This window comes from Corvus cornix, chromosome 2 (genome assembly GCF_000738735.6).
Source record: "Corvus cornix cornix isolate S_Up_H32 chromosome 2, ASM73873v5, whole genome shotgun sequence".
Lineage (NCBI taxonomy): Eukaryota > Metazoa > Chordata > Aves > Passeriformes > Corvidae > Corvus > Corvus cornix.
The window spans coordinates 8,166,699-8,288,594 of NC_046333.1; the positions used below are offsets into that span (position 1 = coordinate 8,166,699).

At 39.5% G+C, this 121,896-nt stretch overlaps 1 protein-coding gene and 1 long non-coding RNA gene across 2 annotated transcripts; one reads left to right on the forward strand and one right to left on the reverse strand.

The window, feature by feature from the left end:
• Positions 1-56,299: 56,299 nt before the first annotated feature.
• On the reverse strand, positions 56,300-76,433 carry LOC109144001. The gene is made up of 3 exons (XR_002044474.1): positions 76,374-76,433; positions 67,783-67,828; positions 56,300-56,904 (listed from the first exon to the last, which is right to left on the reverse strand). It is a non-coding gene; the product is annotated as an uncharacterized LOC109144001 (long non-coding RNA).
• A 12,517-nt stretch (positions 76,434-88,950) lies between these two features.
• Positions 88,951-120,141, forward strand: RNF32 (ring finger protein 32). Its single transcript, XM_020584253.2, is given in 8 exon segments — positions 88,951-89,010; positions 112,844-113,045; positions 113,048-113,110; positions 117,352-117,499; positions 119,640-119,675; positions 119,677-119,760; positions 119,969-120,013; positions 120,015-120,141. Coding segments are annotated over 8 exon segments (765 nt in total).
• Positions 120,142-121,896: the final 1,755 nt, after the last annotated feature.

A 121,896-nucleotide genomic window follows, 5' to 3' on the forward strand; every position in this document is an offset into this window, starting at 1 on the left:
TAATACTGAATTGAAGCATAATTCTGTAAACAAGTAACCTAGTGGTAGAATAAAGCAATAAAATACAATAAAATAGACTTATATGAGGTTTTTTGGTATCCCAAATAAACTTTGACTATCTACTGTGATACCTATTGTCAGAAGAAGACAGATGTTGTTGACACAGTATGTGATTACTGAGATAGGTTTTCTTGGCCAAGACAAATATTTTAATTGAAGAGAAAATAAATGCAATTTACATTGCTTTTTGAGCTGCAGTTTTTTGAAATCCAGTGGGGAAATATAATTATCTCATTACTGTCGTTTCCTGCTTCTTTCCCAAAGTGGCAAAAAGGCATTCAAAATCTGAAAAATCCAAGCCGCCCCAATGTTCCCTCGTGTTTCCTGTATTCCTGGATTGCAGCAGTGATGACAGTCAGATATGGCACGAGAAGGGTGTGGAAAATGGAAACAGATCATACCCAACCCTGCCTTCAAACACAAGGAGCTTCACCTGCGCTCGAAGGGAAGGTCTAGGAAAACCTGGCAGAGGAAGTTAACACATCTGGAGAGTTTTGGCTGTCGTGCAAAATTTGAAAAATGCATAACCCTGTTGCAAAACTTGTGCATTGTAACAACCAACTTTCTTAAATTCTATTTTCTTAAATTCTATTGGTTTCAGAAATTGTCTATAGACCTCTATTAAATATACTTCTTGATACCTTTTTTCTACTGAATCCTCCAGGATTTTCTAGTCAAAGGAACACATACTCCTCGAAAAGATGTGGACCTGCAGCTCATAATCCCCTTGGCTGCTCTGCTCTGATCCCAGAGAAAGCCTTTCAGAGTGTACTGAAAAAGAAACTTAGGGATGGTTTCCTCATACTCTAATGCAGACTCACAGAGACGTCCTTAGTCAAGTCACATAATCATATGCATCAATTTATAGGTTTATAGTGCTATTATGAGGCTGTTGTGCTCTTGCTGCCCTCTGAGGCTGTGCTGGGGAGAGGCACATTGAGGTTGTCCCTGCTGCAGGGATTCCTGGAGCAGCAGCATCCCGCCACGTCCCGTCTAGCAGCACCTGACAGGATTCCAGTTGGAGCTTGCACTTGCAGTCAAAGGCTTTCAAGTTTGATCCCTTCAAATCTCTGAAGTTCACCCATACAATTACCTCTGCTGTTCAAAGCAACCCAGGGCTTAGATGGAAATAAAGAGCACGAAAGGATTTCCCAGGGTGCTCTTGGAAACCTGAAAAAAAAAAAAAAAAAAACAGGAAAGAAAAAAATATAAAGAAGCAACATTAAACCTTGAAGTTCTTGCAGTGGCAGCAGTTCATTTGACATTAAAAGGCCAAATTCTGCTCTCAGAGAGTGCAGACAGCTGGAGCTATGCAGAGCCATGAGTCCTGATTGTTCCACACACCAGGCAAGGAAATCCTTCTGGATCCCTGGCAACCCTGAGGACCTTTGCTGGCCAGCAGACACCCCTCTCCCAAAGTGTCTGCCACATTTTCATCTGGAGACAGCACTCCCATGGAATGCAAGCTCTGACAGACTGAGGCTCCAATCCAGTGTGTTATTAGAGATGTATTGGTACAGAAAGAACTATTTATAGGACAAACCGTATATTAAGCAGTATACTATATAATAAGAAGCACCCTTTCCTTTAAAATTGCTTACAATGTACTGCAGATTTTAAATGTTGCCTACACCTTATGTCCTTCCTCGTTTTATCTGTCCTGTTTCCAGCTTTGACCTTACTTCCTGCATTTCTCTCTCTTTTTTTCTCTTGCTAATTAGAGATATTTGTATTTCTTAGGAGGTCATCTGATCTTGCTGCTTATTTCCCACTTGGATCAAAACTCTTATAAAAAAAGTTTAAGCTTTTAAAACACATTTTACAAGATACCTATATATATAACTAACCTCTTAGGATCAGTCTTGACCTACATCTTTTTATTCTATCATAATAGGCTTATCTTTACCTGATGCTTAAAATATTCTTTTCACCTGAGTGATTCTGTCATTTACACTTTCTTTCTCTTTCTGCCTCTTGAAAAAACATTACAAGGAAAAGAAAAATCCTCTATTGGATACAGCCTGTTTGCACTGGGCACACATGTTTATGAATCAGATAAGACCTTTGTGTGTCAGGTAGGTGGTGGCACTAAAAGCTTTATATATCACGACATCAAAGCAGTGAGGAGATGAAAGAGCATATTTTTGCATCATAAACAATATTTACATATTGTGATATTCCAAGAATCTTTCATTTAAACAGGTGGAAAAACAGGGAAGCAAGCATACATGTAAAGCAAAGTCTTACTTGTGGTTGATGATTAAATTTTATATGGCTTTGATATAACCACTGCAATTAAGTGTAGTGATGAGCAAGGACTTGTTTTGCTCTTTATAGGGTACACATTATTTACTAATCCCTGGTTCATATGATAAATCCATCATCATCTGGGCACAGCTGCAAATAAAATTTTAAAAGGACAATTTTCACCCTATGGAACAAATTTCAGACTTTTTATCCCTCCTGTGCACCCTCTATTTCTTCTTCCCCTCCCTCCTTGAAATGTGCTATTCTTAAAAAAAGGCAGCTTTTCTATATTCAGACTTCCTGGGTGGTGGTGGCTATTTTATATGACAAATACTACCTTTTTTTCAAGCACCAGATAGCACATATGCAACAAAAACAGAGGCTGGAGGTTCATTTACCATTTCACTCGAAGGTAGCTGTTAAAAACTGGAACATTCTCAATCACCGCAAATCAACACACTGCAATTTTCACTTTTCCTGATTTTGAGCATTCATCACCACTTGCTCTTCACCCTTGAAAAGAAGGGCAAAAAGACAAATTACTTTAATTAGGAATTAGTTATGAGAGAATGAGGTGTTCTAATTATATCTAGAACCTCTTAAATAGTTTCACTCAGGCTTATTTGATTTCTTAATTACTGAAAGAGAAAAGCTGCACACAAATTGCACCAGTTTTTGAAAACAGAAATGCTGTCTTTCGTCTGATATTATGGATTAGTCTACAATGAACAGTAGTAAGGCAATAACACCTCCAAGACAGCACATGCATTAGCACAGGATAATTTTTTTTTGTTGAAACATTCTTCCATATCTCAAAATACATAATTTTATACACTATGGTGTGAAACCATAGATGTGACAGGCTGTAATGATTTATTTATGAGACATTATTCTTTGATGCAAGAATACATTAGGTTATAGATCCTATTTCCACAAATACAATGTGTCATGCACTACATCTCAACTCCAGTAAGATACTGTAGGCTGTGAGGTTCACTTTGTATATATAAAACTGTGTATAAATATATATATTTTATGACTTTATCAACAGCCAAAGTTGCGCAACAGTCTCCCTTTTATCTGATCCTTCAAAACATATTTTTCTCAGATCCATCTGAAAATATGTATCAAACTGGAGAGAGGGTCTAGGAGAGTGACAGGGGCAGTATTTGATTATGAATGGTTTGAATACTGTTCCTTGTTATGGATGTTGGATGTATTTCTCTTTTTCAGGACTTCTTAGATTATTCTAAAAATAACTATTGTGATTGTTAGCATCATTTTTTTTTCAACTATACTTGCCCTTGTCTTAATAACATTACTACAACAGAGAGTGCAGATGAAATTTTATACCTCTCTAAAAGTGACTTTCATTATTCTATTTTTTTTCTTCCTAAGTTCTCTTACTGATGGAAAAGTCCCCAAAAGTCCTGGTGTTGGTTGGACTCTTCTCCCAGCAAAACCACTGGGCAGCTTTTACCACATCTGCTCAGGGGAGATTAGAACTTGATGGCCAGTGTTTCTGAGATCAAGTGTGAGGAGAGGCTGCAAGGTCTCTGCACCTCCTCTCTCAAGGAATATTCCTGTTTTAGCAGTGGCTGCTTCTGGCAGATGTAAAATCTCATAGCAAAATGATTTGTGTGAGGGGAAGGAAAAAGGGGCTGGGAAAAGGTCAGGCACATCACGCATCTTGCAGAAATTCTTTTAAATCTTTTGAAAACTTTTTTGGAAGGTGTGATGAATTCAGGATCAAGCCCACACTTACTGAAAAAAATCTCTTAGCAATTAGTTTTCTTTTTATATAAGTATAATGCTTCAGGGTCTTCTTGTGATAGAGCAGTAGGATTCAAGGGGTGTCAAGATCAGCTACTTACTTTCTTTATCACCAGTTGTGATGAGCAACATGCGCAAACGGAGGCATGTTTATTACCAAGCTTAGCACAAAATACTATTTATTCTTTTGACATATCTAAGGTCTAATAATTACAGCCACTGGGCTAAGTTTGTGCAACAAATGTCTAGCCTTTAGAAAAACAGATATCCGTAATAACAGAGGAGGAAGGGTTCAGGTTTCCCAGTTCCTTGGAGCAGCTCATGCAGTATAAAAAACCTGATGAAACCAATGTGTACAGTTGAACAGGAAAAAGCACTGCAAAACAACACAGTCTGAAAAGGATGAGGAATTTGTAGCAGCCCTGAGAGGGAGACTGCCCCACAGTTAAAAACTGGGAGCTGATTATAAACAAGGGCCATCGTTGGAGAAAAAGACAGATGAGTGTCAGGTATGTGGCACATGTGTGTGCTGGGTCTCCAGGTGGGTATGAGAGCTGAATATGTGTTGCTTTATTTCATTCCTTGAAAAAAGATATTCTTAAAACTGATTTTTTTTCAGGAGAAATCTGATTTTCTTTTTTTGTTTGTTTTGCTTTAATGGTTCATTAACATAATTTTTTCATTTGCCTTCAAAATGTCTTGATTTTTAAATGTTAGTATATGTGTAGGAAAATATCAGTAATAAAAACTGCACTGAAATATGCCATAGATTTCAAATAAAATATTGCATTTATCCATTACTGATTTATAAACTTATTGCAATTTTGGGTTTTATTGCAGTTCAGGCAGGAACACTTTCAAAATGTAAAATATTTTCCAGATTCAGGAAAATTAATTCACCTCACGGCTTAAAAGCCAAAAAGCGAACCAACACCAATTTTTTGTCCCTGTTAAAAACTTTTTATGATGAATATCCATTCAAATATCTCCTGGAAATGTGTACTGTCTCCAATCCCTGTGGAGTTTATGCTATCCATTAACTTACTTTTGAGGACAGAGTCTCCCTGTTACTGTTTACCCAAAGACCTCATGCCTAAAGCTTGTCTGCTTTCCCAATACATCAATCAGGATAATAAAATCTATTTCTTCCTCCTATATATATCTTGTCCTACTCATATCTTTAAACTCTTATGGCTTTATTAACACCACTATATTAAAAATTTTGAACCTTCATGGTGCAGTTTAAATTAAAAATAATAGTAATAATTCATTGCAAACTTTTTCTAGGCAACATTTGGGGCTCCTGAGGAAAGTTCTATGTTTTCTTGTTCATTTGGCTATGTAAGTGTGCACATAAAGTGTTCCTCTAAAAGAGGGTCATCCAAAGTTTCATGCCCATGACCCCTTCTGCTCCTACTCTGTGGAGAAGGAGAGAGATGGGGAACAGGAAGATGTGGCTGCTGTAGCTGATCCTTGTACATTTTGTGAAAAACGATCCTCCTGTGAACAAAGATGTTTCTTCTACCTCATGGAAAGAGAAGGATCCACTGCTTGCTCAAGAAGTTCTGCAGAAACTGCCTACATCACCTGTATTCAAAGCTGGGTCTGTAATGGGCAGTGGGAGTTTCTCATCTAATTAAACACAGAGACATAAATGTGTATATTACATGTACTGTAAATACAGTGTGCATTTAAGCCAGTCACCCCAGGCTGAGGGTATAGTCAGTGAGAACCTCGGCAGTCTGCACATGTAGGAACCTTCGGTGTGATTCATGTCATCTCAAAGTAAATGTCTGTAATAGGCCAGGCAAATTGCACCTTAAAAGCACTTATTGGTCTTCCTTGACTATAAAGGGAACCCAGAGTGATTAGCACAACTGCAGACATCTACTTTGTAGATGTTGAAAGATAAATGACACAAATCCCACCCTCTCCTGTACAAACATCTGAAGAATTCACCGTAATGACGGTGGTTTAGCCGTGGCCTGCAGAGCACATGACAGCACCGTGTGAGGATGTTCCTGGCTGCTCTCTGTTGCTCCTCAGCAGCAGCAGTTTGCAGAGGTGTCTCAGGGCACCTGCTGATGCAGTCACAAACAGCCTTCTGGTAGGAAGGGGTTGAAATCTCAAATCTTTAGAGATTCATGGAAGGTATTTAATTCTTGGAACTATGCAGGACCAAGTCAGGATGTTTCATTTCCAGGCAGAGATCAGAAAACAAGCACTTTTCTTCTTGAGAAATCCAAGACAATTTCTCAGGTGGAGGAACAAATTGCTAATACTTTCAGGAACTCCAGAAGCTGATGAGAAGAGTCTCAATCTTATCCTAAGAAACTCCCTAAAGGATCTGACCAGGGATACATCTTGTAGCTATAGTGGAGGAGCTGGGGCCTGTGTGGATACGGTAGGTCAATCTCACCAAAAAAACAGCAGAAGAGAGAAATCTTCTCTCTGAGTTCCCAGCTGCTGCCTCTCAAGCATCTTCAGGTATTTTACAATGACATTTTCCTTTTTCTTTTTAAGCCTACAGTCACAAGAGGCTCTGGGATCTATTTACCAACTCCTATTTTCATGAATTTATTTTTAATTTCTCCAAGAGTTTGTACCTTGACAATCTTCCCCTCAAACCAGAACCCTGCCTGAGACTCCCCATGGAGGCCCTGCAATGATGTCTCTTCATTTAGATGGGGCACTGGACAAAGGGAGACATAAGGCCCTCTCTCTGGGAATGGCAGGCATTGCCTCTGGAGCAGATCCCAGCTCTTGCTAGCATAATAGGTGAGAGATTTCCTCATAATAATTTTAATATCTTTCAAATGACTGCATGGATGGATAGCAGTCCTGGAAGAATATACACTAGAGGGTAGTCAGGGAGCATGATTAGTATTGGGAACAAGTATTTTTCTTAGCAGAGGACGAGCGTGCCATTTGATAGATAGTGAAACACAGCAAGAATGCTGCTCAGTAGCAGATGCCAAACATTCTCTTGTGTGCATTGAAGTAAATTGGTTTGGTTTGGTTTGGTTTTAAAGCATAGGGGAGGGAGGGGGGCTTCCCACTGTCTGCAAGAGCACACATGGCAGTACCTGCCTCTGTGCTGTGACCACAGCATCTGGGACCATTTTCCATCTGTGGTGCTGCTTCTCCCAGCTGTGTTTATCAGGATTAATAAACCATTTGAAAACAGTGACCTGGCTCTGATTTTGTTCTGCATCACTTTGAGAGGTACAAACCTCCCTCGTCCTCATCTTTCACACATAAACATGCACAGCCTCTTGTTTCCAGATTGGCATCTTTCAGATGGAAACACTTGCAAAGGAAAAGGAATGGTATTTCTGAGAAGTTTGTGTTCTCTTTTAAATTAAAACAAAGCTCTATGTTGACAAGGTTTGGATTTTGTATGTTTTAATCCATCACCATATACTTTGGAATAAAATATTCAGTAATTTAAAGAAAAGAAAAACATTCGTTATTTTATTTCAAAATAGTGTCTAGTGGGCATCCAGAGCAATGAGCTTTTCATAAATATTTCATAAGGATTTTTAGTGGATGTGTGTAATCTGCTTCACACAGACCCAGACAACTTCTTGTCTAAGGTGTTGATGACTTTTAACCTAAGGCATCTCAGAGCACAATTTGACCTGATGCTTGCAAATGCTCCTTTGGAGTAATTGCAGCTTATGCCAAGAAGTTAATGGATTGGCTCTGGCATCATAAAATATAATAGATCTACAGTAATGTATTATTGCTATGTATTTACCAGCAGTATCCAATACACTTCTCTTAAACCAGCCCAGGCTATGGGGGTTGGCTCCTTGAAATCAGTGTGGAAAAACATTAAGGAACCACATTACTTCCAAAGCCATCACTGGGGCTGTGCTGTTGTATTAGTTTGCTGACAGTATTATATTTCTTCAAAAAGGATGAAAAAACCAGCTCTTGGCCCAGGAGAGGGATTGACTGAATGCCTACTCCAGTGCAACACAGCTGCTCTGAATCATCCAGGTGAAGCACTTCACTCCTGTCCTGAGCTGGCTTTCTCAGATGTGGCCTTCTCCTTGTGAGGGGACGGATAGCTTTCCTCTGAAACAGAGATTAGTGGACAAATCTGGAAAGATAAACAAATCCTTCCTTTTGAACTAAGCCCAACAGAAACATCTGTGTGAAAGAAGAGCCATCACAAACCTTTTCCCCCAATTCATACTCTTCTAAAGTTTGGAAACAGCACTTAATTCTTCATTCTTTTCTTCAGGCTTGTGAAAGTAGAAGTGTTTTCTCCTCCCCACGATTTTACACGTTCAATCATGCTACCTGCTATACTTGCAACACTCTTCCACATCCTTTCATGAAATCTCCTCCCACCTCTGTAAAAAGCAGTGCTTCCCCTTCTTTTCCTCCAAGGTCACTGCTCTCCCGAGAATTTGCATCACCTGTGACCTGCTGGGGCATTCTTCATTTTCTCCTTGCGAGCCAGTGTGTTCCTCAAGGATACCTTCCTTGCCACACATTTCATTACTAGAGAAGGCAACTGAAGCCCAACTGATATTAATGGCAGAATTCCCATCAACTTCAACAGAGCCAGGATTTTGCTCAAAGTATTCAAATGAGGCCTCAGTTGGATGTCTGTGATGCAGATATTTCTGTGTGCAAGGGCAAATCACATCTGCTGTCTGCATTTAAAGCACATTGAACAGCTGATATTTTCAGTGCTGTATTTCTTTCTAAAATAGACCATTTCATTTGACAACAATGTAGAATTTTTCACATAATGAAAAAAATAAATTAAGAAACAAGCTAATTTATGTAAGGGGTTTGTTTTTTTCTCTTCAGCTGGCATATATATATATATATATATATATATATATATATATATTTGCAGATATCTACATGATGCTGTTTCCTTGAGCACCTCAAACAATAAATTGAAACATGCCTCATGGTAACATGGTTGGGTATTTTTCCCTCACCCACATACATACCTACAAAGGTTTAAAATACAACTCTTGAAAAGATTCAAGATTGAAGGGGGAAAATAATCTTATTATGCAACAATTTATTGTCCTGCCAAATGTGGGTGCCTTGGAAGCTTGAACAACCCGCCAACACACCTGTGTACATTGGCATTAAGTTAAATCAATAACAAAAACCAGGCCTGAAGCCAATTACCTGTCACATGGAGATTCCTTTTAAGTGGAGATTTTACAAGCATAACTTGAATCATATCTAAGTTATAAGATAGTCCACATAAGAGATTTACAAAGATGTTTGAATTTAAAGTAATGCTTACCAAAAAGCTGTGTATAAAAACACGCTATTAAAAAGCACTCAATAGCCATAATAACAATTGATTTTCCTTCACAGCAGAGCAATTTGCAATAATACAGATATGAGAAAAAAAATGTATTTTCTTTACATTACTGTTTCTTGTGATCAACTTCTTATATTAGACAGGTCAGAAAAATGTCATTCTCTGCTTCCAATGTTTCATTGCCTTGATGCACATGCATCACGTACTAAACATTTATTGCTTTGTTATGATTTTTCAATTCATTCTTTCAGCTCAGTTGCTGTAGGTTTTGAGCTGTTCTCTGCCATCCTGTATGCTAAATACTAATGGCTTAAGGTATATTCATTTATTCGTATGAATCATAGTGGACTTAAAAAGCAATGGTTTTCACATTAAAGATGTTACTCATAAAAGCTATAACTGATATTTCACCATGCACCCATTTTCCTGGAATCCTGAAGGATGGTATTAAACATGATGAATCAACAGTTCCTTTTGACAAACCACTGTTTCTCCACAAGGTCACTGCACGTTGTCAGAGCAGAACTGGTTTGTGGATTTCAGGACATGCTGGGACTTGAAGCTTGGAAGGGAGGACATCATATTCTCTCCCCTGAAATACTCTCCCAGCTATCCTCCCACTCTTCCAAAGTTAGTTAATTTGATAAAACTGCTATCTAAGTCTTCTGAAAATTTATCTTACAATGAAAACATTTTTCCACTAATATTGTAGGAGTTTGGGGCTGATACAGTGCCCATTTGATGCTGGTACAACTGGCTGCAAATATGGGAAATCTTGTTTTACAGTTCTTTTGGGTGCCATATAACTTTTGTGAACATGTAAAATTTTACTTTTCTTCACTAGGAATTTGATCAAGTTGAATTTAGATTTAGATATAAGGAAGAAGTTCTTCCCTGTGAGGGTGGTGAGACACTGGAATAGGTTACTTGGGGAAGTTGTGGATGCCCCATCCCTGGAAGTGTTGAAGGCCAGATTGGATAGGGCTTGGAGCAACCTGCTCTGGTGGAAGGTGTCCCTGACCATGGCAGGGGAGTTGGAAAAAGATGATCTTTAATGTCTCTTCCAATCCAAACCATTCTATGATTTTATGATTCACTAAGAAAAATAATGATAAGACAATGTTGAAGATATATTAAACTGGATCCCACTACAGCAATTGCTGTGTCTACTGCACTAATAGATTGTTTTACCTTCTTCTATACATCATTTATCATTTGCATAGAAGTAAGGATGAAAGCACCCAGAGAAAATGGAAATGTCTAGCAGAAAATCTCTGTACACCAGTGCCCTAACTTCTATTTTACGAGCACCATGAAAAAAGAGATCCTAAATGTGGAGATGCTAAAATTAATAATTGATTTTTTTTGTAGGAGGTGATAAGAATTTCCTCCCAAGAATTAAAATTATCATTGGAAAATGGATATTATTCAGAAAAGACAAGGAGTAGAAATATGCAAAAGAAAAGTTACATTGTTTAAGGCTGGGTTTAGGAAAATTTTGCCACAATATTTCTGATTGATATAAAAATAAGGGTTTGCATTTGTGGATGAGGGGGTGGAGGAGGAAAGAGGAAAAAAAGAAAAAATATGAGAAAGAAATGGGCAGCCAGGACAGGCATGGTCAGGGAACATGGGACAACAAGAGGACGTGCTGAGAAAAAGTAGTCCTGGAAAGGCCTCTGGAATATACAGGAACTGGAAAGAGAGTGTATGAACAAATTCTATACAACTTCACCATTTTAACACTGGAAATATTGCCCCAGAGTTAAACAAACTGGCCATGGGCAAAAGGCAATTCATGGCTGGGGTGAACAAGAGCAGTCCCAAGACTTCATGGATGAGTGAGGAGAGTGGTGTTTTAGGTGAAGATTAGGGAAAAAGAATGAGAAGAGGTAGTCAAAACTGCAGAGGAATGAAAGTAGGAAAAGTGGGAAAAGACAGCAAAAGAAACCATTAAGGGCCAGAACAGCAGAGAGGAGGAAGATGAAAAATGCTCAATTATAAAATTTCACTTTTATTCCAATGAGCCATTATTAAAACACTTATTTTTACTTTATTATGTATTTTATCTTATTTTCTTGTAAGTGTAGATATCCTCAGTGACAGTAGATTATCATAAAAAGTGACACTCAGGAAAACATTTCTGACAGTTTGAAAACTCTTTTCCCTGACAAACCTGACTTTGTACACTCTTTGCTTTTTTATTGCTAGAAAGTGTTTTCTAAGACTGTCTGTATCTTTGGGGATCTTCTCCTGAAAATTTTGTTATTCTTTATTCCTTGAGATAAAGGAAAACAAAAATGTTTAGATCCTTCCTCTCATACTGACTGATTCTTCAATAAACATTTAAAATAGTGTATTTTATAAATACATATGTAATTTGCAGCTTGAAGTCACTGCTGATGAGTAAATACAGGGATTAATTTTCTTGTTCTAATGTACCCCCACCTCAACTCCAATAGAGTGCTTACCTGAGTTACTTTTTCTTTTTTTTTAGTATTTCAGATAGTCAGAGAGCTAAGAGGTGGCTCTGTTTTGCTGCCAGCCAAAGTATAAACCTAGAATACACAATAAATTTTTTTTCCAAAAGTTAAAGATTAAATAAAGATAAATCTTTTAAAACTGATTATTGTCCAAGGGATGGAAAAAATAGAAGACAAGGCTTACAGCTTCCTTTCACAGCTTTAGTACTGGAAATAATTAAATACCCACACCTCACTACCAGGTACATCCTTTGAAGCCTCTATTTATTGAATGCAATAAATACTTCGGAGTTATCAGTATCTGTTGTAACCTGGCAGTATTCTCAGAGAGAGGATTACTAATTAATTAATGGAGAACTACTGAGTCAGAAGTACTTCAGAGAGTGTCCCAGTTACAGTGTTAATAATGGTGCAAGCCAAGCAGAGGGCAGGAATTTATCCTTGAGATCCAGCTCAAAGATGGCACCGAAATGCCAACGGCTCCTTCTACCCCGCTTCGAGTTGAAAGCGCTGAAAGAGCTTCCGCCTTTAAAAAAGAAGCCAACAGATAAAGATGCTTTAGTTCAAATATGCCAAGTGCATATGTAACCTCCCCCAAGCTAGAAAGATTTCCTCATTGTTAAACCAGACCTTGACCTCAGATATACCATAACACACACCAGCCAGGCACAAAATGGGTTTCAACTCTTAACCTAGAGGTGGCTGCTAGGCAAATGCACCCAAAATTATGGTCCTCATAATGCTTATGGACTGGTCCAGAGCCCTGTTTGAAATCCAAATAGTCTAGCTGATTTCTGGAAAACTTATCAAAATCATCTTCTTAGCCTTTCGTCTGATGCTCAAAAAGCACGTAGGATTTGCAGTGTGGTATCAGTTGCAATCAAAGACATTTGCAAATAGCAAATGTGCTGTGTCTGATTCCTTCTCTAAGAAAGGTGGCGTGGAAAAATTTTTGAGTGCAAAAACTGTATGTTGACAAACACAACTCTGCACCATAAGAGAGGCTAAAAGAGGCAGAATATTGACAATGCTGTGTTTAAAAACCTGGAGCTGTTTTCCAAGTTTTTCATCCCCCAAAGCATTATATATTTTAATAATATATATTTATGTGTTTGTATTTATATTCATGTGTGTATTTTGCACTGCAATAGAAAATATATCTATTTTTTTAAAGTGAAACTATGGTATTTCACTATTCTTATCCAGCTATTCTGGGGCAGTTTCCAGTGTGAAATAGATATCACTAAGGCATGTAACATTCAGCAGTCGATGGTGAAACCACAGACACCTTCATACAAAATGCCATAGAGCAAAGTTATTGCATGCTTCAATATTCTTGTTTGAGGCCACTTCTGACTTTTATGATCACCCTAATTCAAACTTAAGTAATAGAGAATGTGTCAACACAACTTTCCCTCTAAGTACTGCTAAGGAGCATGCAGGAGCCCACGTGTTTGCTTAACTGGCCCTGCAACCAACACTGCTAACAATAAAACCAGAAGTTCAAACTCAGTTCTTTGCTTTCAAGTATGCCCTTCAAACAGCAAATACCAGTTTATCATCCCCCTAAAACAGGGTGCATGTTAACCAGGAATAAATCCAACATATCTACACCAAGGTGCTTAGCACACTAGATACCAAATCCTTTCACTGACTTTTTTAACCCATAATTTCTATCAACAGTAACAGCTACTCATGGCATATATGTGTATGCATGTGTGAATGTGTCTCAGAGACACACCACCTCCCCCACCCTGTGTTTTCAAGGACCATAATATACTGCCTGCTTCCTAGTCCTGCAGATACCCTTGAAGTGGAATAATATTTAACAAAGGGCAATGCTGAGGGAAAACTGCCAACGAAAGGAAGGGTGGGGGAAGTCAGTCAAAGCATTCTGATGAATATTTTTGTACCTCCAAAGACACAACTATTATACAAACATTGACCTATTTGTCAAGCAATCACAGTTTACTATTGCTTAAAGGTCACAGAAGTTTCCAAGATTATTAAATAATGCATGGAGCCAAAGACCAAGGATATTATTTAAACAGTGGAGGTAACTTTTGTTAGTGAAGGACAATATGATGACAATGTCCCTTTATTTTCCCTTGAAATATTGTAGAGTTTGCAGTGTATTATTGTAATGGCCCACTTCAGCTGAAAGAGGAACTCTGCTGCGGAAATGGGGCTCAACACTATGATAAAGTATTACCTTGATTTTTTGTGTACGTTTGTCAGTACATGATTTAATTTTTTTACAGGCATTCAGTGGTGCTAGGGAATAGCAGTCTGTCCCACACATAAATGAATGCAATGATCTGTCTGTATTTGTCTTTACATTGAGGATTACGAGTCAGTGCAAAAAGTGCTTTGCAACAATTTAGAGGATGTGCTGTGCACACACTGACAGGAATCAGTAGAAGTTTGTAAAACTCATTATCTGCTTAGACTCCTGTTAAGATGGTCTTGTTCTAATAAATACTGCACCTACTGCTTCCCGATGGCTGCAGTTCTTTTAGCTCTCAGTGGGTCTTCCAGATCACCTCTTCATTGACCTCCAGAGGTGTCCATTTCTAGCTGTTCCCCAGACCCAGGGATTCAAGGAGAATTACAGCTGCCCACATACAGTCCAGCATGGCTTTACTCCTCTGGCTCACAGTAAGTTTCTGCTGAGTGACAGTCATTTTCCTGTTATCATTGTCCGGAAAAAGAGACACAGCTCAGGGATTAACATCTTCAGCAAAATCATATCCCAAATAGTTCATTATCAAATTATTGTTTTTCCCAGGTCAGAAACATCCCAGTGTATTGCCCATGTAGATGTGCCGTGAAGGGCTGTTACAAAGCAGATAATCACCCAGCCTCCATCAGTACCTCCCAGCACTGTAAAACAAAACCTAGCAAGGCTCCCACATCCTCTGTTCTTCACCAGTTACAAAACAGAAATCAATTTAGTCCCCAAAAGGTGGATATTTGGAGAACAATGCCTTTCCTAAATAATCCTTTGCCTCTCCACACTGCAGAAAACTGGTTAATCAGGGCCATCATCAAAAAGAAGACTAAGCAGTAGCAGAGTTAGTCCCTCTCACAAGTCATGTCACAAGACCTGCCCCATCTGATGCAGATGATTCTGCCTCACAAGCATCAAGCTCCAGGCAGCTCCCTTTTTGACTGAGATCATGAAGGACGTGTTTCCCCACCACAAAAAGCAGCCACAAGGTTGTTCTGAGATCTCCAGTGGTCTGGACCTGGGAACTTCACCAGAAACCACAAGCAAGATAACTTAAAAGGTTTTTTCCAATCACTGAAATAATCAATACTTTTCTTTACATCTAAAATATGCAGCAATGCAAAACTGGAATATTGTGGAAGTGAATAATTACTGACAGAATTTCTGATTTAAACTGAATACCAAGAAGAGCAGAGTCATGAATTGGAATGGATTCTAGCACCCACTGCAATATTTCTCCTTGATGTTGCTTGGCTCCTGTTAGTTCATTTTTATGGACATTCATTTTTGGATGTCTAATATTCTACTCAATTACCAAAGTGTCAGGGTCTTCAGTGACAAATTCAAGAAGGGAAAGTAAGAGAAAACTTCAGAGGACTAGTGAGAATTAGAAAAATTCTAGTGTTATTCCTCTGCAAACCATGACTGTGAGTCTGCTCTCTTATGAAAATGTCTACAGGTCACTTAAAATAAAATGAATGAAAATATGATCTCTTTTACATGAAAGACAGCCACCTGCCAAGAAGTGTTTGGTCGGTCACATGACAGGGCAATTGAATTTATCATCAAGACCAAAAAATTATATTACAAAAACACCAATAAAAAGGCAGTGTCTTTGGACAATAATTGCACATTACACAGGTAACTACATCATAGGATGACTCTGTCATTCCAAGAGACACAATTTCAGTCGTTAGCTCAAGTGATCTGGGGAGCACATAATGAAATTGGTGAAAGTTTAGCCAGAATCAGAACCTCACGTCTGACCCTAGGGCTGAAGCAAGATGCTTCAGGGGCAGGAGAAGAAATAATTCATTATTAGTGGGGCTAACAGATACAGAATTATTCCTGGTAAATCCAAAATACAGTCCTGAGAGCCACTTTGCTACAGAAAACTTAATGGCATTTGAAAGGGCATGCAGTAACTTTATTATTCCTTATCCCAGTATAACAAAAGAGGCATATTCATTTGTATACCCTTCAGACTCCTCAAATAAGCCATTGCCCAGGGCACTGTCTGCCAGACCCACCCTTGCCTTCCCTGTAATCTAGGGGAGAAAAGCATGAAATGAGAGCCAGGAAGTTCATCTATCTGGATGCGCCCTGATGGCACTGCAGTGGGCATGTCTATTCTGGCAGCACCATCCCTGCACCCGCTTCTGGTGCAGGGCAACGCCAGGGGGAGATTCCATATCAGGTCACAAAGGCAGGAGATCCAAATTCATAGGCTGTAGCACCCAAATCCTCCCAGTCAGCACCCAGCAGCAGCATGTGGCACAGGCCCCACGAAGAACTAAGCTCCAGTGGGTCCGACAGCTGTGCGTGGTACCTAAACCTCGCTGCCGCCAGCTCTCCTCACTGACTCATCTCAGCACAGACAGGGAAACATCTAGGAATGTAAACTGATGCAGGGGAACTTAACAAACCTTGAACCTACATGAAACTAATACTAGGCTTCCCTCATTCTTTCTCATCCTCGCTGTTCAATAAAAAATATTTTAAAAAAATTTAAAAACGCAAGCAATCTGTAGAGTATAAATCATGACTTAATAAATGTAGGTCCTTAGAAGCCAGTTGTGTAAATACAGATACACCTGCAGGCCCTGATAACCAGATTAGCAGCAACAGCTGCCAGACCACGCATCAAAAACCAAGAGATATTGTTGTGTCCTGGCCAACGAAGTTTCCAGATTGACTCTCAGGTGCTTCCCGTACATCACTGTTAGTGAGAACAATGCATCATGAAAGTAGATGGTGTTCATTGATCTTGAAAATTTAACGTTTTTCTCCTTGGATGTAGACAATGAGGCTTGACACTAACATTAGTTCACAGCACCTCTGCTGTACAAAGGGATCGGACTTTGTCTGCTGGCAGCTGGGACGGATTTCTATGAAAACAAAAAAGGTGTCTGCATTTGGTATGACCTCCTATTAAAAAGCATATCATTATTGGATAAAAACCCAGATCAACAGGTTCATAGGTGTCCTGCCACGCCTGTTCTTATTGATGATTAGAAACTAACATTTCTTCTTGGCAAAACCCACTTAAATCACACAACAAAATCTGATGAGCCTTAGAGCTCCTAGTAATACAAGCTAGACCAAAAAGTACACAAAGAAGACACAGACCTGGGAGGGGCTGGGGGAAAGATAGCTGTCTGTGTTTGGGAAAGAAGCTCTGTGTCCCTAAAAAGCTTGGAAAACAAGTCTAATGTTACTGACTGCACTTCAGCACTATGCTTGCTATTCTTTCAAGAAAATATCATAAAATCCGGATGCTTCTTCACTTTGGGGGCTGTGGAGCTGAGCAGGACCTAACACAGTCCCATCCCTCCTCAGTGGTGCCAGTCCCAGCAGGGTTGATGTGGGCAGAGCCAGGGGTTGGTAACAGGGTCCATCGGCAGCCCCCCAACATGCCAAGGCATGGACCAGGGCCAGGGATCATCCAAGGGATTCATCCAGGAGCAGAATGACACCGGGCCAGAGAAAGAGTTGAAGATTTCTCTCCTCTGGCATTGTTGAGACAAGGTCTGAATCCAGGATTGTTAGATGCTGAATGCCTGCTCTCTTTGCCTACGGATTCTGGAATGCTGATGCAGAAATATGGGCTCTCCTCTTTGGGTGAACTTGTGTGAGGCTGATTCAGCCCTTACATTCCCAGTCAAGTGTCACTGCATTGTAGATACAGTTGGAAAATAATAATTAATATTCACCAGAGAAAATGCTTTATTTTAAGATGCATTATAACATGCTGTAAAGACATGTAAAAAATAATTTTAAAATACTTAAAAGCTGATGCTAGCTTGTTGTGGCCTGTTGTGAAGCATTTATAAATTGGAGTACTTACAATAGTTCATGCATGTCTCTGCATGTTAGAGCAGCACATCAGAGAATTTATTTATCAGGGAAAAAAAACCAAACTCTGCTAAGTCATTTTAATGCTTATAAAGGTTACTGTCATTTACAATTTTGCCAGATTTTATAAAGCACAATACCAGATTGTCACATGGGAAAGACTTGCAGATTCAAGTCCTCATTCTTCCCTCTAGCGAGTGCTGGAACCAGCACACTTGGGACACAGAGGTTACGTCAAAGCTTTCCAACTCTTTGAAGGATAATTACCATACCTGCATAATCACATGGTCTACCTTCTATGCATTCATGCTAAGGAGAGGACATTAATCTAACAAACACCCAGCAGCTGACAATTTATATATATAAACAGGTCTCTAGCATTTCTCTGTAAGATGCAGTGCTCCACCTAACAGCTGCAGAAAACTCCTAACCACACTCCCAGTCCTTCCGTGGAAGGGCTGTACAATGCTTTTCCAACCTGCCATACTAGGAAGGAATGTTCTGCTGCAGGATGTGATGCTGTTGATTGTCACTTTCTGTTCTCTCAGTAGACTATCTAGACCACAAGTTTATTGTAAGTTATATAAGAATTACAAAAGGTAGCCAATGAATAATACCGTACTTGCATTACTTATGCTCCAGAACATTTGAAAGTACTTGTAAATATGCCTAGAGGTCATCTAAAACAGCTGTCTAGTTCAAGGAGAGGGTGTGCAATTACAAGGATCTCCTCAGCAAACAAGCCCCAAAGACAATAGTGGATGTAGGATTACCTGCAGGTCTTGGTATAGTAGACTTAGCAGAGCTATGTCTCTCTTCACTGTCTGGTTCAGTATCCAGAGACTGCACTGCCATGCATCAGCAAGGTTCCCCTCTTCGGTATCTGTACAAAGGCAGGGAAATAATCAAATCTAACGGCACGTACCAGCTGGCCTTATCCTGATGGTTTGCCTGCCTTTGTCAGTCCATGTTTTCAAAACTGGAAACATATGGAAATCTCAGCAATACCTGGATGTCCCAACAAACACAGTGAGCCCTGTTCTCTCTCTGTCCAGTACAGAGTGGACATGAAGGCACGACCTCTCACGTGTGACCTCTGCTATCTGTGCCCTTGGCTCCTCCCATCTGGGTTACCAAGGTCGGCTCTGCTGCAGCCCTTAGGAGCCTGCACCTGCTTTCAGGCTCTTTCTGCATGTAATTCCAACTATAAGCTTTTATCTCTAAACTCACCTGCCTTGTGTATTAGATCTTTCGAAGTGCTGTTCTGCCAGGCTGCTGAGCCGTGGACACTGGAAGAAGTCCATAGGAGGAGAGCTCTCCTGGGTACAACTCTGAGCATGTCCACATACCCCAGAAAATGGGGGGACAAGCGAGATGTTTTGATGGAGTAATTAGGGAAATTAGAGTGTAGAAACACATAAATACAAGACAGAATTCTTGGTCTGCAACTAAAGTCAATAGTCATATATCCTGGATTGAGACCAATGTATGTTTCCATGTTTCAGAGACCTATTGACAAAGCCCGTGTTATTGTGGTACTATGTTTTCTTAACGTGTGTCCAGAAAAGCTTATATTTCATTAAAAAGCCATTGTCAAACAGATTCTATAAATGGATAATAGCCCTAATAAATATTATTACTTACTGTGAAAACAGTAACATAAACAAAGCACATTAAGCAAGTCCTTTTACCTACAGAAAACATATCAGAACTATTTTCCTCCAAGATCTAACGAGATTAAGATTTAATTTTCAAAAAAGAAGAAAATAAGTCTTTTACCTGGGGGAGATCTGACTATAAGTCAGCAGCATGTTTGTTGTGTTTTTGTTTGCTACTTTTGTTTATTTGTTTTTTGTTCTATCAAGTGGCAAATTTGCCTCAGTAATAAATAAAAGGAGCACAGGAGTTATAGTACCTACTTAAAAGTAAAGCCCAGCTACACACTAAAACATCAAAAGATAAATTGTTGCATTTTTAAAGCAATTAAATTATTTTCTTTAATGTTTCATACTGCACAAATATTTTTGCAAACAGTAACATGCATATATTCATGCAAATTTTAAGGAGCCATAGACCCTACTGTCAGCCTCTTCATTTCATATACTTATAAATATGACACCTAAATAAATTCTAAACTCAGAACCAGCCTATGCAATCCTGGAAACAGCGTTTTCATGTGGGGAAAGAGTGCTTTGGTCTACAGCTGCAATGGAGACATGAAGTCGCACAAGTTCTTTGAGATTCAGTTTGATATCTGAAAAATGAGAGATTAATCCCCTCCAACTGCTGAGCATATTACTGATGTAAGAGACCATTGAAACCAAGGAGAGTTCCTACTGTGTTTGGCAGGACTTGAGCCCTCACTGTTTAAGCAGGACAAGAAATGGAATTTCCCTGGTAATTAATATGCTGCCGATGCATATTAAACAGACTGAGGTGGCAGGGGAAGGATCTCGGTATGGGTCTGATCCAAAGGTGAATCTGTGTCCACTCTCTGGGCTTCATGGTGAAAGCACACATTGACTTTGTGTCGCTTTTGGGAGTCTCCCACACCTGACCCCAAGCACTGAACTCTCAGGAGCCTGTGCTCTGCCTGTCCCTGCATTTCACCCTGCAAGGGACTACAAGGCTAAACTTGCTGTTTATGAATGGGTGAATTGCAACAAGCATCACCTTTGTGCATTTGAGTGGCTGCTTTAACCTTCCCTGTGAAGGGTAGAAGACCCAACCACCCTTGACATCAGAAGGCAGCAGTAAGGGACTTGTACTGGTTTTCTGGTGGGACCCATCTTTTGTGTCCACATATCCAGGCTTCAGCATACCTGAGACTGTTTTAGCTCATCATTGAGACTACACTAACATGACTTGTTGAGACCCTTTATTAGTCAGAGTGCAGCTACTCCCTGCGGCTCCTGTCCCAAGCTACCCTGAATCCCACTAACCTGGATCATAGGAAGAGCCACGGTGGAGTAGTCAACAACAGGCTCATATCACTCTAAGATGTGTCAAATTCATATCCAGTGTGTCCAACTTATTTTTTCTGAGGTCCTCTAAGTTGTTTCACCAGATTCTTTTATCATTGTTGAGATAGGAGATAAAATTTTTATTGAAGTCTGCTTAAAAGAAGGCATTTCTTCACCTCTGGGAGAAGAGTGTTGAATTCCTAGCTGGGAACTGCTGTCTACCTAATCTCTTATGGGGCCAGAAGCAAGGTGGTAAATGCACAATCCTCTGCAACACCACAGGTGGGACTCATGCTTGGACAGGAGTGAAGTACAGGCTGAGTTTACTCAGAGTTCAGATTTCCCCATTACTCCTGTGTTATCTGTAATATTCCAGATCTCCTCAAAGTCAAAACACCAGAACGTCTTTGTTCTAGTGACAAAACCCAATAGCCCAGCGAGGGGAATTCACCATTTGGGAAGAAATCCAAACTTGAGGTCTTTAGCTGAGAATACGTTCCCCTTTCATCTTAATTTACAGGTCATGTAATTGGAGGGGAATTAGTGGTAGTGAAAAAGGAATAAAGGTAAATTCTGTACTCAAATGACTGAAGGAAAGGATGGCATGAAGGGGCAGAATTCCCTGAACCACATCTGGTAAAGAAAAAAAAAGTTTCATTCTAGATAATATTTAGGGAAAAAAAATCCTTTTTTAACTTTCAGAAGATAATAATGTTTTGAAGTGCATGTAAAGAAAAATATTTGATTTTTGGTCTCCAGATTTTAGACAAAGGCTGAGAAGAGGAGGAAGTGATGGAATGAGGGAGATGGAAGAAATGTGTGTTAATGCTCCAGACTTCTGAGAGAGAGAGTGGGAGAAGAAGCTTGTTCTGATGAAAAGCCTAATGGGTGACAGTAGAGGACATTTCAGCAGAAAACAAATCCACCAACTGCAACATGATATTGTATGGGGATGGATTATCCCCTCAGGATACTACACAGCAAAGAACCTAACATTTTTTTTTATTCTTCCTGGAAATGTGTTAAAGCAGAGGTCCAAACCTTACCAAATAAAAGAAGAATGGTTTTGGAGGAGGTCTCTGCTGCTTCAGTTCCTGTCTTTATCTGACCCAAACCAGAATCCAGACTTTGCAAAATCAGTGTCTATATTCAGCTTTGGTTTCACAGTTCCAGACCAACACCTCCATCCATTCCTGTGTCCATCAGACAGGCATTTCTCTAAAACCATGCACTGTACGCTATGCTGCAATGTCAGCTTTTCCCCAGTACTATACTTCAGGCTGTAAACCACATCCACTATCAAACTCTCCATAAAGAGAGCTTTCAACCCATAAAGTGAACAGGTCTGTTGCTTTACTGAAAAGCAAAGATAATATTAACATTTGCAAATTGTCCACAGCATGCTTGAAGCGTTGCAAGAGTGCTGCTCCTGCCCTTGCCCTTGCTTTGCATGAGCCCCCTCCAGACCCACACCCCGTGTGCCCTCCCTTGAAGTTCCCTCTCCAAAGGAGAGGAGCCAGCATCACACAGTGGGGCTGGAAGGAGCCCTATGACATCACCTGCACTATCTTTCTTCCCCAAGGTATCAAAAGAAGTAATTTAAGGGCACTCCGATAGATCAGAGATAGCCACCCAATTTGTTTGGAGAAAGTATATGAAAGCTTTCCTACTTCAGAAGACCAAAGAGCCAGGCTAAATGTTTCAGAGTGATACTCTTATTTCCTGGTACTTCATTTTTTGATTCAAACTCAAAAATACAAGACCCTTTTTTTACATTCCTTTTTGTCTCATGTTTATTGGGGAATTGTGTAAGAAGAGAGAAGCATTGAAACACTTCAAACTTACAGAAACCATCTGTGCAAGACTGAACTCAAGTGAAGATGAAAAATCAAAAGTGGGCAGTTGTGTTCTTGTTTATCCCAATCTCACCCACCCACATGGTAGCAAAATAGGCACCATGCCGAAACTTTGTGGCAAGAGGCTATTGTGTGGGCTTAGAATAATTTAAGAATTGATTGTCAGCCTGTTTCTTGGCTTCCAGCTATGAAATAATGCTCTAACTAGAGTGCAGTACACTGAAGGACTCATTACAGACTTTAAAGCTGTCTCATTTTCAATTATGAATATTAAAAAGAAATGCTTTGATTCACTCCTGTGTTATAATTAATAGTCTAGATTTTGGGTTGGTTTGTTGATTTTTTGAGGTCTATCTTAAAGACACTTTCATAGCTTATTCCTGAGTTAATTCCCAAAAACCAAACACCGTTCCTGTTTATATCAGTGGGGAAATTCCCAGTGAAAAAACTAATCAGACCCAAGTTAATGAAAACAACACCCCCATGTAAAACAAAGCTCTAGCCTTAAACAATCTTCTAGCATAGCCTACTTGTGTACATCCAAGACAAAATTTTATAGCCTGCGTGTTCCAACCTTAAAAAAAATCCTGATTATTTATTTATGCCCTTTTTGTTTAAGAAGTTAAATCCCCAGAGCATCTCAATTTAGATCAAAAGCAAGCTACCAAACTTCACCTGGCACACCTGTGCTGTGTGATTTCTTAATTACCTGCCTAACATTCAGAGAGCTAGGAGGCAGGGATGCAGGACTCATTTAGCACACAGTCAGATCTCTGAAATGCACCTCGTGTAGCAGAGCCTTTCCAGAACGCCTGAGGTGGTAACCAGCACTAAATGATCCTGCATCCCCACAGACACTTGCCTTTCAGCAAATTGCTTTCTCACAGGTTTCAGAAGTCAGAGACCTATGCTGGGGTAAGAAACATGGGGGAAAATGAGGGATTTATGAGCTTCTTGAGGAAGGTTTTCCCCTATCTAGCAAAAGACGTGAAGTGAATTTATGTCACTAGATTTGAGCTGCATTCCACTAAGACCAAATATTGGGACTAGGCCTGTTCCACGTTTTTGTTACTGGTGCTCGATAATCAGTTAGCTAGGGACCAGGGCAGAGTGTGGCCACCTATGTCAGACACCAGGGAAAACTCCAGTTGGAAGCCCTGGGCATGGAGGGCATCAAACCTAAAGAGACATAGCCAAAGCAGGAGAATGAGGCATGACAAGGACAAGACTGATTTGAAGATGCACACACCAAGCTTTTTCTGAGGCAACTCTACTTGGCTACAGGATGCTTCTGCATGAAAAAAACCTCTCTCGTGTCAGATGTGACTGTCACTTCGCTCTAATGCTGACTGGTTGTTGGCATGTCCCCTGTCTAGAGAAGGACCATGCACAATTTGTCACAGATGGGCTCAAATCACCCACAATGTTTGTTTTGTACATGCACTGATAATTATGTACATGCATGAGAAGTTAAGTCATGTCTTCAACCTCTCTAACACTGAGCACTTGTAGTGGTATGTCCTCATAGTGGTATGTCCTGTGTGAATATTTTTGTACTTTAATAGGGGATTCACAATAATTTCTCATTTATAGTGGCTTGGATAGTAATTAGGCATCAAACATTACATTTCTTTGGCCATTTCAATAGTGTAATTTTATTAATTGGCCAAAGCACTGACTCTGTTACCCTGAATGTAATTTAAACTGCCAAGAGCTGATCGCATTTTTGTTGGTACAGTGAAAATATACAGCTCTGGAAGGAAGTTAAGGGTAAGTATTAGCATTTATAGTTTATGTGTCTCCAGAACACACAGAAGACCCAGAACCATCAGGATTCTTTACATGTAGGAGATGAGACAGATGAACAACATCCAAGTTAAATAAATGCAGTAAGTGTGACAGCCTTTCATCTACAAGCAGGTCACTCATTGTGGCTCATCATTAATGGGGACAGAAAGAAAACATTAAATTTTATTACAGAAACATGTGTCTTCTCATGGAAAATTTCAGGGGAAAACATTTTTAGTTATCTCCTTCAAAATTAAATTTTTGGTTAAGAAACATTTTCATTGCCAAGAAAATTGTCAAAAAATGCAAAGTCACAGCTGGGATCAGAGATACACTGAGAAGGACTTGTTTCAAGCACACAAAAATACACCCTCCTGATATGATGCAGCAAAATATGAGCCAGTAAATTTTATTTTGCAATGTCCTCCAGCATTAAAATTTCAAATAATTTTGCAAGGGAGATTGTAGGGCCTCTTAAGGTTAATAAAATCAAGGAGAGGTTCAGACACATGGAGTTTTGGTTAATCAGGAAACTACTTAATATTCTGCATCTAATTTTAGTACTTCAATATACTCTTGAAGACCCAAACCAACAAGACTTATCATTGTGCTTTGAAATGACAGTATTTTTCAAAAATTCTGTGAGAACTGCTGGGGCATGGAGATGTGTTTTAAAACCAAGCCACTTCATAGCAAGGCACTTCCCAGCTTCCTACGTGCAATAAAAGAATAACCAGAGTTATCAACAAGAAATCTATCTGCTAAAATTTAATGAGGAACATCTGTTGGTCTATTGGGAGAAACAGTGGAAAAATGGGTGGGAATTTCCAACTTTAACTATGCTGCCACTCCCACAATATTCAAGTCAACAGAAAAAAACTGTCAGCAAAAGGTCAAAGTCATTAGTAGACATTTTTTCATCTACAGAGAGATAGATAAGACACCCATAATTTCAGAGAAATTATTTAGGATTTTCCAAAGTTCTCACATTAATTCATTATATAAAGCAGCCTATGTTTTGGAGCAATGTTTTAAAGACTTGTGAGACTACCATGCAGCCAGGACTGTAAGTGAGCAAAGGGCTCAGATTCACAAAGTAACTCAGTTTAAAAAGCCTCTTAACATCAGCCAAGTCAAAATAATTGGCAATGCCCCATAGGTTCATGATCCCAAGCCAGTTGCAAGGCACATTATCTCAGGTAACAGTCTTTCAGAGTGAGAAAAATCCTTATATTTGCCACTGTCATAGGCCATACACATGAGCCATTGTTGCTGCTTAACTGATGCACAGAAGTTTGTTAGCTTACAATAATTTGATTGTGACTATGAATCCTAAGATCATTCATGATCTAAGGCAAATAGATGAATGGTACTGCAAAATGCTCCCAGCATGCAGAGTCAAGAGGTGGTTTATGTGAAGTCCCCCAAATACGTTCAGGATGTTTGTCCTGAAAGACACTTGGAGTCAGTGTTTTAATGAGTGAGGATGAGAAATGCTGCTGTGCTGTGCTTCATGATCTTAACAACTTTGTTCAATTGAAAGGCTTTTTTTATCCCCATTTTATACAAAATGTAGCTCTTCCAAGCTGTAAACCAGGTTTCCATCTCAATTTTAAGTAGTATTGACTATAGTGTGATTGAGACTAAAAATGGGGGAAAATCCATTACTAGCTTTATGGTTTTCTTTCTTACCAAGCTACTTATTCAGGAACAAATAGCATCAGCAGATATTATTTACAGGCATGACAATAGATTTTCCTAGCTCTTGGATGACTGTTGAAGTTTGCATCTGTAAAGGTAAGTCTTGGTTTAAAACTCCTCTTGAAAATGTTTGTGGGATTCAAATAGATAACTTCAGGGATTTTTTTAAGCAGACAAACCATTCTTAATCATGAACATTTTTGCATAAATATCATCTGTCTTCCTTGGATGATATCCCTACCTATCAGGTATAATGGCTATTCCACAGTTCCCATCATCCCGTTTTTCTGTTGATTTAGATTATTATAAAACTGAATAAATGTTAAGCTGAATCATCATAGAATCAAGAGAGTATTTTGAGTTGGAGGGGACCCATCAGGATCACTGAGTCCAACTCCTGGCCCTGAGCAGGACTCCCCAAGAATGACACTATCTGCCTGAACTCAGGCTTCTTGAGCTGAGACAGGCTTGGTGCTGTGGCCACTTTCCTCAGGAGTACAATTAGGCACAGTGCATAGGAGTTTCATAGGCACTGCTGGAAACACCAATTATTATTGAGATTGCTCAGTTATTCCCATTTTAGGGTCCCAGTGCTGATGACTAAGCTGAACACTGACATGTCAGACACTTGTCTAAACTTGAAAAATCTTCTTTGGAAAACTTCAGCCAAAAGACTTCACCTACTGCCAATAACAAGACCATGGAAAAATACCTGCTTTGTCCATGCTAACCATGTGGTAACCCCTTTTTTCAGAACTTTAATGCTTTGGAAAACATACTTGAATTTTGGCATTAAGGTGTGGGTTATCCCTGAAACACATCCTTTACAACTTCTGTACATATCTACAAAATCTACACCAAGAAATTATTGCAATCGTTAGAAAACCACAGGTCACACAAGAACCATGGACTTCTGAGGCCTTGGTCATTCCCTGAATGTACATCCACAACATCAATACTTTGGGTTGGAGATAAAGAGATCTGACACTCGGAGTCTTGCTGCTCCGAGTAACTACAAGCTATTTTCACACATTTTAGAGTACTGTAAAGGACAGGGTTACCCATGCTTTCAACCTCCTGGGTGAGGAATATGGAAATAGGTCTCTGAGTTGGAAGTGGGGGAGGGAGGGGAACAGGGAGAAGACAGAGGCAAATGAAGAAACTAAGCCAAGGAACAGGCTGGAAATCTAAGGGCAGCCTGATGTTTGTTTCAGAAGATTTAGACATGGGAAGGCCAGAGCTTAATGCCAGTAGTGTGTGAGGAAGCACAGTGTGGGAGCCAGTGAGGAAGGAAACCTTGAATCATAGCTGAGAAGGACCATTAAAACTAGAAGATCTGAGGGACTAAAGATGACAGAGCAAGAAGGATGGGGCTTCCCCAGCAATAGAGAAACCAGAAGGAAACTCTGGGGCTGGGCAAAGAGGTTAGGAGCAGTGTCCCAGTCCCCTTTGGCACAGTAAAAGTGGAAAATCTAGAAAAATAGTATGTCAAGCTTCCCTCCTGAACTTGCAGTGGAAAACACAGTTTAGGGGCTTTGCATATCCCCTGCTGTCCTGAAATACCTACAAAATCCACTAACAATTGTCCAGACTGACCTATAGGAAACAAGCCTCTCAGTGCTTTCAGCAGGACACTGGTATCTGGTGATTATTAATGTTGCTACTCTATTAAGTGAAGTTGCAGAGCTTTCAGTGGCCAACACAGACTCCAGCCCTGCTGGCTCTCCTGGAACTCACTGTGACCCTGCATAATGAAATCCCTATTTTGGCAGTCTACCTTTTTCCCTCCCCCACTCAAATATGTGAAATTACACACCTCAAACTGAGTGAAAAGAATCTTGCAGTTGCAATCAGATGTGAGGAAGTGCCAGAATCAAATTGCCTCTCCAGCCCTGATTCAATCCCTTCTTTGCATAGGCATTATCTTTAATAGCATGATCATATACTTCTCCCTCCTGCCGGGCACCAAATGGACAGCATTGATGATCGATGGGAGGATGTAACAAAGAGAGACTGCTGCCCATGAGATATGGATGTCTTATAATAGCACAAAAAGAAAAGAGGATTCAGGCGCAGTGATAATGCACTGCAGCATGGCCATTCTCCAGGAATGACCTGGACTGCAGGTATCCCATCGGGGAAGGTAATAGGAGATGGTCACAGCTCACGGCTTCTCCCACTAAATCTGCTGCTAGGGCTTTACCAGAAGAGGAGGATGTCACTGCTGTCCTTGAGCGCTGGTTGTATTTCTGCTGCTCAGCTCCTATGCAAAGCAAGGCAAGCAATTTCAACCAGCTCCTTCTCTCACTGTTATAAATTGTACAGCTTCACTTTCTGGGTCCCTGGCTAGATTCTGAGGGGCCTCTGAGCTGCAGAAGTGCTGAGCATTCACAGTCAACTACTACATGAAATACAACTCCATGGTGTGCAAAGTCAAACTCTAACCAGCAGAAACTGGGCACTCAAATCCAGCAAATATTTTTGGCCTGCCGTGTGCATCACCTGTGGAGACAGGTTAATGCCATATCTCATCTGTTGGGCTGCTGCAGAAATAAATCCTTTTTATTTTTGTGAAACTCCCAGACAGCAGAGAGCTGAAAGCTACAGGAAAACCTAGAGAAAAATAATTATGCTGAATTCAGTACAGGAACTGATAGGAGGGACCAAGAGAATGCTTGGGATCACATGATGAATACCAAAAAGAAAATTAAATACAACTTGCTTGTTATGAGAACATGGCCCAGTCTGAGTACTGAAAGAGGAAGAGAAGAAGCAATGGGACCAACACACAGATCTATAATTAAGAATTATGACCCACTCATAACTTGGGTTACACCCAAACTAACCAAGCTGAGATTGCAAAGGGAACCTTAATTCTTTTATTCTTTGTCTTCCATAGCTTGATTTCACAAAGTAGATAATACACTTTTGATGAAGGCCAATGTTTGGCTTTTAAATCATCTGTTTGTATTATCTACAGTAATAATTTAAATATTTTAATATTTTAAAGTTACTGAAGTTTATAATTTGAATTATGATACCAAAAAATAATTATTTGAATCCAGCCCGCAGCTAGCAATTGTAGTTTAAAATTTTCCTTTATTATTTGTACTAGTAGCAGAGCTTGCATTGTCACATGGAACACTTGAGGAATGGGATTTAAGTGAAACAGAAATCAAGTTTTGATAAAATAACATCATTTGTACTTAGGAAGAAGAGGAAGAAGATGTAAAAACAAAAAATAAAAAAGTGTTTGATTTGATTAAGAAAATCATTAGCTACAATAATTAGAGAGAATTAGAACTTCACATCCTAATCTAGTTTTTAAAAATTGACTAGATTAACAGATTTATTGCTTTTCCTGTTTTCTATTTTTACAGCAGAAATCTATATTATTACGTTCCTTGCAGCTACTTTTGGCATCTAGCTTGTTAGTACACGACTTTAACTGTTGATCCTACTGAAAGAAGTACTTTTTCAGGATTTTTTTGTCACATCATTAATATCTTCATTCAAAGAACATACATCTTTACTTCAAATAAACCGTTCAACCATACAGTAAACATCTTGTTGACCTCACTTACAAACAAGCATTGACAGCTAGTAAAAGACTGAATGATTGCACAACATTTGCCCCAACCTTCAAGAATATTTAGTTATATTTCATGTGCTATCAATTGTGGTGATCAGGAGAGGTGCCTGAGGACTGCCAGAAACCAAAAGTCACTCCAGTCTTCAAAAAGGGCAAGAGGGACCCAGTGAACTACTGGCCAGTCAGCCTCATCTCAATCCCTGATAAGGTGGTGGAGCAGCACCTCATTCTGGAGGCTGTCTCCGTCCACGTGGATGACAAGAAGGAGATCACAAGCAGTCAGCACAGATTAGCTGAAGGTAAATCATGCCTGACCAACCTGACTGCTTTCCATGATGAAACAACTGCCTGGATGGACGAGGGGAGAGCAGTGGGTATTGTCTACCTCAGCTTTAGCAAGGCTTTGACACTGTGTCTCACAACACCCTCATTCACAAACTCAGGAAGCGTGGACGGGGTGAGTGCACAGTGAGGTGGATTGAGAACTGGCTGAATGGCAGATCCCAGAGGGTCATGATCAGTGGCACAGGGTCTAGTTGGAGGCCTGCCACTGATGGTGTCCCCAATGTTCAGTACTGCATCCAGTGTTTTCCAACTTTTTCATCAATGACCAGGGTGAAGTGGCAGATGCCTCCTCAATATGTTCACTGATGACACAAAACTGGGACCCTGCTGCAGTGGGACGTGATGCCTGTGTCACAGGGATGGGAGTTATCCCCCGAGCTGGGACCCTGCAGCAGTGGGATGGGACACCTGTGTCCTAAGGACGGGAATTATGCCCTGAGCCAGTCACTGTGCCACCCTTCTTCTTCCCCACCAGTCCCTTGTGCCAGCCTGGGGACACCCACCTGCTCGCTCAGGCCATGGCCTGGGGACATTGGTGCTGGCTGGGAGGGGCAGGTCAGCCTGGGCTGGCCATAGGCATCCTCTGCCTCGCCATCCCTGGCACTGTAGTTGTCGGTGGTGTGGCTGTTGCAGGTCAGGTAGCCTGAGGCCACTGTGCTCAGCATCTTCAGCAGGTTCAGGCTGTTCTCTGGTGCCACATCTGTCCATGGGGTGGGGATGACAGAGAAAAAAAATTATTATTCTAACTCCTTTTGTCCTTTCTTACACACAAAGTGTTAGTGCCCAAGCTCAGCAGAAGTGGTTTTCTGCAGACCTGTTAGATGTCATCACCTTTCACTACTCAGATTTGTTTTGGCTTTTAAGCATTTCTCTAATTCTTTTTACAAGGAAACAAAATCTGATCCTTCATAAAACGTCAGCTGTTAGGATGAAGCTGCATCTGCACTAAGAGGAAATTAATAGCAAATGTTTATCCAGACCACTGGTGAGTGTGTGGTGGTTTCCCTGCCTGCAGCCAGTCCAGGATTTCAGTTTTTATGGCCTGTGGCTGTTAAATCTTGGCTCTTCAGATGACATATATATATATTCCTTTAGCCCACTCCAGTTATTAGGATAAAGGTGTACCTTAATCCTCTCTGACCGTGGCCAGACCGTCTCTGAAGAAACGGTGGTGGTGACAGCTGATGCTGTTACCAGCTCTTCAGCTGCTTGTGCCTACTTTGCTCGCCATTATCACCTCCTGAACAGTTCTGCCAGACAGAGTGAGGAAAGGCATCTTTCACAGTTTTAGACAGTTGTAAAATGCTCATCAGGAGCCCTTCAGGCTCCTCCAAAACTCTCAGAGCAAGAGTTAGGGTAGATGAAGTCCATTCCTGATATCTCATAGCAGACTATCACAATAAAAGCAAGTCACACAAACACACCCATTACTTCTTTATACTGTAGATGTGAGTTTGTCAGCCTGAATTAGGGTTTTACTCTTCTTAGTGAATTCAGCTCTGGTTTGGGTCAAAATTGAAATGGTTTGCTGTTGGAGAGAGGGATTATATTGTTCTCTATATTTTGAAAGGACAAGGCTTAATTCAGGACCTTATTCTGGACACAGGTAATGGCAATGAAAGGTGGTAAACCTAATAGAGAAATGAAATTTTAATCAGTTTTGTGTGTGATATAAAACACTGTTGTCTCCACCGTCTTCTTCCCAACAGGCTACTTCTTTGTAAGCTGAGATACTTGAATCATTAGCTAACACTCCTTTCTGCCACAACTTTTCACATCCATGAAAATGTCTAGCAACAAAGTACCTTAAAATGATCAGCAGCAGAGCGCAGATAGCACCAGCAGGGTATTTGTATCCTTTGAATACGGCAATCAAACTTCCATCCCCCTTTATCCTCTCTTACCCCTGCTCAGTTGGCATGGTTGAAATATTAGAGACATTCTCATCAAAACAATCTGAAAGGAAAGTCAGGATCCTTTCAAAGCCCAGAAATATTACTGGAAGCACAGAAAGCTCATCTATACAAAAATTATTAGATCTCAAGTTTGCTTCCTGCAAAAAGGTTAAAGGGCTTACATCCAATTAATACTATGTATCTACTTCAGTCCAAGGCATAATTTAGTTGTGACTATACTTTATTGTACCCCAGTCACTTCTAGACTATAACTACTGTGCAGTGTTTTTATTTTATCCTAAGTATGTCTTTGGTCTAAGTGTGATTATCTTCAGGTTTATTTTGGAGCTGCTTAAATAAACTCTGCAAAAGCAGTGCTTGTATTGCCATAGAAATGAATGTTTGTGGGTTTTATTGTTATGCGAGGTGTGTATTTAGAAACAGGAAAAAAATCAAACTTTTTTTCTATTAATTTAAGAATAAATTTGAAAGGAGAACTGCCTTTAGTGAGAGTTTGTCTCCCCTTTTAAAAATTAATTTTCTCTTTTATAGCAAACAATATAATGGTTGTAACTACAGATTCCACCAGTGCTTGGCTGCTTCTAAATGCAAAACAGGCCTATCTTAGTTGGAGTTTTACCATTAGCTTCATTAGGAGTAGGGACAGACCTGTCTAATGAGCTGGGGTATAGCACCTCACCTTAAAAAAAAAAAAAGAGGAGCAGGTGCAGAGAAATTACAAGGCAGGCTGATCTTTGGCACTGGCAATCAATCTCTAGGACTGTAAAACATCCTCAGAGTCACTATTTTGCATTTCCATGTCTCTCCATGCCTGGGGGGGCTGAGCAATGCCATGGCCCACATCAGCAGCAGAGAAGAACCCCTCTAAACCCTGAATGAGGGGCCAAATATTGACCAACAGGACCAGGATGCAGGAGCTTGGCTGCTCCCAGCCTTCACCTGCCCCTTAGCCCAGTGGGAAGGAGTGAGTGGTGCTAACCTGGACCCTGAGTCAAGATAGTGTCTGTGAAGAGGGGTGTCTTGGCTTTGACTCACCTTCTCCTCCAAAGGGACTCACACAAAGGGGGTTTATGTCCTGGACCTCCAGCTTCCACCCTAAACAAGTCCCACAGTTTGTCCTGAATCCTCTCCTTTCCAGAGGAGCATATACCAGCTGCAAACCACAGGACGGGCTCTTGGAACATCCAGTCTCAGTGGACATTCAATTCCAGCAGCAAACCTGGTGACATTTGGCAAATCCTCAGAAAACAGATAAAAGTCTAAATCTGCCTCTATCTGTTGCCACTGGCAGCTACATTTCCAGACAACTGGGCTGTTGCTTATTCTGTGACACCCCTGGGCAGAGGGGAGGCCCAGCACAGCCCTGCTCTCACGTGTAACCTTCAGGGCCAGCTTTCCAAGACCATACGGAGAGAGGCCAAATTATGGCATTTAGATGAATGCAGGAAGCTGAGGTATTTTTCCCTTCCTAAAGCATTGTGATCACTTGTATCTAAATTCCTATGCCCTTTGCCAGGCAAACTGCAGGAGAGGAAAAACCACAATCCCAAGAGCAAGGCCTTGTCTACAGAAATATGTTTGAATCTTCCCATGCAGCTTCACAGGCCACATTTGGAGATCAGTGCAATGGCACAGCCCCATGGCTTATGTATACCAATTCTGGATCTTTTTATGTGTTCTCTGTGATGTCTCAACAACATAACGGGGTTTGTAAAACCCACACACACCGAAAAAATACAGTATATACAATTCATTCCTTTGACAGTTCCCCAGCTCTAACACTAAAAAGAGATATGTAAAAAGCAGGTGTTCATGAACATGGCATTGAAAATACTGTGTGGAAAAGGATACATGTTAATCTCTAAATGAGGTGCCATAGGGAGGAATATTTTTACAACCCAAGAAAATGTTAAAGTGAGTTTAAACTTTACCACAAAGTTCACCTTGCCTATTTACTGTGCAAGGTGATATATCACTTCTATGTGAGCCATAAAGATAAATTGTGTTTTAAGGCAGGACTATGAAAATTACAATGTGGACAGAACAGTCTCTTATCATTCCACATATGGTCTAGAAATGGGAATATTGGAAGCAATATAGGCATGTAAGAGATTGAGGCTGAAGAAAGTAGAGCTCTTTTCTCTCCCATGTTATACAAGTCCTGCTTGTATTTGAGCAGATTGTTTAACAGTTCCCATTGTTCCCTGGAGACAATATGCAAATAATTATAAATCTTATTAATAGTTCTACAAAAGTGCACTTTGGTTATCCCAGATTAACTGTGTCATTCCTGGGATTTGTTATCAGGTTCATGTATTATATGTATTGTGTAGTTATGGTTAAGAAAAAAATCAAACCCAACTGGAATTTATGGCATGGTACTTTTCAGTCTCCATGGTCAGAAATGGTGGTTGGTGCTGCGTCTTGGCGGGGTTTGAAGACATTCTCTCATTAGAGGAAACACAGATATGCTAAATCTTTGGGAGAAAAAAATTTAAATAAATCTAGCAAAATACAATACAACGCAGTTTTCTATTTTTTCCCAGGTATTTTTAGCGCAGTTCTGGCGGCGCGGAGCAGAGGAGGCTCCGCTGGCGCCGGCCGTGCCCGGCTGCTCCTGCAGCGCAGCGCCATCTGCTGCGCGCAACGGGGCGCGGCCCTGGGAAATACCTGCGCCACCTCCGCAGCCGCTTCCAGCCCCTGCCTTAGGCGCTTCAGCCTCTAAGGAGGTCACTCATCCCGCAGTACCCTTGTCAGTCAGGCGAGAATCAGCATCTCCCCTCGCAAGCAGCTTTGCAGAGGAGAACGCGGGTGATGGGAGTTACCGGGGTGACGGCGGGAATCGGAGGGGACGCCAGGATCGCATCCAGGGTCCTTGAGTTAAAACGCTGCCCAGCAGCCACCCGGAAAGAGGCAGGAGCTCGGGGCTCGTGGTTCGGCAGAAATGCCAAAAATTTACTATGGGAAAATTTATTATTGCTGCCACAAACGCTAAGGAATAGGGAGTGTCCAGTGAAATTAAGACATGGCAAAATCAAAACTGGTAAGAGGGAAAGATTTTTCACCTATTCTGCCTACAGAGCTGACTGTGAAAGGCCACCCCCAAAGCTGAGAACTTAGCAAAATTCATTAAATTTTCAGACTGTTCTGCGGTCAGAACTTTTCAGAGCAACTGTTTATACTGACAAATTTGGAAAGGACAGATAATCCCATGCTTTCAAGTTTAAACCATTCTGTGATGTGTAGAAAGTAAGATGGGCTGAAATCCTGGATAAAGTAGATTACTCCTGTGTCTGTGAGGAACCATCACTTTCCTTTATACCGCCTAATCCTGCCTGGACCAGCAGCAAGACCCTGCAATTTTGGGGGTACGCACTTTCCTTGTAGTTACAAGGGAGAGGGCCATCTTTCCATTCTGCCACAGATTCCCCATGTGATCTTGGGCAAGACAGTTGGGGTGCAGTTAGATGTGCTTGATCTGGTGTGGCACATTGCCACAAAAGGGACCTCCTTCTCCTTTCCCCCTCAACACATTGTGTCAGAAAATCTCACTTTCTGATGAGCAGTTTCATCTCACCAAACTAGAAGAAATCTGCCAGGAATCCAGAGTGCAGAAGAAATCAGAAGTGACCTTTGCAGCAGAAATGAACATGTATATTCGAACTACAGTTTAATGACACAGGATGAGCCACTCTGACAGCTCATTGCCACCAAAACAGAGAAGATCCTTCTCTTCCTCAGTCAGTCCCTCATCCTCCCTCACTGCTGTTATTAATTTGGCTCCACTTCTGGTGTCACTGACCCCTTTGAGCCAGCTCAACTCATAGCAGAAAATAGACTCCACAAAAAAAACAAAAAAACTTCTGCTGGGTTAATGAGTTTTAACTGGTTTATAGCAAAATCCAACTGTCCCAAGACTGGAGTCAAAGCAGTGGGACTTTGCATCTGGGAAAGGGTAGGAAGGATGAAAAAGGGCAGTAGGGAAAAAATGAGTAAAGATGGAAGGTGTTGGGAAGTTGCCTCTCCTTTTGGTCAGTTCATCAGCTCTGTTCAGTTTCTCCTGAAACCAAGCCCAAGCTGTCATCTCATGGTTAACAATCATCAGATGGCCACATACCATGAAAACAGGAGCATAAAAATCACTCATATAAGTTTCCCGATTTCTTCTCTCCTCTACTTTTAACTCATCTCATTTGCTCTCTAATTATACTGTATTAGGCTTAACTATGTAAGAAAAGTGTTATGGAAAATGCAATTATTTTCTTCTCAATATGAGAAGAAAATCTTCTCTTTTATGAGTATTAATATGGTAAATGTAACCAAATTCTTATTTTGTTACAAACCAAACCTTATAACTGAAGGATTAAGCCTTATCACTGTGTTGGCACATAACCAAATTCAGATTTATTCTCATAATCTGCTGGTGGAGCCTACATCTTCATCTTGATCAAACAGACAGGCAGCTGAGTCTATGAAATGATGAACAGTCTATGAACTGTTAAAAATGAGCATGAGTGAATAGATGTTTCCTCACCTTTCTCCTGAGCAGAATTGAATAGACAGGTGGAAGGAGAAAGAGACATGGACAAAGGTGTAAGAAGGTGTAAGGAAAAAAGTCTCTCTGGCAGCTTTCCTATAGTATGGAAGCTGCCTAATATATATCCATCTATGCCTCTTAACCCCAGGTATAATTTATATCTCTATTTATACTGAGACTGCCTTTGTCCTACAGTTTCATCGGGATTACTGCCTGCTCTGACAAGGCTGTGGGGAAAACTCTAAGGAGGAGACATCAGTGGCAAAACTCCTGCTGATGTCAGTGAGATCAAGATGTCAACCTGGACACTTGGATGCCCAAGCTCCCATAGCTCCTCTGGGGGTAAAGTTCTACTGAATAAATAATTGGTCATGAACAGGGGAGAAAGGTAATTTGGTTTCACACAAACAACACAAATTCTCAGGACTCAAAACCAAGCTTCCCCTACTCTAGAGCTTAATCTTTAACATCTCGTGTAGTGGATCTTTACTTTTCATGAAGAATGGCGTATTCCTGCCTATTATAATAAAAAAACCCTCACAATAAAACTCCAAAATAAAGGGTGTAACATTATGAGTTACCTACTGTTTTAGCCAGTATGTCCTACACTGGGGCTGCCCCACCGAAATGTAAGGTACATCCATGGACAAAGTCTTCACATGCTCTGACAGCTCTCATGATGGACAAAAAGGACTGACTGGAGAAGATGGCAGGCTGCAGGACGCTAACCTGTAATTCTCTGGAGGTTATGTGGACTTTGGGGTCTGTGAAAGAAAGTGAGACATCTCAAAGAAAGTTCCTTTGGTGGTTTTTTATCTACTTCCTCTTCCAGTTTGAACCAGTATCAGCAGCTAAAGACCAAATCTTGGAATTTTGGGGAAAAATACTAGGTTGGGTTTTATTATGAGTAATAATATTTACAGTACAATAGAGCCTGGAGGCCAACAAGATTGAGATCCATTGTAGTAAATGAAAACCACTTGTCTCCAAGTAATTAAATAATTAAATTATTAAACCATGTTTAGGTCTTCTGAAAAAGTCCTTATTTTTTATCTACACATGAAACAACCAAAACTCCTCCAGTATTGGGGTAAGTGAGAGGGAAACATCTTCTGCAGACAGCTCCATGGCTGCCCTCGGGGCCTTCGCCACTTCACGTGGCTCCCTCATGGCAACCTACACATCCTCCCAGTCCCTTACAAAAACACTTCCCTGGCCAAGCCAGTCGTACTGATACAAACCCGGGGTGTAGACCAGACCAGAGATAGGGAAACTGCTAAACAGGTGTGGCTCATTATTAGGTACTTCATGCTTTCTATTTTTACCTTAATCTCTTTGCTCTTCCCTCAGGGCTTGTGTAGTCTAGAAAAGATTTATTTTGAAACTTATTAGCTCAAGCATTTGAGCTAATATATTTAAAATCCCTGATTTCTGATCCTGGCTCAAAGTGTGGGTATTTTAATCTTCCCAGGAAGGATGCAGGACTCCTCTTTTCACCACTTGGTCCTTTCAGAGGTCCAGGGTGTCCTAACTCTTCCCTTGACTCCTCCACCTAATTAAGCCACTTTTCCATCAACTGATATAACAGAAAATACCTTGTGCTGCTTATTCCAGGGTTTAAACAGGTGTTAATTAAAACACTTAAGCTAGCACACTTTAAAAATAAACCTTTTATCCTAGGACTCAGATATGGGAGCAAGTTCCTGCAAGGCAGCTGAACCCCACTGCTGCTCAGGCACCGTCAGCTGCTTCCAACCTCTGCTTTCCTCTCTGGCCCTAATCTCTCCAATCTCCACACACACACCATCCACAAACCAACAGCCAGACTGTATTTGCTAAGGAAAGCAATTATTTAAATGTCCATCAATAAATTCTCAATCCTGTTTCAATTAACATATGTAAAACTCGCTGTAATGTTCCCTGTGTAGCCCCTGTATTGCTCTAACACTGCGTAGCCCCAGTTTGAAGAATTAGTTATTTGCCATTAAGAGAATAACGGCACATCTGCCACCCTGATCACTGTGTTTGTATTATTATCAACTTCTGTCTGAGTGCCAAGTAATTTAATCAAACTTGAGAGAAGAAATAATAGCATTTCAGTTGAACAATGGCGTGGCCCTTTGAAAAGGCAGAGATTTGCTCTAGGGTACACTAAAAGGAGAGAAGGTCTATAAACAAAGGGTAACACTGTGAGAAATTCATCTGTCAAATCTAGCTAGCTTTTTTTTTCCCTACTTGCAAAAATTTCTCCAGCAGATTGCAACTACTATAAATGTATCAGCCTTCAACAGATACACGGTGTAACACATTGCTTATTTAGAGATTGCTGGCAGTTTGTTCACTTGAGCATTTACGGTCTCCTTTTCATGCTCTGTGATAGGTTCACAGTATATTATTTTGTTTCTCTGCTCCAACTGGACAGTCCAAAGGAAAATGCAGAGTTCTCTTGGATAAAGAAAAAGTAAAAGAATAATGATAAAAAGAAAGAAACAGAGGGAAAGAAAAGTAAGCAAGCAAGCTGAGAACATGTTAAAATGTGTGAAATCTTTCCTTGTCATTTGGAGTGTCAGGAAAATCATTGTATCTCATTTTACTCCCAGATTGTTTAAACTATTGATGGAGGAAGAGAAGGTATAAGTTATATTTACTGACTGCCTGGAAAACTGTTCAGCCGGTGTAAATTCTTTGCATGTGAGTGCATGTCCATGTGCCGTGTTGTTTGCAAAGGGTGCAGTCCCTTATCCTTGGCCCTTTTGTTTGAGCAAATGCTTAAGTGCCAAGCCTTTGGCCAGAGACATCTGGAAACTGCTGTCTGTCCTCCTTGCAGCACACTTCTGTACTAAAGCCAGTTGTCTTCCTTTTATCTGCTGCTACCAGTGGACAAGCACAGCTAAACCAGAGTGGCTTCTTTTTTTCTTGCCTCCTGGGCAAATTTTTCCTTTTTCTATGGTTCTCCACTGCCAGATGTGTGACAAAGAACTCAAACTCCCAGAAAATATTACCACAGGTTGTAGTTCCATGCAAGCAGAGGATGACAATCTATTGATAACAATGGAGAGAGCACAGGCTGATAATCAATAAAGAGTGGGAACTAACATCCAGGAAGGAGTCTGTTCACAGCAGAGTTTCCTCTGAAAGAGAATGGAAACCCCAATAGCTCTGAACAATGTATTTATAGAAGCAATATTTGCAAAAAAATTTTGGCCTTCACAAGATGTTATGGGTGTCCTGAGCAAGTGACAAAGCAGTAATCAACTTGTACGTCCCTATTTTACCCCCTGCCCCTTTGATAGTGGGGGTTATTAGGGTGGGATATGCTCTATAGGGGTAAGAAAGCCAAATCCCGATGTGAAAATGCTTTCAGATCATCTGACAAGAGCAATATGAAGGTTAGAGTTTATATGACTGTTTACAAGAATGTTGTTACTACCATGCTATAAAACAGAAAGGAATGTGACCAGACTAGTACAGAACATCAAAAGAACTGTAGAGTCATTTTAATGAGTTACTAGAAACTAAGTCAGGTTCTGCTGTTTTGAGGCTATATGCTTCTATTCTGTGCAGTGGATTTAAGTCACTTAGCAACCTTAGCACAACTTGCAGCATGTTGAGGCATGCTCCCAGCTGGGGTTTAATGCTCCCAGCATCCCCAGGTGGACAGCTTGTCCTTTCCCTTTTTTACAATGTAGGAAAAGACAATCAGAGCCAAGTGCTCTGTTGCTCTGCTGCCTCTGACCTTGGGTGGACAGTGACAGCTGAGCAAGAAAAGTTAAAAGTGGGGTTTATGGGTATTTGTTCAGACCAGCAGTTTTTAAAATTCACTCTATATGTGGGAAAATGCCAGCACAATCAAGGCAGGAAAATCAAGCCTATGTGGATTTAATATGGATCACATAGCTACAAGGAAAGGGAGGCTTAAGGAGGCCGTGTATAACCTATCTTTAGGGAAAAATTCAAAGAAATATTCGAAGTTAACACTGGTTCGTCTAACAGCTATTTTTGCCTTAGAAAAACCTCTATCATGTTTGAAGCATGTTGTTTGCCAGTATTTTCTGATTCATTTTGTTTCCTAGGGGTAATTATTTTTTATACCAAAATATCACCTACATACCAAGCACACAGTTCACCACAGAAGTTCCAGAGTTCTTTTATTTAACATAAAATATCCACAGTAGCATTTAAAAAAAAAATGCACAATTCAGTATTACTCTGGGTTCTTAAGATGAACCTATAACCACAATTTCAGAGCAGTCTTGGGCTGGACCATGAGATAGGCTGTAGAGACCTTTAAAATACAAACACAGCTGTATAAATGGTCCATGACAGGGGAGCTGGAACCCAAACTAGTCTATGTTTGTAGGATTCTATGATACTGAAATGTGATATCAGTGAGATATTGATTTTACACTTCTCATAAGATAGGACATTTGGTTTCACTGAAGATAATGTTCTGTAATGTTCTGTTACATTAATGCACACTGTATGAATCTTAGATTGCAAAATTACTCTTTCGAAATTTAGGTCTGCTCTGTTCTTACATAGCTATTATGTCCTTTTTAACCTCCAGGCAGCATCCAGATTTACATCCATCACATGCCGTTAAATTATCTGGAGAGGGTTTAGTACCTGTGGGTATGTTGAAGTTGATGGGCTTCTGAAAGAGGTTACTACTCTCCCTGGATACAGAGCTTCACCAGCCTATGAGGGGTCCCTTCTGGAGAAGGATTCGTGTGATTTGTCAGGAATTTGCATGAGCTAACCACAGAGTCACCTGCTGGATCAACTACAGGGGATATGAAAACCTCCTACTCCAAGGGAACCTGAGAGTTTACAAGCCACCAACTCCTTCCACTTAGGCTGTCATGCCCTGAAGAAAATTTGTGGCAATTCAACTTGGACAAGCTGCTTCACTGTAAGTACAAAATATTAAGGAAGGAAACAACTAGTGAAAGAAGAGGTGGTTGCATTACCATTGCTGCCTTTTGCCACCTACTTATGTCAACATTTTAATTCCCCAGTAAAATTGCAAGACAGTCTCATTCCCATATTTTGGCCTTCTTTTAAAAGAAAAAAATGAAGGTGTTGGTCATCAAAAAAATGGGCCATTGTCGTGAATTTGCAGTTTCTCCACCCCCTGGTTCTTGCAGAGATAGGCACTTACCCACCCTTCCCTTTGAAGGCAGCTGGCTGGGTTATTGCTCAAATGAGCACATATCTGCCCTTCTGAGGTGCTGCAACAAGAGAAAATACCAGTTAAGGTGCCTCTGAAACAAAATATGGAATGAAAAAATTCCCTGGTGCTACTTTAAACTTTCTATTCTCCATTGTGTCACCAGCTATTTTCTATCTGCTAACGTTGGGTGGGATGGGCCGTGATGGGGTGCAGGGGTACCCAGACAGATCACCCGAGTGGAGACTTGCTGGTACCAAAACATCTCAGTCTGGCTCTTGTTCATTAATCTATTGGGTTAGTTCTGATATTTCAAGCTATCAACAATAATATGTGGAGATTGCCACTGTTTTTTCAATTTAAAAGCACCTGTAACAGTTCCAAAGTCTCCAGTCAGCTCTCTGGGATAAACTGTCCGTAAACACCTCAAAAATACGTAACAAATGCAGCACATCAGCTGCTTAAGCAGTTTATCAAATGGATACAGCTTTGTGTTTGCTGTGCTGTGGAATATATGTGCCATGTCATTATACACCTGGGTTACACAGCTTACAGCAAATTAAATTTGATATTTTCATAGATAAATACTCACGTTATTAATAGTCATATTTAGGACCATGGCATTATCACAAATGTCACACAGATATTTCAAATTTCCAGTCCCCTGCTTTTAAATAAGTATGTGTTTGGTCAGTGCCTGCTTTGGGTGTTCTTTTCATTAACACACCAAATATAATGGAAATGAAAATATTCCTTGCACTCCCTTGCTTATATACCTCTGTATTCATCCCCAAAACCAACTCAAACTCAAAATGATATCCAGGTTTCTTTTATTATGGTTTTCCAACAGTACACAAGAAATTAATGGTTCTGACTGTGAAAATCTGTCCTGGGAAGCTGCTGGAAAAGCAATTCTCCCTGACACTTGCAGCTGCCACCACTGGGAAAAGTTCCCACATTGATTTTGACCTTCTGAAGTCCAGAAGCAGAAATCTCATCTCTCTCTCAGCTTGATGTTGTACCACGCAAATGTTCACTGTCCTCCCCTTGCCTTGCTGCCTGAGAAATATCAGCTAGCTGGTTTAAAAAATCATGATTTAAATAAATAAATTCTGTACACATCAAGTGTATAATTTAAAATATTATATAAAGATTCGTTTATACATTCATAAAGGCAAGGATTTAAGTAGTTCTAGCAAATGTTACATGCCTTAGTGCATATATGACTTTGTGCAGGAGGATCTTGACACAAATTGTCACCATATTGCAGATCCAAGACCTAGAGCTAAGTGACAGGATCCATGATTTCAGGTGCCCAGAAATCCTTGCTGTAATGGGAACAGATGACACAGCACAGCAGCAGGTATTTTGGGTGGGATGTGGGATCTCACAGTAATCCCAGAAGGTGTCAACATGAAGCTCAAGAGACACCTGTAAGTCCATTAAGGGTGAATTTCAAACCCTACAAATTCTTTGACATGAACATCCAAATGGCAGAGTCCATTAGCAACAAGCAACAAGAACATGAAATCTCTCCTGAGAAGTCTACTACAATAAATTTGGGTTAAATTCCTTGTGTCCTTAGGAGGCAACATCAAATCCCAGACATTATGTAACTTGAAGGTATTAAACCTGGTCTGTTCCCCCCAGGTAGCTGTGAGCAATACCCAGTGGAGTACCTGGACAGATTTACTTTTTTTCCAGCTGACAAATGTCCAGAATTCACCTCTGTGCCTGGAAGCAGAGCTCAGCATGCTCATGATGCAAGGAGCCACACGACTGAGGCTCCTGGAGAGTTTATCAGGTCATGCAGACCTACACCACATCTCATGTTTGAACACCAGTCCCAAAGATCTAGTCTTGACCTGTTCCATGCTCGAGTCTTGGGAAAGGTGGAACAAAATGATGCCTGGAGCCCAAAAGGAGAGAGAAGGAGTGGAACCCCTGGGCAATGCAGGAGGCAGCTGGAATTCCAGGACATGCTGGCCTCCAATACACAACAAAAGACCAAACCAGCTCTGGGTCTCTGGAAGCTGCAAAGATTGGCAAAAGACCTCTCCATGCCTGAAACCAGCTCTTCTTCTGGTTCCTTGGGGTTTGCAGTAAAGGTTCCAGGTGTATAAAGAAATCTCAGGCAATGAAACTCACCCATCTTTTTTTAGTTACTACAGATATTTTTCTCAGCTCTGCGTGAAACCACCTGCCCCACACAACCACAAATATTGAGGCAGTAGAGCAATTTTTCTACCACCCACATAAGATAAAGAGTCAGGAGACACAAAGCCTCATTATATCCAAACAAAAAACTTACAAGTAAAAACAGAAGTGTTAAGAGGAAGCTGAAAAAGTAGCTGAAGAAATTAAGCTATTGTGCAATCAAATACAAATTGAATTCCAGTGTGTATTTTATTTAACACATCTGCTAAGTGAAATCCATGTTCAAGTTACATTTTGAAACTCATAAAATCACTGTCATCATCATAACTATAATCTCAGTTAAATTCTACCATAGTTATTTTAAAGCAGCTTTCCAGCAGAGACTCGTGAGGCGAGAGGTGGAGGTGCAGATGCACATGGCTCTACACACTTTTCAGGTATAATGTAGTGTGCCTCAAAAGCAAATCTCAGGGATGGGGTGAACATGGAGACAGCACAAGTTTGCACAATCTGCAGGAGTGCAGATCACAGTGCTTTCTTGGAGGTTTTGCAGCAGTACTCTAATAACAAATTAATTACTGCACCAATCAAGGGACAGCATCCACTGCTTACTCTTTGGAGGACAGCTGATACCTTCAGACTGGCACTGAGGTGAGATGCTATGGAACCACTTCTCCACTTCCCAGGGAAGCAGGTTTCAGGGAAAGAAAAAGTTGACACCAGGGAAGAGTTGAGTGTGGCAGTCTTTTGAGATCTCACACTTTTCCTATACTTGTCCTGTAACCATCAAAACCTCTGAGACTGCACTGAAATACTTTTTGACTTGGAGCAGCCAGAAGAACAAATAAATACTTTCCTAGCTTCAAAACCTTTCCAAAATACTCCAATGCCTTTTTCTTAAGGAGAATAAAGGTGTCCCTAGATGTCTATTCATTGCTTAGACCCCAATGTTGTCAACTGAGTATGCTGACAATCAAGCCACTTGCTCAGTAGTTCTTGCTCAAAAACAAAACTTGATCCGTCCTTCAAATCCATCCCTTTTTATCTCAAATCAACAAAAACACCTCTATTTCTCACTTATTTTTATGCAGAATCATAGAAAACAAGTCTAGCCATGACTTTTAAAACCAACTAATGCACCCAGCTCACCTGCTTTCCCAAGCAAAGCTGGAAACAGACACACTGAGCTGTTACCTGAAAGCAGCTGCAGCTGGTAAAGCTGGTGGTGTGTTCAGAAAATTCTGCCTCAGAGGAACATGGATTCCTCCTCTTGTCCTTTCTGATTTGTAGTTCACTCCCCTTTTGCTGTAAATTATGACCTTAAATTGCTGAATCATGCAAAATACCATCTGAAGGCACTATTTATTTTAAGCATGAGCTCCGTAAGAGTTTGACAGGGAAGCACCACGGTGCCATTCCCAGGATTAATAATGTGAGGTGATGAAGTACAGGGGGCAGTCAAAGGGGGACTTCAGCTTTGCAGCTCTGCCTCTGGATAATCCTCTCCAGGGAGTCCTGAAAGGCAGCAGAGAGCTCTGCATCATGCTGTGGGCTTGGGCCCACGATGAAAGATGCTCTAAAAAAGTCAACTGCAAGGTCAATGTACTTTACACCCATGTGTTGAAAAATAAGTAAGCATCAGTGTCCAATTTAGTTGTCATCACAGAGCGGGACTCTGGGGTAAAGGAATGCTCTAAGCTTGTAAGGACCACACTTCTCTCCTTCCCTTTGATGTGAGCCAAGGTAGTGGAGATTCTGCCAAGGTGTGACTAATTCCTTGTAACTATATTGCATAATTTCATATACTTTTTTAAAAAAGGCGGCCTTTAAGAATTGGAGGGAAAGAGAAACTCACCCCTGACACATTCCACAGAACACAACCAGCAGTACAAAGCAGTTTTATTAACAGATGGTGAAAGCTCAATTTAAAAACTACTGTGGGCATTAAAGGAGATTGTTTTATGTCTTTGACATGAATACTCAGGCTAGATGAACTATCAGGGTTTGGTTTAAGTGAGATTAATGCTTAGTATTTGGAATCCATCCAAACTGATTAGATCTGATTGAGTAAGAGAGCACAACTTTCTATATCACTTTCAAAGTGATATGATTAGACCGTATATGTACTATCTGAAAATGTAAATATAAACAGAAGGGAAGGGAAAAATACCCTTCCCAAGTTTTAAATGCAAAAAATAATAATGATCTAACTGTATATAAACACTTACAATTTAGTTGACTATTAGAAGAGTTAGATAAGAAAAAGTGTGTTAATAACATATAGAAAGTGTTACAGGAATAACAAGCCTGTGTTCTGCCCTGCTGAGAGACTCATTTATCTCCTTTGAAGTCAGTTGAAGGGTATAAGTTTGGGTGAGGAGAACTTGACTCCAGATCATTTGATCTAGGAAGGCCAGAGAAACATGGAATTTTTTATATTGTTCATAGATTTGCAGCCACTTCTCCTAACTAGGAACAGTTTGTAATTATTTCAAAGTACACTTTTTATGTCATAAATACTTTACTGATTTTATATTTATTTATATATGTATTCAACAGTTTTGCCAAGCATACATTTACATACGAGGGAGACTCAGCTCCAAATTCAGGTACCTGTATGTTGGTGCCTAGCTGTAAACTTTGTGCCCCAGCTTAGTCAGTGGAGGTCTGACCAATGCAGACAATGAAACTTCCAGGTCTCCATCATCTGAGCTCTTCTGGGTGCTAGTTGGTCAGTCAAATTCACTTATTGACAGCTCCATCTAATTCCTTATGTGCAGACAAAAGACAAAGGACTATATCCTAGAAAATACTACCTCTGAAATAAAATTTAGGCAGACAGTCCCTTGACTTTCCTCTTTCATGTGGTAGGTAAGGGGGCACTGAGAAAGACCACTGCTGAAATGCTGAAACCACTTCTACAGTCCACACACAGACAGCTGGAGAAGGTTCAGAGCAGGCCTATAAAAATAATTTAAGGGATCAGTTAGGAAGCCCAGAGGGCTTCACTTTGCAACGAAGTTAAGAAATTAATCAGGGTCTGCAAATCTATAGCCTTAGAAGGAGAAGATTATTTCAGAAGAAAATAACATGATAGAAATAAACTTCAATGTCTAACATAAAAAACAATGTAATATCCAGCCTTACTATCTGGGTCTTAAGTTTAGGTAGTTGGTAAGAAACAGTTCTGAAGCTGGTACAGATAGGAGCTCTACCCTAGTGACCATGCCTAGAAGCAACCAGTGTCACCAGGAAGAAATCAGGTGGCCAGAATCTCTGTGACAGCTCAGAGAAGAGGGACTTGTGCCTGCCTCCTGGAATGTTACACTTGCCCCAAACTGATGGCTGCATGTTGACACAAGGGACAAATGACAAAGCCAGATAAAGCCTCTACTGTTGTCACCAGCAGAGCTAACACGTTGTCCTTTCTTGCACCTACATCTTCACTGATTTCCAGTTTATTCCCTGTTGAAAATACTGTTTTTCCTTTCAAGTATTTACATGGATAAAACTCACAGTCCTGCCCTTACTGCTGGAAAGTTGCAACTGGGTTACTGAAGTTTCCCAAGTTTTCACCAATCAGAAAAGACACAAAAACTGTATATGTATATACAAATATACGTGTATTAATGTATGTTTTTAACCACCAAAGTATTAGTAGTATTAAATAACACATATTCTTTTAAACCACTATGAAACCAAACATACCTGGTAGCTTATTGTCTGAGCTTATTTCACATTTGCTGTGGGTGACCAACAGGAATGCATTAAACTGCAATAACTTGTCTGTCCAACCATGTTTCACAAAAGCTTTCCTGGGTCTTGATATCAGAGAACTGCATGTGAAGATGTGGCAGAAAGTTTGGAATGGACACATCACCCACAGTACACTGTGCAAGGCATCCAAAACCTTTGGGAATTGTTAGAGGAAACTTTATCCCAAATTTCATCTAAGAAAATAAGTAAATCCTGCTATGAAACATATACAAATGGTGAGGAAGGAGAAAGAAAAAAGTGAGAAAACAGCATTTTACCAAGTCTTTCATCTCAGTTACAACTTCGCAAATTGTGCTGAAATTTTTTCTACTAAAGCCACTACTCATTCCCTCTCCCAGAGGACAGCAATTTCCTTCACAAGGCCAATCCTGCCACCAGGGCTTGTTGGGTTGGGGCAAATAATTTCTCAGCAGAAGCAGCCAAGGTGCTGGGATCCCAACCAGAAACCCAGGCACACCATTTTTCAAGAAGCAACAGCTTTCATCTTCAGCAGCAATGGGCAGCACTTGGTAAAGCTCCTCAGCAATAGCCAAGGTTGGGGCAATTACCTTCCACTGGGTCTTTGGTCAATTAATTCCCTACATTAAAATAAGAGGAGAAGACACAAACAAACAAACAAACAAACAAACAAAAATGTGTATTTGTGAACTGTTTGGCCTCTGTTATGGATTTTTCATGGGACAGCTTTGAATTCCCAAATGCTGAGATCCATAAGCAAAAAGACAGAACAGGCGTCAAAGTCCAGTCTCTGTGGTCAGAAGCTGATGTGTCTCCCAGCTCTACAGTGTACCAAGCACTTATTATCCTGTAGGAACAGCACAAATTAAAAGGAGAGAGAAACAGATCTGGTCTGTTTCTGAACATACCCTGATCTGGTGCAGAGGCATTCCTGGATATCTCAGCTAAGCTGGAGAGCTGGTGAGGATTAAAGGCAGTACTATGATATGAATCACAAGTTTTATGCAAGTCGAAGAGGTCTCCATTTGACAGCGTTCTTTAATAGGCAAGAGGCAGTTGAGGAATGCAGTGTAGTCTCATGGTTTCTTAATGAAAAAAAGAATAACAAATGCTGAAAAACTCTGCCAAACAACAAAGCTTACATTTTATACATGCTCATCAATTTAACCCTAAAACCTTAAAAGCCTCAGGGTGATCCCAACGCCTTTAATACCAAAGGCCCTAACTATGCCACAGATCAAGCACCAAGCCCAAGCCTGCTTTGTCTAGAAAGATGAAAGCGCACTCAAACAGGTGAAGGCTTCTTTGGAATCATCACCTGCAATTAAGCAAAGGAAAACTAAGAGGAGAAGAGGTAAGCTGAACTTGCTTTAAAAAGACACCACGGGAGCAGGTGGATGCTTGCTAAGGATAGCTGTGGTGTCTGCTGTCATTCTTTCACCAAATGATGTGCATTCATCGGGATTTCCTGCACATTAACAACAGATCACTTGGTGGGAAAGTTGGGTAGGTGCTGCAAAAGCAAAAAAAAATCCCTTTTCTTTTTTTTTTTTTACCCTTGCATAACATTCTGGGAAGACTGCTGTTGCCAAGCTGCTATAGATAGCAATATCAGGGCTGTTGAATAAAGCAGTGCCACAAGACATTTCATTTTGAGATGTGGATAATAATTCATCATTCTTTTTTGCCTCAAATAATTTGTGAATAACTGAACATTTAGTTTAAAACAGAGTGAGTAAAAATGTAATGTTTTCCTTCAAAACCCAGCTCTCAAAGTAATACTCTTTCAATTATTATTTTTGGAAGACAGGAAGCTTTTAGCTATTGCTGCCAAGACAAAAATCTTGCAAATGTAAGTAAGGGAGTAAACACCAGAATGTAAATTTCAACAAGACTCTAGTTTCTTTACTACTGTTGCATAAATACTCCAAGTCACAATAAAATAAGAATTACATGTAACAAGGGAGAAAAGAAAGACTTACACACCAGCATGCAGAACTTTGTGGCTGTAATATTCTTCATGTTCTGCGTTTGGAAGGCACTTTACACAGTCCCTGAGGACAGATAAGGGTAAGCTGATAATGCTATCAACGCTATTAATAATAGTATTAATTAGGTTCATAATGAGCATTGTAAAATCCATGATAAAGTTTTTGGTGTTGTTAATCGTTTTAAAGCTTTGCAGAATGACATTATCCATGTGACTTAATTAATTCCATGTATATATGTAGAGCCTACCTAAAATTCCAGGAATCACTGGCTCCTCTTCTACAAATGCCAAAAACTGCTATTCCCATCAATGTCTTCCTCTAAACACACACCTACCCCAAAATCCATAAAATTAACATGTGAGACTGAACAGTGAGAAAGTTCTTTTCCACAGGTCATTTGCCAAAACTTTGTTGTTCACCAACATTAAAATCTTCTCCCTTAACCCCTTTTGCCTCCTAATCTGTGCCCAAGGGGAGCTCGGGAAAAGTTCGGGAAAAGTGTGAGTCTGAGCAGCATCCCACAAAATTCATCATCTCCTCCCTTCCAGGAGGAAGTCTAACTATATCTAAGGTCTCCTCACTGAACACCTGGGTTACTGAATGGGGTTGCTATGATTATTCAGGCAGTCCATGATTATTCACAGACCAAGACCTCTGCTCCCAGTCAGGCACGGGTAGAGCAGCCGGTACAGAAAAAAATCCCGTACCTAGGGTTCAGCCTGAAATGGAAATACTCCAAAAAATTATGATCAGCAGAAAGGAGAGAGTAATGGTAACAACTGGCCTAAAATTTTTATGTGCAGCTTGTTCTTCCGCATGTGGGTTTGAGGAGGGTAGAAAGAGAGAAGAGGAAGAGATGTGTTTAAATTACTGGCCATAAGGAACAAGGCTGATCTGCACAGTGACAGCACAAAACAAACAACCTGAATAAAACTTTCAGATAGGGATTATATAAGGAGAAAATCAATATGGTCAAAAAACATAAATAGACAATTAATGGAGAGGGCTTTTATGGAGTGCTAAGCTGCAATTCCACAGGAGTGGGCAAAATATGAGAGGGCTTTATAATCTCTTTCTCTCCTTTGTATTATTCAGGTCACCCTGGTTTACAAAAATCAAGTTGTATTTCTTCTGCTTTGCTTCCTGTAAAATCAATAACAACAATCAATTAAAACTTGTTTTGTGCCAGCAGGCTATTGTTTGTGATAATAATGCAGGGGGCTGAAAGAAGATTGCTTTATTTTCTTGACCTCCTTGGTACACAGATAAATATGGCGGCTGCTCCATCCACAACTTGAAACCACAGCCCTGTCCCTGGGTTGGTTTTTAAATTATATGAAAGAAGATTAGATACTCTCACACACTGTAAATTGTTTGAAGTATCTGTTTTCAGTATCACTGTAACTAGATGGGAGATAGCATCTAATTTATGCCTAATTCAGCAAAAATCCCCAGTATCAAGCTAAGCCCAGGTTTTATTTTGATTTGAATCCTTCGTGATCCCGCTGACTTTGGTCAGTTTTCATCAAATGAAAGAGGTGAAGAGCCAAGGAAAAGACCTGGCAATGAGAAATCTTTCACAATTCATATCAACATCAAGCTATGTTCATCTCAGAACACCCAAGATCTCTGCCATGTCCTTCTGGTACCATATACTGCTGTTCAGAACTATACACACACAAACAGATGTATGAAGACATATACAGATATAGGTGTATTACATATAAGATATACAAAGAGGCAGAGAGAGATCTGGCAGTGAAATTCTCTTACATCTCAAGTCAGTACAAAACCCAGTCCTGAATTTTTTCATTTGTTTTCCCAAAAGCCCTGAACACCAGTCTGGCCACCCAAAGTCCAGGCACAGGGCAAATGCTGGAGCAGCCCTTTCCTCAACAGCTGGTATTTTAAACATATATGGAAAGCAGGCAAAAAACTGCAGGAAGAGCAAAAAAAGAGGATGAGGTTAACAGCAAGATCGACTCAGGGCCAGCTATGCACGCAGCTTGTCCGGGGGTGGGGTTGCATTAGATCTGAAAACAAAGTTAGAAGGGTTTGTCAACTGGAGATGGGCAGGTTATGCAACTATTTCAACATGAGCATGCCTGCCTGCTCAGAAAGGAGATTAGGGACTTGAATATGCTTTTATACCTGCTAAATAATTAGTATCAAGTAACCAGGTCCACTCTGCACTTCTCCTCTATATAGCAAAATGCAAATGAACTGCTTGTTAATTTAGACAGGAAGGCTGGGATTTTTAAAGGGCCCTGAACAGTGTTAGACGTGCAGCACCCAAAAACCTCACCCTGAGATTTGGCTACGTGTTACCAAAATGGAGCCTCATAGGCTTATGCTACTTTTACACACTCACCAGAGGCCTAGCACCTATTCTGCCCCAGGAGACTTCTCCAACACTGGCCCTTGCAGCCTGGTGAAAAACATATGGCCCAGCCCTTGCCAGCTCTTGATACTTCTTGTATAATGCCTTGCTGTTTTTCTTTTCAGTTTTGAGTGGTTTTTTTCAAATAAAGTCACATCAGATCTTACTGATAATATTAGGGTAAAGAACAAACTGTGCTCTACCAAGTTCTGATGTACAAAGGGTTAGAATTAGAACTGGAAAAACTGGGAGAAGAGACATGTGCCCTCAAAATGCCTCCTCCATATTTTTTGATTCTTTTAGCACCATTGACAGATATTATTTCTGATTTCACTGCCATGGCATCCCTAAGCTGTTCAGTACTAGAGGCAGATCCTAGGACATACCACACTGTCCAAACACAGATGTGATTCAAAATAATCTCATTGCCCTTTACCTGCTTCACTCCACCCCTCCTCCCACCACTTACACAGGGTTATAGTTCAGCACAAGTGAATTTCCAGACACTGGTTTCCATTTCTCAGTTTTCCTACGAATTTTTTAGCAAGTGTTGTTTTATTTGGTGTTCTGAGCCCAGCAAAAGTCTTCAGACCACAGATTCACCCTTTGCTTTCCCAATTCAGACTGACTGAAGCTGATGCAAGGAGAAAGACTAATCCTTTCTGTCATGTGACTGCAATTCTCTATTTATTGATTTTACATTGCACAATGCCTTTAGTTTTATAAACTTTGCAAATATCAGAAGAAAAATAATGAATAATCAACACCTCCATAAGCCCACTGTAATCAGCTGGCCTCTAACAGAGGCTGAGAACTCACCATGATCCATAGATGTAACAAACTGCAGAAAATGGACTGTTTATCACCATTTCCAGACATACTCTTAAACAGACTGATTTTATTATACTTCCAGTGTTCATATGGTGAATCAAAGTGCTTTCAAAGAAACAAGAGCTACCCAATTAACCAGAATGAGACAGCAAGAAAAAACCACCGTAGATAGGAAAACAGCCTTGCTTCCTGCTCCAGATCTGTTTAAAAAGCCTGGGTGAAACATATTTTTCCATGCTGCTTTTAACCTCCAAACTGAGGAAACTATGGTTGCTAAAAATTTTTGGAGCCAAAACCATCCTTCTTTCATAATTCCTTGACATTAAATTCAAGCATCACCCTTGCCTTCCCACACGGTTATTTTATATAATTGCTGAAATTTCCAGGGTCTTCCTGGGTGAGCTTTTCCTGAGGAGAACAGAGGCAGGGATAACCTGGAAGGAAAGTTTATGAAGCTTGGAAGTGGTAAACTTCAGTGGAAAGTGGTGGGCAAAAACTCAGGTGGCTCCTGGGTAGTGTGTTCCAGAGCTGCAATTTTCCCAGCTAAGATCAGGAGAGCACAGGCCAGGCTGCCTGCCACCTTTAGGGAGTGCTTTTTACAAAGACAAAAAAATACGCATTTTTCCCAATCTTTTCAGGCATCACAGACCTTGAAAACCTAGAAATCCAAAATTTCTACACTCAACATAATCATTCTTAAAATCCCCTTGACTATTTCATCTACCCTTTTTATCTCCCTATTTCCTCCTTTTCTTTCAATTTTGCTTTCAGTTTTTAAAGTTCTGATGGAAATACTTTCTGCACAGATGAATAACAAATATCCTCATCCCCACTTCATTCATATGTTCTCCTGGCAGAAGTCCCAGGCTTGGGAATATTAAGCCATCAAGCAGGTAACAGTATTTGGCTTAGGACTCAGGGTCCTTGCAAGAACTTGTGCTGGTTGTATTTGAAACATTAAGAGAAGAATCAGTGGGATAAAACTTCCCATAACTGAAACCCCAGATCACTCACAAAAATCCTTCAGAGCCAGGGACAAGACAGTGAGATTAGATGACAAGGAATTCTTTCACAATGTTTTTTCTTTCTTCCTTTCCATGTCTTTAACTGGAATATGCAAATATCTTGCTTTCTTTGCTCCCATTTTCTAATCTTTTATGTGCCTGGGCACATTTCAAGCTTTGGTTGTATGTTAGGGTTATTGTATCACTGTTTCACTGAATTTTATTTATGATAATCATATTTCTAAATCAACTCTATTATATTTTTGAGGGTAAAGCTGCTCTGCAGAAATGTACAATTATAGTTCTGAGAACTTGAGTGTGTTTATGTCTGTCAATACTTATTCCATAAATATTTTCATACAAACATCTTTTCCTTGGAGTGAAAAATAGAGACCTACCAGCTGCAGCTTCTGCAATCACAGCTCACCAATCTCTCTCCATCTGATCTCGAAACAGGCATGGGGTGCTCTCAGTGTAACAGTGGGTTTGATAAGAGCAAAGTTACCAAAATAATACATGATTTGGGATGATTTGTATTTGCACAGCTCATCTCCTGAAAACTGTGATATATAGCCTCCAGCGTGTATAACATTCACCTGCTGTTTTAGGGCATTCACTGGTATTATTGCTCAGCACTTCGAGGACATGCTTGTTTCCCTTGAAGAATTTTCAGTTGTAAGTCCTGCATATGATGCATTTTTCCTTCTTCTGCCATTTCTTAAAGATGTTCCCCTCACACATCTTTTCAGCTCAAAAATTTGTGTTCCCACGGCTTGGGTTTTTCTTCTTCTTTTGCTGTATTCCAGTGTATGAAGGAAACAATATTCATCCAGTTCCTCACAATCACTAAAGCTGCTGGAATATTTCAATCTTATCTGAAAGAGCAGCACAGCTTTAGCAAGGCCAGGTTCATAAATGCCTTAATGAAAGTGAGCAATCACCCAGAGGACAGGTACTTGAATGAATCTTCAGCTCTCACTGCGAGAAAGGATTCAGCACAATTATACTGGTGGAAAAACCAAAGAGGGAGGTATTTTAAATTACCCAGTGAAGAAAAAGCTCCAGTTTTGCTTGAGCGAGTTGAGAGATGGGACTGTCCATTGTAAAAGATAAAAAAATAAAGTAAATTAGACTTTATAAATTCTGCTGCTGGTGGAACAGCTTCTCTCCCATCACTGGCTCCTCACTATCCCAATTATATGTGATTGGCACAGTATTTTCTGGAATATTGTGGAGCTGTATTCTCCACGCATACTCAGACAATGAGAACAGAAATGTCCCTTTCTTGATCCACCCCAGAGGTTTTACACATACATACACTGCTTTGCTGCAGTAGAGCAGGATTTATAACTTTACTGAGAGGAACAGTATTTCTAACAAGTCAAAGTAATAGGCATGATGTAGTCATAAATTATAAAGGTCCAAAATAATACATGCATGTGTCTTTTTTGAGTTGAGATTTCTCTCTCTCTCTCTCTTTTTCTTTTTGGTCTACCATATAGATACGTCATATAGAACTGACTCTCTTTACAGAGAGCCACAATTTACCATAAGTCCTGAAGAAACACCCAGTCCACACTTGGCATATTCACAGATTGACAATGGCATTAAACCTGATCCCATTCATCTCAAAGTCTTGAACTCAGAATTTAAGAGTTCCCACTATGAGTTCCCTTTTAGGGAAGAGCTCATTGTTATTTACTCATGTCAGAGGCTGCTCCAAATACAAGCATAGGAAAGCCTGCATTATCTCAAGCTTTCTCCATCATTTCAATGTATGTAAGTATTCATGTTTGTCAGAATTTTTGCCTATAAATTGCATGTTTCAATGCTGCCCAGAAACCTGGGACATTAATCCTGGGTCAGAATTACCAATTCTCCGGAGAAAGATTGGCATCCTGTGGCTGGGCTCCACACTCGGTATTCACCTATGTCACTCTTTCAACACAGATACGGTGTCTCAAATAGTCCTGTATTTAGGTTTTGTGAAAGGAAACAGAATCACACCTCTGCTTTAGTATTGCTTCTTTATATACATTTCTTTTTTGTAACATTCATAATTTAGTGGTATATTTCCCTTGTCTTAACTTCCATTATTTTGAAGTATTACCTTTAGAATTTATTTTATTTGTTACCTTGTTAATCCTGTTTCATCATTTCTTTCTTACAACTCACCGTTTTTCTCCTTGGAAAAGGTTTGAAATTTCCAAACACACACACATTTTAGTGCAGCGAAAGCAGTGGCAGACTTCTTGATTACTTGCCTGAATGGTGTCAGCAAAGAAAAAACAGATGTCAGAGGCACAGCTTTTAAAGGCCAAACAGGCCAAATTAAAGGAAAATGAAAAGATGTTAGGTAAATTCACTCATTCTTCAAACAAACTCATATTCCCTACCTAGGTTTTTTTTAAAAATTGCCATTCCTCTAACTAAAATATTCCAGAGTGTTTATGGTCTGCCAGATGATTGGAGTGTAACAAATGTAATTTTGCAAGCTTGTAAAATATCCTGACATTGCCTTAAAGAAACCACAATAAACTCTCTGGTCAGATTGCTTTATTTCCATTTCTGTGCCTTATTAAACCAGTATGCAGAAGATGTAACAGCAAAACAAGAAGGATAATCTGTTGCAACACTAGAAATAACTGAAAATAGCTAAAAAGTTAATTCTGTTGTAGGCGACAGTCCATTAAAACCCAGTGTATACCCCTTTAAGTCTTGCTACAAGCCAGATCCTTATCTCAGATGCAGGCAGAGCGCCCATTTACTTCAATAGGAGCCGCGCATGCATATTCTGAAGCAGAATTTGGTCTGGTGTATTCATTAAGGGCTTCTGAACTCAAGATGTTACTTTGACGTTCCAGAAGAGGCCTGTAGTATAGATAAGTTTCTGTCGATTCTCAGGGAAGCTCCCTCTGTAGCTGTTTCAGGACAAGTCCCAACACTGAGCCTGCTGGTGTTCCCCTCCAGCGTGACATGCACCTACAGAATAATGAAGACATTGAACTCCTTGATTGACAGAGCCTTATAGAAATGATACACAGTAAAGAACAATTATTGCAACATCGTGGCAAACCCCATCTTGGATTGAAATTCCCTTTTCATCTGCAAGCTGAGGAGCATGCCAGGATTATAAATTAATTATAAATGGCTATTGCAGGTACACAAACACGCAGCATGTTCTAGGAAGTTAAGTGCTATGGCTTCAGACTCAAGTGGCCCAGCAGTGCACCCACGCTCCTAGCAGCTGCCCAGATGTTCAGGCAGTGGCTGGAACTGTGGCAAGAGCTGCCTGCACCCCTCACCCACCTCCACCCACCCAAGGACAGGCTCTGTCATCGGGCAGATCACAGACATGACTGCCAGGTCCCCTCCAGCTTGGGGCCAACCCACAGCCTTTTTGTGGCTCATGAAAGTATTTGGCCTCAGGGACCCCATCAGTCACCTCATCTTCTCCTCCCAAGTCAGCCTTAGATGACCCTCCTGAGATGAGAAGGGATTAATCCCTAAGAGAGCATTTCCATAGAAACTGAAATACTGTCAAGGTTCAGGAACAAGTAAGAGGATGGAGCAATTTTCTGTGTTTGTCAACTTCGGCACAATTTGCACTGTTCTGATCAGTGCTGCTCTTATTCTCTAAAAAGAAGTGGGTTTTTGTCTCAGCAGAAGTACTAAACTTGTTCATGCCCTAATTTATGAAGCCTTTGCATTATCTGTCTTACATCTTTATCTGGGTTATCACATCACCTCTCTTCCTCTCTTCACCCTATTGCCCTGGATAAGGCAGATTTTTTTTTTTTACTTGGGAATTCTGTACAGGTTACGAATCTCAGACACCAGCACCAGCACAGTCTGAGCTGCCCCAGGACTCCTCTGGCACCAACAGACTGCAGTGGCTACAGACAAGGGAGTGCCACTGTTCCACCCCGGCACATCCACTTCAGCTGAAATCCATGGAGCACAACACCTGACCCCCAGAAGCTCCTGAGGAGCTGGCACATGGGCATCTTCCCCACCCTTCATACAAGGACAGGGAACTTCACAAGAAGAAAGACGTGGCAGCAGGAGCTGGGGACTTTCTAGTTTTGGAACATTTCTGGCAACTTTATGGTTTAAATCACCTGTTTTTAGAGGGAGAGCTGAAGGCCTGGGTCTCTCCTCCCACCCCTCTGTCCCTCAAGGAGGAGCAGAGCAAGTGGATGGAAGGTCCTGCTTCTCCTTGCACTCTGGGCCAGCAGAGTCACTGCTCCCATCTAACACACACTAGACCGAAAACCACACATTTAAAAGGGAGAGCAAACACACCATTCATAGTGCTCAGAAGCAGAACGAGCAGATCACATCTCCTTATCCTCCTCTGCTCACCACCTGTGAAGACACTGCAATGCAGATGACCCTGCTCATGCAGCACAAGAGCCTACCCCAGTCCCCAGCTGTATGGGTGAACCAACACAGCTCTCCAGGTTAAAACAACAAACACACGTTCTAGCTACACTGAGCCCCATCTCCATGAGATTATGCATCTATCTAGGAACGTGTTTCATCCCTGTGCCAGAGATTCACACTTTGCAGAGAGTAAAACAGCAGCAGTAGGATTTTTCCAATGCTAGATGCTGAATGACACAATAAAATAAAAATGATCTCTTTCATTTCCCATAGCACCTTCTCTTGGAGGGCCCGACACAAGGAGAATATGCCTTATTGCCCCTGTGTGTTTGTAATCCTGGAGATCAGCTATGCAGGGTTCAAATGACCCCACTAAGGCTAAACAAGAAGTTTATGATGGAGGCAGGAGGAAGACACAGTTCTGCAAACTCCTCTTCTGTCTTTTAGACCTAAGATTGCTCTTATTCTACGGTCCTGTGCTCCACAGATTCTGCTGCTCCTTGGCTGGAGAAAGGAAATAGCTATTTACATTTTTACACCATAACCCAGGCAGAGGCAATGAAACCTGACACCAGACTAATGTTTTAGCTGCCATTCAACAATGGATTCATTAAAACAAAACGACCCTGCAGATTTGGATTATAAACAAAGCAATTAACAATGACAAAAATTTGCAACCTATTAAAACTATTTTGGGAGCCAGGCCCTCAGTGGTATCTCAGAAGGTCATGCCAGCTGCTATCAGCCCAGCCTATGGCTCCTTGGCTCTGGTCAGTGTCAAATCCATCCCCCAGTGCCCACCTCAAAGCAGCCCTTGAGTCAATCCATGCATTTCCAGCTTCCAATTAATTAATTCGGCAGCTGGCTGATACCACACCCTCCTTCCCCGACCACACTAATTATGCTGGGCTCGGGGGAAAGAGGGGCTGCAGATGCTGTTGTACTCTTATTTCTGGCACACGCCTGGAATGCCGCGCTGGCTGACTCGTGCAGGGAATTGCTCCCATCCCAGGGCCGAGGATATTTCATCCAGCCCTGGGAAAGGTCAGGAGATGAAGCCCTGACACATGCAGACCTGGCAGGCATCTCTGTCCCACCCTCCAAAACCAAAGTACAAGGGAATTCACTGATTTTCCACAGTTCTGTTGCCTCTTTGCACCTCAGTCTAGGAGTTTGTGGGCTGACAATATTTCCCCAGAACCCTTTGGAGTGGGGTGGGAGCAGCTCCTGGCAAGTGACTCAGAAAAGCTGCCATCACCCAGGTGCACCCAAACAGGAAGTTTCTCTCAGGCAGTGATAGCAATCACAGCCAGGCCTGGGATTTTGCCCCAGATTGTTTTAAAGTGGTTTAAAACCAGGACTTTACATAGTGATGCCTGAACTGGGGCTCTGGCCAGTCTTTACTCATCACTTGCAGTTCTGTTGCTGGGAGTCACAGGTTCAATGTTGTTTATTTTTTTTTTTTTTCCCTACAACCTTTCGTCAAAATCTCGCTCCCTTGTAAGAGCTTTGGATACTCTTGATGTTTCACATATCACTTCGACTATGAAGTTACAGGTTATGATTCTTGCAAAACTCTGCTATAGACTCCCAGGTGCATATAATACAACTTGTATCATTGTATATAAAAAATATAACTTGTATCATTTTCTCCACTCTATAAATTATTAAGGATTCTATTGAAAACATTAGCACGCCAGTGACTTTTATTTTGATGTATTTTCAAAAGATGACAGTAGTTCTCTGAGGCTGGAAGTAATGATGGAATGGCAGTGTACTCCTTCCACAAAGAAAAGGCAAGTCAGCTCATAATAAAATGTAGTGTAATAGATAATAGAGATAATACAGCACATGCTTTTGTTTTAAGAAGTTTTGAATTTCTAGATAGCTCTTAATGCCCAAAAGTTCCTTATGTTTTAATCACAATACAAAAGTCTGTCTATTTACCTTAATTATTCATGTTGAGGTTTTCATGGTTCTTTGTGTTCCCATCATAAGAACTCATCCAGCATCAAAGTTTGGAAGGGGTTTTTTTAGCTCGTGTTCTGAATATATTACAGTTGGCACCATACCATAAAACACTTTGGCAGTCAAGCAAATAGCTTTAAATGAAACCCAGCATAATCGTGGGTTACTGAAATATGCTTCCTGTACACATCTGGAATTCCCCTAATTAGCAGAGTATTTTCTAATCTGCCCAAAATGTATCATGCCAAAACCATGATGCATTTTCTCAGTTGTCCACCTAGGACAGACAACCATTTCATTTCATCAGTTTTGGAAAGCCACCTGTAACATGAAGGGAAATTAATCACTCACTGTCTCTGAATTCACAATTTTTTTGTCCCATTGACTTAATATAGAGATTGGTTGGCCAAAAGTCTTTCACAGGGTAACCCAAAGCAATCACGATTGATAAATCAGTCTGTAGAGGAACCCTTAGATTATGCAGAGCTGCTTTGACAGCCAACACTACAAGCCCAGCATGCATCTTCACAGCCCATGACAGGAGAAGGTTTTTTGGGGTTTATTTTGTTTGGTTGCTTTTTTTGGGTTTTTTTAATCAATTGCATTTTGGAAAATGTAGTTCTGACCCCTACATACTTCCCATCAACAAGACCCTAAATGTGGGAGAGCTTACCAACACAGTCCTCTGCTGGTAAATGTGTGATAAATTCCTTTGTAAAAACTTTTATTAAAAAAAATACACTTTTCCACTTTTCCTTTCTGAGTACCACTGAAAATACTTGCTCTGAACACACTTGCTTTATTGATACCAGAGGAGACTTCAGCTTTAATATTAGATTATTTATATATTATTATTCAAGTTAATTAACAAAGATTATTCTGTACTTAATTACCCACTGTGGACCTAAGTTCTCAGGCAGAAGTAGCTGCAGCCTAAAAGCTTTCTGTGGTTTTCAGCACAGAAACTGGAAAAAAAAGCACAAACCACATGCCTTTGGTGGCCAATCATGCAGAATAAACAGCAGTAATGATAAACTCTGATTTCAAGGTAAGTGCAGTTCATAGGCTGGAATGTATTCAAATAAATCTTGCCATAAAATAAAAAAATGTTGAAGGTCAAAAACTATGTGCAGATAACTCACAAACAGCAAAAGAGACTGAAGAATACAATAAGATGTTCATTAGAAATAAATCACCTCCTTTATTGACTGGATACAAACCTTTTAATTAAACAGTTCGTAAGTCTTAAAAAAAAAAGAGAAACAGTGTGTGAAAATGAAGAGTTGAAAAAAATTTCTGCTATTGTGGTGAAATGCTACCAACATTTGATAACATAATCCATTCTGTAAAAATAGATTTACCTTCCTACAGTAATTTCCAGATTTTAAAACTGTGGACTAGTTTTTGAATGTGTTGACCTAGAGCATTAACTGAGATGATGCATAATCCAGTTGATTTTAGCACTGATTTATTGCCTCAATTATGGAGTTCTACATCAATCTAGAAATTAATATTTCAGCCTAAACACTGTTTCACATTCTGCACAATATAACTTGTCACCGTTAATCTCCAGCCTCGATGTTAAACATCTCCTTGCTACCAAACTGTAAGTACAACATGAACTTTATTTTCTGTACTGCTGGGAAGAATGATTGAAGACTGATCGAAAATCTTGATTTATCTTGTCTACAATTTTCAGTAGTGTGCAGTGATTTATATACCAGAGAAATTTCTTTGATTAGCTTACCATAATCTAGAAAGGCTAAATATTATAGGCATTAAAATTTCAACACAAATGTTATCTCTGCAGTAAGCACAATAGTGACATCTTATGCCTATCAATTCACATATTAACTGAAGTTCTGACACTTCTCAGTAGAGATTTACCTCCAGAGCTTTGAGGTTTGAGCAATCAATATATAACCTACTTTGATGCATTCCACACACCAAACTACATTAAAATAACATTAGGGCTTGCTTTAAGCTGACAACAGCCAGGAAATGCACAGTTAAAGTCAAAACTCAACCTTTAATTGATCCTTACGTAATTTCAGATCCTGTATCCTGTAAGCAACACATGATTTTGTGGGACAGTAACCAGCTAGAGCCTGATTTCAGTGCCCCAGTTCTCCAGGCTTTAGCTATGTTACATACCTGGTCCAACTGTGTTAAACTGTCTTCAGCAACTCTTTTATAAAGCATAAAGGAACGATATTCAGAGTCCTCTTGAACCACAGAGACATGCAACAGCTCTGTGTTTGCCTCCTTCCCTGACACAAGGTTCTGGGACCCCTCGCCCTCCTCCTGCTGCAGGTTCCTGAGCAGCCCAGCTCAGGATAGACTCTGGATACTTTTCCTTATAGCCACCAAAGAAAGACTGAGATTCATTCATTTAAGTGTCCTAATAAATACAGATGCCACCCTTGAAATGATCACAATGCATTGGAATGTCAGCCTTAAAGAACATTTGATTAGACATTCAAGGAATATACCTGTTTTAGCAAATACATGCCAATTCTATTTGAAATATGAAGTGGTTTTCTTTGTACAAAACTATTCTAGTGTTAGTTCCACCAATTCCACAGAATGGGGTGAAAACCTCTGTTTTCTCCCAAGAGACAGTTACCTGTGTAGGCTATTCATTCACAGTGCATCACCCAGAGATCACTCAGAGCTTTGCCATTTAACTCCTTCACATCAGGTGAACAAATAACCTGCTCTGTCATGACTTTAGGATTGTTCATAACCTTCAACTTTCAGATCTACAACCTGCCTAGGCAGTAATGCCAAAACTTACTGTGAGGTAAGAAACACACCTATAGAACATTACTGACAGAGGTAACACCTCTCCCAAGCACCAAGACGCTTTCCAAGCCAGACTCGTTACTCAGCCCAAAAGCACCTTTTGGGCAAGACTGAGAAAGTGTTCAGCAGAATAGTTATATTTATTTCACTGAAACAGAGGGAAAAGAAGACAAATGTAGAAAAAAGGACCACAGGAGATTGTAATGTCTGACATGTTTGGAGTCAATGATCTTTTCCAACCTAAATGATTCTATGTTTCTAATTCATGAAAATTAATTCACCCAGAAAAGCTGGGTTTGTCTGTTGTGAAAATGTCTGTAGTGTCATGTGTGTTTTCAACAGGTTATAACTGTCAGCTGGGATCTGCTAGAAGGCACCCAGTGTCAACCTGAGACTGTGTAAGAGCAATGGCTAGAAATAAGATTAACTCAGAAGGAATAAAGCAAAGATGATCTTATCCTCGGGCCTCAAAACCAACAGGGAAACAATATTGTAGAAACAATGAAGAAATCAAATTTGAAAGGCCAGTATATCCCACAGATGCTCCTAAATTGCTGCCTTAAAGTTAGATTAATAAAGTATTATTATTTATTCTATTACTTCTATGCTTCTTCTACTTAGATATCTGTGAGGCCAGATGAATTCTATGTAATTTGGTGAGATTGCAGCCCATAGTATTAAAGCTGAAAACCAGTCATTACAATGAATGTTCACACGGCAAAAATTTTTGCTACTGCATGCAGTAAGTTCATGCAGGATCACCTAATAAAACCTTTAATTTCTACAACAACAGAAAGAGATAACTTAGATAATGGATAAGATGGACATACAACAATTAGATAAACTGAAATAGTAATAGGAACTTTTTTAAAGGCTACAAATTCAGATTTATGTTCTTTTTACGATAACATGTAGTTTCTGGTTTCATACTCCACCTGTATTAACAGTTGGGGAAAATAAATAAGATTATGGATGCTTTTGGCCTGGGATTCCTCTGCTTGTGTAACTCAGACCTAATTGCAGGTCTGCACTGCAGTCCTGAAACTCTTTTGTACGGAGCATGCATAATCAGCAGACTTGGATGATTCTGCTAATACCACAGTTAAATGCCTTGAGCAAACACACTATTATAATTTTGCACCAATTTGAAAATATCCATTTAAATGTTAAATGAAGAGGAACTAATCAATAAAAACATGCATAGAGTCTCTGGGGAAGTACACTGGAAAAGACAACAATAATCTGCCATTAACATGCAAATAAAGACACAGCAGGAAACAGTGAGAGTATTGACTACCCTGCAATACCTTAGTAAGAATGTTTTACTAAAATTTGGGCCAAATTTAACTTTTATTTAAATAATTGTAAACACAGAGCAGCTAGATTTGACATAGGAGGAAAGGAAGAGCAGTTCCAAATTCTGGAGGCATGAGATAGCTAATGGTACTGCTGATTGGCCAGGCTGACCTTATGTGGCATTTGGGGTAAGGTGCTGTACAAACATTTTTAATTAGATTGCCTAAAGTGCTTAGCATCTGAGAGAGTATGCAAACCAAGTATGGAGTGAAAGGAAGTAATATAATGCACAATCAAAGGCTTGAACTGGCAAGACTGGCCAGTCTATTTAATTATTTTTTATGCTAACATAAACACTGCTATGCATCTCTAACCTTCTATTTAAGATAGTGAGCTAGCTCCCTGAAAGGTGAACATCAGAAATAGATATTAAAAAAGAGATTGAGTCACAAAGAACAGAGCGATATAGACCAGAATTCTTTGTATCAGAGAAGAGAAAATAAAATTATGGACACATAGGGAAATGGATGTGGCTGGCTTCAAAAGAAACTGAAGGAATCATAGGCAAGAATAGGCAGCCTGGTACTGACAGAGGTGTGAAAAGGTTGAATGAAAAGCCTGCATTTTTTTTTTTTTTTTTTAAGCAGGAAAGAATGAGCTTTTTGAAGAATAAAAAAGCTGGAAAGATAAGCAAGAAAGGTTTTTATAGCGGCTGCAACAAAGAAACAGGATGCACAACAAGAAAGCAAAACCCTCATAATAAGTAGAAAAGCAAACAGAAAAGCTCACAGTAATCAAGATACAGGAATAAAAGGGATTTATTTTGAGAACTAGGTTGCTAGATGATTTTATAACAGTTTATCCACAAATGCACAATTCATGAACCCTCTGTGCCACTGGGTAACACTTGGGTTCCCTCTTACACAACTCCGCTGCAACTCAGCTGCTGCCATGCTACTGCCACCAAAGTAAAAACAAAGAGCTCCTTCAGGAGTCACTCACTGTTAATCAATCGTCTTTTGCTCTGTGAAGATAGTAGCCTGGACCAGCCATATATTTCCAGAGAGCAGAAATTTTTAATTTAAAACAATGAGCATTTTTTCTGTACTTTGTGGTGCATCATCTTAGCTCTTGCTGGCAGTGATACAGTACTCCCACTGTAAGTCATGCTGTCATTGGAAAAGGGAAAAAACCTGCGGTGTTCTTCTCTGTGTTATCTCAAACATTGCTGCTTGCAGATTGGCATCTCTAGGCTGTCAAGACCTTACTCCTCTGCTCCTCTTGCTATATTCCTTATCTGCCTTGAATGGAGGCAGCTACACTTCAGTCCTTAACCACTGAGTGTCCTTTCCTGCAGTTCAGAACTTGCTCAGAGGAAGGTAAAATTTAAGTGAATGCCTGGAAAACTGAAGGAATGTCCTAGCACTGCTGTCATGCTGGAACAGACAAATTACCCCTGGAAGAGGCTGAATGCTCATTTAGCCAAGATGCTCCACCTGAGATTAACAACCTTTTGGAAAAGGGGCATTAATTCAATCACCTGCCTGGCTTCTTTTCCCCACTTGCAAAGGGACACAAAGATGCAAGTTAAATCATCAACATTTCTTTTCCAGAACTTCTTTGCCATCCTTTGGTGACAACTTATTTTCTTCAAGCACCAAGAGTTATCCTTGGGATTATGCTCCCAAGTATAGTAAGTAGTAATGTGAACAGTGTTAAAGAAAACCTAGAGGCTCCTAAATAATCCGTTCAGGGTAATCCTTGCCTGACTTTGTAACTATCTGACTTTTCTCTCTGCAGCCAGGTAACCCTGCTAGCAGATCTGGACATCAGTTAGTGCTGTAGTTCACTGCCTGCTGTAGCTCACTAACAAAAACCCAAGAAAATAGGTTGGCCCCTGCGTGAGAATGTAAAGCAAGTGAAGACTCCTTATTTTTTTACACATTTCTTTATAAAAGCTGGCATAGACTCCCTTATCATGCCATTAAACAAAACCTCTCTGGCTACACATTATTTTAGCACCATCACTTCATTTATCTGCTTGACGAATCTTACTTTAGATGCTCAGCCCATCTTATCCACCTGATCTCAGTGAAACATTTAAATTTAGCCTGAGGATAAAATATTGAATACTGTTCCTATTTATACACTTCTGTGACCAAACTAAGAAAGAAAAAAAAAAATCACCTGATGAATCAGAGGAAAGGAGCACTGGCATTGGCCCACACTCTGATCTCACTCACAGCCAACCTGCTGTGATTAATGAGCTGTGATATCATAGTCTGTGAGCAGGCATACATAAGTGGCAAGGAGAAGAATAGCACCAGACACCATCAGGCTGCTTCTGTCTAAATCTGGGAGGAGGAAAAAATAAAAATACAGGTTGTAGTACTGATTTCTTTAAAGGAAAAAGGAAATCCCTCATATATCAAGGCTCCTGGACTTGGAGAGATATGTTGTTGGGGTTTTTTTCCAATAAAGATATATAAAACCAGCCATTTCCCTGAAGTGCTGAAGATTTTTATGAAAGTGCTTTAAAATATTAGTGGTTACTGGAAAAACAAAGGGTATTTTTTAACCTGAAGAAGTCATTAAAATCTGACAGCTTTTGAAATTGCTTTGTGTCTTCCTTACAAACCGGCAAAAAGAATAGCCACAGTTTCTCAGAGAAAGATGCTTCACAGTCATTGAAAGCAAAAACTGATGTGTCAGGAGAGAAGGATATTTCAAGGTCAGGTCTGGTCAGAGGAGACTCATTTCTGTCTTTTATGATGACTTTCTTAATAATTTTCAAATATGGCATTCAGTACATATTGCTAAATTTTCACCTAGCCCTACTGGCCCTTGGAGTTTGCAAGAGACTAGGAAGAGAATAGAGAAATATTTTCCAGTTAAATTATTGGACAGGGATTCAGTACTGCATTTGTCCCTGGGTCTTCCCACAGATTTCCTAGGGCTGCTCTCAGCCACTTGGGAAACAAAGGGTTTGGACATTGATGATAGCTGGAAGGAATGCACCAAATATCCGGAAAAGAAGAGTTTGGAGGCTGGATTTGGGGAAGCGGTACCCTTGGCATACATCTCCCTCTGTCTCTCTCATTGAAGTAGAAGTGGAGAATAGGCAGGTTGGTAGGGTGATATCCATATATCCTTGGGGTCAGGCCCTGGCTAGGAATTAAGAGGAGGACTAAGGACTGGGCTGGTACAAAACGATCCCTTTCCAAAAACATAGTCGCAAACATCTGACAACCCATGAGTTAGGGGCTTCCTCCAGGTGTCCTGCAGGCTTTTTCACAGTCATTTTGGTGATCTTTCCCTAGAAAGAGACCAAACTCTGCTACAACAGAGGAATTCAAGTTGGAGAGGATCCCCTTGTGCAGGTGGGAGAAGCAGTCGTGCTCTTACCTCAGGTTTTACTTCCTAGGATTTTCCTTTTAGTAAATGCAGTCACCTGGAAAACATTACAGACTCAATGTGAATAAGAAAGGTCCCTTCTTGAAATCCAGAAAGCAGAAAAAAAAGTGTAATTAATATGGTAAGGCCATCCTTAAAATCTTACAAACTGTATCCAGTTATGCCAGTGAAGAAGACACAGACTTCCATGGAAGCATGTGGAAACAAAAGAATAAATTTAGTATGAGGGCCATCATTTTAATTCATATTAGAAAAACGATGGACTTACATTCCATATGCAAATTTAATATAAACATAATATAGCTACATGTAAGTCTAACAGACAGGTAATATCTTTCCTTAAAACTAACCAGCTTCCACAGATTGATTTTTACCATAGAGATTCCAGTTTATAGCACCATTTTTCTAAGTGATTCTCTGCACTAGAGTATAATTTAGATGATGAATCCCTCTCAATTACTGTCCATTAGAAGACAGGAAAACATTAAGTTCAAGTGAGTATTATGAGAATTATGGGTTACCCTTTAAGTGAAGAGATTGTAAGTGAAAATTAATTTTAACATGTCCATTTCTGATGTTGTGTAGCATGTTTTTGAGAAAAAAAGCTTCCCAATTACAAAATTGTTTTTCAAGTAAAAGCACCTTTCATTAAAGAAAAAACCACAGTGCAAGAGAGTAAAAGCATGTCGCTCAAACAGCAAATATTGCAAAGTATTTCACATGACCTCCCTACCTGATTTTAGATGGAGCCTGCACCACAAGACAGAGGATGGCTGGAATATGCTGCAGATGTTCTGAGCATGCAGATGTTAAAGGGCTGTGAGAAGGCACAAGTGATGTCCAGCACAAGAAACATACTGGTGCTGCACATGCACATTTTTGTATAGGTTGAAGTAGAAGCTGAAGGCCCTTACCTCAAAATATCAGAGCGATAAAGAGTAAAACTTTAAACCAACTCACCAAATTTCAAACTAAACTCTTCCCTGCGCAAATTCCATGCTTTTCACATGGACATGCCATGTATTTGCAGCAGTTCACTTTAGTTACCTATTTATCAAATTTGCTTACTCCATTCAGAAAGCCAACTTGAAAAATAGAACTTTTTCATATAACCTTGATACTGAGGCTAATTTAGAGACATAACATTACCATCCTGACTTTAGAAGGCATTTCCCTGATCTACTATTTCAAAATAAAGTTAGACAAACTTGAGTGTTCTTTCAGACCACTCTTTTTTTCATTGACAGTATATCCTAATATGAAACATCATGTGCTTACCCTTTGAAAATTACTTTGAAAATTCCTCAATATTATTAAAAAATAAAATCTTTCTCCCTCTGTAGAGACCCATGTGGAAACAAGACAAGATGAACATTTTGCATGACACGAACAATTGCTCTGCAGCTGCTGCCACAACCCTCAGGCTACACTAGAGTCATGGCCCACTTCCTTTCCCTATAGGGATCTTGTGGTTAATGTATCCATTTAGTTTACAGCTCAAGTATAAATCCTATTTTATGCCAACTTACTGAGAACTGCATAGCAGGTTGCTTTCTATCTGTGTGTCCTGCACACTCTCATACAATAAAATATTTGCCTTTAAGCCCTTTCTGACACTACATGAAATCCAAGGGATTTGTGTGGTGAAATCTTTGTCTTCATGGTGTGATTGACAAAACTGCTAGGGACAGGAAGACACCAGGTCCAGTTCTTTGCTCATTGTCTCTGGAGGAGTGACCTAGTCTGCCTATGGAGCAACTTTGTTAATAATCAGTAGTTAACATTCAACAGCTTTCAGAACTAATGCATAATACAAAATGTTCCTAGGAATACAATGCATATCTAAATACCATTTATGTCTAAATTCCTTCACAGATGTCCATGTGTACTCAGTCAGTCATCAATATTGTCTATGATTTGCATTCTTATGGCACCTGCACCTGCCATGTGGAGACCTTGACCAGGATTAGTTAAGCTTCTCCCACAGCACATCTGTGAGGATGGCAGAGCTCGCAGGAACTAGCACTGCATATAAAAGCATGTTACAGAAAAGGGAAAAGTCCTCATGCAGGGTGGAATACTGGCCTTTTCAAGGTCAAAAGATGTTTTGATTTCAGCTTAAATAGAAACAGGAATTGAGCTCATCTGCTTGCTTGTTTTTTTCTTTTAACCTATGAAACCAAGGGACCTTTCTACTCCTCCTCTCCTTTTGGCTGTACTCCAGCTCCTACACATGCAACAGGGATTGATAACAATAAAATATGCTAGTATTGAAAATCTGCCCATTATTAATAGGGCAGATGACTCATTACTCCTTCAATATGATGTTAACTCAGAATAAAGCCAGCCTTTTATTGCTATGGGGGTTTTGTTTGTTTACTTCAGAGCTCTGTTGCTCTTGCCAATGGTTTAGGTCCATAAGAAAGTGAGATCATTACAAGTGCTGCCACAGTGACACCGGTTTGACCCCTGTCCATTCCAGACAGTGACAGCTTTTCCATTCTTCTGAATTGGAGCAGGATCAACACCACTTTAAATCACTGGAAAGTTCCACACCCTCCTGTTGCCATTTCACAGCATCAGATTAGGACTGTGCAATCCTTTAAGGTTTTAATACACACATATGATGAATGTAAATTTCTTTCATATCTTCACGCAAAAGGTAGCAAATGCAAAGTCCAAAATGCTGCCACACAGCAGTCCAGGCTGGACACTTAGCAGGTACAAAGCCTTGTATTTCCCCCCTTCATGAATCCCAGTGTTCATTTAATGCATATTTTGAGTGAATGAAAAACCAGAGTATAAGGAGAGCAGAGATTGAGACCAAGAATACACTGGGATGGTGAAGACAAAGTCACAGCGGCCAAGTATTCATCAGTAGTTGACCATGAAATGATAACATCCTATCAAATTAGAACCAAAATATTAAGTTCTCAGATCTTGTGGTTGAAGCAGTTTCTTAGGATGTTTTTGTTCGATTGATCTCTGTTTACCAAGTCCCTTTACCTACCAGTGAATTTTGTGTGTGTTATGCTCTTTTTAGGGTTCTCCAAAACCAAAGACATCATGAAAGTTTGCCTCACAGAATATATTTTCACTCTTCAACAGAAAGAAGATACAGACATACCAAGATTTCCATTTAATAGCCTAAAGCTGAGCAGAGCAGGTACTTCTCTGGGACATAGGAAACCTACCTTTCTGAAGACAAAACTGGTGAGCAAACAGCAATCTGTCTCTGCTTTATGATAAAGCTGTTACTGCTTGTTATAGAAAAGCTTTGTCATTAAGTTAAAAATGAGAGGATACTTCCCAGGCTGTATCTGAAATGAAGCAGCTGAATATCTGGCAAAACCCATATATCATAAACTGTGCCTCTAAAACTGATATTCACTTCTCCTCCTTATATGTCAGAAACCTAAGAATTCCTTCCTTTCACCAAATTGCAGGAAACATCTCATCTCATTAATGCCACTTTTTCTTAGAATCTTTTAAATATGTATTTTTCATTAAAATTCTAATTTTTGATAAACTGAAAGCAAGATCTGGTGACAAAGAGGTTATAATTAATCTAGCAAGAGCAGTCAAAGAAATCCATGTAATTGAAAGCGAATGTATGAATGAGGAGACTAATGCTACAGAACTTCCAAAGCCTTTTCTGTGGAATTAATACTACAGAGACCCATAAAAGATTAATCAAGATAAGCAATCGATAACTTCTCAAGTGCTAATAAGCACTGCCATGTTCCATGATATGTTGAACAGTTTATCATGTTTAACCATATGAAGATTTATAGAAAATCCATTGTTAAAACCAAAGGATGAGGTAATGCACCACTTAGTAAATGAAGTGCAATTAAAATTTATGCTTGATATTACACATTCAAAAGATCTGTAAAAATCATTTTGATTTCCTCTTTTTAAAGGAACGAAATTAAGGTAGTAGTTGTACCTTTCAGTCAGTAGTCCTGAGAGAACAGTGAAGACAGCAATGGTATTCTTCAAGTTAATATCTGCTTTCAAGTGAAAGGTGATGAAATAGCCTTAAAAAATTGTTAAGCTCTCGTCTCACTTCATTTTACTCAGGGATCAAACTTTGCTTGAAAATTTTGAAAGTTAAATAGAATACCTATTAGAAACATAAAGGTCTCTGCTATCCATCAATCTGATAGATTTGCAGGTCAGATGAGTGAATTACTTAATGGCTAATTAATAGTCCATAAACTACAGGTCTTGACCTTGGGGTCACCATGACAGAACTCCACACTACAGCATATTATTAATTAAAACGATCAAATTATGTATTTAGTAATCAATTATTTAACATTATTAAGATCTCTCAAATGTATTGACATGATTTGTTATTTATTTATATGTCACTGGCCAGCAATATATTCTGACTAGCACGTCACAAGCATTCCTGGTGAACTTTGGACAGTTACAGAACAGGATGTATACTTTTCCTTTATAGGTACCTGTTTTTGTCTACTTCTAGTTTTGTTTGGGGCAATACTTTGTAAGTGAGAATCTCCTCCAAAGCTCAGCAAAAATTTTAATTTAAAAATCTTTATGGTCACAGATAAGTCATAGGAAAAAAAGTTAAGATCCTGCCTGCTTCCTTGATAAATTGCTAACTCTTAAAAGCCTTGTATCAAAACCAGTGACACTATGTACGTCACTTTGCCTTTGCAGTGTCCTGGACCATATATTTAAGCTTATACCTAGATGCTCAACTATGTACATACATATATATTTATACATACTAAACCATTGCTGTGTTCCAGTTACAGTCATTCCTAAAGCACAGATGATTCCTGTTTTCCTATGGCATGCAGATAATAATACAGGAGAGAAAATAAATAAACTAAACACTATCCCAAGAAGTGTACAAAATGACAATCAAGATTCAGCAAGCAAGAATCAAATTTTCAAAATACAGATGATTGTCACCTTGTAGGACAGACAGTCACTTCATTAGTAGAAGGTGGAAGCAGAACGAATGAGCTGAAGTGCTCCATGGACACATAAAAAACCTAGGATGAGGAGTGTATTGGTTTTTCTCAGCCTGGTTTTTGGTAGCAGCGGGGTCCTGTGAGAACCTCCTGGAAGTTTTCACCTTGTCCAGCAGAGCTAATCTCTGATGGCTCTGAAGATGGACATGCTGCTGGCCAAAACCAGGCCAATGAGAGAGGTTGGTAACACCTCTGTGATGGCATATTTAAGAAGAAAATCAAAACAAAGTCATGGGGAGGAGAAGGTGAGAACATGTCGGGAAAACCACAAAGCGACACCAAGGTCAGTGAAGAAGGAGGGGCAGGAGGTGCTCCAGGCAGCAGAGCCGAGGTTCCTCTGCGGGCCGTGGTGAGGACCGTGGTGCAGCAGCTGTGCCCCTGCAGCCCCTGGGTCTGGGGGATGCACAGATCCACCCTCAGCCCGCGGGGGAGGGGCCCACGCCGGAGCGGGTGGATGCCTGGAGGAGGCTGTGCTCCAGTGGGAGACCCGGTGGAGAGAGAGGGCCCTGCTTCCAGGCTGGAGCAGCCTGCCCTTGGAGCACTGCACCCCGTGGGAAGAGAGAGCCCCAACATAGCAGCTCTGGGAGGGCTGTGTGCCCGTGGGAGGGGCTCAGGCTGCAGCAGGGGCGGTGGGCTGCTGCTCCTGAGAGGGGACCCACGCCAGGGAAGTTCAGGAGAACTGTCTCCCATGGGAGGGACCCACGGCCTCGCAGGGGGAAGACTCCTGTTCCGGAGCAGCGGAAGGAAATCTCGGAGATGGACTGACCAAACCCCCCGTGCCCTGTCCCCCTGCGCTGTCGGTGGAAGGAGGGAGGGGCTGGGGAAAAAGGTGTTTTAAGGGCTTATTTTACTTCTCATTATCCTGCTCTGATTCTGTTAACAATAAATTCACTTTGTAACTTTAAGCTAAGCCTGTTTTGCCCTTGAAGTGTCTTTTTTTTCTCCCGGTCCTTATCTCAAGTCATGAAGCCTTTGTTAACTTTTTCTTTCTCTCCTCTGCCCAGCGGTGGCATAGGAGGGTGAGTGGCTCTCGTGGGTCCCTGGCGCTAGGTCAGTGCCAAACCAGGACAAGGAGGAATTGAATCCAAGGCCTGGAAACTCATGAGACTGCTTAGTGATTAGTGCTCATCCTGTCTCATAAGATAAACTCTTTTGTTTCATTGCTGCTGCTCACCAGGAGAAGCACATTCATGTGTCCAGATGTGCTTGCTTTGAATTGTCCTCAGAGGTACCTGCTCTTCTTATCTAACATGGAAACTGAACTTCTTAACTTCTGGTGTGCTAAATCACACCTAAATTAGATGCCTTAAATAAACAGCATGGGTTACCTCCCTCCATGGACAATAAATTATGCAGATAAATGCATCACTATAAATTATATCAGTATGATAGATACATACAACTGAGGGTGCGTAGTTCCTAATTAATTAACTGGCATATTCGTCTGCAATTAGCAAATAAGCTCTCAAATCTTGGCATGGGTACTGTAAATTGTATAAGGCATGGATGCGTAATTACAATGAAGCATGATTCTTTTTCATGATACTTTCTTCAGGAAAACATATTCACTCTAACCTATATTCACAAATTGCTCTGACTCACCCAAAATTACATTTTACAAAACAAGTATAGTGTTTAGAAGGCAATGGAAGGATTATTAAGGTTATATTAGAGACATACTTTGCTGGGACATCACTTTTATTACTAACATTAGCTGGTTGTTTTTAACCACCTTTGCTTCAGAGTGGTACAAATCATTTTGTACCACCTACAACTGAATATATAACACTCACTTTAGGACAAAAAGTGTTCCAGAGACATTTACAGCCAAGGGAAGTTTGCTTGTGAAGTGGGACCATCTTCTTCCGTTATATAAGTATGATGAGTGAAATATTCTGCAGTGCAGTGTGACATAGAAGTTCATGCCCATATCAGTAGACACTGACAGAGTTAGCCTTGGGTCTCCTAACAGCTGACTGGTAAAAAAAAAAAAAAAAGAAAAATTCCTGCTAAAAACTGTATGACTGTTCTGTTGATGGGCACAAAGCTGGTTAAACTGCCTCTGAAGCAGACTGCTCAAGTCAAGCCCGATATTTTTTGAAATACTCATTCTTAGCAGAACTTTCCTACATAGCCACCACAGTTTAAGCAAGGAATTATGTAAATTTTTAGTGCTCAAACACAATGCCAACACTTCCACTCTGAGCTTAAATTATTGCTGTTTATCTGCAAGTCACAGGTAACTGTGGGAGCCCATGATGCACCACCTTGCCGAAGTCACACCCAAGTACCATGCAACCAGTGGCACTAAAAAGACACCCAGTGCCATTAACATGTCATGCTGGATGTACAGCCTGCAGAGGAGACACTGCATCCAGAGCAAGAAGCATTGCCTATGGAAACCACGTTCCTTCCTGGCATCTCTAGGGCATAGGGTTCACTGTGTTTATAGTGAATGTCTTAATGTAATTTTATATTAAACGTTTCAGGGACTTTCACTTACCTTTCAGAATTAAAGATTAATCAATTCCATGACTGTGGAGATCTAAACAAAATGTATTGATCCCATTCATTTTTAAAAGCGAGACACTCTGCTGTATTTCAGTATGTCATATTTTAAGACAAACTTATTGATCGCATTTTGAGAACTCTTGATATTCCATTGGAATTTAAGATACAAGAGTAAGCATAAGATTATGATGATGTGTCCACGGAAGCCACGCTCTTTTGTATTGACACGTTTTTGTTTGCATTGGAGTCCACCCACTTCTCTTGTTACAAGCAGAGGCTCTACCTGAGAACCATTATCCTGCTGTTTTCCCTGGGACCACACATACATGTTGAAAGTACTCCTACGTGCAAGAAGATCCTAAAAACTGGGAGCACGCTTGCATGAGTTTCACGTTACGCCCACTCTTATACTACAAGCCTTCAGAAACCAGCTACTTTTCTGGGAGCAATTTCACTAAATTCAGTTACAACCTTTCACCTTTATAGCAGTTAAATTCTTCAGAGCAAGACCAGAACCTTTGTTTTGCTTCTTTGGTACTTAATGTTGGTACAGTTGGCTAACAGAGGATGAATTTAATGGAGCACCAATAGCTTATGGATTCCAGATATGACAGTGAGGGTGTCATAACACAGAAAGGTTAAGCAAGAAGGTGCACTGATCACATCTACAGGATCAAATCAGCAGTCTGGAGGCATTAAGCAATGAATCAACAATCATTGGTTCAATTTTCAAGATTTACATTTCTAAATGCTCAGCCTTGGAATGTTGATAAAGTAGCAAACAGAAAGTGAGTATGTTCACCAGTATCAGACATACTCCTACATGGCCCCATTTTCTTGGGTGTGTATTTCTGGATGAATGCACTGAAGTTGAGCCATAGAGTCCTATTGGTGTCCACAGAAGTCCAAATGCTACATACACACAGAGAAAGCATGCTATTCAGGTAGTATACACTGCAAAACACAGGAATACACTGGAAAAGAAGAAAGGAAGGAATCCTTTCTGGATGCCTCTCGGAACAGCCAGCTTCACAAGAGGATCTTAAAGAAGATGGCACATACCTTAAAACCACTGCTCTGTGCAGGCATTCCATGTGTTACTCTTCAGCATTACCAATGGAGTCTCTTCCACAAGTAATAGATATGTTATGTAAATACAAACACAAATAAATTCTAGTGCTCCAGGCAAAAAAGAGCTTATATTATAATATCATAAATTACGAAGACTGTAATTTCTACAGCCAATAACTTTTCAGAACAGAACTGTGCTGATAAATAGGTGTGATAAGACTGAGTAAGGCTTAGTTTCAGAGTGGAGAAAATCAGTTGATTTAAGTCAGTGGGATTATAGAAGTCAGGTAATACAGTGAAGGCCTCAAAAAGTCATCAGCTTTCTCCCAACACTTTTTTTAATCCTGAGAAGGAGCAATGTAAATGAAACCTGTGCAAGAGACAAAAAAATAATTCTCTGTGAGTTAGAAACAAAGAATCACAGAATATACTGAGTTGGAAGAGAACCCTCAGGATCATTGAGCCCAACTCCTGGCTGTGGGCAGGACACCCCAAGAATCTCAAAGATACCAAACACCAACACTTCTTTAAGCATCTTTACTCTCTAGCTACTTTTAAGAAATCAATACATTCTTCGCACAAGAAATCTCAGTCAGTGATTTTGTATTTATAAAATACAGAGAAGAATAGAAATTATGGGCTTTACTCTAGATCACTTCCTGAAATGTGGTGGTTTAAAAGACTAATTGAACATATCTACCACAAACAAACATACTTTGTAAAAACAAACAAAAATGCAGCCCTGTGTGCCTAGCTATGAGGGTTTCTCAAAAGGCATGCAGGTTCAAAGTAGAGTTGAGGCAAAATCAGGGGAAAATCAGGAAAATTTTTCCAAGATCCCAGAGTGTTGACAAAATGAGATTAGGATTCAATTTATTTCGGCTTTAATGGAAGACACAAATTGATTTAATCCATTTTTAAAAACAAAATGAAAAGTGCAGACTGTCACCCATTTTTCTCAAGAGGCAGTTTCCTTTATTCTAAACACCAATCTTTCTGTTCCTCTATCTGTGTTCCACCAGTAGCGACTGCTTGGTGCAATAAATGTCTTTTATAAATCTTTAGGAGAAGCAGAACTGATAAAAAACAGTGACATTTCTCAGGCTGCATTCTGAAGCTTTTAATTTGATTTTCTCTCAGACAATTTCCTCCACTCTAATTACCTCTCTCAGTCTCTTAGGTGACCTCCTCTACCATACCCTGAAAATTTGTCTCCCCACATTCTACAGATCCTGTAGTTTCTAAACCCTAACCCAAAAATGTCTATATTTTTATTATGTCATTAATCCTCAAGATCACTTCATAGTGCACCTGCTAGGTAAACTCTCTCTGGTGAAGCCCATTTAGCTCACAGAAAATATGACCCAATATGAATAATGTCATATTTCTTTTCCTTATTACAAGTTTGATGACACCAGCCTTTTTACTGATGAAATCCCCATCATTTTCCCTAGCAGAGCCCTCATACCCAGACTCTGAAGTTTCTCCACTTTCTACATCTCCATTTGTGTCTTCTGTTGCCATCCTCACTGCTAAGACTCAATTTCCTATTTTTCCATAACACATTCTCACTCTCCCTTCCAGCTCAGCTGCACTTGAAACTCAGCTCTCTATGGCTCCTCTCTCTCAGTGTATCTCCTCCAATCTCCCACATCCATGTTTCTTCTTTCTTTCAAAGCTTTCTTTCAAAGCCACATCTCTACTTTCATCTCCTCCTACACTCCTTAGCTCTGGCAAATCCATCCCTTTCACCACCTTTCATGTATATTCCTTACTTTGCGCCACCCAATTTGTTTGGAACAAACTCAATTATCTATCAAATTCTCTCACTCTCCTTCCTCATCTGTGGGATACAAACTTCACCTTTCTAGACATATAAGGCACTCAGGTTGACATGAGTGTGTAAATTCATGGACATCACATAACATGCCATTGATGTTTGGGAAAGTATTTATGGCTGATGAGGCCTTAAAGAAGGTAAATCACAAAGTCCTGTTTCAAGAAGTCTTGATCTTCATGATAAAACCAAATCGAAGAAGTAATCAATCCTACTTCTAAACACATGAATGGAGTCCCTTATAATCCCTGCAACATTTAAAACCAGATACATTTAAAATTTGTTTCCATAAATAATCCTTTATCAGACCCAAACATTGTACCAACTCATGTTTGTAAAAATGAACATCTAATTCTCCCCAGAAATTTACTCTTGGGGATCCAAAAAATGCTTCTGGTATGCCAAACTCATTGAGCACATCATACTTGCTAGATTTCTTTAGCTTTCTGCAAGCATCATGCTATGTGGTAATACCAAATGTTGTCCTAAGGGTTTGACATTGATTCAGATCTCAGGGCTTTGATTGCCATCCAGATAAAAAGCATTTTGTAAGTATGCCAAATTAATAAAAATGTCTCCTTGATACAATTCACCTGGCCTTGCATTACCTGTCTGTACCCATCTACACCAGAAGAACAATGTAATTTCAATTCTGAAATTCCAGAGAGAGTTCGAAAGACCTTTCACTCCACTTAAGAATACTCATTTATCTCTAGTACATAAAGCCCATAAAATTAGGGTAAGAAGCAGCTCCTCTGCTGTAACCCGAGTCTGTCTATGCAAGCAATGTTTTGTTTTCTACTAATCCTAATTGTAATCACGTTGCAGGTTCAATCTATCTGCAGAATATGGCTTTTTCTTACTGTTACGCTTTAACAATTCATGTTTACTCAGCTCAGACTAAACTTGGATTTTGCACAAGAGAACTTCTATATTTTTATTTAAAACAAGAATGTGCTCTAGAAGGTAAGTACTTGAATTACAATCTTTGTCTCTTAAGACATGTCCCAGTATTTATTCTAAGAAAGGAAAAAGATTTCATAGGAAAATGTAAATACAGCAAAACACATTAGAATGCTCTAACTACAAAAGGAAACAAAGGTGACTGCAAGTTAAGGAATAATAGGGTAACACCACTCAATCCTAAAATGTATCTGCAGAGGAAGTAAGTCTAAAGCCAATGTGGTTTATTTTAAAGGGTGGAAGGAGGAGGGAATGAAACAGATTTCAAAGGCACAGAAAATTCCACACCATAAAATCAGTCGAAATAAAAAGTTTGGATGAATCTGGATGTGCCATGAAAAATCTAAAATCTCTTTAGTTCATGAGTGGATTAAATATCTAGATCACCGGTGTAGATGTAAATTAGTAAAGCCATAAACCCTGTAATTCTACAATGGCCTCATCCCTGAAACTCCACAGAATGAATTGAAGCAACAATAAAGCACTGCCAGAACTGACACCAAATTTCTTCCAAAAACAAAAGTTCTGATATTATAGGGTACATCACCTGTATCTCAAACACATTCTTGAAATATCATAAGTAGACATCATCATGCCATCCAGTCAAATTCTTTCTCCTTTTCCAGGTGTAGCTTACAACTGGAATATCTGAGTTTTGGCCCCATAATTTCCACAGAAAATCTTATCTAGAATCAAGCAACTTCCTTCTATTCAACAAAAATCCCCTATAAAATATGTAGCCAAAGATAATGCTATCAACCTTGTGTGCTGGTAGTCTGGTATAAATCTTACCCTGTATAATGGAGAAACAGTGGCATGTTGTCAGGCTACTGCTCGCTATTGTAGATACAAATCTACTTCAACTTCCAGCTCATTCCCAACACTCATTACCATACGAAATTGCAAATGTTATGTAGCTCTATGTGCACAGCAGATAATCTTCTAATAATATTATTAATGTGTTGATATTAATAATATTGGCGTATGGTCAGAAACACCTGGTTGCAAAAATCACATGCTCTCCTTCTGATGGCAAAAGATAAAAGTCTGCTTTTGAACGGGGAGGATGGCAACTTGAATGGAATGCTGATCTCCTTTCATAGAGTGCCAAACTTATCTACTATCAGCTCCAGAGTTTCACTAAATATCGGCCAGTCCCACTTCTAAGAACACCTCTGCCTCTTCTTGGAGAATGTTCTCCAGTTATGCTGCAGTCAACAGAAATCAATAAATTCTATTTTCATATGCATAGCTTTTCCTAAGTCTCGCCAAATCAATGTTAGTATTCAACTAATTTTATTCTTTCAGTAGGCTTTGGAGTCACCCTATATTTTATTTATTTTTAGACAAATATTCACTGCTACCAAAGATCTAGAATAGGCTAATACTCTAACACTATTACAAATGACTTATAATGACATCTCAGCTGACACTTAGACTGGAGATGCCAGTGTGAGCTGACATAATCTACTGCATTATACTGCATTATACCCTTTTATAAATTGAGCACACTCCACTCTTATTTCCTCACAGTTTGTAATGGGAGGTGGCTCCAGAACTTTACCTGCTCTTTCTGATACAAATATTGTTCACGTTGCCAGCCTTACTCACGGATGATTAAACCCATTTGCTTTAATGTCAACATCTTCCAGCTTCACCAGCACCAGGGTTTTTCCTCCCTTGCTAGGTGTACAGAGCAGACATACACACTTACAGCACAGCGTTTGCTAAGCTAAACCACCCCAGGCTTTAACAGTGCTTTTTGGGATGACATCAATAGTCTTTATCACTACTGGAAACACAGTGCCTGAGACTTTCTATTTGCCTTCTCTGCAGTCACTTGGGTGAATCACTGTCATCCTGTTGTTAGCTACCAGACTCCAGACTTTCTACCCTCTTTGTCATTTTGTGTGGGCGAGCTTCCAGATTACAGCAATTTGTCTTTTTATTAACTTTTCTTCATATTACGATGTTTTATTTAATTTTTTTCTCTTCCTTCTTATATGCCCAGCTAAGATATCTATATACCACCATCCAGTATATCCTTTCTTTTATAAGACATGAGCTCTCACCTTCACTCTTAATCACTGGAAGCTCTCCATTCTTTGGCGTAACTGAGGAAGTTCATTATTAGTTCAAAATTTACATCCTGGGCCAAAAGGAAGACAGGATTTCTTTCTGCTGAGAGGATATGAGAAACAGAGAAGCAGGAAAAATCATATGAAAAAGCTGATTATCTTCAGAAAGACAACCTAATTCTTGTATTTGGGGATTTAAATCTGGTGTCTAGAGAAAGATACTGAGAGCTGCACTTTGATTGGGAGGGAAAGAATGCCTAAAGCAACAATGAGACTCAACATTGAGGTTACCATGGCCTTGCATGTACTACTGCTGAGATAGTGTACACAAGGCAGTTCCAGACTCTTCTCAGTGGTATCCAAGAAAACAAGGGATACAAGCAAGGAATTAAACTTATACATAAGAAAAAGGTTTTACCTTGTAGGGGTGACTGAACACTACAATAGGTTGCCCAGAGATGTTGTGGAGTCTCTATCCATGGATATATTCAAAACCCAACTAGACATGGCCCTGAGTAACTTGCTGTGGCTGACTCTGCTTTGAGCAGGAGGGGCTGGACTAGACAAATTCCAGAGGTACCTTCCAACCTCAGTCATTCTGTGGTTCTCTATAACTGGGAAGGTAAATTGAAATCTACACAGGACTCAATTTTTGACCGAATTTTGCTCCACAATAGAAATCTCATGGCCAGAGTTCCACAAAGTCATTAAGTCCCTGCTTCTCAAAAATCTTCATCTTTCACTTCCCCATCCTGAAAAGCCTATCTTTGGAAGGTTCAAACCCATCTTGTTTCTTAGGTGCCCTTTTATTCTCATGTCACGGTCTCTGAAATGCAGATCTCAGAGCCTATTACATGTAACTGCAGCACTAACATACACACCTCACTCCTGAGCTGGGATCAGCTCTTGCTGTCAGCTTGGAGGTGACCCTTTCTCAGTGAATCCCTGCTGGTTTCCACAGCTGTTTGCTCCTGCCCTGCATAACTCACCCAGTGTTGCCACTCTAAGTAGTGTTTGATAAAGGTCACCTTTCCTACACAGGAAGCATTTCATTTCCTTCCCTTCCACCAACAGAGGGCCCAGTCCCAAACCCACTAGAGAAGAGTCCATATAAATCAAACGGCCACTTAAGTCTCTCACTCACTGCAATCAAGAAAAGAGACAAGTCACACCTATAGGAAAGAACAAACTTGGTGTTCACCTCGTCTAGTTTCACACGAGGCATCTAGTCCAATAGAGGTCTGTAGGCTTCATCCACAGACACAGGAGGACACAGTAGTAAACAGGACACAGCAGCACTTCACAAGAGGATTCAATTCATCTCTAAGACAGGAGGCACAAGTCACCCTTCCCCCTTCACTCTATTGCACCTAAACAAGAATTTCAGGCAGCAAATCAGGTGAGCCAAAGCCCATGGCATTCCCTCCACAGCACCTTTGTCCATTTCCTCATTCATATAACCACTATTCCCCTCTCCCCAGTCAAATGCAAGTCCATTTGAATTTGCTTTCTCTATGTCTGCCGACTTAGTAAATCAAATCCATTGTAAGGCACAAAAGCAAAGGCTTTCTTCAAATCCAAATAAATTATGTTCAGTGTTTCAGGATTGCCTCCCAATCTGCTAGTGTATATAATGCATTTAAATGAAACGTATGCATATGAATGGTGATTGCTCCTTATTGAAACGCACATCTCTAAACACCCTGTAATCTTGTTTCTTACCAGTGTCTCCCAGAAATTATTCCAGCATAAAAGGCTTTCTTCTTCATCCTCATACCAGTTTTAAAGCCATAAAACACAAACTGTTACTCAAGCTCTTATATTGTCATTATATTTATTATTTATTCCCTTTGCTCACATACACATTTATAAGTGTTTTCCAAATATATAAAGGAAATTCTCAAGACTGGAATTTGCACAAAGGTTAGGAAAACAAGCGATATATGAAAGACAGAAAGTCTCCTAATATTGTGTCAAAAATTGGTAATTATTTAGAGACCTCATCTGATGCTTATTGCCAAGAGTAGGAGACTTTTTCTTTCAGCAGTGATTTTTTTGCAGCCTGAATTTCTTTCCCATCAGTCAGTCCCCCAGAACCATCTGATCTCTTAAATGAGCAAAGTAAATGAGTTCTCTTCTCCCTGCCTGTGTCTTATGTGCTCTGATTCCGTGTTCTGAATGACTCAAAGAGGCATTAAAATCTGGACACATTGTCTCAAAAAAATGTATAAAGGCTTCCCTAGAAGATTTCTAGCATACCTGCATTTTCACTGAGTCTCAACTGCTGTCAAATTACATTTCTTCCAATTTGCCTACTAGGAAGTAAATTTCACAATCAAAATGACTTTAAAAACCTAAACTTCATTTCCCAGATGACCAAGATACTTCAGATTCAAATCACATTGAAAACCTTCTACCTGCCTAAATTTCTTTTGAAAACTGACTGCTTCATAGCCGTTTCCCAAAGAAACCTACACTCCCCCTGTTAAATTACAGGTCTGACTATTTATTTTCTTTCAAGTGGAAAGGTGACATTTTTTTCAGAAAACAGAGATTTCATCACCAGGAAAATAAAATAATTTTGTAGAATGACATCATTTAAAATACACTAGTTGCAGTATGATTCGCGAGTGAACGGGTGATGAAAGAAATGCATTTCTTCCTGCCAAAACTAACAGCTGTATTATTAAAAATATTGATAGGATTGTGCAAAAAAATCCAGTCAGATTACTATTGTGAAAAAGTACCTCATCTGCTGCTTCTTTTTAATACAGTAGCAAATATACTGCCTGGTTTGGCTTCATGCCAAGATTAATTTTAAATTGGACCTCATGAAATATTTATGAGGTCCAATTTAATGGGATTGCTTTCTCTGGCATTAAGCCTGTGTGGATAGCATCTTAAACACTGATATTTTTAAGAGAACCTCAAGACACACACACAAAAATATCCTTGGGTATTAATAGGCTTATTAATAAATTGTTTAACATTGTGACAGTCTGTTAGAAGTATTTTGACAGGCCCTTTGTTGTGAATCTTTACCTGCTTTTCTCTGAGCCCGCACTTCGCACTCTGTCAAACAAACGCTGCTTAGCATTTAGCTAAATGGTAAATCATCATTAGTTAGAAACAAGCTGAAGTAAGCCTGAGTAAAGAGCTAATCACCCTTAGGTAGGCTTCCTGGGGAACTGACAATGCTCAGAAAGCTACAGACACCACTCAGCTCCTCTGTGGCTTTCTTGACTCACCGAGACACCATTTACCTTTGGTTTCTAATTACATTTAATAGTTCAATAAAAACACTATATTGAGACACACATACTTACAAAAACCCTCAGTGTTTCGTACAAAGAAAACATGCTGAATAATTGATAAATCATTTTCCTTCCCTTTTTCAATTAAGAGCATGGGCCTAATCTCTAGAGCAAATTATTTCAACTGCATTTGAACCCATTTCTAAATAGCTGCTTCACTGCTTCTCCTCAGTGTTCACAGTGGACCTTCAGCAATCAAAGACCACGAATGGAGTGTAGTGCTAAAGCCAGTACAAACCACAGCCAAATTTTACCTCAGCCTGTTACTACTAGACAGCACCATTGATGTGTGACGCCTGTTAAATGTGAAAACAATACTGCTGATACCAAATGCCCCCTAACTCTATGGATCAGCTCTGCAAGCTGCAGCACGGTTCCCTGAGTACAGAACCAAGTGGGTAATGGAGCACAGAACCTCTCTCTTTCCTACAGAGGGCTTTGGGAGGCCTGACCAAACAGAGGCTTGTCTGGAGTGGAGGGCAGTCGTGTTCTGCACCACAAAACAGAAAACATATTCCTGTGCTTCCCAGCATGACCCCTTTAGAAGGGCCACAGACAGCTTACATGCCTTGGGAGAAAACAACTAACATGAGACAATCAGAAAAAAGAGATTGTCCATCTGACCTGCTTGCTTCAACAAACCTTTGCAAAAAATAAAGGCTGCTTGCCAGAAAGGTAAAAAGTATCAGGCAAGCAGGAGTGAGTAGCACACAATTCAAAAATGAAAGAGTGGGGAGAGAAATCACATCAAATTATGTGTTTGGGTAACTAGAAGTCAGTAGCAAAAAGATACACCTTTCCATATGGGTGCCCTCTGATTTTAGAGCAGTAATTGACAGTCACAGAGTGAGACATGACATTGCAAAACATGCCTCAGTTTATTTGTAGTGCAGCTAGATATATTCCCACTTAAACCCCATATCCATATCACCAATACTGCATCCAAGGAGGCAGGAAGTTGGCTTCACCATTTGCCTTCCCAGGACCCAACATGCTCAACAATGAGAGCCCTTTAACAAAAATAGAGCCACGTTACCAGGAGTTTGGAACTAAATATAAAAAGATAATGATCTAAATAATGAAACTACAAGGGAGTTTTAGGAAGGCAGATTGTAATTAGCCAACTGGAATTTAGCCAGGACACCACAGCTAACACCTCTGTGACCTTCAATCAACACTCTTTTAATATGCATGAAGTTGAGTTTCTTTATCATTAATAAACTGAATGAAAATTCAATTGGAGCAAATACTCCATTGGTTGATTTTCATCATTACAGAGCTGCTGGGATGATGAAATTCTTGGGGGAAAAAATGGTGAATAGTCAGTCTTAAATGCACAGCGAGCTAGCATTCTGTCCCCTTTCCAATACTTCTGATGCTTGACAGCTGTTGGATGTGCACAGAAAATACTTTCACACTCATATCTGGGGGGTGTAAGCAAGATATTTCGGATGTCTTCCTGGCGAAAACCAAACCACCCAAATTCCCATTGTAGTCAGTCAGATGGAAGAAGAATCTGTAGAAGGATACCTGGAATTCCCTTTCACACTCCTATGAGGCCACCTTAGGACTTGGTATATTTTCTGAATCACATGCTGCACCCATCCACTTTATTGAGGCATAAAAGTACCAGGTCAGAACAGCACAAAACCTGCTCATTTTGTTGTTCCCACACAGATCCACAGTCCCAGCATTAAAGAAAAGCTAATCACAGAAAAGCCATGATTCACAGGCAGCCATTTCAAATGAAGGAATCCCACCCCACACAAAGCAGCTCTATGGAATAAAAACTTTGAACCAGCTACCCTTGTTTAGGAGTGTTGATAGCAAGATTAATTATCCTTCTGTTGAGAGGCAGAACCTGCCACAATGATGTGTCACCAGCACTTACTGAGCAAGGATGTATTCATCACAAGTGACAAGACTGCAGAGAAGTGAAATTCTTGTTTAATATGTGTCTGTATGCTAATGCAGTTTGAAAACAAAGTTCTCAAAAGCTGGAGGAGAAGAAAAAAGAGAAGAAAAAAGAAAAGGAAGAAGAAAAATGCTTTAGCCAAAGTAAACGACAGGAAGAAGTAAAGCAATTTAATTTTTTTACTCATTTTACAGACCTTTTGAGATTTAATCTGCACAGCCATTAGGGATTTAAAGAGGACTGATGTTTAACTTGTTTGCCCATTTGACTTAAGACAAATCCATCTGACAACAACAAAGCACTTTCTTTGTCTTCACCACCACTTAATTTAAAGGGGACATGTTTACTAACAGCTTAATCTGTTTAATACAAATAGTCTTTTACATTCTTTTATCTTGTCCAAAAAAATAAGAAAAAATACCAAAACAAACTTTCAGAAACCATTTGGTCCCTTCCAAAGCCCAAAGCCGGACACCATGGAACATGATATCGATAAAATATCTTAGCTGTACAAACACACTGAACAATTTAAATCTTCTTTATAAAAGCAGGAAAAATACATTATTTTTAAAGTGTCTGTTGAACACTATACGCTTTTATTTGTGAATAAAGCTGTTGATCTGCAGGAGTTCTATGTCAAATGCACGTATTTATTTCATAGAGCTGCATGCACAAAATTTTAGTCATGAGGATTAATGTCAAAGAGCATAATAACCACAACATCTCTCAATGTCACACTATTTCTAAAAACTACTCAGGAGAGTTCAGTGGTCTTTTTTCAATGCACATATAGGCTTGAACTGCACATGGAATGCCCCTTTTTCTAGTATATTCTCTTCCATCACCACCAGTGTCACTTGATTGTTTAATGCTAATAAAAATGGAAAATGTCTTATTCTGTAAAAGTGTTAACCACCTGCTGGTCAGGTTTATTCTTTTCTGATTGCATTTTCTCATCTTTGCTGCTGATATTAATTGCAATCCAGCAAAAAAATAGAGTAATGAGAATCAACAGATTCCAATAGTCTTAATTCTGGGGCTGTCTGCTGTACCATCCCAAATAAATGATTCAGCCCCAAGCCAGTGTAACATGTGGGCACATACCTAAGAACAATCATTCATAATAAAGATGCACTTTATTGCCTTATTGCATTGAAGCCTTGCTTTCCTCTGCGTTTCAATTTCTCCATCTGCAAAATGCACTAAGAGCAATTCCAGCAAAAAGGTATTTGTAAAAAACAAAGTAATATTCCTGTCACTTTGCCTGAGAACTTTTTTCAGGTAGTGCCAAACTATCCTGTAAGATGCCAAAGATTAAATTTTGTGGTTTGCATTTAAAATTATTAGTCCACAGAATTCAGAGCCTTGCAGAACACTGTAGATGTACCGTGTTACCATCAGCTCTCCTTGTGTTTCAAAACTTCTAGCAGCATCCATCTTTCCTCTTCTTTAAATATGAAGGAGAAAATATATGTCTGCAAAATGTATTCAGGGCTTAGCATTTTTAATAGAAGGCAGTATAAAAATTGTGTACTGTTTTACTTAATACGTCAGTGTCGCTTCAGGAATTAGACAGTTATTAAAATAAAGCCTTTTATCTTCAGATTCAGAAAGGAATGTAACATAAAGACACCTCTGTCAAAATACTCATAGTGACTACACTCATGAGTAAACTCAGCCATACAAAAGCTAAGTGATTATTAGTCCCTGGTTAAACAAGGAGCTCGTGGAAGAAATGGGAACAAGCCAATACTAAGCATTTACATAGGCCTTTTCACACAAGAATTTAAAACATTTTAAAAAGAAAACAACAACAAAAAAAGCGGCACTTGATTCCTGAAGCTCAGTCTTCTGCCATATCTACTACACATCAATCTTCTCCAGAAAATGTTGGTTTTAGCATTTGTTTTGTTACGCGTATTTTCACTCTGCCTCTGTATCAGGTAGGCTGAGTAAACTGCAATTTTAGACTGACATGCATGCTTTTGAAATCAGACAAATAGTTGAATTTCACTGTGGTGGCTTCTATAAAACCCAATTACACCCCATCCTGTAAAAACAATCTTTGATAGCAGTAATAAAAATCATATGACAATAATTGTATTTTCACGTTAATGGCAAAATAAAGAGCTGCTAGAAGGTAGTCTTTATCAGCCTAACAGCTATGCTATATTTTTAAAAGACCATGGCCACAGAATAGGTTAGATTTTCAGAGGTTTATCTGAAAATTTCCCCTTAAATGATTATTTAAGATTTTAAGTGGTTTAGGAGGAAGGCTGTCTTTTTATTTCATGTTTTTATGGCACTGTATCCTATCTGTCAAAATTATAGAAATAATGAAAAAAATCCTGGCAATATTTTCATTAATATTGTGTTCATTGATTGATGGACACCTCTAGCTTGGTCTCAGAAATCTTACCATTTTAATCAGACATAGCATCTTTAAAAAACAAACCAGAACATGGCGCCTCAAGGCATTTGTGAGGATCTTGTGAGGCAAGACCGAGGGATCCACTTGGCTGTAGGTGTAAAATGTGCATCCCAACTTTACAGACCTCTTTTGAAAGCCTCACTGGGCTATTTTTGAAAGCATGAAGATACTAACTGAGAAGCTGTCTTTCTCTTTAGCTGCAAAAGTATACACAGGGGGTAATTAAATCGCAATTAACTTCTAACCACCTTGTCTCTCAACAAAGTGATTCTCTCCTGTGGGAAAGGAGAAAGTAAATGGGATTTGGAGGTGTGGTGTACTTCCCTCTCTGCTTTCCCAGAGCTGATGAATGCCTACTCCAGCTGGAAAAATATAAACAGCTCCAGTGAATCACAGAAGTTTGGACATCTTGCTTGGTTACTTGATGCCAGATATCTGATAATCTGACACTCACTAATCCCCCATGTACATGGCATTTTTGGAGTAAGACAGAGTATGAATAGTTGATTAGTGAAGACAGGGACTTTAATTAACCTAACTTTGTGGGGATTTACAGATTTAGACTGTGCAAGTGGTGGCATTTAAATTTTCTGCCTTATCTCTCTTCACATTTTCATGCATATAAACAGTAAGGACAGCCTTGGGTGTCCTCCTTTTTCAGAGGAAGGCCAAAAAAGGTTCCTTGGAGGCAAACTCGGTTAAGGAAAATAGACCAAATAAAGAAAAAAATGAGGTTAAACATGAAGAATTCTCAAGTATGTAACTATACCAAAGGCATGGTAGCAATCAGGCATTTTCCAAACATGAGCTCTCCCAATGGCAGTGAAATGCTGGATGTCACACTGAGAAATGGGACATGTTTTATTGGGTTTTAATTAAGAATGATTGCTTCAGCTGTGCAGGCAAAAGAATATGCCAGAAGCAAGTGCAGGTGAAAGAAAACAGCTTTTTACTACAAATTTTTAGTGCAAGAATCTTCTATGCCTGTGTTGTCACTGTAATGTCTCACGATTACCCAAAATCAGTTGAAATTGGGCAGGTCTCTGCACAAGAGATGTCACCATAAGGAAAGCCCCCCTTACCACCAAGGTATCCCAAATCTGTGATGCATTTTGGTGTGTGCTGCTTCAGTTTCATTTGAAATGATACAACCTGCAAGACAACCAGTAAATCCGTTGTGGGAATTAAAAATTCTGCTTCTTTGAGAACAGTCCATCTTCTTCAGCTGTCATAGGGCCTGGAAGTTTTATGGCTGCATTTCTCGCTGCCTTTGGCCTTTATATTATTTCTTTATTTAGCGTTGAGAGTGAATATGGACAATTTATGGATCAAAGACTCTCAGATGCTCTCTAATGTGTCCAGGTAAGAAAAATTAAGACTGCCCAACCCTGTGACATGCAATAGAGGATTAGGCATTTGGTGGGATTGTATGGGTTGGAATTTGAAAAATTTCCAATTTCAGTGCATACCTTAGTGTGTCTGCATTCATTTCACATTCAAAATGTCCTCACAAATGTGTCTCACAAATTATTCCTATTTTTAAGAAGCTTTTCATTACTTTCAAAATCATTGCCACTGTAGTCAGAAACTATCAGAATCAAGAGTATACTGGTAAGAGTTTGGGTAAACATTATTCATTTATTCATGCCCTTTGCATCAAGAACCAAGTATCCCCTATACAGGCAAATGCTGTATGTTTAATTTACATCAGCTGGCCTGAGCATCATAGCACAACCAGGCAATGTAAAGTTTGTTCACTGAAAAACAATGGAAAGTCAAAAATGCAGTTTGTTATTACAGCAAATAAAAGATAAATTACTTAAGACTTTTTCTTGTACACTTCTTTTTTTGCTAAAGGAGTCTGTCAGGACATAGGAGGGTGTTTACAAGTGTGGTGAACAAAGACCATAAAAATGGATGACAAAGAAAATAAACTTTTAATATACCAGGGCTCGCAGTCACAAGGATACTGAGAACTTTCAGCTCCTGATTTTGTCTCTAAAGGAATGGTTTGTTGAAGGTGTTGTGTGCAGGAGCACATTTTAGTTAATTGTGCTCACTGTAACTATCTATTGATGCCAGGGAGAGCTCCATTTTCAGATGCTTATTGAAGAATGTGATGCCAGGGCATCCAGAATAAGGTATGGAATCCTTTTACAGTTTTATAAGTAATTAAACATTGATTTATGGTAAGCCTTGTTTAATTGCAGGAAGAGCTGAGAAGGTACTGCAGAAAAGGTAAAATATTCACGTGAATTCCTGGTTTTATTATAAAAATGCAGAAGAGGAACTGTAGAGTCTAGCCATGCAGAATTTTATTTCGTTATCTCATTATCTTTTAGTCATGTTAGAAGCTAATCCAATTTTGATGCAACTCTGTAAATCTGACACAGGAAAAAATTCAAACTATTGTCTTAGTTTACATTTGTACCCTTTCTATTCTATTTCACAGCTCAATTTCTCCAACCAGCCTTCACCTCTCATGATGCACCAGCATGATTCCGTCTTACTGCACACTTGACAATTCATGGCTCAGGGAAGATTAAGAATAACAGGAGAGTTTGTCTCATTGAGGAAACTGGGAGGAAGAAATGCAAAGATTGTAATCACTAAAGCCTGCATAAGCATCTATTTACTTTTAAAAATCACATTTCCTTGTAATAGAGGAGAGAATTTTAATAGGTTATAATAGTGACAAAATAGGAGTATTTGATAAAACGCTAAAGTGAAATGCAAAAACCTATAATCCAAAAGGCATTTCTTTATCAAATGTGTGCAGGATAGCAATTGTCAGCAGATAACATTAGTAGTTAAACCCAACCATCTGTTTAAGCCAGGTCATGTCACTCAAAGTTTAGGGTCAAATAATGTTATAAAGTATCAGAGGTGATGAAGAGATGGACACAGATTAAAAGAAACAAATGGTAGAATGTGAGGTACAAGACGAATGCTGAAAAGAGGCACAGATATTAGGAATATGAAAATACACCACTGGCCTGATTCTCATTTGTATTATGGAGTCTTTATTCCTCTCTGTTTATTTAATGTGGCTTTGAATGAAAGAAAATTAAAAATCCATAACCCCACTGGATTTACTGGCATGACCTCATCTGCTTCAGTGCTGACAAGAATTTAAATCTTATTCTTCAATAAAATTAAATTATTTAACATTAAAACTGGTTAAATAGAGAAAAGGGAAAAAATAGCATTCATATTCCAAAAACTATTCAAACAAATTAGATTTCTAATTTTTTATTCTTCATTCACACATATTCACCTGAATTCATTTTCAGTTGCATGAATGGAGAATATTGCAAAGAGTCACACTTGATGTGAACGCCCTGGGATGGGCATCAACAGCTCAGTGACTCCATTCAAGAGCAAAACCATCATCAGGTAACCAATCCCAAAGTACCAATATATGCTACCAATATAATCAACTCTTCTTGGACAGATTCAGGTCGGGTTTTAGTTTGAGCTGCTTGAAATTTGAGTGATTTCAAATTTCTCACAGAGAATTGCATTGGTTTTGTCACAGGAATAGGTGTGTTTCAAAACAGCCTTTAAAAAACTAAACCCAGGTGAAAGAAAAATCATGTCATTTAGTTGGAAATATCAGGTGCAGACAAACAAGACTCATATTTTGCAGTGATAAATCCGAATATGAGATGTGTTAATATACAAGTCAGAGAGCAGAAATTCCCTGCACATACCGCCCTAACCAAACCTCTCTCATAAAGGAGGGAAATGGAAAAACAGTTTCCATCCTGACTTCCTCACATGAATCTCACTGTCAACAGAGTATCAACTGCTAATGAACGGTTCCTTCAGACTGCCTTGTACTTTACTCTGAGTCAAAGTATCATGACTGCTTTCACCTGCTCCTGCCAGGATAATCATCTGAAAGTTGATCAAACATATCTGAGCCTGTACAAGAGCAAGAACTGCTGGAGATGGATGCTGTCAGGTAGGAAGATGTCTTCACGCGCTGTTTGTTCTGCACTTGTCACCTCCGGATCACAGAACCTCTGTGTGCACCTTTCTTTTTTATTATGCCAACACTGCAGTCCAGCAGCTTTCATTCCTGAAAGCTTGATGAAAATACGTGATGATTTTTTGAAATATGAGAAGAAGCTGCTTATCTTTGGAAAGATGTTTTCTTTGATGCTGGTGTAAAAATGCATGGAATGCATCTAAACTCAATTAAGGAATATTTGTAGTATCACTTAACCTCTTGCAAATGCTTCCTAGCCAATTCTAAAGAGAGCTGACATTTTCTTTGAACAGAAGAAGAAAAGGATCAGGGAGATACATATTAAAACTTACTTCTTGTGGGAATATGGTCTGGGAAGTTTCTTCCCAGAAGAGAAAAGTTTTAGGGCTGCCAACAAAATGTATTATGTAACATCATGTAATTGCTTAAAGGTTGTGATGCCTTAAGAGGCCTCCCAGAAACAGAGACTGGTCAGGAGTAAAAGAATAAAATAGGTATTTATTTGAAAGGCCTTCAAAGGTACGCCCTGGGGAGCCAGAGGCTATTGCCAAAAATGGACCCCGAGATGGACAACAGGTCACAAGTTCTTCACACTTCTGTAGGTTTGGTTCATTTGCATATGAGGGTTAATTCTCCAATTAAAGCTTCAGTTCAATGATGTAATTTCCCCTCTGCTTGCCCCCCTAAGAGGCTCTTTGGTTTATACTTTTTGGGCCTAGGATGGTCTGGGTGATCTTGGAGAGCAGGCCTGGAGAGGCTTTGTTATGTCTACCTAGCACAAGAGAGCAGAAATTAACAGGCTACAAGAAACTTCAGAGTTACACACTAAGCTACAAGAAACCTCAGAGTTACACACTAAGCAGTACAGAATCAGGAAAACATAAAAGTTAAAACCTAGGCATCAGTTGGATATAGAAAACATTCATTACCCGAGAAAATTCCATCTAAAGGTGCTGAGCAGGTTGTAAAGACATCAAAATTTTTTTCTATTTCATTAAAGAATGTAACTACCAAGAAACACTGTACCCTAGTTCTTCTACTGCACAGATTTTTACCACTTCCAAATGACAACATAAAAAAGCATTTTCCCACCCATGGAGTCTTAGACTCAGATACTCAAGAAAAATTGGTGTGTTATTCAGAGGTGGCTTCCAGTTCATTCATTTGAGAATTTCATTACAGCAGGCAAACAGGAACATAGTGGCAAAGGTCTGATAAAGAGCAGACAGTGTTAGTAGGACGTAGCTGTAATACCAGCAAGTCTGAAGGAATACAGAGCTTGTCTTCTAAGGTGGCCATTCCAATCTAAAGTAAGTCACAAGATGATGCCAAGTGCTGTTACTATCTCACTATTCAAGTATTTTACATGCCTAAAGTTATTAACAGAAAACCAGCTTCTTTACCCTCAGCTCCCCCCATCAATACCTCTAGGAGACACACTGGTGGTCATACTTCAGCTCCTAAGGTCTCATGGTCCAGATTCTTACAGCCCAAACTCCATCTGAAGCTGAACTGCTGCTTGTTGCCTTTGGGTGTTCAAGGAATCTCAAATGACAGAGAGCACCAAACAAGTGGAGGTGAGGCTCTGTGAATCATGGATCTCCATGTCCAGATACATACTATGTCTCTCCAGGGCTGGTGTTTTTAACATAAAGCCTTGGAGGAAGAGGGAAGGGATAGTGCAGTGCAACGCACAGCATTTTGCACCCCAGCTCATTCAGCTGAGACTGACACCTCCAGGAAAGTAATTCCCAATGGGTATAAAAGCATAAATAAAAAGTAACAGAAGCTGAACTGGTTTGGGTGTTTAGATACAGCAAGAACAAGGAAAAGTGAGCATCAAAACACTTCAAATCTCAGCTGCATTCTTTCACTTACATGGATGATACAACTGTGACATCAATGGGCTCTTTTAAAAATGATAGTTAGCAAAGAAAATTGGAAAATAGTACAATTCTTTGACTGCTCCAAAAATGCTTCCAAAGGAAGGGTGTGTATTTATTCTGCCAGCAGAAGGATAAGGCTGAAGGTGACAGATGAGGAATTAAGCAGCCACTTGATAACATAAGCATTATGAAATACTATTCACAATGACCAGGTGTCAGCTGTCCTTGATTACCATTCAAGAATAGTAATGGAATTCTAGAATACTATGGACAATTTTCTCCACCACACTTCTGCTCATTAGAGAAAGGTGGTCAGGAATTAAATGAGTGGAGTTTAAGCTGGCAAACATCTGCTCAAACTAATGTGCATTGCCACAGTATCTACACACAGTCACTGCCCTGCACAAAACCATCCACAACCTGTCCTGACTGAAGTTTGCTCAGATACTCATGCCAAATACCCAAGTATTTGCCAGACTTCCTGGAAGGGATTTACAGCCCATACTCCCAGGACAATATCATTAGTACTGGCCATTATCTACTTTTTGTACAAAGGGTACAGGCTGTTGACCAAAGGCTATTGTATCATGAGATAAATTACTTCCTGGAATTCCCTGGATAAAGGCACTGAGAGGTAATGCAATACATAATGATCTCAGGTGGTCTTTAGACTAAGACTAAGCTTCCATAAGCAGGAGAAACTGGAATTTCCTACACTGTTTACTGAACGGGGGCATATTTTAGTAGTTCCCAATCAGTCTGCCTTTAGCATCAAAGAAGCAGCAGATCAGTGGGATTTGGAATTTTAAGTCCTGGTTCTTACAGGGCTTTGTTGCAAAAAAGGAGCAATCACACTTGCATATATCTCCTGGTTCCTCCTGAAAGAACATGGCAAGATAACTAATGAACACACTAAACCATAAGAAGAATCATGAGTTTTTCTAATTTGTTTCCTCCAAAATATTTTTTCAGTTTGTTTTGTTTCATTTGCACAGTGTTTCTTCATAAAGATTTATCAGAAGCAGAATGCCCACTTTTGCACTGTTCCAATTCACGTTGTAGGTGCTCTGCCCTCTCAACGTCCAAGCCTCTTGGTTTTGTTGTGTTATCTAAGTGACTCAGACTGGGAAGATCTGTCCCTCTGCAGGTTTTGGATCATCATGAACAAAATATTCTAGGTCACTTTGGTGTTTAAGCCTGAATCCAAATACATTGATACCTGATAAATACTTCACAGATGTTTAGGTATTGTACCCTGCCCTGGCTGGCATAAGGATATTATGTAATGAAGGAACAAAGATTCCTTCCATGTTGAGCTCTTACTTCTAGTTATAAATTGTATCTCTGTGGGAGATCAATAGATTTCTCTCCTTTCTCTTTTCTTCTTTCATTCTTCTGGTTCCTTCTCCCATGTAAACCTTTCCTTCTGTAATGCCTCCTTTTTCCATCCCCCTCAGAAAGAATGCTCAAATGCTTTTGACACAAGAATACAACATAAAAATAATGAAAATCCTTGAAAATAGGGGATCTTATTTACTGGTGGTGTGAAGAAGAAACAAAATCAGTGGGATATAAGCAGAAATAATTGACACACAGAATGGAAAAAAACAGTGTGGATTTGATAAACATCTATACTAAACAGACTTGCATGTAATTTGCCTGAGATTTAAGACCTTTTGATAGCCTAATCTAAAAGTTAAACATCCCAGGAACTAGGAAGAGATGTTGATTGGACAGGGAGGATATCAAAGAAAGAAGGCCCTTGCATATGGAGAAGTGTAGGCAAAGTGAAGTGATTGGCAGGTAACCACAAGAATCAATACAAGGACAGTTTCACTCAAACTGGACATAACATAAAATAAGAGCACATAGCATGGCAGAAGAGCTTAGCAAGAATGAAAATAAAGAAAAGGATGGAGCAGTATTAAGTTTGCTAGCAATAATTTTACAAGTGATCTGAACAAGCTAGGAAAGCATTTGGCTTCCTTATTGTAACCTGCATAAAAGCAGGTTAAAGAGACTTTTACAGCAGTAAAAACTAATAAAACAAAACACATTCTGTGCTACAAAACTTGGCAAGAAAGCTCCTCCTGATGAGCAAGTATAGTTTCATCTTTTGGATCTCTCCTGGCTGCTTAGGTCTCAGTGCTCAGCAACTCTTAAAGAGAGTTAGAGCAGCAGTAAAAACACAGAGATAATATTATAAATATAATAAATATAAATATCCTAATATTTACATACAAAGAAAAATCTCCATCTTCACTTAACCTTCTCAATGGGCATAAGAAAAACTTTCTCTGAATCTGTTTTGTTCTAGTACAAATCACCACTTAAAATACTCTTTCAATGACTGAATACAAGTAAATAAACAGCAAGTCAAATATTTTTCTCTAGCACTAGGTTTAAGAAGAGTATTATATCACTTTTCTTAAATAGCCACCTAAATACAAAAATTTTTCATTTCTTTACTTAAGAGAAATATCACAGTGAAAATATCTTTAACAATAGCATCCTTATTCCTTAGCAGTTAAAAAGTAAAGCCACCTTCTAGAGATCAGTAAGGAAAAATGACAATAATTTGAACTACAAGAAAATTCTACTATTGGAAGTGCTAAGAACACAACTGTGAAAATAAGCAATAAGCAAAATTTCCAGTTAAACACATTCAGAAGTGAAGTACACTGATCAGTTACAGTGTCAAACAAAAGCAAAAGAAAAAAAATGGGCAGTCTTCAATTTAGAAATTCAACCTTTTCTTACATTATTGCAAGCATTTTCAGGGAACTCATCATCTTACACCTGTTCTAGCAACAGCCTCAAACAATAAAGGTGTTATCTTTGGATTTCAAAACACCATTTAAAACAAAAAGACAACATAAAAATGCTTTTGATGATGCCAGAGGAAACAGAACTTATGTGTGCAAAGACTGGAGTTAATCAAAATAGGTATTTCTAAGATGGTTAGGAGGCACTACAAAAGCAATGAACAAAACTTTCTCACCAGCAGAAGATTATGGTTTACAGTAGAGAATGCAGTATCTACAGAGGGCAGCACTCTTAGAAAAGGCTGTCTCAGACTTCCCACTAAAATACCATCTTTGCAGGAGTTCACAGCTTCCTCAAACTGTAATGATTTGGGCTGAGAGGCTTGAAAACTGCTAAGGCTGAAATTTTAGAGAAATGTTGGCCCAACAAAATTCTGCTCTTTCTCAGGGCTGGGAGGATGAATACATTTCTTTCCCTATTCCCTCCTCCCCCCATCTTTTACATTTTAAATAAAAACTACCTTTTACAGCTGCTTGGTGAAGATGCTACTGCTCCCTCCATGACTCAGATCAGGATTTGGAAACATGGCACAGCAGTTGCCATAGCATCAATATTCTGTTGTTCTTGTGAAAATGTCCACAAATTCAGCCAAGTTATGAGTTTCTGCACATCTACCCACACAGACTGAGCGGAAATTTTGACTGTAGAGCAAATAATAAGTAGCAAAGCTGGACCCACTGAAACCTATTGGGGCAGCTGGAGTGTGTGTACCTTGTCCTCCTGAATCACAGCTCCATCCCCTGGCAGGGCTTGGTGTGCCTTTCTGTCTGCGTGCAGCTACCAGGCCCACCAGCAATGAAAGCTGTATGCTTTCTCTTACTTGTGCCTTTTATTGCCTCTGTCTGCTATCCCCTCTCTCTTCAGTCATGGTTAGAAAGGTACACTGCAAGTTATCCCAGTGGAATGAGAATGAGGCAGAAAAGTTTAAGGATGATTGGATAAAGAAGTTCAATTACAAAATTCACAGTGGAAGCTGGGCCACATAATGAAGAACAACCAACAGCAGCAGATTGTCCAGTGCATCCATGGCTTTTGTCTTTGCCAGTGTGTCAAGCAGCCAGCATGTTTCTAGGTGCAACTTTACAATCACCTTCCCAACAAAATTGAAGTCTCACCTCCTCCCACAGGACGGCATTATGAAAATTAAGGCTGGAAAAAACCAGCCTTATGGAATTCCTCCATAACTTTGTTTCAGCACCTTAGTAGTTTTGGACCATTAGATGATCATCTACATGAAGCCATTTCATTCCATGTACCAAGAGGCCAACAGGCTGGGAACCCATCACAGCTGGAAATGTGCAGAAAATGAGAATGCCATCTTTAAGAAACTCTCTCACTTACAGCAGGAGTTGAAAGACAGGCAGTGCATGAGGAAAGTTTAAAATGTGGTCATAAAATTAAAAAACATAATCCTCTAGTGTTGGAGTCTGGTCAGTTTTGGCCACAACCTGTATGGTGCTGAAGAGATTACTCTGAACTTTGAAAAGATTACTCTGAACTTTGCACTGCTGAACTCTGACTGTCTGGCCCTTACTTTCTGAAAACCCAGATTGCCTGAGATCACAGATTTGATTTATGAAAGGGCTGAGAATCCAGAACTGCTGGAGTTGGCCACAGATCGGCTTTCTCTACAAGTGTAAAGTATTCTGAAATGTAAGAGGTTTAAGGCATCTCAAATTAATAAAATTGATCACTTTTACCTTGCATTTCACCATTTTTTCTGTCCTCATGCATTAAATAGCAAAAACACTTTTAAACAGTTATTAACCAAAGGATTAATAAACCACCCTCTTACGGTAGCGCTATAGAAAGATACTTGAGGAAGTTGATAATCATGCATTCAATGCTGGACAGAATGGTGTGCAGCAAATAACTCAGTGGTATACACTGAGCAATTCAGATAAAAAGAAACATTTCATAAAGCTCCTATTCAGCAATCTCTTTTGTATATGTTAAAGGCACAGACATCTCAGAGAAAAAAGTAGCTATGCAATCATGTAATTTAATATCCCTGTCAGGATGATGATGAACAATTGAAAAAATAACTGGAACTAGGATTGCCTATGTATTTTCTGTTCACTCTATACTTGACTTTACAACCTTAATACTCTTGTAACAAAGCATATGATATACTGACTTACCAAAATCCATTTTTCCAATATGAGCATTTCCATGTCAGGGATTTGTAAACACTATTTTTTTTGTATTGAAGTCCTACTAATATTTAGAAAAGTCAGGAACTTTAAAAAGTCACAGAAGATTACATTCAAAAATATTAGTTTATTATACATTTCTAGTAAGTTTTAATACTGAACCTGCCTTTCAAAAACACATGCAAATACTATCATTTATCATGCAAAGGTGTAAGACCATGACCAGTGACCCATTTTGGAGGGTATGGGGGTAGAGGCCAGGGATCTGAAAATATCCACTTTAAAATGTCTCCCTTCTTTAACTTGGATCAATTAAAGAAATGGTTTGCCATTAAACTATGGCTCTCCCACACACCATTTAAATACACACTTGACTCCCATTGAAATGGTCAGTTCAACTTAAATTAGATTGAACTGTGCATAAACAAAAGGCTACTGGAGAGCACAAAACTCCCATAGCACCCTCTGCTGATAAAGAGGGAATGGGATTAACATTCATATGGAGCAATTCCACAGAACAGGCAAAGTAACAGAGGAAAGTGAAAATGGGTTTTCATTGCGGTTCAGAATTTAAGCTGCTGCTTTATAAAGGGACCCTTTCAAGACATTACACTCAAAGGCCCAATCCTGCAGTCCTTACTCTGGCAAAATTCCAGCTGAAGTCAATGGGAATATTGCCTGTGTAAGGACTATTCAAAATTAGTCAAACTGTCTGAATATCATTCAATCAGCTCTAATCACTGCATTGAGAATAAAGGCCGTAATTTTAGCAGGTTTTGTCACTTTAAATTCTTCAACAAATACTTGCATTATTCTCTGTAAATCATCTTGCCAAGCAGTATTTGTCAAATAATTGGACAATTTTTTTCCATCAACCATTGAATAAATTATGAATAACAAGCACTGATTTAACCATGTGACTCCCATCAGTCAATTCTTAAGTTTCCTATGAAGGGCTTAACTGGAGGTTTTATTGGTGGCTTAAACATTAGAGAAAATCTCATTCAACAAGAACTACTCAGCAACCTTTCCATCAGTATCGACAACGCTAAAACTGAATGGCAATTTACTTTTTTAATTGTATGGACTACCATAAATGTAGCATGTTTTTGAGAGGATGTCTGATTTTACTCATTCTTCCAAATCCAAAGTATAATTTTAGAAAAAAAATATGCAAAACTCTACTTAGGAGAGATGATATATGTAAAGAGATTTAATAATATTTGTCAAATCAACAGATATACTTGGAATAAATATTTATTTTCTCTCAGGCACATAAGCCTCACACAGGCACAATAGCTACATCACATTAGCAACAGCATTTGTGTCCCCTATTCAACAAATATTATGCTGGTTCTTTCACCTCTTAGACAAATTCTAATTAGAAATATGAGGGTCTTTAGGAAATTTTACTCTCTGTTAATAAAAAATTAAACTAGAAAATAAATATGCATTTAAACAGGCATTTCATAGGCACTTAAAATAAAAAAATGAATCTCTATTTAAAAAATAGGGAGAAAAATTAATTTAAAATGAGAAATACCAGGGCATCAGCATGCACCAATAGCCCAGCAACCAGTATCTAAAATATTAAGTGACTTCTGGTTTAGAAGAAGAAACAGCTCCTTTAAAAGGTCCATTATTGTGCAATACAGTGCTAGGAGAAAAAAACTTGGGTTTATCTGAGCTTGTATGGCAGCTATAGTCACTGTGACTTGAAACAAATAATTCTGAATATTAATGATGTCATCTGAAACTGTTCTTCAGCAACATCTGTCCCTCAGAATGGCACAAACCCTGTCACGATGATCACACACAAGGCAGGGATGGCCAAGCACAGGCACAGCCAGGGCCCAAGGGATCCCTCTCCTCCTCTCCTCTCTGGAATGAGCACATGGGCTCCTTCAATGACTTTCCACTCAGGCCAAAACACACAAAAACCAATAAGAATCTGAGGAGACAAGGGCAAATGAGAACATGAGCAAAGAAGATGGTCATGAGAGTTTATAAAGTGATGGTGACTGGTAAAACAAATGAAAACCTCACAGTGAAAAATGAATTCTAGAAGGTGTTACTATTCCATGCAGTGGCTTGCCCTACAGAAGCAGCGGGGATTCCCTCTCTCTCTCCCTCATGTGGATGTAACTATCTGCACAGGTTTTTGTCTCATTAACTCTCATTAACTTTGTGTTTCCCTCTCATTAATTCACCTTTTATTTCAGGTAGTATCAGGAAGTGCAATTAGCTGCATCAAGCACATTTTCACTGCACAAATTATTTAGCTGGTAACTGTGTTTATAATTAAGTGGTTTAACACCACTTTATTACATATTTTCAGTTGCTCACAACCTTGCCAAACTTGAGCTGTTTTCCACGCCAGGTTTCTGTCTTGGGAAGAAACATTTCTGGAAGATTTCTGTAAAAACCTTCCATGTGAATGGAAAAACTGTTTTGCCTACATTCAAGACATTTGCGCCTTTCTCAGATATTATTGGTGCAGTAATTGCAGAAAAAGAGATAAAATTGGGGCATGTCCTTCTACATGTGCACAAGGGAGTCTTGTCAGAGTTGGCAGATTTAAAGCTTCTGTCTTTGGCATGTTCCATCTTCCCAGAGCTCTGAAAATGAAACCACTTTAACCATATTTTACCCCCAGCAGTTGACCAGCCTCTATTGTTGTCCTGGTAGTCTACACAGAATGCTTTCTGCACCAGTGTAGGAAAACACAGGCACCAGGATCAGAAAAATTGTGGCTTTTACACAGCCCGAGATCTGTGGATCCACAGCTGGGCGGTACAGCCTGGGCAGTTCAACCACATCACCAAGCCTGCCTTGAGCTCAGTGTGGGCCATCCACAAAGCATTAACTTGGTTTTCCACAAAGATCTTGTAGGTCCCAGTAAGCTGTATGATGCAGAGAGTTAGAGGCAGAAGGCAGGTTCCCCACCTTGAAGCTGATTTGGGCAGATGGCAGAGGAGCAGAAACACCTTGACAGCTGTATGGACTTTTAAACTGCCTCCTGCACTCTCAGTGCTCCCCTTTTGCTCTGTGGAGCCTAGGTAGAATAGTTTAAAAAAGCCCTCCCTGATGCCAATGGAACATAGAACTGGAACTGGGAAAAGGTAGAAGAAAGGGCTAGACAGGAGCAGACTGGGATATGACAGAAGAAATCTGCATCCTACAGCAAAAATTAGACATCAACTTCGCATTGACTGTAAAAACTGATCCTAAGCAGCACTCAAAGAAGCCCACATCTCTAAAGACACACCCTCTAGCCTTTGCACAGCCTTGCTTTCACAATTATGCCAGTCTTGTGCTCTAGGTCTCTGCTACAATTGCCCTGGTTTTCATATTAAAAACATATTGGGGCAAGTTCTCTGCTGGTGTAAACTGGCAAAGTGCCACGGATTCTCATGGAACTGTGCCAATTTTCATCAGCTGCAAATCTGGACCATTCTTGCTAATTTACTTGTAAAGAAGCTCCCCACATGCCTCTAATCATTTCTATTTTCCCCCTTGACCCTTCCTGTGTTTGAGGTTGGGGTTTTATCCTAGAAACATGGTGAGAAAACGCTTTATTTTGTTTCATCAGCAAATAGGGATGTCATTAGTCACCACTTCTAGCCTCTCCTCCAAAATCAGATTCACAATAGGGTGCAGCACAAAAAGGCCTGTGACACCTCCATGGTCTGGGAAGGTGCAGGAAGCGACACACACAAGGCAGCTCAGGGAGTAAGACGTGGTGTGTAAGAAAAAGAGGTGGCCCGTGCTCTGTCTCTGTGGTCGTTTAAACACACCTACAATGATCCTTGGACATCCCACTGACCGATTTATTTTTCTGAGAAATTCTTTTGCTTTCTATCACCAACTTAGTTTTCCCCCTCATTGGCTTTATTTGTCTCACTTTAACTATTAAGTTTTTATTTTTATGCTGAGCTGTGCTACTAGCTTCTCTAGAAAAACTTTGTCCAGTATTTTTTGTGGAACTCATGTCTTTTTTGATAAAACTATATATGTACCTGTAAATTTCTCCATTAAATTCTTAATCTTTGAAATATACTATAAGGCTGGAGCAGCAAGATATACTGTTGCAACAATCAGGGTTATTTTTCCTTAGAATTATACTCCATCCAGACTCTTTGTAGATTTGGGTCTTTTATCCTTAAGGAATTTATCAGTTAAGTGTCCTGACACCAAAAGAAGTTCACCATTGTAATTCCTGGAAGCATTCTCAGAACCACTTACCACAACACAGTTTTGTATGAAGCTGGCTACCTCCAGTTTTCCTCTATTGTATCACATTTTCCTGATTAATTACCTAACTTTTAATAGGAATTCAGTTAGCAATTCTTTAGCTCCTTCAGATTCCTTGGACGAATGCCACATGTTCTGACTTTCACTGTCATTTAATTCCGTGGGTTGTTGCAAACCCTGTATATACATCACTGCTTTTGGCAGCACTTGCTCTTTGTAAATAGCAAATACTAAAGCAAGTGGTTCCTTACGATCTGCTCTGCTGAAGTTCTAAGCCACCAAAACACTTTGTTTCTGCATAAGCTCTTTGTCTTCTCAGTTTGTTCCCTCTGTGACTTGGTGACTCCTTATGTATTTTCAGCACATTATCACTATAAACCTTCTTCAAATTTCCTCTAAATATTTGAGATTGGTTACACTTGTATTACAAGGAAATGGCTTTGAAATAATAATAAACCCCTATTTTTTAAAAATACACACCAATGTTGTCATCTACCTCTACTCACATTCTCCTTAAAACCCCGTCAGAGAAGAAAACAGTCTTTGCTTTGTGCTCTTTACTGTCACTCATAACCTGTTCAAGGTAGTACTGAGCCCATATTTTCCCTCTTGATCCTATGCACTCTTCACTTTTCTTGTCTAAAAAAAACCTATGGGATTTATAGAACAGCCTGCCACTTCCACATCCCAATCTCTTTCTTACACAGTATAGAGAAATGAATTATTGCACCTCATTGATTTTTTAACTTAGCACCATATTTCACATGTGATAAATTATACCTACATTATCCTGATGCCAGACATTAAGCCCTACTCAGAGTTTCCTTTAAGCTCCTTATATCAGTATTTGCAAGTTTTATTATTTTACTGAAATGTTCCTCTTTAGAGGTGTCTTTTCCCCTTGCTGCACCACAGATGCAGTTGTTTATTGTGCCTTCTGGTTTTGGGTGTATATTGCAAAGATGAGAGGTCTGAGCAGTTAAGAAATGGAACATTTTCATCTGCAAATACAAGGAGAAAAGCAAAATTATAGGAAAAAATCCCTTTCTTGTGAAGACTGTTTTTTGCTGCATACACTTTCGTTCTATGAGGAAATGTGTAACACTAAGCAAGAATAAGAAATACTTTTGCTTTGTATAAGTTGATGAAACAAAGAACAGAATACAGTATTTTTCAAGTACATTAATTTTTTTTAAGTTGAAAATTTGTATAATGCACGGGATAATGCATTTATATAATGCAAAAAAGACAGGAAAATATTATAGGCCTAGTCAAATATCTCAAGAGTGGTCTGACAAACCCAATCTATTCAGATTAGCAACAGAAATTGAGGGATGACTTGATGACATCGTTAATGTATCTTTTCAAGGAGAAAATAATACCAGTTAATAAAGAGCTCTTCAGCCTAGCTGAGAGAGGCATAAAAAGAGCAAATGGTTAGAAGCTGATGCCAGACAAATTCAAATGAGACATAATAAAGAGTAACAGTCATGATGATTAATCACTTGAAAAAACAACCTCCCCCAAGTTATGAAATTTTTAGATGAAAACTTGATGGCTTTCTGAAATATCTGATTTAAACAAATGGTGTAAGTTCTAAACTGCATAAAATTCCTTGCACGATCTTAGAAGGTCGAAGTGGGTGATCAAACTGTGCCTCAAACCAGAAAGTTTTAACATGTGGCAACGTCAGAATCACACAACCATTCATAACTATTCATAAAAAAAACCTGCTGGTTTTCTATAACTGCCTTTTTTGAATTCTCTTAAAATGCTGAGTTTGTGAAACCCTTTTCTAACCCTCAGTCTTGTTACACAAAAGGTTAATTTCCCTTCAGACATATCAGGTAAAAAGCAGGTGAAAGTTGTATTTAAAAAAACACTCCTGTTTCAAATAGCATTTAACATAAAGAGAGAGAGGGAGAAGAGGGGGAAAAAAGACACGAACACCAGCTCTGGAAGTATTAAAAGCATGCTCTGAAAACCTCTGTGATGACAGTTTGAAGAAAGCAGCTTTTATGTGCTACTGAACCCATCTCTACAATGTCTTTTAAATGCAGCTGTTTACCTAGAAAATATCAGCAAGGGCCAGAATCTGGACTAGATGAGGCACCTTTTGATTGCAGACAGTGAACTGAGTCTTTAACTAATAAATTGTTCCACACCTTTGTCTGAAACAAGAAAAGCAAAGGTCTTCATTTTCTCACAAGAATGCACAAGCCCCCTCAAAAGCAGTATGGTTTTCTACATCTAAGTCTCAGTATTTGTTGACTTAAAGAGTTTGTATGAATGACAATGCACATCACTGGTTTGTTACTTCTGTCATCTGTGCTACTGAGTGTACCTTGGCTCAGATCAAAGTTGAAAGCTTCTTAAAAGATACACAAACCACAATGTGACAAATAGCATGCTTTGTTTGACACAGCAAACAAGAAATTACTTTCATCAACCCAGGGAAAGAATCCTGTGTTTTCAGTGCTAATTCTGAAGGCAGCAGTGATGGAACCAGAGCTTTACTTCATCCCCAAGGAATGAGGACCTCTCCAAAGACAAACAGAAAAGGAAGAAACAATATGAGAGCATTAAATGCTGGCAATGGTATGAATTCAAGGCTTGCACTCTACAGTACCCATTTTCAGAAAACTCACCCTTTACACAATTAAACGGATTTCCCACAAAGCAAAAAATGTCTCCATTAAGCAAATATTAATCTGACCGGAAATTACAGATTAGAACATACACAGCACTTCACAAATAGATCCAAAACTAAACATTCCTATGTCTACCACATTACACAGCCTCGTACCACACATGGTTAATGCACAGGCATCAGAAATACTGCAAACAAAATGTTTTGGTTTTTTTACAGCAACATTATCTAAACAAATGCCACTGCATTCTCATAAAATATTTGAAAGTTTTCACAAATATAAAGCACTTCAGATCAATAAATCCTTACTCTATGGGCACTATTGGAGTAACAAGATTTTCACTAAGACATATGCTCAATAAAAATCAATGGTTATATGTGAAATCACATTTTGGTTGGAATCTAATTTGATCCAATAATGTATATATACAAATTTCCCTTTAAATTAAGCTTTTTCTCCCTGAGCAGGAAGTAATATTTACTTAACAGAACAGAGTTTTAATTCAACTACGAACAAGCGACAGCCTTTTCACTGACTTGTAAGGGCTTTAAATGAGACCTAATAACATCTGTACTACCCTTACAAACTAAAATTGCTCAGCTTTCCTACTGAGTCAGAAGCACATGCCTGAAAATTAACAGAAATTCACAGAAAATGCAAACAGTAGGCAAATAGCATAACAATGACAAATCCACAGTATGCCTTCGTACAAACAAATATGTATTTCATATATGTGAACAAAGAGCAAATGAGGTAAAACATTTTCAAACTCCTGAGAAGAAAGGGCAGACACTGTATTTTTGTAATTAAGAATGTCTGACTCAGTTCTCTTAAAACAGCCTTTAACAGGGCAACTACAAAGCTCTGTGACACGGTGTTCCTTGCTGAGTCAAAGGCAGGGCTCACATGTGCAGATTTGCCAAAACCTGCCCTCCTCAGCCAAAAGAAGTGTTTCAAGCTGGAATTCCTCTTTAATGCGTTCAGACTCAGCTCTCATTGTTTATGACAGCAGTGCACTTGGTTCTCAGAAGAAATAGTGGCTTGTAGATTTCCAGTATCATAAATGTCCTGATTTCCAGTGGGAGAAAAAAATCTCTATGTTTACACATGCAAATGTTTACCCATCCTACTCAATGTCTACACCCTGGAACCTGTTTGGAGGCAGTGATACAGCCCAGCATCCCTGGAACAATCCTACCTCACAACCCTTTCAGGGATAAGCTTAGGGCAGGCAGAGCCCTCACCATGCTCACAGCTCACCACACAGGCTTTACTTATTGTGTCAATACACATTTTTATAACACATTCCTTTAGAAACCACCATTCAGTTTGAACCAACCTGCACAACAGTGCTACCTTCCTTTCACTTATATATGCATTTTTTTATTGCACTTTTTTAACACAAGTGTAAAAACACGTTACAGGCAGCAAGTTTCATGATGTGAAGACAGAATATCAGTGAAACTCATTACAGTTGCTACACTGTTTGTTTCAAACCTTTGCCCTAGCATTGCTCTTTCTGTATCAAATTCATTCAGCCCACAGAGTTCAATAGCTCTTCCTGAAAAGTTACTCTCCTCCCATTGATGACAGCAGGCCACTTGCCTCTGCTAGGTAGCAATACCATGCCCAGTTGCAGCTCTACAAGAAGAAAATAGATTGGTTCTTTGGCTGGTGCAATTCGCTCTAGAAGAGCAGAAGCTGTTGAATCTGTGTCTTACTCCTCCAAAAAGGTTTTAAAATTTACTGCACCACACAGTACCTCAACTGAGTGCAGCTAACCTTTGGCTTAAATCCTCATTTTTCCTAAGTCTTCTTAAAAAGGACTCTGTAAAAGGCAATCATTCTAGACAGATCCGAGAATTCAGCACTATTTAAACATACAATTAACATTTAAAAATTATGCACATGGATAAAACCAGGTATCATTAGTCACTTATTAGTCACCTTCAAAACAGGCAGCGTGTTCATTATGTTAATGTCCTTGGAGTGTTTAAAGCAACCTTTTGCATTTGAAGTGGAGGCTCGTGGTAAAAGGTGGCACTTAATAAGAAATGGCAATTACCAAGGCATGTTACTCTTCAGAAGACTGCAGTATGAATTTTAATTTCTTCCTGGCCATGTATCAGCTAAGGCTAACACAGGCCTTTTCGTTTAGAAGCAGTTGGAAGTACAGTAAAAGTGAAAACCAAAATAAGAGACGACACTAATCTTCTCTGAGTTTCAATTAAGGCCCAGCACCTCTGGATTAAAGGCTTATTTTAAGGAAAAGCCTTAATTAAGCATACATGTGTCTAGGATCACCTTAATGAGGTATGACAAATAGAAGAGATGGCAAACATTTGAAAAGAAGCTTATTAGCTGCTTTAGGAAATTCAGTCATAAATTCTAAAAAAAATGTAATGCAATACTGAAAAGACATAAGAATGATGAATCCTGTTCAAGCATAAAACTGAAACCAAAACAGGTACAAGAGAGATTATTTTCAGTATCTTTATATTCAAATTTATACATATTCATGATTTTTCTACACATCAGTGGGTTGGGTTTTGAAAATATAACAGCATTTACACTTTCATTTAAATTTTAGACAGCAGAAAATCAACTTTTCTACTTTATTTCCTAATTAAAATTTATTACTAAGTACCCTTAAAAGTTTATATTTTAAAATATCCCTTCATCATATTACTGAGTCAGGTTGGGGGTCAGGCTAACTTGCAAGTTCACTTTAAAAACCGCTATTTTATCTTTTTATTCCTGCCTTCGGAAACAATCAGTGATTTAATGTCATTTTAAAGATAGCCACTTCAGCTGCTTTTTACATCTTCCCTACCGTACAGAGAGGTATTCTCATTTGCAGATTTGACTTTAAAGTAATTACTTGTAATTACAGAGAAGTGCATCCAGTGGATTAATCACTCCATTTATATGCTACTCAAAAGATTACTCTCAGGACAACCTCACTGCTTTTGCTCAGAAAATGTCACTTCCACAGGAAAACAAAGCTCTCCAGTCAGCAGCAGCTGAGAAGGACTCTGACAAGTATTTAAACCCAAAAAATTAAAGAAATGGTACACCTGGATTTGAGGCACCATCTGTGCCTGTCCTACTCATGAAAAATAAGGCCCACCAAGTGAGAACCAGGAAAATGGCCAGAGGAAGCCTGCACTCGTATTAGAAGGTTTTTCACACAATTCTGGATCTGAAAGAAACACATCAGTGCTAATCAAAGGCGTGGGCAGTGCTTCTGGCTCAGGAAGCTGCACTTCAAAATGCGGGAAGTCCCTGAAGAGCTGGTGCTGTACTGTCATAGGTTAGCGTTCTTACCATCTCCCTGAGCCATTTTCTTTCTTGCCTTGAACAAAAATGGGACACTAGGTGACAAAGATCATTGTTTGATCCATATGGATACCGTTCATCTGTTGTCTTTATAAAGATTTCTTTTCTTTCAGTGGTGACTATTATAGAGTTGCCAAAGACACAGGTCACCAAAATGGCAGTGAGGAAGCTGGTGAAGGCTCTGGAGCACAAGTCCTGTGGGAAGCAGCTGAGGGAGCTGGGGATGAAGAGCCTGGAGAAAACAAGGCTCAGGGGGGACCTTATTGTTCTCCACAAGTACCTGAAAGGAGTTTGTAGCCGGGTGAGGGTCAGTCCCTTCTTCCAGGTAAGAAGCAATAAAGACGAGAGGAAATGGCCTTGAGTTGGGTCAAGGGAGGTGTAGATTGAATATGAGGAGAAACTTCTTTGCTGAAACGGTTGTCAAGCACTGGAACAGGCTGCCCAGGGAAGTGGTGGAAAAACCACCCCTAGAAGTGTTTAAAAAAATGTTTAGATGTGACACTTAGAGACACAGTTTAGTGGTGGATTGGCAGTGCTGGGTTAATGGCTGGACTTTTTCAAACCTAAACAATTCTATAAATCTATAATAATCACAGGGCCTGCCTCTCATCTTACCACCTGACAGGTTAAAAATACACATTAAAAATTGAAAAACACAGCAAAAAAAGTCTTCAAATCCAAATGTATGTGGAGGGTCAAAATTAATGCTCACTAAGCCGCACAGTACCACACAGACATGGGGCTAAAGGGCAAAACAGTGCCTAGGGACAGTGGGATACAGGAAGTGTGCAGCTTCAGTGGTAGGAAAAATCAGAAAGGAACCATTCCCAGGGGCTTCCCTATGGGCAGTGACTGGGATCAAGCCAGGAGAGGCTCCATTCCACCCTCTGAGGAGAAGGGAGCAACACCTTCCACTGCCACCCTTCCCTCAGAGCCTGTGCTGTGGGGCTGGAGCTGTGCGGGGAAAAAGGACAAGAGGTTGAAAATAATCATCATGGTTGGAAAAGACCTGTAAGACCAGTGAGTCCAACTATTAACCCAGCACTGCCAGGTCCACCACAAAGCCATGTCCCCAAGTGCCACATCCACAGTTTCTTTGCAGCACAGACACAGACCCTCTGGTCATCCCATCTTGAGCTGTGACTGGCGAAGCGCAGGGCTGGCTGTGGTAGCAGAGGAACAACCACACACTGAAAAGTTCAGATCTGGGTCCCAAGTATGGGAAGGACATGGACCTGCAGGAGTGAGTCCAGAGGAGGCCACAGAGATGATGAGGTGGCTGGAGCACCTCTGCTATGGAGACAGGCTGAGACTTGGAGCTGTTCAGCCTAGAGAAGGGAAGGCTCCAGGGAGACCTTATAGCACCATCAAGTGCCTTAAGGGACAGCTGGAGAGGGACAATTTACAGGGGAATGGAGTGATAGGACAAGGAGAAATGGCTTCAAGCTGAAAAAGGATAGATTTAGTTAAGATATTAGGAAGAAATTATTTACTGAGAGGGTGGTGAGGCCCTGGCACAGGTTATCCAGAGAAGCTGTGGATGTCCCATCCCTGGAAGTGTTCAATGACAGGCTGGATGGGGCTCTGAGCAACCTGGTCTAGTTGAAGGTCCCCAGACATGGCAGGGCCGTAGAACAAGGTGATCTTTAAGGCCCCTTCCAAACGAAACCGTGTTGTGACTGTGAAGCAGCACAGCCCTGTATGCAATGGCTCCTGTTTTTCACAGCTGAGGGGTCTCACTCCATCCCCTGCAGCCTCCACTCTGGTACCAATCACGTCCTCCTGCTGTGCCAGTGAGGATGTTGGGACCACAGTGGAACAGCTTCAGCCCCAAAGGGGCTGCCAACATCATCCCTGCTCTGTGTATCACAGGCTTCCCTGTCTACAGCAAACTAATCTTGCAGAACAGTTCTGTGGGGTTTATTGCTACAGCCACATCTTTTCCTCAGTTCAGCCTGAAATTTGTGATTCTTGCCATTTGTTTTGAATCCATTCCCTGTATATTGCAGGCAGCCTACTGAGGGTGAAATGAGGTCAACAGGAGAGAAACAAACTTGGTGATTTATGGATCCAAAGTTAACTTCTGTGCCTGGAACAGATGTTAAGCTCTTTCCCATGGGATCCCAAGGAGAAAACAACAGGAATTGTAGGTTCCTTGTCTGCTATTGATGAGGCTGCTTCTCCTGAGAAATATTATTCAAGTTCTTTTTATATCTCTGTTTGTAAAGGAACACTATTCTTGTCAAATCAGCTAAAGATTATCAATGGGACATCACGATTTTACATGGTACTATTTTCCATCTCTTAAAATAAAGGATAAGCGTGGGGAGAAACAGAGGAACAGGTAGATAAGCCCATTCCCTGTATAAAAATAATACATTCTTGTTTATATTCAGTGTTCTGGAAGGCAGAATTAGCCTTTGGGATTGTTTTTAATTATATGAAATTAAAATGTGTTCAGGCATGCCAAACTTTTATAGCTCATAATGAGTTTATTGAATATAATAATTATGGGCTCAGTAATTAAAACTCTAAAATTACTGCTATTTTATTTAATATATATAAATAATATAAATGATAAATCAAAGATTTCATTTGACTTTCTGTAAGTTAAAACTAGGATGTGTCAGAAACATCAATCCTAAATTTCATATTACAGTAATTGCATGTTAGGCTTCAACTACTGGACTTGTATGTGTACAAAAGCATTTAACAATTCAAAAAAGTGCAGAGTTTCTTTTAATTTACTACAATATGGATGGTTTAAAATCATTTATAACAATAATTATTCAAGATTGGTTGGGTTTTTTTGCTTTTTAGGGCTGCTCCTCCAAACAAGGGACGAGAGCAGTTTCTGCAGTTGCTCTACAGGATCATACAATAAACAGTCATCAGCTTCAGGATCCTTTATTAACAGATTCTTCTAAGTAAAGGACAAGGAATACCAAGAACTTTTTACAAATCCCATGAATAAAAGAAATAGTCAGAATAAGAGTAGCTACTGGACTAAGAAAAAAGAGCACCAAAGCAAGGAAGATGCAGAAAAGGAGTATCTTCTTGACCCCAGTTCTCCACAGCTAACATTAGGTAAACCATTCTGATTTGTAATTTTTGTTTTTATTTAAAATAAACTAAAATGTGGAAGCTAAGCTTTCTGTCCAGTAAGATGATTTATTGCTAAACAGCAAAATATCTTGTTTTAAAATTTGTCAAAATTCAGCAGTTTAAGCCAGTAGGTAAAAAACAGAATTGCCATCAGTAGCTTAAATGCATCTTTTCATACCTGAAATGCATTTAAAATATTATTCTTGTGACAATGAAGGCAAAAAGGTGAAAATAGTGCATCTTGATGAAGACAAATTCTTCATTAGAAGCAAGAAGTACTTTTAATGTCTATTGACTGTCATAACTTTTTTTACATTTTATTCTCAAGAAAACATCAGTGACTTTGATACTATATTTAGCTGGGGGAAGGTTCTAGCATTAAGATTTTTTTTAAGTCTATTTGAAACAGTTTGGTTTATTCCTTCTTCTGTAAAAAGACATTTACTAATGCTGCATGAAATGCAGTCTTCGTTAATATATACCCAGCTTTGCTCAAAGTTAAAAAGGTTTGTTTTTGCAATGGTCCTGGGGCTACACCAGGGAAGAATTAACACCTGTAGCTAAATACCTTTTTCAAATTTAGAAGCAAACATGCAGCAAGATAAAAGTCACAGATGTGAGGGCTTGGAATGATGCCTGGTAGGAAAACTCACTTTCAAATAGTGTTATAAAAATATAGTTGTGGAGCAGCGACAGATACTGCTTAGAAAAACAAAGCCAGGGAGCATCTGAACAGGCCAGGAGACCAAATGTGCTTCCTGCCTCTCAGTTTCAGCCCTGTATTTCCCTTTTCTAAAGATTTCAACAGTATTTTTGCCATGAATGTCTTCTTGTGTCCATCCTTTCTGTTGCCTTGATTAGGCACTACTTAAAGAACCTTCTGGCTCCAGAATTTGCAGGTTTGAGCATAACGAGCCTTCATCATCGTTAATAACTCTTTTATTTATTCTTTTTCATAGAAACGCCCTTAGGCCTCCCTGAAGATCAGGTTGCCTTTGCCACAGGAACCAGTAGTCACAGTAGTCCCAGCTCCAGAGGGAACCCATTAAACCAGGGACACTCCATCCCAGCAGCTCTGCCTTTGGAATCAGCTCAAGGTTCAGAGGGAAACTTCAGATAACGAACAACAAGTGAGCGTAACCAGTGATAGGACAAAGGTAATAAGATGAGGCAATTAGCACTTTATTTACATGTTTATAGTTCTAAAGATGGGAGGGCTTTTTCTTTAGTTCATTTTGAAGAGAGGATAGCAGGGGGAAAAACAGAAGAGAGGTATTGGGGTTAACAGGAACATCAATAATGAGTGATTATGGAAGCTGAATGCTGAGGTGAAAAAATGCAGCCCAAGTGTGAGCATGTTTTCTGCTATTATTAGAAAGACCAAGAATTTTCTCTTTAAATCACAGCATTGACTGAATTGTCCCACATGAATATTTGTGCAAGTGATTCAAAAGACTGTGCTGAAATATTTTTTGAAACTTCAATGGTTCCTGGGATTTACCTTATAGAATTTTCACCAATATTCTCATATTATTTCAAAATGCATGTGTCAAACTTTCTCTTCCTTAATAAGGGTGCACAGTTTAAATATTAAAACTGCAAAACAATTTAAAAATGTAGTTTAATGCAACATTTTCTCCTTGAGTTTATGGGTAATCAAACAAAGTTTCATAGGTCTCCTATCATTCATTCTTTTCAATAGGGGCTTGATTCCTAAAATCCAGCACTAATAATTTAAAGGCATGTAAACACTTCTATAAGGTTCATTTTAGGATAAATAACTTGGTTGTAAATGGGTGTGTCAGTAAATGGGTTGGGCTTTTAAATTCGATGCATAAGGATGAAAATTCTTGGATGTCTTGAGCTGTGATAAATGTAGGTTTTCACTGCTTGTATTTTTTCAAAGTGCTGCTTTGAGAATATCTCCATAGAGCTTTTTGCTTTGGCCAACATCCCTCCTTTTGTGTCCTCCTGCCAGTTTTCCTTCAGAAACTCTGTTGTATAAAAGCTTTCCTTCTAAACACCTGTATAACCTGTCTCTCACAAGTGTCCCATCTGGTTTGTATTATTTAGAAGTTCAATTTTGCTGCCAATCTCTTCTTGTTTGGCAGTTTAAATAATCCATTTGTGAAAGCTTTAAATAAGCATTTTCTCTTACCCCGGGGGTATACAGAAGGCTTTCCACAAAGCCATCCCATTTTCTTCCTTAAAACAGCCTCTGACCACACTGCTTGGAAAGAAACCAAGATTAGGCATTTTTTAGGTTGTGATACTCTTTCATGCTGTCATTGCTTTGCTTTCTTGTTCACTCCCCCTATACCCAGATTTTCTCATCACAGAGGCCATCCCTCGATATATTGGGCTATCAAAATGGGATAACAAAAGGGGGGGGTCGATGTGAAACAAACCACATGTAGGGAAATCATTCCCCACGTTGTTCCAAAAGCATAAACTGACCCAGCTTGAAACCTCAAAGCCATCCTGTTGTTCTAAAATATGGATTCAGATTGATTTATGTTTGAAGGATGTCATGACCTCACAAGGAAGTAGGCTAGGCATATAGTTCAACTAAAGGGAAGACAGTATTCCTGATAGATCCTTTAGTACCTCTCAAAAGTTCTTTTAAAAGATCAAAGGCAGTTTGTGCAAATTTTAGATGATTAACGATATACATCTGTAGATGGATGAGCTCAGGAGGAGAATTTTTGCCTCAAAAATTAACAAATCCTGCCCTAGAATAATGAGATACTTGAGCAAGGGGATCACCAAAACCCCATGATTTGCTAGGATTCCTTTTTTTCCTCATGAGAAATGAGTTTGGATGCACAAGCTGCCTGATGGGGGTTTTGAAAGCTTACACAGAACAAATATGTGCTGCATAGTAATGTGAGATTTATGCAAAGATTCTGGTATGAATGAAAGAGTTTACCCTTTCCTTCCCATCTAGGACTGGAACTCTCATCTAGGGGGCATCAGCTTGCATTGTAATTATTGTATTGTATTTTTGTCCCTCTTCCTTTCTTGTTTTGTCAAACACCATTAAGGCCTCACTATGAACTCGAGTTATTAGCTTATTACACAAACCCAGGATATTTTTCCACGGATTTTGGTCAATCCAGAAAAGCAGCTTCTTCTGATCTTCAAAGATGACAAAGATCTATCCCCTGCTGTACCTATTAGCATAAGTTTTTTACTGCTGAGATACTGACACTGGACTTTATCTGCCACTTGTGGGGGCAGGTAGTAATACTCTAAGTATTTTCACTGATTCCTTCTTTAAGAAAGCAGATTTCACATGTCCGTGCAGCAAGGCACCTCACAGTCATTACTGGAGTTGGACAAGCTCAGCTGTAACAGTGACACTATCACTGGTCTCTTGGGACCATCTCTTTGTCTCTTCATGTTCTTTATTTCTCTTTCTTATGTCACAGCCTCATCAAACTTCAGTATTTTGCAGCAGCAGCCACGGTTTTTTATTATACCACTTGATTAATTTTTATTTTTAAGAATGCATAAATGCAATGCTGAGGAAAACTTCACAATTCTGAGATTTTATTTATGCTGATAATTTGAAATTATGTTGTTGTTACATTCTTTAGGTAATCCCATTTTAAGGGCTCTGAAAAGGCATCAAAATAAATTCAAATTACTCAGCAAATAAAAATGTACATTAAAAAAATCCTGTATAAATCCTGTATGTAAAGAGGTTCTGATAATTACTGAATAGCTAATCCATTAATGGTTTGGGTTGAAAGGGACCTTAAAGATCATCCAGTTCCAACTCCCTGCCATGGGCAGGGACACCTACCACTATCCCAGGCTGCTCCAAGCCCTGTCCAACCTGGCCTTGAACACTTCCAGGGATGGGGCATCCACAGCTTCTCTGGGCAGCCTGTGCCAGGGCCTCACAACCTTCACAGGGAAGAATTTTTCCCAATATGTAATTCAAACCTACCCTCTTCCAGTCTGAAGCCATTCCCCCTTGTCCTGTCTCTCCATGCCCTTGTCAGAAGCCCCTTTCCAGCTCTCTTGTAGCCCCTTTAGGTACTTAATCATAAGAAATATATTGCCTGATGGTTTTTTGTCCAATGATAGATGTATATGAAGTATTTGTATAAAGTATTCCTAAGCAAGTGCATTATCAATGAATTTCATATGAAGAAAATCCATTGTCTGTAAAGGCCAATGGGTTTTATTCAGTGATTTGTTGTTATTGTCCACAGCTCAGAAATCAGTAGTTGAGCATCCTTCCTTGACACTTCCTGCTGAAGAACGGGTCAAAAAAAAGCAGAGATACACACAGCATGGAGAATCCATACAGCCTTGTGCAATATTCAGGGAAGAATTTGCAATTCAAGCTATGGTACATAGGTAACTGAATAATTGTGTGGACTACACAATTGTATTTGCTTATTTTATTTTCCTGAGGTGCTGCTGAAAGTCATCAGCTGGAGGAAGAAATAAAGGAAAGATTCTACTTTCAGACACTATTTAGATTTTAGTAAGTGGACCAACTCAGTGGCCAACTCTGGTATCATTTTGAACATGACATGGTAGAGGAAGATTGGTAGTATTTGTAGTATCACTTCTGAAGTTATGACAGTAGAGAAGCCTTTTTATCTGTTCTTGCAAAGCAGGTGTAGGCTATTTTCTGCTTCAAATAAACTCATGTTAGATATATTTCTGGCCTTCATTCATCAGGTAAACATTTGCTGTTTGTACAATTCAAGATATTTTTTGTCTTCTCACAAGTTTTGTTAATTGCAGTTTAGTACAACAGTTATTTCTATTTGGAAAATGAAGTAGGTGTACACCCAATGCCAGTCAGTCACTTCCTCAGGTTATCTGACGAAATGCCTCGATTTTACCTTGATGGCTTTGCTCAGTGCATGTGTGTAGCATGGGCATAAATACATCCTGCTTTATTACATTCTCTCATCTATCACCTTGAAAATATTAAGCAAAAAAAAGACAAGTGACTGATGGAAGCGAGAGCTGCTTCAGAGAGGTGATGATGGTAATTAGAAGATTATCCCAACTGCTAGGAAGTTTCTCTCCACAGTGCATTTTAGGGTAGTTTTGCTGCCTGTTCTCCCTTTAAATTTTTTTAGAAGACTTTTCCCAACCAAGTCTCTGTTGTGAATCAAAGTCTTTGAATAACCTTAGATGCAGGGCTTTTGCTTCTTTTTACATCAACATTAGCTGGAGGTGAACAACTGTCCACAGACAGGTAGGATATCTCTGGAAAGATCTGCCAATTTCTGGCTACCCTGAAAGTCTGAAGCTTGACAAGAGAGAGCAAAAGACAGCACTCATTAAAAAGGTTACTTTAGATTTGGCACAAAAAGGCAAATGCCTCTGGAATTCTTTTTGTCCTCGGTGTTTCGTTAGCTTTCCTCCCTCAAGGGAAAAAGCCACTGTATCTGAAAGCTTTCCCTCCAGCTGGCTGCTGGCCATTAATCCTCTTGTGTTTGCCAGCTCAAGAGTTCTCACTGCTTGTTCTGGGTTTCACTCCTTTCCCAGTTTTCCCTTCCTCTGAGAGCCAACTGCTTTTTTTGTCCAACTCTGTATCTTTTGTCAGGATGGAAATCATCAGCATTTGGTGGGAATTTAGGTCAGATAAAGGTGAAGTTTTCTTGAAGCCTATCAACATACTTTCTCTTTTGTTTTATTGTATGCGAGAAACGCTGCATTTGATGGGTATCACTTCTTGAAATGCCATGTCTCTGTTGGGAAAGGGGAGAAAAATTAATCAGATTTCATTTTAAATGCTTGTTTTACAGTCTTTTCCTCCAGTCAGTAGCAGTTGCCATTTCTTGCTTTCTGCCACCCCATGTGTTAACACAAAATTCACAGATTCAGAAACTAATTTTATTTCCACTCGAAAGATTGCAGTAATCACCAAAGGAAACTGATGACCTTTCAGGCAGTCAGAATTTTTCTTGTCAGCATTTTTTTCCTTTTCAGCTGTTAGAATGCTTTAAAGTCAGGTTTGGTTCTTGGGGTTGTTTTTTTCCTTTGAAAAAACAGGTGCTGCATTCATGTTCCCATGTAGTCCATTAAGTGAGTACATTTTTATATAACTATTCAAGCACATAATACATGAGTCTTTTAATTAAACTACCTAAGTGAATATCTTAATGAATTAAATGTAATCATCCTGAAAAGTAATTTTGATTCCAGATTTTTATGGTAAGAAATATAATTTAAAGCTATTTTATGATGAAGCACTTTATTCTTTTTTATAACCTTTTTTAAAAGCATATGGGAAAACACAGTTTGTAACTGAGCTCTACATGGGTATACTAACCTGGAATAATTTAATCCATGAAGTTTCATGTGAATATGTGGAGATTTACAAAATTCTCTTAATGCTTTAATTTTAAAAGTATGGATCTTGTGGAGTATTCATGGATTGAAGAATTAAGTGTTTTTACATTCTGTAATCGAGCCTGTTTCATCTGTACCGAGATGAAATATATTGTAAGTAATTTTAATTCTTTTTTTGGTCATATCTGAAAACCTTTGAAAAATTTACAGGTAAAAAGTTGTCCTATGTGTAGAAAAGAGCACTATCAGACCAGAGTAATACATGATAGGGCATGCTTGGTTAAAATGAACGAATTAGGTAAGCCTTACTTCTGCTACAGGTGCGTCACTAGACAATATTTGTTCCTTAATAATGTTCCAAATGCATTAGACTTTTAGTAAGAAACTAGACAAAATGAATGCACTACAAAAGTTAGAGTTTAAAAAAATGCATTAAATTAATGTTTCATGTAAATAATTAAATTATATAAATTAGAGTTTCCTCTTCTTGAGCAGAATTGTGTCTTAGAGAATTCAAGCTTCCTGGAGGGGATACATTGTTAGAAGAGATTATAAAGAGAGACCCAGTGCCTCCTAAGGATAGAAAATTAAGAAAGCAACTATTTGACAAAAAGTTATGTTGTATTTGCTTCCTTGGTCTGTTTCCTTGGTGTGATTCAGCTTTCTTAAACCAGAATTCCTGAATATCAGCTCCCTCCCTTTTCATTTATTCCTTCTAATTCATATGAAACAGGCAGCACTGGAGTCACTCAGTTGTTTTGTCAGTCTGTTCATTCCATCCTCTTTAGAATCTAAAAGTAAGGAAAATAATTAAAATATTTAATTTTACGACCTGCATTTTGCCTAGCCCAACAATACTGGACTTCTTGTGAGGCTCTGTATCCTTTTTTTTTTTTTTTTTTTTTGATAAATCAAAGTGATCTATTTTCCTATAAAATTAAATGAAGGGGGTACGGTAAGGGGAGAAATAAATAAATCCATAAACAATCGTAACTCCTTTTGTTGTTGTTCTCTCACTGAACTGGGTACTTCCACTCCACGGCTTTGCCCCTCTCTAACTTCTGCTCAGATGCAAATCGGACTGTAATAAATTAGGGTGACCCCATACAAATAAAGCAGAGTCAAGCATTCTGCAGTGACCCCACTTTGCCTTCCAGCACACAGCTGCTGCTGCAGAGTCCTGGGCAAGCCTCAGGCTCTCCTTTGCCAGCTTCCAGTCTTCCCTCACTTTAGTCACAGCCAGCTCAGATCAGCTTTTCAGGAACAAAAACTGCTCAGCAATAACTAAACCGTCCCTCAGGGAGTGAGAGGAGACAAGGTCCAGCCCAGGGTCACCAAGAGCCTGGTTCAGAGAGCAGAGCCACATCACCAGCTGTGTCAGTGCTGCTGGTATGTGCAGCCAGGAATATCCTCTCACCCAAGCTGCAAGCTAAAACAGTGCTAAGTTTAGACCAATACTTAAATCGTTTGGTTTGGGTTTTTTAAATAATCACTTTGGTTAAACAGAAGAGTGCTTGCAGAAAAAGGCTTGTTACTGTCTGACATCATTTCTCACACGTACACAGCTGTATCCTATTGGAGAGCTTTGGAGGCATGAACCCACTCTTGCCCTATTCTGCACTTCTGTATGATAGTGACACTGTACCCTACACGTAACCTGGCAGACTGGTGACACAAAACTGGTACTGCTGTACAATGGCAGGATGGGGAGGAAATCCTGTTCTCAGCTGCAACACTCAGACAGATTGCTGGTTGCTTTGCTGCCTTTGGAACCAATGCAAAATCCTTCCCTGTAGCAGAGAAAAAGAATATGAAGGTGACTGAAGAACACTGATGTTACACTCAAAAGTGCTCAAGCCCTTAAGTTTGGAATAAATTAATCTGTTGGCAGATTGTGACTGTCCTCAAGAAGCATGACTGGAACAGACAACAGCAATACTTAGATTTTTCTCCTGTTTGAAAGTCTGGGGAGGCAGATGGGTGCTTCTTTCCCAAGAAGGCTGTCAGTTTCCCATGGGCCCAAGATACCATGCTACGCTATGAAACAAGGTCTCAGCAACAGGAGGTTGAAGAAGGCTCCTAAATATGCTAAAAGCTGCAGCTGAATGTCATTGGTTAAAATTTCTCTCACTGAACTTCAGATGGCTACAGCTGCAAATCACCAAGCTACTTCCCCTGGGCCAGCTCTAGGGCCTCTGTCTTTGGTGCCTGGCTGCCTACATTTCATCCCATAGTTACAAAAGCTATGGGAAGGTCTTCCTTCAACACAGCACCCACATCGAGGCCTCAGTAGTAGGAATTCATTCTCACATGTAACACTTCAGGATTTCACAGGGAACAATATGGGCACCACTTTTCCACCTTCCATTAAGAATAAATTTATAAAGTCTTCTCATAACAATTAGCTGGGTTTGAATCAATTCAGTACAAGTAATGAC